Genomic DNA, 144,179 nt, shown 5'->3' with positions numbered 1-144,179 from the left:
TGGTTGATATTTACGGTTGAAGAACACGCGTGGCTAATGATAGGGGGGGGGTCGTATTGTTTGGGTTTCACATGTCACCTGACCTGACATAAGGCTATTGGGGCTACTGTGAAAAATTTCAGTCCATGCAGCACTGCTTGGAATCTGGAACAATTAAGGTTTGAGAATAAGGAGGGATTCCTCCTGTTCTGATTGGCCGCTTTAATCATGAAGGATCTCCTCTTTTCTTTGAAGTCTAATTGAATGTGCTTAAATAGCCATTGTCAGAGACATAAGCAGAGCTGATTGCAACAAACAAATAGGAATCAGAGTGGAGAACCTCGGCGTGGTTCTGCTTAGGCTAAGCAGAATGTGGTGCACACGTCATTTTAATGAGCCCTCCTCAGGGATCTAATCCACTTCCAAAATGGCTTCCTGTGACGTAGGTAGACACATTTGATTATGCTCGCTGAGGCGTCCATGGCGTTCTCGTGGCGGAGATGATCAAGGCAGATTAGAGGGGCCCAAACAATCAGAGCCAGCTGGCATAGTGAGAACTTGTGGGAGAGAGTGAAAAACCCCGAAAAGAGCCCCAACCACAACTCCGACCTTACAGAGCCCCTAGTGCTATTCTAATGTAAAGGTGGTAAACATTTTCTGCTTTGTCATGGAGAGCACGTGGTGTTAACCTCCTTAATTGCCAGGATCTCTCAGCAGATCTAGGCTTCCTTTCCTTACTCCTATAACTTAAGGTAGTTCATGTAGTTAGGATACATAGGATGTAATAAGCCTGCGATTTTAAGGGGTTAATCCTGTTTCACCTTGCATATTGTTGACATTACATTCAGAAGCTTCGACAAAATTCCTCTTTATCTCATTGAAATCTGCTACCAGAGTAGTTGGGCCAAGTTCATGTCCATGTTGGACAGCAAAATGGATAAGCATGTGGAACCAGAGCTTTCTATGTGTTACTGTGTTACTGTGTGTATACACATTCAGAATGCAATTCACATAACTATGAAAATGTTATTATTGATTTGTTTCATCAGTGTAGCAACTCTTACATATTATATATATATATATATATATATATATATATATATATATATATATATATATATACACACCCACACACATATACATCAGCATCTTATGCATGGTAATAATATTGCATAGTGCTGTGGTTCCATGATTGTTACTTTCCAGATGTTTACAAAGCTATTCTTTTTCTTGTAAGCAAAGCCATTAATTATACTCTATTTGTATCTGATTGCTATATCTGTGGTGGTGTCACATTTTGGCACTGACCTTCCTTCTAAATGAGCACACCCCTCACAAATATGACCTTAAATAAACTTAGATGCAGGCATGTGGCTCATCAGAGTGTAACTACATTTGGTGAGCACATGAACTCCTGCTACACTTCTGATCTGACATCTGCACGTTTATCTCGCTGTGAGGGGCGGGACATAGGCATGCTCATGCCCTGCTGGTCTGGCAAGCATTGTTCTTTTGCACACAAATGGTCTCTTTGAGAGCAAATGTTATCTAATGACATGATAGCATTTGTATGATATTCATTGGGACACGGGAGATAAAATTCCTGAAGCTCCATCTCTGCCATAACAGAAAGCGCTTGTCGGTTTAGCACAGTGAAAACATCAGGGCCTTTAAGGCGTTCAGAGAAGGCCTACTAATCGTTGTAGTTCATTTTTATTTAATAGAAATGTGCTTGTTCCGTTCAAACTCCTTAAGGATTGTGGAAATAGATGGAGCTTTTTCCATTTTTCCCAGTTGTAACTGCGAAGGTGCAGCCAAAACATATTTCAAAAACTATTGTGAAATTATTCAAACGAAATAACAAAATAATCCAATAATAAATAAATTGACTTTCTCGTGGGGGAAGAGCAGGCTAAGAAACGACAGCAGGACAGCTTTTGCTGGATAGGTACTCAAAAAAGACCTCCTGTTTTTCCTACAGACTAGTCATTAAGGCCACTAGTCTGGACACGTCCTTCCTGTCCAGCTCTAGAAGGCCTAATACATCAAAGTAACTACCAATACAATTAAGAATTGACAGTTAAATCAATCACTTTTTAGTTTACAACATGTGGGTCCTATTTTGTGAGAAAAAACACCAATCTATGTCAGAGATCTTTAAATCTGAACCTTGAAACCAATTTCTGGTCTGGGATTTTGTAAACAACTGGTAAGTGAGACACTAGACGGCCAGTTACATCAACAGTTCAGTTAACGGCTAGTGATTACAAAATGTAGCACCGGAGACTGCATCCAAGGTCTGAATTTGAAAACATCTTTTAAATACCTCCTATTTGGATACTAAGATTTGCTTGGATATCCATATATTCAAATGCTAACACCCATCTGTATGAAATCATGAAACAGATACCCTGGATTAGAATCAATGGATACTATGAACTGTCATGCCTTGACCTGTAAATTAGATATTGTTAAAGGAAAAAGCATCAGCATTTTTGTTATATATGCTTTCTTGGAAATATGTTTATATTACATCCATGGACAAATATTTATTTTACCAGTATATTTACCAATATGGTGGCTTCCCTTGGTTAGGTGTATGGGTCATTCTCACAAACTGATTTAAAGGCACAACCAAAACAATCGTAACACTACTAAAACTTATTTGATCATTTTATCAGTGATGTTATTTTTTAACATAACTCAAAAACACTAGCCAGTACTTGACTAGCAAACACAGCTTTGAACAGCTGTACACAAATCAAATTGTAATATTTTTCATTAAAACACAAAAAAAAAACACAGAAAGACTTAATCACAGAAAATATGCTTTATAGTGATAAAAATTTGACAATTTTTAATATTCCACACTTTTTAGACTTTGGAACACAATGCCTTGAGGTTAAATATGTAAGATATGAACATTTAAATGTTCTTTAAATAGGTTTATTTTACTCTGCTACTGCAGTTTGACCTAATTTGGTAGAATGGTCCATAAAGTGATGTCTTCAGATATCTGGGTCTCTAATATACAGCTGTATGCAAAAGTTTGTGCACCCCTGGTTTCGCAACTCAGCACATAAACAGAAATTATGCACACAATTGCAGAATTACAGACCAATGGCATGTTTAAATTTGGTCTCTGTAGAGAATATGCTAACCTGTTTTCACTTAGAAGATCACCAAACATCATTTGATTGGGGATGTTCAAACACTTGCATTTAACTGTATAATATGTATATCTATATAACAGCATTCAGTAGGTTAAACACAATTAACCACTTAGTAATCCTAACACAAAGATATAGGCATATAATTCTTGATATTGAAGCTTTGCATGTATTTCACCTCGGCATCCTCGGTTCCTGTGGTATCGTATACATTTGCCTCCACTTCAGGCTCTACAAGGTACAGTTTATGCATATATCAGTTCTCAGTGAAGCACCAGTGATCATTATACTGAAGGAAGACAGCAATCAGATTACACAGCTGGCTTGTCTACTATCTGACAAAACAGGTAATATCCAAATAAATCCTAAAATAATGTATTAATGTTCAAACTGATGTTAATAGCCATACTGATTACATCCAATACATCTAAATCATTTTCTATTCCTCATTCTTGCTATGTATTTGATCATTTAGGCGGAAGCATGTTTCATAATTTTATCATCATGTGCTTTTGCATTTGTTCATTGAAAGAACAGCATTTAGTAAAAGTGGACTGAAAGTTTAAGGGATTTTTTTGTTTGTGTCTTATGTTACTTCACAATATGTTTGATGGATCTTAGCACAAGTACTCTCTTCATGTGAATCCTGGCATTAAAAAAGTTCCACTGTTCAAGAGGACTGATCCATCCTCCTTGGGTCCAACAATCGTTTTATGACTGTTTGAATGACAGATGCATGTAGTAAACATACAATAACTTATGTTTGGAAGTAAAAACATTAGTTGGAATCAAACTCTATTGCTATTTCCAACAAAACATTTCTCGTTTGTATTTTCTTGGCTGCTCAGCATCAGTTTGTGTGAAATTAGATTCAGTTGTTGTAGAGTTCTGTGAATCTTCAGTGCTAATGTGGAACTACTGCACTCAACCACACAAAATACCACCTATGGTTTTCCTACCGTCCCTCAGGCCTTAAAAATGTGAAATTCAGATGGGTTAACTGCATTCCAGTGGCAACCAAAACTCAGTTAATAACAGTGAATGAAATTTTTACCTGTCAGCAACTGCGTACATGCGTCACTGTATGTTTTTATTTCAGTAGTTTTGTTTTACTCTGTCACATTATAGGAGCTTGCCACTGAATGTGTGCTCGCTGTCATTCTGCCATCACATGCTTCTGATTTAGCTGCAAAGTCTTCCAGTCACAAAGCCACAGAGCTGAAATACTGACAGATCCACACCATCCCCAGCTCCGATATGGCTGCACTTACCATATAAACAAATAAAAGCTTGTTTTGATGGGGGATGAGATTTGACAACCAAGCAACTAGTCCAACCTTCTGGGTTGTGGAAATTTACAGGATTGAAGATACAAGTGGCAAGGTCAAAATGAGACTCCCATTGAAAATCACTATATAAAGGGTCATCAGATAGCAAGAGTGTTCTCTTCCTCTTCTTCTACATACACTTTAAGGTTGAGGCTGAATGCATGTAACCCCTCTCACCTACTGCTTCTCTCTCTCTTGTCTTATCTGGATTCGATTAGTAGCTATAGTTGTAGCTGGAAAGGTTGGAACAGATACTTTATCATGGAAAACGTTTGCTGTTCGCCTCGGTGCTCAGCTTAATCTGTGAAAGAAATATGTTACTGTCAACAATGAATCTACAAACATTCATGAATAGATATTACATCATCCAGACACATTGAAGCAGAGCTACATATATCAGCGTAGCCTAGAAATAAAGTGCATGGAGGCATAAAAAACCTGTGACCATAAAACACAATCTGCGACCATTCACATACATGCAAAATACATATCATTTGCAAGTCAAATTCATGTAATTTGTGAAAAGATAAAAATGTATTTACTGGTTGATTATTTTTAACAGTACTTATGCTCTTTTCACACTTTTTCAATGCAGTAGAAGTAGCTACAGTAGGGAAAACATTACAGTAGTGGCAGTGTTATTTTTAACACTTTTAAACTTTCTCAGTAAGGAATTTACCAAATTTTTCCATAAAAAAATCATTCGTTGGATGGGGCAGTTTTCATTTTTAAAGAGAAGAAAGCTTGATAAGGGCTACAAGCATTTCTTCTAGAATGACCTCCATGTCTCATGACAAATTACTGATGTCAGCTAATGTTAGTTGTCTACTACTAATGTCTACTACAGTATAGTCAGTGTTGTGTAGGTTGGAAGTAAACTTAACATAGCTCTTCACATGTCCACCAACTTACAATACTGGGGGGCAAAAAAATTTACTTATATCCAAATTTTAAACATCTGTATTCCTTATGACATTTTATTAATAGTTGCCAGTGTTGACTTACAGAGGTCTGTTTCTATGATGTTACATGCACATATACCTTCCTTCAAAGCAGATAACCCAGTGATGTGCCACCAAACATGCCACACTCTTCTGCCCCTACACTGTTAGAAATAAAGGTACCAAGCAGGTACATGATTCGTTAATCAAGGTACAAACAATGTAAGTGTACCCTCAAAGGTGCAACAGCAGTTTTAAGGTCCAGTTGTGTACTTTAAATAAGTTTATCTTAGTGGAAAAGTAAACATTTGCATCTTTTTATAAACAAATGTATTAAAACAGAACAATAAAATAAAAGCCTGGAGAGGAGACAGGGTGTGTGGAGTCAGTACAAAGTAGAAAATATCATTTCAGCGGATTACGGTACAATTATGTTCTCTGACTAAAGGTACTGAGATGTGCCCCTGAGGGTCCCACCACAGTGATAAAAAGGGTATTGCCTGAGTGACAGTGTCGTACCTTTTTTCTGAGAGTGTACTTTTACTGCACATGTCAGTGTTTCCTTAGGTTGCCAGCTATTCAACACTCATCAGGATGAATATGCATTCATAAGGCAATTTGTTTTCATTTTCCATTGTCAGCACTCAAAAATAAATTATGCCAGTGCAGCAGGAAAGCTGAGAATCTGGCAACCTTGCATATGTTTTTCTGGTTAAAATGTATTCTATGCTAGCTGTTAAAAGCAGCTGTTTTATAATGTTCTGTAACAAAAACTAATCTGAAATTAACTGTAAACGAACAAATAAATGCTAATTAAAAAAGGCTAGTAAAAATGCAAGGAATGCTCCACACCCTCACTACAATACCACACAAAGTACAGATCACCTTCCCATTATGCAGTGCAACAGTTAATTACTGTCAAATCTAATATTCTAACTTCAACAAGAAACTTGACTTAGGTCTCCCACAATGCACCATGTTTTCAACATGCTGTTTTATTTAAGGATTATAAAGTGTATATCATATTAATAAAGTGTTTCTGCTGTAAAAAACTTACAGCAATTTCTTTGTGCTTGTCTGACCTGGCAATAGCTGCTAAGAAAGAGTCCACTTGAAGGCGGAGCACAGATAGGCTAATCCATGGTTTATTAGAAGTAATATGCGTGTAGACATATGGCCTTTTCTTGGTTTATTTGGTTGTGATCTGGCCAAGTTCACAGTTTTAAAGTACACCACTCCAGCCAGGTCTGACCTTGTCCTGAAATAGGGTCCAGTCCACTTTCTTAAAGGGAGAGTTACTGAATAACCTGACATTTTGGACTTGATTTTCCCCACAGCAAACTTCAGCCAGCATATGGCCCTAAACACAGAGTCAACAGCTTGTTTTCAGTCTTTTCCTCTGACACTGAGTTAAACCCATACCCACCAGGGCCTGTTTACGAAAACAAACAACTGGCATCCGAGTGGAACACCTTTTAATTGAAACATGTTGTGCAAATTATGAACTTTTTTTGTTTTTTTTGCGTCAAGTACCATGTTAATGTTTGTGTGTTTTAATGGGAACATGAGTACTGGCACAGTCACTGTTTATGAGTCAATGTTTGTGTTTTTTCCCTTTGCAAAACCCACTATGTCTCTATGTTTCTCCCTTTCTTTCGCACTCTGTCTTTTAAACACATATTCTCTACTCATGTCTTCAAAGGGCAGAATGAGTAAGTGTCTGCTATGGTATATGCAAGGCCTTGGCTGGGGCTCTTTCCAAGACTTCACTCAGCGGTTGAATTCATGCAGTGTTTGCGTCTATACTTTGGACGAGAAGATAATGAAGCACAGAGGAAGTACAACCAAGAAAGACTCATACGCTCTTCACGCACTGTCATTGCACGAGCATGACTGCCACCCATCAAAAGACACTTGTGCCTTTTTTGACATAATGTCCCCATAGACAAAAGGAGATGGAAAGGAAAATTGGGAAAACAGTTGGGGTTGCATTTTAATAATACTGCCTGAATGATATATATATGGCTAACCTAGTCTAATTGATCGTATTCTTCTGTTTGCATTAGAATTATTAACATTAGGAATGCACATACTATGTATGGTATATTAAAAGGTAAAGACACTCTAGGCTACCATTATACTGATAATATGTCAGAAAGATGTTATTTTTGGCCTGCAGTATGCTAGAAACCCATAGCTGTATGAAAATGTATGCAATTCTTTTCTAAGCTGGGCGGCAGCCATGCAATGCAGACGAAAACATAACGTGCACCCCCTGCTTGACCTTATATTCCCTCAGCACAGGCCACAAGTTATGTGCAGTCTTAACTGGAATGGCATTAGATATTTTATATTTTAACAAGTGAAGCATCCAGTAAATTCACAGAGAGATAAAGTCATCAGGCGAATTATCTCCATCCTGTCATGTCAGAAATCATGCGCTTAATCTATAGATCTCCAGACTTGGCGCCCTGTGTTGCAGCGGGTGTTTTTTTATGAACGCTGCAGCCAGTGGTGAAATTTGCCACATATTGTGCATTGTATAGAGCGTGGAGGTCCAGCTTGATTCAATTAACCATCAGAGGAGGCTGTTTCTGATTAAGTCTTGGCAAGGCCAAGGTGATTCCTTCCTTAATGAAAAGCACTAGGGAGGCCAAGCGCAAAACACTGGTTATCAAAGAATAATAGCCTCACTTGAAAAGGTCTCCTGCTCTCATCACGCTTCCCAAGGAGTTTCCTTCCATGCGGCCGAAATAGCCGCCGTGCCAAGTATGTGCACATCAAATGGATGAGGGGGTTCGTTCTGGGTTAGGCCAAGGCTGTCGTCTCTGTTTACCTCATGTAGGTTACATGGTTACCAAATACAGGGCCTCTTCTTCTAAACCTCAGCATCCCCCGTCTGTGGGTTACTGAGTTCTTCCCTGACTTACGGCTCGCTAATCGTCCTGCTGATCTTCTGCCACGTTCTGCTGTTTCCGCGTAACGTAAAACTTCAAGATGGCGCCCGCGCAGGGCAGCCGGCACGCTTGTTTTTCTCCTTTTGCCGTGTGATCGGAGCAGGATGTGCTGGTGGCTTGCGTGCAGCCAGAGGGACCTCACCCTGCAGATGAGCAGGGAAACAATGGGCTGCAGAGGAAGAGGATGGCGGCCCATGCCAGAGCTGGGCCTTCGCCTGACCAACCACTTCAGCTGACCCCTAGTCAGGAGTCAGGAGCAGGGTTCACCCTCACACACACATCAGAGGAAAACAGGCCAGAAAAGTCAGCTATTAAAAAAGCAAGGCTATTTTTAAAAGAGGCGAGCTGAAACAAAAGAGGCAAAGCAGCAAAATACTAATCATGGCAGTTTTATTGTTGCTTATGGCGACCTAAATGTTCTGGGAGCATTTTTTACAGTGTTTTTACAACAAGTGAACATGATATATTGTCAAGTTGTAATAACATATTAAAGGCTAACTAGATTTATTGTGGAGAAAACAACTTGTAACAGTCTTACCAGGGACTGGGAATAATGCCAGGGCCCATGCATTTTCTTCCATTGTTGTGATTATCAGCACCCAAACTTTTCAAGTACTTGGTCCACTTTTGGGCTAAGGAAGAGGTTCACAAGTCTGAGTCATGTCTGGCGTGCACAGCTGCAAGTCTTGAGTTTTTAGTAAAATGCTTTTCTGTAGTAATTTGCAGCAGGCAATACATTGTACAAAGGAAAACTTAATAAAAGACAGAGTCAGATTCAACACTGCTTTGAAAAATTAGCCCTTTATTCTAAAACATCACTCAGTCTGAAGGACAGAACTGATGCGCTGCAGTAAATGTAGTGTTTTCAGCTAAATTGGCTATTGCACTAGTTAGCATACTCGCTTTCCAAACCACATGCTAGTCAACCATTTCAAGTTGTTTGGCCTCTTTCCTTTAAACAGCACATTTACTGTGTGTAGTGCTTCATTTTACCCAACAGACTGTTTTTCTGTAATGAAATTCCTATTATTTGACGATGTAATGAACCTGGCACCAGATGGCAGGAGATCAGCATTGCGATAATGTCAAAACTGGCATGCAAAGCCATGCATGCAAGGATGGAAACCAAACGATTCATTCATTAATATCAGTAAGGTAAATGAAGAAAACCTAATTTAATACATTTCTGTTTTTTTTTTTAGGCTGAAAGCTCATTGAAGTTCAACTGTTTAAAATTCCACATTAGGTCAGGGATGTTTTGATTGTGGAAATATTATGATCAGATAAAATGCATACTGGTCATGTATAGTGTAGAGCTTGAGATAGTATTTCGAGCTATGATAGCAGGAGGACCGGTCATCTCAGTGCCCGTGGATGGGAAATCCTATAAAGCAATCCTACCAGCAAAACCAGCATATCACTGTTGTTGGAACAAAATCTTGTATCTCCATTTTTCAGTTTTTGAGATAATGTGAAAATGTCTGTTGTCCTTTACATTGTGTGTAAATTTTATATTGAATGGTTCAAAAGAAATGGTCCAAAATGACTTGGAAATACATCTTGTTCCACTGACTTACGTCAAAAATAAAGTAGGCTTTCTCCTTCTAGTGTAAATTTACCAGGTGGCATAGTGGCTTGGTGGGTAGCGCTGTCGCTTCACAGCAATTAGGGTCTGGGTTCGATTCCCTGGCCGGGTGACCAACATCCTTTCTGTGAGGAGTTTGCATGTTCTCCCCATGTCTGTGTGGGTTCTCAGGTTTCCTCCCACAGTCCAAAGACATGCAGTCAGGCCAATTAGACATGGTAAAGTGCCCCTAGGTGTGAGTGAATGTGTCTGCCCTGCGATGCACTGGTGACCTGTCCAGGGTGTATCCTGCCTTCTGACCGATGATTGCTGGTATAGGCTCCTGCGACCCAGAAGGAGAAGTGGCTTAGAAGATGTGTGTGTGTAAATTTACCATTTTGGAGATGCAAGGCTACAGCGCTATGTTGTGTTTTACATGCTGGTATGCTGATCAGCCAGCATGACCATACTGGGTGACCAGCTAAAGCAGCACTAGACTGACACTAGACCAAGATAAACTAGCGTAAACCAGCTCTGTGTGGAGGCTTCAAGTCACACAAAGAGAAACTCAGAAAAATGCCCTATTTGCACTATATATACATATACTTACATAAAGTATATGTAATTGCTTTGGGAAAACCGTGCTCAAAATCATCAGCTAATACCTATGAGATGAATCAGAGGGAACACCAATGCCCCCCAGGCCCTGTGCTTTGATGATTGAGATATTGCATTGAGATAAACCCTGGTTGGTTTTGATTGGAACAAAAAGTTAATTACAACTTGCTCTGTTTAAACAAATAGAAATTGGTACAAGATTTTAGTCACAATGCATATTTCTAGCAAAATTCTTTCGCATTTGCTCATATGTATGTCCTTTTTCTGATTAAAGCCTTCTTCCAGTCGGTGGACACAACAAATACACTGGCAAGCATTTGCATGCAAATAGCGGGAAAAGCCATTCACTATAATTAAATCGCCATTTGTTTTCCACATCCTCTGCTCTGCACATGCACATGCAACACTGAGGCAAACTTGAGGACATGAGAACTAAAATGGCCCTTTCGTCCACTAGCACTTCCTCATGAACCCTGTTCTGTCAGTGCTCTGTAGACTCCGAGCCAAAACTTCATGATGGGATGTAATTGCAGTGCTGAAAGCCTCAGATTGCAGTGCAAGAATGGCCGCCCACAAGCTCGCAAAGAGGCAAAGGTCTTGGGTTAGTGACCCTTCTAGAAGCCAGGTTTGGTGTACACGTAGTGCGGTGGACTGATAAGAATGCCTTGCAACAAGGATTTGGTGGCCAGTTTTTAGAAGGTCAGTGGCTTAGTGAGGGATGGCTAATGTCATTTTTGTGTGCTCATGCAAAAAAGGCTACAAAGAAACCCACGCTTAAGTTCATGGGAGGCTAACATGAGGACATCCAGGATAACTGCTTTTTAGGCCATTTTAGGCAGCCGTAGAAGATCTAGGCCTTTACCGGCACTGCTTGTGAATGTTAATTACGTCATGTAATAAAAGGACAATTGCAGTGCTCAACCTTGGCAATTTCATTTTCCCATCTTTTCTGGAATAAACTGTTCAGTGAAACATCCTTAGAGGCTCCAGACCTTAAATTTCCTTTAACTCCCTCTCCCTTTGAAAATCATCATACTTCTGCAAAGCAAACTTCCCTCATATCTATTTTGAAGTCTAACCACCGCAGGAAAATACCACCAGTTTAACGGCAACAGTGCTGAGGTTTTTGCTTCAAGTCTCGTTGGAGCTCAGAATACCCCTGAGGTTAGGATGAATTCGCTCCAGTCACACAAACACTGAGCGAAAGAGACTTCAACCTGACTATAAACCCGCTTCCACACACAGCGCATGCTCAACAGCTGGATTTCTTAATACAGTTATGGTAAACAGTGGGCTGGCATTCATGGGAAAAGCCGTGGGCCTGTTGTGTTGCGAGGTTTTATTTAGTCTGAGGAGAAGCCGATAGCCATGCAGCGGAGTGCAGCTGTCCTGTTGTTTTCTGTGCTGTATTGCCGTGGTTACTGTCCAACCACAATCGGACCCTCAAGGAAGTGCAGAAAAACTCTAAATTGAAAGCATTGAGCCTGGATGCAACAAGCCATGGCGCAAGTTACAAACTGAGGCCTCGTGGCCGTGTACTCGTCACCCTCAACCATTTGATGATAAATAATAGCTGTACCGCTTCTCAAAACACCATTGTTATTTTCTACACTTTGCTCGATTTGTAGCAGTAATGAGAGCTGGCATGCCTTACAAAGCGATAGCAGGATGTTTTGGCATCTGATGCATTCTCCAGAATTGAGTCATGACCCCAGATGTTGATCAGAATCCTTTCAAGAGTTATTAGCCACTGCACTCCACACGACTGCCTCAGGATTTATCATCGCAGGATCCTCTGGAGATTCCTGCACATGTGCAAATGCTTGTTCTTACTTTGTCCTGTAGGTGGTAATTGCTAACATCCACTCAGCTAATAATCACCATCCATCACATGGTTCCACTTCACAAAGAATCATCTGTATTAGCTTTAAGAGAATGACAGTGGTTTCTGGCAAAAAATGTTTCAGAGGCAACAGAGAATCGGGAAAAAGTGAATCAAAGATGAAAAGCTTTTAAATGAACCGTCAGAAGGTTGTTTGGTCTGCACATGCTGTACAAAGTGATGTCATGGACTGATGCTGCTTTTGATGGCTTTAATCTCACTGAATAACTTGAATGATTTAATAACTTCACTCTTAAAAATATGGGCCTAAATGTGTTCTTTGGAGTGATGCCCTAGAGTACTCAACAAAGGTCTGAGACCACCCTTCATTATTATTTAATTAAAGCTCAAGTTATATATTTTTCAGTGTTTAATGTGTCCATACTTTGCCCTTTTATAGATTCCATTCCTTTCATGAGATTTGCTTTCAGTTTTTCAAACAAGCTGCTACAAAGTTCAGTCTTAGTTGCATTTTGTACTTCTCTCACCCAAGTAATGCCAAACACATTCAATGTTGATGAACTCTGGACTCTGAGGTGGTCAGTCTGAGAACAAACCTCAGCAGCTTCTTGGTTTGATTTGCAATTTGTTTCTTCTTCTTTGTCAATCCCCTTTTCTCAGAAATCACTTTTTACCTTTTTATATCCTTTCAGACTCATAGAGCTGAGTTGTTTTCTCACAGTGGAAGGATGGACAGAAACATTTGTGGATTTTTTCAGATCTAAAACAAAAGTGGAGCTTAATTTTCTTCCCTTTCTCAAAGATCAAAGCTTTAAGTGCTGCTTATCTGATGGTGACAATTATGGTGGTCTGCTAGGTCTTGTACAGTTGTTAGGAGTCAAATTTTCTCTCGATTTGTTAATCATTTTTGGAAATCCAGGTTTGTAAACTCCTGTTTGTCTTTCTGTTATTTTACTTTGACTGTCTCCTTCTTTATGTAAGTTGATAATTCAGCCAGGACAATATTGTATACTGACAGCTAGTGACAGGACAGGCTCACTGAGTACTAACCAGAAAAACTGCATACTGCACTGCCATGTGTTTATACACCCATAATATTGCAAACTGCACTGCTACGTGTTTATACACCCATAATATTGCATATGGTACTGCCACGTGTTTATACACCCATAATATTGCAAACTGCACTGCCACATGTTTATACACCCATAATATTGCAAACTGCACTGCCAAGTGTTTATACACCCATAATATTGCAAACTGCACTGCCACGTGTTTATACACCCATAATATTGCAAACTGCACTGCCACGTGTTTATACACCCATAATATTGCATATGGCACTGCCACATGTTTATACACCCATAATATTGCATAGTGCACTGCCACGTGTTTATAAACCCATAGTATTGCACATTGCACTGCCACGTGTTTATACACCCATAATATTTCAAACTGCACTGCCACGTGTTTATACACCCATAATATTGCATAGTGCACTGCCACATGTTTATACACCCATAATATTGCATACTGCACTGCCACGTGTTTATAAACCCATAGTATTGCACATTGCACTGCCACGTGTTTATACACCCATAATATTGCATATGGCACTGCCACATGTTTATACACCCATAATATTGCATACTGCACTGCCATGTGTTTATACACCCATAATGTTGCATTCAGCAGTGCCACGTGTTTATACAACCATAATATTGGCTATAGCACTGCCACATATTTATACATCCATAATATTGCAAACTGCACTGCCACGTATTTATACACCTATAATACTGCATACTGCACTGTCACATATTTATACATCCATAATATTGCATACTGCACTGCCACGTGTTTATACACCCATAATATTGCATACTGCACTGCAACATGTTTATACACCCATAATACTGCATACTGCACTGCCACATATTTATACATCCATAATATTGCATACTGCACTGCCACATGTTTGTACACCCATAATACTGCATACTGCACTGCCACATATTTATACACCCATAATATTGCATATTGTACTGCCACGTGTTTATACACCCATAATATTGCATATTGTACTGCCACGTGTTTATACACCCATAATATTGCAAATTGTACTGCCACGTGTTTATACACCCATAATATTGCATACTGCACTGCCACATGTTTATACACCCATAATACTGCATACTGCACTGCCATGTGTTTATACACCCATAATACTGCATACTGCACTGCCACGTGTTTATACACCCATAATATTGCATACTGCACTGCCACGTGTTTATACAACCATAATATTGCATACAGCAGTGCCACGTGTTTATACAACCATAATATTGCATAGTGCACTGCCACGTGTTTATACACCCATAATATTGCATACAGCAGTGCCACGTGTTTATACACCCATAATATTGCATACTGCACTGCCACGTGTTTATACACCCATAATATTGAAAATTGTACTGCCACGTGTTTATACACCCATAATATTGCAAATTGTACTGCCACGTTTTTATACACCCATAATATTGCAAATTGTACTGCCATGTGTTTATACACCCATAATATTGCAAATTGTACTGCCACATGTTTATACACCCATAATACTGCATACTGCACTGCCACGTGTTTATACACCCATAATATTGCATATGGTACTGCCACGTGTTTATACACCCATAATATTGCAAATTGTACTGCCACGTGTTTATACACCCATAATATTGCAAAATGTACTGCCACATGTTTATACACCCATAATACTGCATACTGCACTGCCACGTGTTTATACACCCATAATATTGCATACTGCACTGCCACGTGTTTATACACCCATAATATTGCATACTGCACTGCTACGTGTTTATACACCCATAATATTGCATAGTGCACTGCCACATGTTTATACAACCATAATATTGCATACAGTAGTGCCACGTGTTTATACAACCATAATATTGCATAGTGCACTGCCACGTTTTTATACAACCATAATATTGCATACAGCAGTGCCACGTGTTTATACAACCATAATATTGCATAGTGCACTGCCACGTGTTCATACACCCATAATATTGCATACAGCAGTGCCACGTGTTTATACACCCATAATATTGCGTACTGCACTGCCACGTGTTTATACACCCATAATATTGCATAGTGCACTGCCACATGTTTATACAACCATAATATTGCATACAGTAGTGCCACGTGTTTATACAACCATAATATTGCATACTGCACTGCCACATGTTTATACAACCATAATATTGCATACAGCAGTGCCACGTGTTTATACAACCATAATATTGCGTACTGCACTGCCACGTGTTTATACACCCATAATATTGCATACAGCAGTGCCACGTGTTTATACAACCATAATATTGCATAGTGCACTGCCACGTGTTTATACAACCATAATATTGCATACAACAGTGCCACGTGTTTATACAACCATAATATTGCGTACTGCACTGCCACGTGTTTATACACCCATAATATTGCATACAGCAGTGCCACGTGTTTATACACCCATAATATTGCATACTGCACTGCCACGTGTATATACACCCATAATATTGCATACTGCTCTGCCACGTGTTTATACACCCATAATATTGCCTACTGCACTGCCACGTGTTTATACACCCATAATATTGCATACTGCTCTGCCACTTTGTTTATACACCCATAATATAGCATACTGCACTGCCACGTGTTCATACACCCATAATATTGCATACAGCAGTGCCACGTGTTTATACACCCATAATATTGCGTACTGCACTGCCACGTGTTTATACACCCATAATATTGCATAGTGCACTGCCACATGTTTATACAACCATAAGATTGCATACAGCAGTGCCACGTGTTTATACACCCATAATATTGCATACTGCACTGCCACATGTTTATACACCCATAATATTGCATACTGCACTGCCACGTGTTTATACACCCATAATATTGCATAGTGCACTGCCACATGTTTATACAACCATAATATTGCATACAGTAGTGCCACTGCCACGTGTTTATACAACCATAATATTGCATACAGCAGTGCCACGTGTTTATACAACCATAATATTGCGTACTGCACTGCCACGTGTTTATACACCCATAATATTGCATAGTGCACTGCCACGTGTTTATACACCCATAATACTGCATACAGCAGTGCCACGTGTTTATACACCCATAATATTGCATACTGCACAGCCACGTGTTTATACACCCATAATATTGCATACTGCTCTGCCACATGTTTATACACCCATAATATTGCATAGTGCACTGCCACGTGTTTATACACCCATAATATTGCATACTGCTCTGCCACATGTTTATACACCCATAATATTGCATAGTGCACTGCCACGTGTTTATACACCCATAATATAGCATACTGCTCTGCCACGTGTTTATACACCCATAATATTGCATAGTGCACTGCCACGTGTTTATACACCCATAATATTGCATACTGCTCTGCCACATGTTTATACACCCATAATATTGCATAGTGCACTGCCACGTGTTTATACACCCATAATATTGCATAGTGCACTGCCACGTGTATATACACCCATAATATTGCATACTGCTCTGCCACGTGTTTATACACCCATAATATTGCCTACTGCACTGCCACGTGTTTATACACCCATAATATTGCATACTGCTCTGCCACTTTGTTTATACACCCATAATATAGCATACTGCACTGCCACGTGTTCATACACCCATAATATTGCATACAGCAGTGCCACGTGTTTATACAACCATAATATTGCGTACTGCACTGCCACGTGTTTATACACCCATAATATTGCATAGTGCACTGCCACATGTTTATACAACCATAATATTGCATACAGCAGTGCCACGTGTTTATACACCCATAATATTGCATACTGCACTGCCACATGTTTATACACCCATAATATTGCATACTGCACTGCCACGTGTTTATACACCCATAATATTGCATAGTGCACTGCCACGAGTTTATACACCCATAATATTGCCTACTGCACTGCCACGTGTTTATACACCCATAATATTGCATACTGCTCTGCCACGTGTTTATACACCCATAATATTGCCTACTGCACTGCCACGTGTTTATACACCCATAATATTGCATACTGCTCTGCCACGTGTTTATACACCCATAATATAGCATACTGCACTGCCACGTGTTTATACACCCATAATATAGCATACTGCACTGCCACGTGTTTATACACCCATTATATTGCCTACTGCACTGCCACTTTGTTTATACACCCATAATATTGCATACTGCTCTGCCACGTGTTTATACACCCATAATATTGCCTACTGCACTGCCACTTTGTTTATACACCCATGCCTATACAACTATATGTTAACCTTTTCAGTGTATAGTCACTTGGACATGACCACTGCTTTGTGATTTGCATAACATTTATGTGATTTTACTTACTTATTGTAAGTAAGTTATTGCACATTATATTTTATGGTTGTTTTAGTATCTTGTATTATATTTCTTTACCTATTATATTAATTCATCTGTATAATACCATATGACAATACTTTTGCTGCTGTTTTTCTCTTTATTGTATTTGTGCTGCTGTGATAGATGATTGTCCCTCTGGGATTAATAATGTGATCTATCTATCTATCTATCTATCTATCTATCTATCTATCTATCTATCTATCTATCTATCTATCTATCTATCTATCTATCTGTCTGTCTGTCTGTCTGTCTGTCTGTCTGTCTGTCTGTCTGTCTGTCTGTCTAATCTCATACCTAATACAAAAATATCTCCTGAAAAATGAATAACTGGAAATGAAATGAAGACCCTGTACCTGCAAAACATTTCAATGGATGTTTTTTTTTTTTCAAAGAACCATGTTGTGAATGAGATGTGTGAGCAGGAAGAAACTTCTACACCAATGAAGATTTTTTTCCTAGGACTGCACTTCCAGGCCAGGAATTTTTAAGTTTACGCATAAAGTCAATCATCGCTCACTTTTAAAAAAACGAAAAAATAGTGTTGATAAATGAGCTGGGGTTAATCTGGACCCATAAACTTAACATCATTCCTAATCTTGACCCAAAAGCAATCATTCTTCCTTCCAAGAGGTCCATTAAACAAGTACAAATGTTCTGCCTCATGCTGTGTCTTTGTTCCTGCCACCTCATTAACTTCACTCCGTCATAGAACTACAAGGGTCTTGCTAGAAGGGTCTTGCTGTCTCCTCGAATGACCGTCTCATAGGGATGCATGTCTCTAGATTCTCTTACCTCATCAAAGGCCCCTCAAAACAAACCTGTGCCATATGCCACATTTCATCCTGCTGATATTTTCTTCGTGAACTGGGGCCAGGGCCACAAACAATCGGCTTAAGCCAAGAAAGAGGTTGGAGAGCAGTGCTGTTTTCCTCCCTGTTCAGATCACATTTCTGGGACGGATGCTTCCATTTCCAACGATCCGTTCTAGAGGTGAAGAGGTTTTACTTACCCTCTAGGCAACTTTCAGTCAAATCGATGTTGTTTTCCAACACTTTTGACAAGGGCAGTTATCATTAAGTTACGCATCTCCTGCAATCAATATGCATAACTGCGTATGTTTCATATGTGTCATCACATCTTGAATAAAGTTATCTGGCTAATCAGCACTCAATCAACCAGACTGGTTGTTTTGGCCCTGCAGCCTTAGGCCCATCAACTCCTATTATTTTTCGCCAAGAATACTAACACTAGCATTGAGGCTTAGCACCATAGGCAGTGGAGTGTGGTTTATCTCCCATCTATAGAGTGCTCATAAGGTAAAGGAAAGTGGCGGGCTGGTGAAAAATCAGCGGGACTTCCCTTTAGGGCAATGGTAACAGAATGGAAAGCAGTTCCCCCCGCCGCGGAGATGTGGAGGGAGGCAGAGGGGAACACTTTCAACACGATGATGTCATCCATCAAGCATCCAGACAACAAACCTCAAACTGCATCCCCTGCTATCGCTCGCTACCCCAGCATCTCCCTGACCTCATCCAATGATGTTTTTATGGAAAGAGAGAAAATAGCTCAACTGGGTCAGGCAGGCCAACTTGTTATTGCCAGTGAGCTTACAGTGAGGCCGGGGGGAACCGATCTGTTTACCCTCTCCCTTTCTCTTTTTCTTTCTCTCTCTGTCTCAGTCTCTGTGGTCAGTTAGCTGATCTGAATGGCAGAGAGGTTAGATTTGATTCATCATAGATCAAAAACCTGTAGGTATTGTTACAACACAAAGCAAATATTTGCTTTCCATGAAATGTAGGTCGTATTATGTAAGGCCATAATTTCCTGTTCATGCTGCGACACAAGAGAAAAAAGCATAGTGCGGTAACTGGTTTACCAGTCAGTCTATTCACTGTGTGAAAACAAAAACAAAAAATAAAAAAGCAAACAGAAAAGGGAGGCCATGCACCGCAGCATTTTTTTCTGTGGTTAACTTTGGTAAAATCAATTCAATCCATGTTTTTATAAAATGACAAAAATACAAAATGATAAAATACACAGATGGTTTTAATATGTTTTGATTAGTAACCATATTATTAATTATTATTTAATAATACACATAATAAGCAGTGCCTCCACCATGTCATTTGCTAAAAATGAGGGGTGGTTTCCAAGCAACAAAGATTATTCCATGAACAACACAATGTCTTTGTAATACAGATATTGCTTGATGTGTGTGGTCAACCTCAACGGCAAATCAGAACCCATTTTCCTTCCATTCCATGACGTATTTCTAAGTGAATGTGGTATCAGGGAGGCTCTCTGAGATAGGCGAGTGTTTTAGGTGGGGGTTTTGGGAAAGTGAGGTACTTGGAATTACTTGGAAGTGATTAGAATAATGCAGAAAAGGAAGCAAGCAACTTGGCTGCTTGATTTTGAAATCATTGATCTTAAAAAAACGTTTTTGAGACACAGTGTACAGTGGACACAAAAATGGACCAGGTTAACTGATTTTTAAAGTTGAAATATGCTGTCTTCTTTACAGTGCAGTGTTGGAGTAGTTACTCCAAAAAAGTAATCCATTACATGCTTGTCTCAAACTGTACTGGGAAAAATTTACTCCCATCCTGGAAAAATCTCATATTCATTCATTCGCTTCTATATTACCTGCTTGCACCAATTGTAATTGTACAGAGGAAAACTCAATAGCCCAGTGGTCATCAACTGATAGACAGCAGTCTGAATGCAGACCCCGCAAAGTGTTTTGACAGATGGAACCAAGACTGAAAAAAGAATTTTGTAACACAGCCGATTACCGTCTGTACAGAAATGACCACATTTCAGCAACATACATCAACATGAACCAGTTCAGCTTTCATAGAAGTCCAATTAATCCAGTTTTATGCTTAAATGACTCAAGCAAATCCAGCCCATTAGAGACTAGCTACAGGGCAGGTCATAAAGTGATTAATTTTGCATATTTTCCCAGATTTTATATGTAATTTACCATTTATAGCCTGTTAAAAAAACAGAATAAACATTTTTCCCTATTTCAAATTTAAAATAATGTGTCTCATCTGATCAGAGTCCGTGGGTGGAAAGTGGAAATGGTAAGCATCAATGCAAAACGTATTACTTCAAATTATCCCACCAGGAAAATTCAGCTTAGAGGACTAATAAAACAAATCCAAAGCGTGACATGAAAGACCCACCAGAGTTCCAATATTCTCTAACAAAAATGTGAAATGCTCATTGCTCATTAAGAATAGGCATCATTTTAAAATTATAAAATAACCATATATAACCTATAATTATATTATTATAACCTAAATAATTATAACCTGTAATTATATTATTATAAAATAACCATATATAAATATATGCATGCAATGGCCAATTGCCATAAAATTTGAAATGCTCACTAGATTCTAAAAGTGTGCTCAAAATAATAATAATTATAAAACAAACAAGAACTTTGTCTTTTAAATGATATTATTTCAGATTTGACCTTCAAAATTTTGAATATGCCTTAGCCAATCAGATTTTAGACCTGGAACTATCTCTTATATAACTGACATTTTGTTACATTTAACGGGTCAGTTTGTAAACCTTCCTTACTTGTTCTGTCTCCCAATTTATTCATTGCCAATTATTTGGGTACTAGGTCACTTGGTCACTTCCCTGCCACATATCAGCTCCAGCGATCTGAGAGAGAGGTGGCTGTACACATGTCCTCCAGCCTGTCTGAACCCTGTCGCTATGTCTTTTTGTGACTATTGGCTGTGAAACTCATGATTTTCCTGACTTTCCAGGGACTATAAGTACTTGGACAATTGTCTGTTCAGTTGTACATTAGCCATTAGTGACTCATTGCACCATTTGTTCATTATTAAGAAACCTAATAATGGTTCTAGAGTTGTTTCTTGATGTGGCCTTTGCATTTGTGGCAAAATCTGTAACTGCTTTTTTGAGTGATGAATTGCTTGGGGCCATGAGGGACAGAGGAACATTGTTTTCATCTTTGTTTTTTTATCAGGGACACCCAGGGCTCATTTACACTTGGTTGCATCTTGCATATCAGCAATTTCTCCCAGTGATAGGGGAAAGTGGAAAAAGGGGATATTATTGGTTAATGTTATTTTTCACCACCCACTGCCACACAGTGACATAATCAAAAATCATGTTGTTTGAGAGGAGGACTGGTGACCTGTCCAGGGTGTTTCCTGCCTACCACCCAGTGAGTGCTGTGATAGGCTTTAGCACCCTTGACAACCTAGAAGGATCAGCACCTTAGAAAATGTGTGTGCATGTGTGTGTGTGTTTTAGAGGAGTGCAAATTTTACTACACTTTGATCAAAGATTGTAAGGAAACAAGAACTGTGTCTCTTAAATGGTATAATACATTGACTTGTGCTTAATATCACCAGAGACATGAACTAAAAAAGGTTAGTTTTGATTTTAGGAAGACTTTAAAACAAAGTGTCAAGTCTTAAAATGTGTCATCAAAACCTTGGATCTCCAGAGTGGTAACTTTACAGGAGAAAGAAAACATTCTTAACTTTGAATGAAAGTTAATGGAACAATATTTTTTCCAGTTCATTTTGGGCCATTTATACTGATCCATTCATCATAAAATTTCAACACATTGCAAAGGGCACCTCTTATTTTCAAAATATGCAATCAAATAAAAAGCCACAAAAAAACTAGTTATAAGCTTTTGCTCCAACAGCAATGATATACATCTACATTTTAAAAGCAAAACATTTCCAACACATTACATCATAACATGGTCCATAGCCATGCTGGCTAAAACAACCAGCCGCCTTAAAAAAAAAACAACTAAAAATTGACTGCCAAAGCAATGGAGCTCAATGTACATATTTCACCAGCCATTCTGACCGGAAATGATCCTACGGTGAGACCCTCAAGTTGCTCTTATGAAGCAGTAGTTGCCGCCAGCTACACACACAAACACACATTTGCACTGAAAGTTCACAGAAACCACAGGACAACCTTTCATGAAGGCAAAAAGGATCACTGCATCAATACGCATAAAGCATTTCATAGATAGTGACATCACTGAAGTATTGTTTTCCCACGTGATTCTTATTTCAGCAGTGCCCGACAGGTCCCTGCACCAAATGATCAAACAGGCCTTTATCTTTTCAAGGGCAGTTTCAGAGCAAAGTTTCCTCGTCCCTCTCGTCTCTCACTCTCTGCATGCTACTCAGAAGCATGTTTCCATGAACACAGAATGACGATATGTATGAATGGAGAGAGCTTCTGATCAGTGACTAGTAAAAGATAGTCTGTGTAAACTGATATAGCACTTTTAAAACAGTGTGTACTGTTCGTGTACGTGCAGTAGGCCTACATGGCACACTGGAAGGCTTGCAATATGCCATAAGAGGACTTATGAGGGAAGGCAAAATGACAATTTGTGCATGATACTTTGTTTCCTTTTTTTGCCCTCTTCTACATGGCTTAGTATTGTTTGTCAGCTCTTTATGACTATTTGCCACTTTATTGTTATTGTTAGCGTTATTCATAATTTTTTTGCTACTGTATTTATATTATACAGTGTAGTCCATATGTAATTACCATGACAAACATTTCATTTTTTGGTGCTGAACATTAGAAACATTAGATTTGAAACCAAACAATGGCTATGAGGTTAAAATCTCTGACCATCTCTTTTTTTTCAGAGCAAAAAAAACTGAAATGTTGCTGACCGGTTGTTGTTGGCCATATCAATCACCCATTCAAAACCCCAGTGAGCATCAAAAATGAGAAGCTGAAGTTAGTTGAATTGCAGATTGGCTAAAATGCCTGACATCACAGCTCATACTTTAACAATTAAAGACCAGTTAAGTTAAGGTCCATATTTTACATTTTACTTGTATTTTTTCCCATAAGGTCCACTTATAAAGTCTGTGCAGCTTTATGTTCTTATAAAAAAATCTAAATTAAATTTTATCTAAAGATTTTCTAGCCTCTCTAAGAATCAAACAGGCTGCTTTTATTACTGTGCCTTTAAGACTAATATACTCAGATGAGCTCTATTCCGTATTCTGTCTTCCTTAAAAAGCACTTTAGACTGAAACTCTCCTTATAACTTCAGTGTCAATGGGATGGTATAAACGGCTATAGGCTGAATAGGCAGGCATATGTAAACACATTGTTTTTTACGACAACACAAAAATTTCGCCTTAATTAAATGGCTGTTTATGCAGTTTAATTTCCATTTTTGATGATATGGACAGTTTGTGTTATTGAGTTTATTAGCAAGGAAAACCCCGTTTTCCTTTATATGGGCCCTTTAAGCCATTTTTATTTTTAAAAAAATCCAATGTTATGGAATAACATTTCTACAATACACCACAATATAAAGCTGCATTTTTTGGTTATGTTATCATGACAGTAACAAAAGATTGTTTTCTTGTCTATGAACTGAATATGAAAACACTGTTATACTCCCCCTTTTTAGGGAAATGCTTCTTAAATGATACATTTTGTCATTAAACTTTGCTTTGCCAAATTTTAACTTAAATTTCTATGTCAAACATTTGTGTTAGATTAATTTGCAAATGAATTCTCATTTGAAATATTATGTTGTTTAATTGCTATAATTCATAGAAAATGAATGGTAATACTGCTGTTATACTGAGAAACTCTCTGCTCTCTGGCCTATGAATCACACCTGAATTCTGTGTACTGTAGTGTTCCCAGAAAGATATCCAGATTTTTCAGCCCATTAAAATTGCGAAATTTGTCTTTTTTTCCACCACTGCCTGTGTGTCTTATGTGGACTGGTGTCAAAGTTCCTATGAACGATCAATCAGTGCTCTTTCAGCTTACTGCAACAACGGTAGTGCTAGCATGTATGGTAGTCACTTACCTGGAAAAGCTCAGGCCAGTTCCTCTTACCATTCTCATTGCTTCATTCATGCAATTCCAGATACTGCTATGTTTTAGGACAAATATACCAACCATTCTTGCAATACATTATTGCAAGTTTTACATTCGCAATGAGCAGTAAAAAGAGAAAAAACAGGATAAGTGAAGTGCACACTACAGATACATTTACATTTATGGCATTTGACAGACACTCATATCCAGAGCAACTTACAATTTGATCGTTTTACGCAGGTAGGCGAAGGTAGTGTTAGGAGTCTTGCCCAAGGACTCTTATTGATATATTGTAGTGTGCTTAGCCAGGTGGGTATTGAACCCCAGATAGAAATGCCCTTTCTATATCATAATAGCACACCAGCCTATAGAGTAAGTCAGTGTAATTAAGGCTTGATTTGAGGTGGTATTAAATGAGTGCCATCCCATCTTTCAGGATTCTGTGATATTTATGCAACTAAACAAGAGATGGAGCATATTATCATGAATTTTGTATGTTGCATTCTGACTGGCTATCCGCACAGTCTTGTGTATGCCTTTCCACGCAGCAGATCCATGTTATCAGTCTGACAGGAAACAATTGATTGCAGTCAGTCGTCAGCTTTGCATGCCAGATTGAGCCTATTGGAGTGAAATAGTTGCTGGGTTGATAAAAAAGTTTGCGAAGTTCACAGCATTACAATATTAAAAGAGTTTTCTTTGAAACATTTAAGCAGCTTTTAATCAAGTTTTTTTTTAATCAATTAATTTGCTGATGCATTTGCTTTAAACAAGTTCGTTCAAGCGGTAGCTCCATTTTAATGGATCTCCTTCCCCTGGGTCTTTAATTAACATTCAATAAGGTCCAGTTAGAGAAAATATCCTCAAGCAAATGTCCGGAACATCATGATTCAGTGCCATATACTATTTACTGAGCTAGCCCAATAGGTATATCAGCATCTTATGTAGTCAACAAGTGAATGACAAATCAATTCAGTTATATTTCCACAATATTTATTATCAGTTTTCTCTGTTTTTCGAGCACACCATGTAAATACTTCCCTCTGACTGACTTTCTTCTCTGACTGCTGTTTCTCTCCTCATCCCTCCCGTGTGCACATCACTCACAGTGAGTCTCCGTGCTCATCGCAATGCACAGATCGGATTGGTTGAGTAGTGTCACATGTGATATATTACAACAAATGTGATTCGTCTGTGAGTATCCCGGCTGCTAAAGCTATTGCAAAGGCTAGAAAATTTACAGCAATTAAAATAAGATTGCCCCATTGAAATTAAATGATTATCCATAGTTTATCAGTTATAGGTTCAGGTTCGCACAGGACAGCGTCTGTGTCTGGACTCAGACCGTGGCCCGCCTATTAGTGCCCTCTGCCCTACACGTTCCCCAAACAACAACCTGTTCTTGCTTATCAGTCAAGCAGCTCTTACATTAAGTGGCAAAATGAACCTTCTGGATTCTTCTTGATATCAGCATGTTTGTACAAAAAAAAAATAGATAAAGTTAACCTTTTTTGGCCTCATAAGAGCCACTTTTATCAGAATTAACATTGAAATTAGTTGAAAATTAGAGTTGTTAAATAGTTATTATGTTCATTTTGTTTATTATGACTAACTTGGTAGTGACAGTTCTTAATATTGCACACTGATTATCAGACTCGGGGAGACAAAAGAATGAGATCTAACTGCTCACCATGTGGCCATGAGGGAGCGCCATCTCACTTTGTGCATGGGTAAAATAAAACTCATTTTGTTTCGGTAGTGGCATCTAAATCTTTCAACTTCACTTAAAATAAATCCAAAAATTGAAAACAAAAATCCAGTATTATTGTCAGAGGTTGAAATTTTGTGGTTACGGTTTGTGACTGACACTTCCAAATAGAAAGTACCCTGTAAATGTTGACTGTGTATATATTTAGTTTATTTATATCTCAATTAATGCCTTGGACATAAACAGATCATAACATAATCCTTGTGAATATCAGTGGTCTGAGTCTTTTTTTATTATTATTTATTACATTTGTTGTATTTTTTAGTTTGGGATTGCAGTTTAAACTAATTTGGTATACCCTAAACTAGAATAGCCCATACAGGTGTGGATTCTGTGACTTAAGTGCACAACATAGTGTTAAAATATCAAATAATTTCTTGTATGGTGCTAAAAGTCTTCATGCTGCCACGGTTTATTTGTACCATGGAACAAAAACAGTTGCTGAGACCGCAACACCACTGATTGTGTTTTGATTAGTTGGATTCTGAGTGGCTGAAAGTACAACCAATTTTCATGACTAAACTTTGGAGGTGTGGAAAAACATCCCTGCAGATTTCTTTAGAAACTTCAAATGAATCTCCTGAAAACAATGGAAGCTGCCATAGATTATATTATAGGTTACATAAGTTATTATAGGTTATATTAAGTTGTTGAGGATTCTGTTTAATGTTCTGTCTGATACATATGTTTTGTTTATTCCCGATACTGAAAAATGAATGAGTTCAACTCAACAGCCATGTTGACAGGAAATGAAAGTAATGAATGGTCTATGACTTTTCCACTGTACTGTATGGAATCAGATGGATGAAAAAGTAAAAAGTAGTTCAACAGATCAGAAACGTTAAATCAGATAGATATAATTGCAAATGCCAGGAAACTGACACCAACAGGCGTACCAGTAAAAGTAAGACAGTATGATAACTGCTGCAGACATGTAGACTGTTATTCCCAGATGGTGTGAGCATATGTTGGAGTCGGTGGATTTTGTGTGACACTTCTGTCTGATTCTGTTGCTCTCAGCTGGAATGAAGTACAGCCGAAGCAGATAAAGTATGAACTCTAACGTACTATCGATTGCTTTGCTTTGTAACTGTTGTAAATTTAGCTCTCAGAAATGAGTTCTCTCAGAGTGAGCTGCTGAAATGTTTTGGGTCTGTCTGGCCAAAATCTATATTCACTAGATCCACATGGGAACAACTTGCCAGTTATCTTTGAGGGAACTGACTGGAGACAAAATGACCTCATACAAGATCCAATCTCATAGAAACCCATGTGAGAAAAATATGAATTTCTTCAGATGATGTTGCTTGGCCAAAGAATCCTGGACAGAAACAAATAAAATAAAATAAAATAAAATAAAATAAAATAAATACAGCAGGTGAGAGCAAAGCACAACAGATTTTGTTTATTGCTTAGTACTTTTGAAAGCATTTGAGCAGTGGTAACTTAGTGGTAACTTCTTACTATCAGTTCTATCTAGCAAATCTATACCTGGACTTATACTTTATACTACCTGTCAGAACAAAACCTTGTGTCTACATTTTTGCCATTTTTCAATTTCTGACATAATTTGAAAATACCTGTTGCTCTTTAGATTGTATGTAAATTATATGATGAATGGACAAAAAGAAACAGCCCAAAATGACTTAGAATTACATTAAACATTAAAAGTAAACTGTTTTTTCCTTCTCCTGTTCCCATTTTGGAGATACATGTTCCAACAACAGTAATATATTTTATTTACATGATATCTGTAGAAAATTATGATGAATCTGTGAATGAATATGTCCAATAAATTGACTATTTAGAAATTATATGGAAGGATATGAACAATTATTTTAAGAAACATTTCCAAAAGCAAATAGTGTGATTTTTTTTAAAGAAAACACTGGACTGTTATCATGCAGCTCACTCAAAATTAGAAAGAACTGGTTTCTTGCACAATAAAATCAGGTTTCATGTCACCATTAGTGTCATCGGTCTCATACTGTTTAAACTGTGTGTCTTATCTTTGGCTCTAATCACTGGCTGTTTAGCCTGAGTTAAACTTTGACTAATGCAGGACGAGGGTTGAGGGACCAACCAAAGAACGGCTGGGTTATTGCTCAGGATGTCTGCCAAAAAGCCGAAGGGGAAATAGCCTGAGAATTGGGATGTTTAAAGTGTCTAGGTCAATATTTACATTTGTTTTGTTAGCTTAAAGTTCAAAACTTGAGAAGATCAAACCGTGAGGAGGACAACTCATATTTCAGCTCTGTTTTTATAGAGAAAGAATAACGACTTCCACTTAAGGTTTTAGACATTCTTCTGCAAATGACTGGGATTTCATTGACTTCACTTCTTTTGTCCTTTGTTCTGTGTAGTTCACATTACCTCATATTCTTAGATCACAAGTTCACTAATTGTAAATACAATAAGCTCTGCTCTGCTGCTATTTGGCCTACAGAAAATATATCTATATAAATATAAATATCTTCTTTTTTTCCAAAATTTCTGTTCAAAAAAACATTAAAAGCTATAGAGAAAATAGCTGACAAAAAATGCAAGAACTGGTAGACCACCAAAACTGCCTCATCAGATAAGCAAAACATAAAGCTTTCATCTTTGAGAGAGAGAGAAGAAAATCAATCTGCTTCAAATCTGAAAAAACCTACAAGTGTTTCTGTCCATCCTTCCACTGTGAGAAAACAACTCAACACTATGGGTCTGGAAGGATGTGTAGCTGTCAATAAGACCTCACTGAGAAAATAAAATCAAACAGAACAATGGACTGACCACTCCACCTGGCACCAACACCATTGAATGTGATTGAGATAACCTTAATTGAAAAAAGCAGAAAATGCAACCAACTTCTAAGACTGCACACTGAAGTTGCGGAAAAATATCTCTCTAGACTTTGTTTGAAGAACTGAAAGCAAGTCTCCTGGGAAAAAAAAGCTGTAATAAAGGCATAAAAGAGTGGACATATTTAAAACTCTTTTTTCACTGATGCTGACAAATTAATAAACTTCATTTGATGGCAATTTTGACTTGAAATTAAATAATGAAAGTTGATGTCTGACCTTTGCACAGTAGTGTTTTGAATTTTACAGCTGACATATTTATATTAAGTTAAAACATTATTTTGTGTGTTTTGCCTCAAAACGTTTTGCAGACACATGGCTCATGCTCATCCAATGAAATTAGGTGTATTAATAGTGACTTTTGCTGCAGTAGCAGCCTGTACTCATTTATACTCAATCGTGGAACATTGCTGGGAGGATTTGATTGCATGCAGCCACTCCTACACAGTTACAGTTTTGGAGTTATGAGCTTTTGTTAGGACAGGAATACGATGTTGGAATAAAACAGCCCTCTGGTTGAATATTGAAGAGTATTATATGTAAGGCTTGTGCTGTGTGGTGATATTTTGTTCTTTAAAATTGCTGTCTATATAGCTGAGATGTATTTTTCAGTAGCGGATCTTGGCGAGGCATTTTTCAGGACCATGGACAGCACACAAGTTGTTTGCTGAGGGATAAGAAGGGAAATGCCAAACGGGCAACAACACTCCTTAAACAAGGTGCCGGAGGAGGGAACATTCTCTTATTTTCATCCAACCCTATTGCTGGAAGTTTCAAACCGTCCAAGAACATTTTTCACCTACTAAATCATTAGTCACCCTGCGAGTTGCCTCCTTAATTGTTCCTCATTGTTCAAGCAAGTTCTGCTGGAAAAATGCTGTCCATTACCCATTTTGGAGAACACATATGTCTCTCTATTGGATCCTGAAAGTACTAGGCATAGGAGTTCATAGCGTAGGTGAATGAAGGGCAAAGCATTTTACCAATGCTCCCTGGTTTTGAATCACAAACTTAACCGTGATAGTTCAGTTTTCCTCAAAGTGGCTTTAAAGAACCTTCATCATGGAAAACCATATGGGAGTCCATATGGTCAATATGAAGACAACTCCATATGGTCCATATAAAGAAACTATGCCTTAAAAACAGCTCATTTTGAATGCATAGTTTCTGTGATGTCACAAGAACCAGCACAGCTGTTTATCTTTATATTGAAGTTCTAAAGAGTGTTTTAGCTCTGATTGATGGCTTTCTAAATGAAGCATAATATAGAACAGCCAATCAGGATACAGCTTGTTTAGCTTATATCAGTCATAAAGGCGCAGTGACCAAGACAACCCTTTCAATTCTGAGGGTTAAAGTAAAGTTGAAAAATGGTCACATAAAACTGAATTATGGATGTCATAAGTGAATATCATGTAAGTGAATATCATAAGTGGAACCTTAATTAAAAAAGAAAATGCAAGACAAATGTGGAATATGGGTCCTTTCAGGCATTTTCTCATTTAGAGTAAAAGGGCTGGATAGTAACCAAGAGACATATACGTTCTGTGGCTAATTGGCTTTGGTCCACTGTGGGATTTGTTCAGGTCTAGACATTAAGTAAAAGCATCTAAAAGATAATATTAGACTGAATGTCATAGGTGTCCTAAAGCTTGATCTCCATATAATGCTTATGCCAAAAGAAAGAAAGAACATTAGATAAATGCAAGCACAAGAAATGAAGGACATACAATATCATGTGTTACTGGCTTAGAGCCCAAGGAAATGTAATTGGGGGAATGGGCTGCATACCTTATAGCTAGTCTTACCTCTTTTTCTTCTTATCTTCCATTCTCTGCTTCTCTTTTCATGTGGCTTGATCTCCTGATAACCCTCCACTCAATTGGCCTGAATTAAAGATCATGTCTGATATGTAAAGCTCTATATATCTGAATCCTTTGAATGATTTGCACTGTCTACTCAACCTTGTAGGTTTACTTGTATAATATGAATGAGAACAATTGTTCTCATTGAAATGCACGATTAATTGCTTTAGTCTGGAATCACAACTGATTCACAAAATTATTCTATCATTTTATAATATTGTACAACCCCAATTCCAATGAAGTTGGGACGTTGTGTAAAACAAATAAAAACAGAATACAATGATTTGCAAATCCTTTTCAACCTATATTCAATTGAATACACTACAAAGACAAAATATTTAATGTTCAAACAGACAAACTTTGTTGTTTTTTTTTTTTAATTATTCACTCAATTTGAATTGAGATGGACTGACGTAAAGTGGAAAAGTGTCCTGTGGTCTGATGAGTCCACATTTCAAATTGTTTTTGGAAATCATGGACGTCGTGTCCTCCGGGCCAAAGAGGAAAAGGACTGTCTGGATTGTTATCAGCGCAAAGTTCAAAAGCCAGCATCTCTGATGGTGTGGGGGTGTGTTAGCACCCATGGCATGGGTAACTTGCACATCTGTGAAGGCACCATTAATGCTGAAAGGTACATACAGGTTTTGGAGCAACATGTGCTGCCATCCAAACAACGTCTTTTTCAGGGACTTCCTGCTTATTTCAGCAAGACAATGCCAAGCCACATTCTGCACGAGGTACAACAGCATGACTTCGTAGTAAAAGAGTGTGGGTACTAGACTGGCCTGCCTGCAGTCCAGACCTGTCTCCCATTGAAAATGTGTGGTGCATTATGAAGCACAAAATAAGACAACAGAGACCCCGGACTGTTGAGCAACTGAAGTTGTACATCAAGCAAGAATGGGAAAGAATTCCACCTACAAAGCTTCAACAATTAGTGTCCTCAGTTCCCAAACACTCATTGAGTGTTGTTAAAAGGAAAGATCATGTAACACAGTGGTAAACATGCCCCTGTCCCAACTTCTTTGGAACGTGTTGCAGGCATCAAATTCAAAAGGAGTGAATATTTGCAAAAAACAATAAAGTTTATCTGTTTGAACATTAAATATCTTGTCTTTGTAGTGTATTCAATTGAATATAGGTTGAAAAGGATTTGCAAATCATCGTATTCTGTCTTTATTTATGTTTTACACAACGTCCTAACTTCATTGGAATTGGGCTTGTATTATTACGCTAAAAGTCAACAGCTTACAATTCAGAGACAGTTGGAAGCTGGAAAAAATAAAGAGATTTTAGATTTTAGATGTGTCAGGAGGGTTGAATGGAGCTTGAGTGTTCTAAAATGACTGAGAAAGTGCTATAATATTGAAATTAAATTTATAATAAAATTAACAACCAGAATGCCAAAGTAAATAGTTTACCAAAATCATTGCATATTGTTAATTACACTGTATATCATTGTATATTATTATACATTTACCGAGCACTTTATTAGGAACAACTGTACACCTATGCATTCATGCAACTATCTAGTTAGTGCATAAAAACAGGCCAGCAGTTTTAGATAATGTTCACATCAATCATCAGACTGGGGAAAAACTGACCTCAGTTGACTATGTATCTCCTGGGATTTGGGATTGTCATGCAAAGTAGTCTCTAGAGTTTGCCCCAAAATGGGGCAATAAAGAAAAAACATCCAGTGCATGGAAGTTCTGCAGAAACATTTTGCTGGTAATATATCTCAACAGAGAATGGCCAGCTTGAAACAGTCTGTTTTTCTTTATTGCACCATTTTGGGGCAAACTCTAGAGACTACTGTGCATGACAATCACCTTTTCTGCTCACCACAGTTGTAGACCACGCTCTCAGAATGCATATGTTAAGGCAGATGGACTGCAACAGTAGAAGAACATGTTTGGTTCCACTGTTGTCAGCCAAGAGCAGAAAGCTGAGGCTGCAGTGGGCACAGGCTCACCACAACTGGATGGTTAAAGACTGGAAAATCATAGCCTGGTCTGATGAATCTTGATTTCTGTTGAGGCACACAGATGGTAAGGTCAGAAATATACACCAGCATCATGAAACCATGGACTTACCTTGTGTCAAAAATTCAGGCTGGTGGAGGTGGTGTAATGGTGTAAGGAATGTTTTACTAGCACACTTTGGGCCGGTTAATACCAATCATTGCTGGAATGCCACAACCTATTTGAGTATTGCTGCTGACCATGTCGATCCATTCTTGGCCACAATTTACCATCTTCTAATAGTTACTTCCAGTATGATAATGCAACATATCAGAACAGGGGATTCACAGCATGAAAGTTCAAATGAAAAATCTGAAGAAACTGTAATGCAATCACGTCAACATGGACCAAAATCTTAAAGAAACGTTTCTAGCATCTTGTGGAGTCCATGCCATGAAGAACTGAGGCTGTTCTGAGAGCAAAGTGAAGCCCTATTCAGTATTAACACAATGTTCTTAATAAAGTGCTTAATAAGTGTATACTGTACTGTGCAAAAGTCAGAGACCCCATTCATTTATGTAATTTCTGGTCAAAATGCCTCTTAAAAGTTATTTTTTAGTATCAGTGAAAAAAAAACATATTTGACAGAAAATCGCAAAGAAGCCAAAACATCTTTCTTTTTTAGCATTTAGTTTGTCCTCTCTGCATTTATTACACCTTTCATTCTTTTTAGGAAATCTATGCTTTCAGTATTTCAAAGAAACCTGCAGGGACTAAAGCTTAGTTTTAGAAATTGTTTGCATTTTCTACTTTTCATGGTCCAAGGAATCCAAAACGCATTTAATGATTTTGAGGTCTGGACACAATGGATCGGGAGGCCAATCCATTGTTTTGAGAACACAAGCAGCTTCTTTGTAAATTTTCTTATTTTTGCTTTATTTCCTTTTCTCAGTAATGGTTTTACACATCCGTTCAGACCCATAGTGGTGAGTTGTCTTATCACAGAGAAAAGATCAAGGCAGAAAGAATGGACGGACAGGGTTATCAGAGAGGCAAAGTGCAACTATGCACAGAAAATCCATGGATGCTTTCTAGACATTAGAGATGCATGGTGTATGTGGCAGAACATTCAGGCCATCACTAACTACAAAGTGATATTACATATCTGTGATGGTGATACCTCAATCCCAAACTCACTGAGCAGTTTCTATCAGTTTGAAGCGTAGAACAACCAGCCAGTGAGGATGACCACACCTCCTCCCATCAACCATGTACTTAGTCTATTCACAGTAGCCATCAGGGCTACTCTTTCCAGCATTAACCTTTTCAAAGGCCACTGGTCCTGACAGCATACCTAGCTGGGTGCTGGAGGATGTGCTCACCAGCTTGTGGATGTCCTAAAGGACATCATCAAAATTCCTCTGGGGCAGTTGTCCCAGACTGCTTCAAAATAACTACCATCATTCCTGTGCCAAAAAAACTATTGTGTCTTGCCTCAATGACTACATCCCTGTTCACTCCAGTCATCATGAAGCGGTTGGCAGAAGTGTGAGTAATTGATTACATTTACTCTCGTTACTGTAATTGGGTACAGTTTTCCCTGTAATGGTACTTTTGAGGTAGAATTAATTCATAGTACCTTTTATTCTTACTTGACGTCATTTTTAATGAAATACTTTTACTTCGCTAATTTTTCATAATGTCACAGAGTAAAAATAGATTATTTGTGTATCTGCTTAGAAATAATAAGAACACGATTAAATTCAAAAACGTTCACTGATCAAAAAACAGCAGCTCTGATAGGAAAAGCACTACAGAGATGTCCAGTTTAGAGTCTATGTACAAGCACACAGTGGAGTGAAATTATGTTCCCCCAGGAACAACACGGTGCAACAAGGAACAAAAGTACAAAGTGCAAACGTGCAGACATCGTGTGCAAACAAAAAAATTAAGCTAGAAACAATAAATACGATAAATTAAACAGACATTAGACACAGTAAACAGACAGGACAGTGCAGCACCAACACAGCACTCATTCTGGACATGAGGTAGTGGAATAGGGTGCAGAGATATTTAACATGCTGTGATCTGTGAGTCACACAGTCAGACATAAACACAGCAGTTACTGAGGTAGAAAAAACCTGAGTAAAACAGTGTAAACACAGTGTAGCAGCAATGTTCCAAATAGTGCAAGTAGAGCATCAAAAGAGTTGTGTGTGGGGAGTACATGTGTGAAGGGGGGGTTAGCTCAATTCTTGTGAGTTTAAGAACCTGATTGCTTGAGAAATAAGTCTGGCAGTGGTGGCACGGATGCTCCGGTACCTTCTGCCAGATGGCAGCAGTGAAAAAAGTCAGTGTGAGGGATGGATGGGGCCGTCCACAATGCTAGTTGCTTTCCGGATACAGCGTGTGGTGTAGATGTCCATGATTGAGGGGAGAGAGACGCCGATGATCTTCTCAGCTGTCCTCACTATACGCTGTAGGGTCTTGCGGTCTGAGGCGGTGCAATTCCCAAACCAGGTGATGATGCAGCTGCTCAGGATGCTCTCCACAGTCATCCTGTACAACATGGTGAGGATGGGAGGGGGGAGATGAGCCTTCTTCAGTCTCCGCAGGAAGTAGAGGTGCTGCTGGGCACTCTTGGCTATGGAGTTGGTGTTGAGGAACCAGGTGAGGTTCTCTGTGATGTGGACACCAAGGAACTTGGTGCTCCTGATCATTTCCACAGCAAAGCCAGTGATGTTCAGTGGGGTGTGGTCACCTCACACTCTTTGGAAGTCAACAACCATCTCCTTAGTTTTATCTACATTCAGAGACAGGTTGTTGGCTCCACACTAGCGGCTCCGTTAGCCGCTGCACCTCATCTGTATTCATGTTCACATGAACTAAAGAAAACAGCGTTATTATCATTGACCAAACACAAAACCTGCTGAGATCCGCTCTCGCACCTCGACTCCAGCCTGAGACAGCATTAGCTGAGCTAGCCGATATAAGCTAAACAGGTACCGTGTTTACAATCTGTTGTGTATATTTTATTACAAGTGCCTGTCAGCTGCTATAGTTAACAGGTGTTGCCCACAGCCTACAGTTTACCAGTTTATACAACCTAGTTTATTTGCTGTTTTGGAAATAAATGGTTATGAATGGCTGTGATACAGTCTTAATACAAGTTCTTCATAAATTCTGCCCAGTGATTCTTTTGCGTTGTCATTGAGTGGCCTGATCTGATCTCTCCCCACCTCCCGCTCTCTCTCTCTCTCTCTCTCTCTCTCTCTCTCTCTCTCTCTCTCTCTCTCTCTCTCTCTCTCTCTCTGTCTCTATGATGGGCAGCAGGACTCTCACTAAAATGACATTATTAATTAAGCTATCAACTAACCATGAAATGCATGTAGTTTAATGTAAACATTGTTCCTTACACAGTTTGCAGAAAGCTGTGTAAATGTGCTGTAGCAGAGCCGTATTGTGATCAGCCTCAGCTCTCAGAACTTTAGCTTTAGTGTTTTTCTGTACAGATTATTTCCAAAGATGTAGCCAGCTCAGAAATAAGTTCAGGTTGTGACTGTCTCACTGTTTGGTATGGGAACTGCATTATCACATACCATAGGGCCCTACTGAGAAGATCATCAGAGTGTCTTTACACATCATTAACACCTCCTATCACATGTGCTGCATTCACAAGGCTGCCAACATTGTCAATGACCCCTCCCACACCTCTCATAGATTCTTTACCTTCCTGTCATCCGGCAGCAGGTTCCACAACCTCCAGACTCCGCAACCGTTTCTTCCCCAAGGCAGTCAGATCACTGAATGCATTGATGCCACCCAACACATGCATGGACTAATCTAGATCCTTTCCAGCAACCATCATTAATAATTTGATCACACATTCCTTACCATCACTGCATGCCTGCACTTTATATTCCTCAACAATCCCATTTACTCATTCACATGCTGCTTTTATGCAAATCCATGCGTATATATGTATGTATGTACATACATATATTTGACACCCTTTTTTTGTTCTCCTGTCCAGTATTTACTGTGTTGTGTATTTATTTTCTGGTGTATTTATTGTATATTCTTCACTCTTTTTACACTGTCATGTATTTGCAATATATTTAGTCTTGTGTAATATACTGCTGTTGTATGTTGCACCATGGCACTTGAAGAACAACATTTCATTCTAATGTATCAAAGTGATATTGAGGAATGTCAATAAAGACCACTTGGCTTGACTTGAAACACCTGTGTATTTGTTCAGATCTGAAGGAAGATTGGAACTTGATTTTCTCTCAAAACATAAAACTTTCAGTACTGTTTATCTGATGGTGACAATTGTAGCGGTTTCCCATTTCTACGCTGTTGTTAAGAGTCACTTATTCTCAATAGTTTTTAATGATTTTTGATGTCCAGCTTTGGAGGCCCCTGCTTTTCAGTTTTTTCTTTGACTTACCCCTCACTTATGAAAGTGGAAGAATATCAGCTGAAGAAAATATCAACTAAAAATGTTTTTTGACTTTTCTAGTGTAACACCCTTCATATAACTTTTGTCATGTTCACAATCAGGGTAATCTTTATTATGTATGGTCAAGTTTTAAAGCAGAGGAAAGCCTGTATCTGACCAAGAGAGATTTGGCTTGAAGTGGCCCCAGCATGGAGGCCTGTCATGGGACTACTAACAATGAGTAGCCAGGGATCTGAGGTAATTGGATTGTATATGTGTGATGATGAATGCATGCATGTATATGCTTCGGTGTGTGCGTGAGACCACCTAGATATATTTGTCTGTGTGTGTGTGTGTGTGTGTGTGCGAGTTCTCCCAACCTGCCATTTGCAGTCTGCTCTCCTCACCTCTGACACACTTCTCTCAGTCAGAAGCTGCAGCTGCACTCGACCTGCTGGAGTAGCCTGGGATGTCACAACGAATGTCCTACTCCAGGAACGCATGTGCTAAAGCAAATTTGGCTGTTTGCGTAATAGGGTTATGCAAGTTGCTGACAGTACCAGCTAGACAAAGGGCTTCTTTGTCGAAGCTGGTAACTCGGTATCAAAGCATGTGCAGTCGGTATAGCGCTGGCATCTATGCTACTGGTGTACCCTTGCTGTCATTTAGAGGCCAGCTAGCCTGTTCAGCTAAAGTTCAATGCCATTTAAAACAGCAGTTCTGCCAAAAAATAAATGTACGCAGTTTTTTCACTTAGCTCAAATGTAGTCAATCAGCCAAGACTTGTGTGGTGACTGAAGTTTGCTGCTTTAGCTTTTTTTTATCTAAAGCTGTGTCTAACATAGCCAATAAGTAATAAAAACTTGTAACTGCTGAATTACCATAGCATGACTAAATCATTCACACCCTTGCCTCCAGACCTGTCAAGATGTTGAGTAATCTCAGGTGCACTTATGTGGTTTGTGCCACTGTATGATATACTATTATCTAAAAAAGACATTGATTTTAGGCTACTGTTTTCAGCTATGTGATTAAATACACTTCTGTCCATTTATTAGATAATGGTATGTTATACAATGTCAAAACCACATAAATAAATCTTTTTGAGATTGGTGAACAAGAGAGGCAAGTGATGGTTTAGGCATGCAGTTTGCAACATGCTTACCTGCAAGGCCACCGGAACCACGATGCCGACCTAAAGACCTCTGCTTTACTTTAACTGCATGAAGCACTGACTGGCGCAAACAGACAGTAAAACTGAATGGCAGAGCCAATCAGAATCTCCATTTCAGCTGAGAGGCACTTTTAGACCTGCCTTGGATGGTGCAGACTGTCTAACATTTCTTTAGTTTTGACATGCGACTCCACCTGAATTCAGATTTGCACCAACTAACTGAACTGCACTAATTCACCACAGATTTCAACAGTAGTGCATGTTTTTCCATTGCACATTTTTGCTATACTCTCAGTATAATCTGCTGCTATAACACTCACTCTTTACAGATCATGGAGCAAATTTTGCCCAACCTGACTGGTTAAATTTAAATTGGTATACACACAGACCATGAGCACACATACACTCACACACACACAAAAATCTGTGGTGCAGACTTTAGAAAATGAACTGGGTTTGAAAACAGCCTGATGTTCTTCAGCGATGTTAGCTAACAAATTCTGATATCTGATGCTGCAGCTAATGAAGCAGCATCAAAACAAACACTGACACTGTTCATGAACAGGTTCAAAGGTGAGTAGAGGAGCCTAAATCAATATTTAAGTAAAAGTATTGATACTTGCATACACAAGTAAAAATACCTTCCATAAACCAACTTGAGTAGAAATATAAAAGTAGCAGGTCAAAAATCTACATAAGTACTGTGTAATGCAGTGGAACTTCTTCTACATCTAGCATTCATCAGCATAGGAATGGAAGATTCTTTCAGTTTAAAATACAAAGTTTCAAAGCCAGAGATATAACACAACAGAAAGCAGTACAAATATTTGCAGCCATCAAAATATTGAAATTATGGTCAAAGAAGGAAAGAGTAACTAAATACGATGCCATACCATACCATTAGCATCACATGAAAGGCTAAATTAGTCAGTGGCCTAATTGCATTTCGACACTCAGCCAGCCACTTTGAAACAATATGTTTTGCCCCACCACTTTAGGAGGTGTGGTGTCACCCTTGCTTACCTGGTGCCTATAAGCTTCCATTACTTGTTGCCTCATAAATTAGCCTCATAGCTCATCTGCAAAACTAAGGCAGCAAACACCAACCTTGCCTTGGTTAATTGAACATTTGCTGTAGGAGGAAAACTGCATACATTTCATTTTTGCCTGAACCATTACTTTAATGGAAAAGTAAGAAAACAAGTATTGTATGATCTTATTGCATGGAGTTACACGGAATAACTGATGTTTGGGGGAGGTATGTGCATAAAACACCTCCTCTGTCCACTCTAGGGCCTTATATGTACTCACAGTCTTACTTTATGCTCCCTGTGATAAAGTTTCTTAATCCCCAGCAACCCCCTATCTTCTCCCTGTTCCTCAGTCCCATGACAGTCCTACCAGTTACAAGGGGGGGCTGGCCTCTCAGAAGCCACCCAGAACTCCAGCCCAAGTTCTCAGAGTTCTCCCCCTCTTTCAATCAGTCTTCACTCATAGTACCACCACATGTTGAAGGCATAGTCTGAACTCGCAAAAGAATGCTGGATCCAGAGGTCTAAGCTGAACAGACAGGAATAAAAGAAAATAAGCAGACAACCATCATATCATCAGTTTGGAAGAGAAACACCACTCCACACCATTCTGAACTAAACCACCCATTATGAAGCTTCGCATTTTGACAGCACCTTCCACTATGCCATACATCATTAGAAATCAACGCAATTGAGACAGTCCCAAAATTCATTTTTACTTCAGCAGGAAATGTATGCCTGCTGTCCAAACCTTGTCATTTCATGCATGCTTTGCAATTCCATGAAGTTTTCTGTTCATCCATCATACACAAGTTATTATTGGGCATTATGAAATGAAGAGAAATCTTAGAGAAATAGTACAGTGATGCTAGCAGACAACATCTTGTCACGACCCATCACCAGATGGTGAGGAGTGCTGGTCCAATCTTTCTGACTAATACTTCTCACTACAGTCTTGGACTAGCTATATTCATGCTCTTTCATCAATCTTTTGTGCATGTGCCTTAGAGTGGCATGATATCATTTGTTTATCATTTGCCTTTGCAATATGCATATCTGAAACATGCAAATGAGCCTTCGAAGAAATGATAGTGTTTTTTTGTTTGTGTGTTTATAATTATGTACTATGAATATTTTGACTCACAGATGTTCCAGACGTGTGACAAATTTGACATTTTTTATTTTTTTTTACATTGCTTCATAGGTTCTCAGAGCTTAACTGAGCACAAATCTGAAGAAATTCATCAGCTTGTTCAAACCATATGTTCAAACTCCACTGATTTTGCAAAATTACTTAATCATTTTGTTTAGATGTAAACAAAATCATTCAGAGTACTTTAGTGTAAAATGTGCCTTTCTAGAGAAATTTACTGAGTTAAAATTGTTCTCTGTTGTAGTACTAGAAACCAGACACCCAGTGTCTACACTGCAAATATCATTTTATCTGCTATCCAAAATGACCAGTGAACACACATGTGTCTTAGAAGTTTTTATAAGACACCACGATAATGGTAAAATAGTGCTAAATGAAAAAAATTAATGTTTTTTGGTATTATTTTTTCCTTACAACGCCCTGTGCGTACCTCTCCGCCCTCCGGCATCACATCGCATGGCGTCAGCAAAACTCATAATTTATGTGAGTAATGTTATTCAACAGAGGAGCTGTGATACAGCATAGTTGCACCTTGCTATCCTACCCATAAACTGGTGAGCAGAGTAGTGAGTAGTTTGATGTTGACACCATCAATTCTATTTGCCCTGAGTTCTCCTGCTTCGGCGCTGGTGTTGTAACTGTGTTGTATTGAACGACTGTAGTTACAGGTTAGTAACTACAAAAGCAATTTAGTTTGCGTGCATTGATCTCAGTTGAGAATGCAGTTTGACAAGGAAACCTGGAGTAAAAATTTTAAATTACAAAATTAAAAATGTATTTAAATTAAAAATACATTTTTGGCCAAAACGTCATGACAAAACTATCACAAAACAGTGTCTCCGGTACTAAGCAACACAGTTATAACCATTTTGTGTAATAACTTAATGTGATGTAACTTTTGGAGCCAGTAAATGCTACAGACATCTGAGTCCTAGTACTACAGTGGTGAATAATTCAGTAAATTTCTCTCGAAAGGTGCATTTCACACCGAACACTGCATTTTTGTTGACATCTAAACCATTAAATGATTAAGTAATTTTGCAAAATCGGTGGAGATCCCCTTGAAAAGCAAATTTTACCACTCATCATATTCAATTCAGTCTTTTGGACACTTAGGAATACTGACTACTGAAGAAGACAACAGATAATGCAAATATGATTATGAATAAAGTCAAGAAAATTACACATAATCAAGAAAATTCAAATGCTTAGTGTTAGATGTTCATCCAACTTATAACAAATCAAAATGTAATCATTTTAGATGAGGTAGAATAAATTCCTTTCCTTATAATGCTAAAGGACATGCAAACGTTAATGAAACATAAATAAGGTTCACTAATGCTGTAATTCCCCCCTCTAAGTGCACCCTGTGCACTGTACCAGTGATAATTAGCTCTAACTGGGAATATCTGGGTACATTTTTCTTTCAAACATCGCCAAAGTATCGCAACATGACTTTTTCCTCAATATCGCTCAGCCCTAATATGCATATTTCTTCAAGTCATTACTTGTTTTCTTATGAGCGTGTTTGCAGTCCTTGCCCACATATTGGGTGACAGATATCTCGCTCAGTGGGGCACCAGTAGTTGCGGCCGTCACTTCTCACAATAGAGTGACTAACAGGCACAGTGTGTCAGTGTGAATCTGTACTTCGGGGCTTGGATTGTTCTCCATTAACTCTTTCCTGGGCAAAAGTGCCATCATTTCGACTGCTGAAAGCCAAGTGACGGTGATCTGAGGTCAATGATCCAAGTTTTTGCCTCTAGTTAGGAACACCAAGGCTTTCTACAGCTGAACTGTTCCAAGAGAATGTGCTTTGGCACTTGCAAGCAGAAGTTATGAATGGTGCCATCAATCACTTTCATAATGTAAACAGGAACCTACATCGCTGCCACAGAACAACCTGCGGATCAGACGGAAGCAAAGCAAATGAAACACAACGCCAACAACCACCTGCAAATGAGAGATGCTGCTTACTAAGAAAGGTGCTCTTGTTTCTCTGTTCTTTTGATCCAGAGCCTACAGGTATCATTCTGGGGTTTTTTTTTCTTGTCTCACATTGCTGACAGTTCCTCAAACCTCAGAAAACAGCTCTGTCCTTAACTCACATCAAAACATCTTAAGGTCTTATATAAACACCCACAAGACAAAATGCAGGTAAATTAATATCTGGCATTCGGACCTTTCAAGTATTCATAAGGTATGAAGACAACCACTGAGTGCAGGTTTAGGCCCGTAGAACTGCCAAAGCTGTGAGGGAGGGGGGTTAAGCAAGGTAACGTAGAAACGAAGAGGCCACTTTACTTTCCTACATCTGGTGGAGGATACTCTTCTGAATGTCCATACTTTTCTGAATGTCCACACTGATATGCACTATAGTTTCATACTGTATCACTTGCTTGAACGAGTAGAAGTAACAAATATCCACAAGGCGCAGGTCGCTTGAATGCTGCATGCCTCTGAGCTGACCTGGTGACCTTTTGTAAAAATTTGTCTGTAAAAGATGAACAGCAACTGTTCTCCAGCCTTCACCTTCCCCTGGGGGAGGCCAGGTCCATGCCTGTTTAAAACCATTAGTCCTGCACCAAAAATGTACAAGACCTTAAAATTTAAGCTCCACAAAACATCACAATGAGTACGTAGGCATTATGTTAGGCAAAGCAATTCATGTTTCTGTGAACACAATGCAATAATCTGCAGCTAGAATAGCTGAAAAAAAGACCAAGAGACTTTTGAAGCTTCCATTGACTTTACTTAAAAAAGAGAAGACTTTTTGGTACAAAGCATCTACATACATAAGCAGTACAAACAAAACAATAGTGTAACACAAATCTGCCAGTTATGGATGTGTGCTATCATTGGGACCATTTTCATATGCTTATATCAAAATAAATAATGCCTTTATACAGTGCCATTATTTGTATCTGAACCAAGGAAAACGCTTGGCGGCTCATTTTTGCAAGAAAACTGCTCATACAGACTACTCATAAGGTCAATGACATGATGTCCCTGGAGACTAATTATACATATTCAAGTATTTCATTTCAAGCAAAAGCACTGGAATACTACTGTTGTACATTGAAGATATGCAAGAAGACATTATTGCTGTTCCCACTGAAATGATTGTTCCATTTTGTACTGTATATATGCAGTTAAGACAGGAAATAATTGATAAAATGGATAACAAGATTTAGACTGGAATGTTATGGTACAAGTATGTGGCATCTTAAAACTGCTCTTGTTCAAAGTCCAAAACTTGACTTGGTCACAAATGTCCTTAACAATGGTATTCCTCGATGTTTTCCTCATCCTATCTAGAAGCTATCTCACGCGACAGCTTTGGGCTTTGTCTTCATTCTCCGCAGCCCACACAATGGATCTCAGAGTACAGCTTGAGTTGCTGTAGCTCATCCCATATCAAGCTACTCTTCTTACACTGTCTTGTTTTTTTTTCCTAAAACGGAAAGTTTAACATGATGACAAGAGTAAATTGCTTTCAGTCTCTTCTTTGTCTCTTCTTTGAGTCCTTTCCCCAAAGGTAGCACCATAAAATTATCATATCGAGCAGTTCATAGAAAAAAAAATAGTGCCATTATCATTGTCTGTGGCTTTGTGCAACCTGCTGATGTTTTTCTTCATTATTGCACCACAGTTTGGGGTGGCTGAAAGGTGCGTATTAGGGAACCTAATTTCAATAAAATTGTTCCCTATAGTGGAACTTTTGAATCACAGGTGCAAACGAGACAGAGTCAGCCTTTGTCCCGGAGTTGGATTTTGTGGAATGGAGACTTTCATATTTGAAGACTTTCATGACTCATCAGTGTCAGTTCTGGACATCCACTCTGTTTATGAGTCAGAGACTGCATTCATCTCTCCAGTCGCCTGATCCATCGCTCTTACATTCAGCTCTAACATCTCTTGTGCTGGGTAAGGTGGGAGATAACACAGAATGTTCATATCTGTATTTGCAATGGCAGGGTTCATGAAGGCCAGGGGTTGTAATCCCTTTTTTCTGACAATTGGGTGCTTTTGGCTTCAGTTGTGGTTGGCGTGGTTGTGCGAGCGTGAGAGCATAGGTGGACGTCTGTTGGGCACGGTCATCAAAGGCCGGTGAAAATCAGATTCCTCCTGGGCCTGGATATTCTCAGCCTGCCTCCTGAACCTTTTAGCACGGAGGATGTTGGGGACCCCTCTCCTCAGCCTTTGAGCCTTCTGTTGCCACACCTCATATTTGGAGAATCTCACATTAAGGGGCTTTCTTGAGCCATCCTGCAAAACAGAAGGCATTTATGACTTTGAGTGACCAACTTTAAATGTTCAGTAAACATTATAGAACAGCGGTCTCAAATCCTACATTGTGAGCTGGGTTGGAGTAAAAATGTGGAGGCCCTTAAGGCTCAGAGAGCCAGAACATTCTAAGGCCACTTTCTAGAAAATTGCAAAAAATCATGTAATTTCATATAAATTTCATGTTCATTCTTATAATTGTATGCTTTGTTGATTTTCTAAGGGAAAAATAAGTTAATACCTCCTCAGGGAACAAACGTAACTATGGTATTATTCTGCATATATAATTGAATAGATTTGCTGAGTTTGACATATAGAACAAAAATAAAACATATAAATTGAGCCTTTTCCATAATATGCCAAAATAAGCAAAGAAACAGTAATTGTGTGTTAACATGTGCAGATGTTTGTTCTCTTTAGAGGATGTGTTGACTTACTTTCACTCAACAAAACATGCCATTTGACCACGGGCGCCTGCACTTTTGCTGTATACTTTGTTCTCAGTACTTAGTGGAGTGGTTCTAGCTCAAATGTGGCATGTAGCATTTAGTGATGCCATTGTTATAACCCATGTCTCAAACATAAGCTGTTTTTGTTCGGTCCCTACTATGTGTACCAGTACAGCCAAAACATTCCAGTTATTACCGACTATAATGGACCAACAGCAAGAATGGTTCTCCTGTGTGGGGCACACTGACCTGAAGGTGCACCGAGAGCGTGACTCCACACACCTACTCACAGTGTGAATGTACTGTTCTTAAGCGTAGCCCAATTGTTTTGCTGTTGAGTTATTTGTTTTTGTTGTTTTGAAATTCAAGCCATGGCCAGCTGGCCTACAGTCTTGCCAGCGCTTAACATATTTTCATGCCAAGACCACATGGCACAACCACTCACCAGAATGTGGCACGGCACTTGTTTTGGTGCTTTGAATAATGACATCATTCCAAATGCTGTCCAATAGACTAGCATTGTGTTACCAGAGCCATGTGTTTGTCGAGCTGTCTGTCAGGGCATCGTCTTTAAAATGGTCAACCTTTGGGATTATCTCTGTTGTTTTCTACACTGCTTAGCTGTTCAGCTGGAATATGTGCTTAGCACTGATCTTTCTCTTCTGCTATGTGGCTTTGTTGTTCAGTGGAATCATAATCAGGAGCAGCAGATCAGCAGGAGATAAGTTGCAGTACTCACTTTGTGAAGAGTCTGTAACACTGGAATGACCTGCAGTGAAGTGGCAGAGACATCTCGCTCAGACTTTGCAGGCTTTGCACAATACTGCTCCAGCAGGTTCAAATCACAGCTCCGAAAGCAGCATTCCTCCACTATCCCTCTGTGAGAACGGCGGCTGTTTGATCTGTAGGGCCTGCCTAGGGGGAGAGAAGGGGGAGAGCATCAACACTGGTGTTCCCCTGGACCACAAACAGTACACTCAGTGCGCTTGCCCAACTCACTGACAGTTACTGAGATTATCTTTTGCACAACATTATAAAAAAATAAATCCTCTGACAACATCTGCCTGTTTGTAATGACTTCTATTGTAATGATTATTGTTATGAGTAGTAGTAATGTTGCACTACTGCACTTATTAACTTCAAACAGTCAAACAAATAGTTTAGAAAGTCAAGGTGGACCATGAGCTCAGCAAAAAAAGAAAAAGAACATTTTTGGATGTGTGAATAGTTAAGCTCAACAGATCTTTTAACCTTGCCCTTTGCCTGCTCAACAGAGATAAAAGCAAAAGAACAACAGGAGAAGCACAAGAGGGGGAACTCCACCATCATTTCACAGAAATGAGAGAGAGAAAGAGAGAGAGACAGACAGTGAGAGAGAGAGGGGGGGGGGCAGAAAAGTGTGGAAGCTAATCTAATTTGATCTTTCATTCCAAACACCAACAACCCAACTAAACAAACATGTGATGAGGGACTCTTGTCTCACTTTATTGCATGTCTTGTAGGATCTGAGAGAAAATAAGAAGCAGAGAGAGAGAGAGAGAGAAAGAGAGAGAGCACATGCAGTACAGAGGAACCAGGCACTTTGAAATCCGAAGAAAATCAGCAGCATTCGTGTGAAAGTCATACATAGATCAAAGACTATATTTATCAAACATGTCAGAGTAGGGACGCTGATCTACAGATCCAGAAACAGGTCTCACCAGTTCACAGAATTCCATTCAGAGTAAACAGAACAGAATTAAAAGGCCTACACTGACCCTAGATCAGCATTCCTATTCTTCCTCTGTTACCATATTGCTAAATGACTCTGCACTACACAGTACTGCTTAAAACATAAGTGCTTCCACACAGTCTTGTTATAAAGTGTAGTAGAAATAGCCTGCCAGTTAACTTAATGCAGTGGAACACATGGCTTTGTGTGTGGAATGTGCAGTCTCCCGTTCAACATGCAGCACTGCCAGCACTTACTGAAATAAAAGCCTCTGTCTTCACACACGAACTGTAGAGTGTCCACCAGTTCTCCTCCACACAGTGTCTCCGCCGAGGCTTGACATGAGCACAGTGCCACTGCCACCGCGAAGAGCCAAACGTAACTCGACGAAGGCATCTGCAGAAAAGCCGAGACAAGTTCCTATGGATTAGCCTCAGGTCCACAGCTCCGGAGAGGTTCAGTGCACTGATCATCAGTCAAAGCAACAACAACAATGTGCAGCTGATACATGCATAAGCACTGACTTTTCAGACAGTATCACTCAAGGCTAATGTGAAGCCTTTAATGGTTTTGCATGGGTGCAAATTTTGCATTAGTAAAACCGACATGAAGAGATAAAATATAGGGCTGGGCAAATGATCATTATTGATTGTTATTGTGATAAATTATGCCACAATATGGTATTTTAACAGTATTTAAAGACATATCTCATGTGCATGTTTCATTACAAGGAGAGCACAATTTATCCTGTTTAACTGTATTTCATGCTTTAAAAAATGACATTTGTGATTGTCATTTTTTTAACTTGCCATTATTTTCTCTCTTCCAATTTGCAAAATGAATACAGTGACGTCTGGTGTCTCGTGAAAACTTCGTGAAGCATCGTGAGATTGCATTTTTGCCATATCGCCCATCTGTGCAAAGAAACGTGCAAGTGATGCACGGTCAGCGTTGTTCTTCGGCTAAGACAAAAGCCGTACAACTCAGTGGAATCACGTCCTTCCACAAGTAATGGTACCTGTAGGTCATGGGTGCTATCCGTGCAGTGCAAAGTGGTAAAAAACCAGCACGTGCAACTGGTGCATGCATTCAAGGTTGCACATTTGCTTAAACGCTACCTGGCTCAATGCACATGTAATGGCAAACGTATGAACTGAGATTAGAATAACGGATGTAGAAACGAACGTTGCCTGTTTTTATTAGTTAAACTGTTCACTGATTAAAAGCTAAGCAATGAAAACTTCATGAAATCCCAGCCCTTCCCCAAGCCATGCATGGCCAAACTGACGTTAAGGCGAAGCGGTAAAAACGCACGGAGCTGCCATCATTAATAAAAGTCTGCCGAACTTCATTAAAGCACGCGCCTCTAAAAGTAACGATACTGCGTGCGCGCGATCGTGACGTCACCAAACTTAAGACAGTGTCAAAAACGCTAAATGGAAAAGCTGCACGCGCGGCTCGTACCGTTGTCTTCTGCTTGCTGGTCCTCCTGCACGTCCTGCAGACTGAGTGCTGTGTTCCTGGCTGCTCCTCCATCGCTGTTTGGGCATGAACAGTGAGTGTAAGTCCGGACTGCTGCTCCTACGGGCTCGCTTTACTCTCCGCGCTGTTGCATTTGGGTGAGGGAGGGTGCTGTAGTACTGCTGCTGCTGATGATGATGATGATGATGTTGCTGGAGGCTGTCTCAGAGTTCAGAAGACAGTCGGGGGGGACTGGGAGTGGAGAGGCAGTTTTATACCTCCACCCGCCCCACGGGTCTTTGGCTTGTGTGCACCCCCCCCTTGCGCATGTGTGAGCAGTGTTGGAGAGAGGGAGCGAGAGAGAGAGAGAGAGAGAGAGAGAGAGTCCAACGGGGTTAGGCTAGATGGAGCTGGCTTTGAGAAGAACTTTTCACTCGAGAGCTACTGTCAGATTTTCCTAGTATGCTCACCGAAAAGAAAAGGGCTTCACTTGATTCCGCTTTACTCCAATTGTGCCTCATTTACCTGATTCAAATGTAAACACGCACAATAACACAACACTTTTCTGTTCACTTTTCTTTGGCAGTTGTGCTGATGTAGTGTAATTTATTTCGTGTATGTGAAACTGTTGTGCTCATTTGAATCAGATAAGTTGACAAGTTTTTTTTTTTCCCAGAGCATAATCTATAGCCAGGGGTCCCCAAACCTTTTGCACTTGGGGGACAAAGTGCAGTGGTTTGTGGTGGCCACAAATAAGGAAGGTTTTTTAAACATGTAGCTTATAACACGGGAATATATTTTGCTACTAAAATACTTTTAACATACATAAATGAAATACGATTTTTAATTAACCCCTTACCAAGCCATGGTCTGCCGGCAGGCCCAAAATCTATTATATACGTCTGTAATCTAAGAAAAGCTCCAATAGTTTGCACTGAAGTCTCTGTAGTTACTGAATGGTAACTGAAGTCTATGTAGTTACTGGTGGTTGGTTAGTGTAGTGGTTAACACCTTTGCCTTCTAAGCTGTAGACTGGGGTTCAATCCCCGACCAGGGCAAGCACCCTACACTATACCAATAAGGGTCCTTGGGCAAGAATCCTAACACCACCTTGGCCTACCTGTGTAAAATGATCAAATTGTAAGTCGCTCTGGATAAGAGCATCAGCCAAATGCTGTAAATGAATAATAACCCTTAGTATGTAATAAGCCTGGAATGTTAAGGATTTATGTATTGTGCAAAAAAGTGTTCAGTCTATATCCTCACTGGCCAAATTGGGCCCGTGGCCCACACTGATCCTGCAGCCCTGATCTCCAGCAATATGATAAGATTTCTATCAAACTTTTTGTAATCTACACAATTTTCCTTCTATATAATATTCTCGAATAACAACCTATAATACTTGTAGTATCCTGTAGTAATACTAATTGTCTGAGCATATAAGTTCTTGTAGTTTTACTAGTTCTTTTTAATTATTTTAATAAAATATACAGCATAAATGAAAAATGTGAGTATGGCATCTTCACAAGTTGCTATTTGGGGGTAAGAGCCCCAGCCAACGCCAGAGCATGTGCTGTAAAGTGCTGTAAGTGCAGCACTTGCTGCTGGTTTTAACTTGAATGCACAGTCTTAGTCTGCGCAGCATCACTATGCATGCACAGGCTCTGTATGCATGCACAGTCTCAACAGGCTCAACTGTTTTGGCAACAAGAAAACTGTACATCACATAACTGTTCTGCATTCTTAGTTAAATGGCTTCTGCTTTAAAGTACCTTTTGGCAAAAGGTCAACGAATGGAATTTTAATTGAGGGTAGACTGCATTCTTGCTTCTCACCATAACAAAAGGGGGTTGCAGACGCATTCCAGCGTATGCAAACACAGACTGAAATTTCACTGTCACAGGCAATGATGATGCATCTGTGTGTGTGGCCATGTTTTCAGCTCCCTGTGGGGACAAAACACCCCCAGGTTGAGAGTCAAACATGAACAATTTGGCAGCTTATATGTGAGAAAGGAAAAGGCAACCAAAATATTCACTTCTGGTTCTTGAGGGGTTCTGCTAAAGTTTAGACACAGCACCATTTAGCTACATTAATATAGAGGTCGAATGAAAATAACCCACTAAGATATGAATACATATTTTGTGTATGTGTGCGCGTTTCTATCTGTGGTCTGTTTGTGCGCCATATATGTGACACAAAACTCATGGTTCGCAGTCTATGGCTGGCTCCACTTCAACCTGCTAGTGGTCTGAACCAGTGACCTTTCCGAAATAAATTTTAAAGAACATTTCATGGTATTTTGAAAAGGTTTAGGTGAAAGAGTCATATGTTGAATTTTTACCATGTTAGGGATCTTTTTTGCTTTGTTGAAAAATGTCAGTTCTATAATTGACTTTATGAGCAAGCTATATGACTGTACAATACATTGTACCCTATTAACCTCTTAAAATCGAAGGCTTATTATTCAGCAACTACATGGATTACAGTGCAAACTAGCTGAGTTATTCTTAAGTAATAGAAGTATGTAATAGACATTTGGGATTGGTTATGTAAAGGGTTAAAACCCCATAACCTTCGTGGACCTGCCAGCAGGTCCCAAATCCTATTCCCTGCTCTTTTAACTTCACCTCAGTCTGCCCAGGGTTAATATTCTTTATTATTCTGTAAATAATGCAAATACAACTTTGTACTCTTATTCTTAAAGGGGACTTCCACTGATTTTTGTTTCCACACAGTTCAACCATTAAGATGTAAATAAGGTCATTCAAGGTAGTTCAGGGAAATGTGCTTTTCCTGGGAAACTATTCAGAATTGTTCACAGCAGGAGTGATAGGAACCACATAATGCCTCTGAAAGCTAACTCACATGGAGGTATTAATTGACAAGGTCCCCTAATGCACTGCCTGATATCTGAAACATTGTTTTCTGACAGTTGATCGAGAGAATATTTTGGCCTAAAATTTTTATGACCCCTGATTCCTATCATCACTGTGAAGAAATCCAATTCAGTACATCTGTCCTCAGTGTAACCATTTCACCTCAAACCACGCTGAATTGCTGGGTTTACATCTCATCACGATTAAATTATGCTGAAATTTTGAAAAATTGGTGGAATTCTCCTTCCAGTTAAAGCATTGAGGAATGGAAGCAGAGACTTGATGGCCATTTAAAGGGTCAAATGCCAAAAGGCCTGTCTGAGCTTTTACTGCGTTGAAGATCATACAACCTGCATACGTCTAGGTTGATTTTGATGTTGTAAACAATAGTTTTGGACAGCTTTTTCTTAGCCAAGCTGAGTTTGCTCTGGACTAGTACTTAATGTGTTAGTAATAACCATAAAAACTCATTTTACTCATTACGCTTTGGGAGGAAGTTCGAGGGTTGAACATGCGCGAACCTTTCAAAGCAATTTCTGTCAGTAATACAACGAATATGTGAGGATTCAATTTGAACACTGATATAATTAGATGAGCAGGGAACATGTCTTAACATGCCCCGTACTGAAGACCCAGCACGAGGCTGCAGGATGCGGCCAGAGCCAGACTATCCCAGTCCACTCCCCCGTCCACTAGCTCAGTCCATCCCACTCCCCTGTCCACTCCCCCAGCCCTGCTGGCAGCCAGACTCCACCGGCCTATTCTTTTTGGTAGGACTGTTTACACTGTCAGCAGCTTCTCCGTATCACATAGTGCTATGTAAATAACTGCATGGTGGCATGACCTGCATCAGAGAAAGGTCATAATACATTCTCTGATATTAGACATAGGAAATTATTATGATTTTTTTTAAAGAGAACAGCATTTAGAGCAATGAGATATAGATAACACAGTACTGCCAGGGTGATTATATACACAAAACAAAGCAAGGGAAATAAGCAGAGAAAAAAGAAAAAAAAACAATCATATAAAATTAATAACAAAAAAAAATAGAATAGTTGTTGTAAGACATCAGCTAAACAACAGTTTTAGCAGCTTTGGGATGATTTGAAGTCACAATAGTATTGTTATACAGTATTAGTTCATTTATGAATACAGGGAAACAGTGTTTTATATCTCTAAATTTGCATTTGTGTATATATTTTGCTAGAAAAAATATAAGATTTAATACATGGTATAAACTTTGACAGTGCATGTCTGAAAGTGAGTTCAGAAGATCAGACCAGAACTTCTTTGTGTGGCTGCAGACCCCAAATAAATGAAGGGCTGTTTCTGATGCACCTTCACAAAGAGTACCTTTGGTATCCAGGTGTTTTTATTATATTACACTCTTTGGTCCCTGTCCTGCACATCACAGAGCAGTCGAGAAAGACATGTTTCCTTTGTTTGAGCACTGTGACACATGCACTCTGGCACCCTCTAGTGGTACAAAAGTGATATGATGACTTACACTGCAATTCACTGTCATAGATCATTGTAAACATTTTCCCCTTATACCCTTATATATCTCGCGCATTATGGCCCTACCAGCTACAAATAAACCACACCCTTTATACAATGAATAAAACTTATATCTATAAGGTTAATCAATATTTAGAAGGTCATAAGACAGAGTGAAAGTACCAAAGATCAACCAGGTGATAAGGGGAATTTTGCTATTTCTGTGTAATGAAACATTTCTATGTAAAACTGCGCTATCAAGTGAGTCATGATCCCATATTACACAGAAACATTTTGCCCTAAACATCTCTTTCTCAACTACTTCCACTACTTTCCTATCTGCCTGTTTATAAAACAAGCCAAGATACTTGTCTGTACTTTTACTCCACCCATCAGTACATTTACACTGAAATCCAAATTCATTGAAGATACTAACCAGCAATATATATTAGGTCATGCCATTTAGGAGTTATTGTTTGGCTTGACTGAAATCATATGAAGGTATTATACTGTATAAATATGCATTTATTTACATAATGTTTATTTACACAGTGATAAACACAAGATTTACATTGTTTAAAAACAATTAGTAAATTAGGGTATTATAAAATGATATTGCTTGAATAGTAATTAAAAACATTTATGGTAATAACCAATATAATAAAATGTACATATCATATTTTTATGAAGCACTGATTCACCCCCCAGAGCTGCCACTTTGATTGGATTCCAGTGATCCAAGCTTTAATATTCAAATTAGATACAGTACTGTGTCAAAGTAAGAAATCACTTATTTAATTTCCCATCAAAACTGTCCACATCAGATAAACGGCATCTTAAAGCTTTTTTTTGAGAGAGAGGAGACAATCAAGCTGCTTCAGATCTGAAAAAATCCACACGGTTTCCGTCCATCCTTCCACTGTGAGAAGCCAGCGCAGCGCTATGGTTCTGGAAGGATGTGTAGCTGTCAAGGGCTCTTACTGAGAACAAACAAAGAAGCTGCTGGTGTTCTCCAAACAATCAACTGAGTTCAGACCTCAAGATCACTGTGTTTGGGATTATTCGGATCGTGAGAAGCAGAAAAGGCAACCAACTTCTAAGACTGAACTTCAGAAGTGTGGAAAAACTGAGCAACTTAGAGCCTCCTGAAAAGAATGGAAGCTTAGAAGAATAGATACTAGGTACTGGCATGTTTGATGTTATATTCAGTTATTGAGGCCTCTGTGTTGTTTTCTGTTAAACATGTTTTCTGCCACTTCCTGATGCTGAAAAGTGAATAACTTGTACTTAATGACCATTTTGATTGTAATATAGTAACATTCAGTATATATAGTAACATTTCTTATTAGACTATGTGTATAAAAGTCATACATCATAGTGTCCTGCATTATTATACTACCCACAGTTTCTGTATGTGTGGAAGAGAAAAAAAAAAAAAGTTGAAAGATGTAAAGAAACAGAAGCAGAAAGAGAGCGAGGGCTTCTTATTTTGAGCTCTGTTTCATGTTCCCACGGTCTACGGTTGTGCTGCCGGCCAGAAAGCAGTCAGGTTTTATTTATAGAGCCTGGAATGACAGCCAGTTTAACACTCTGTAAATGAAGACCTTCCTTTCCATATGGCCCTGTAACACAGAGCGTTTCACTTAAATCGTACACAAAGAATTATGGCGGTGATGATGAACAGGGTAACAGAGAAATACTCCGCTTACATAGCTCACTCATGAGAAAAGGAAGCTGTCAGTAAATGTGCTGACCTTTAATGATTAGGCCTACTGATTGCGATCAGGAAATAATGCTTGCTTTTGTTCTAACACATGGTTTTAATGCTGAGCAGATCTGGGGTGAATAATCTTCTGCAGGCTGCTTCTTATATCATAAGTGCAATATTTATATTGATATATCTTCTGAGACTGTATTTCTACACTGTAGCTGTACCCTGCACTATACACACTACCAATATAGAAACAAGACAAGCCTTAAGTACAGAGAACTGCATACAGAATTAATGTCTTCTGAAGACTCCTAGGCCATTAGATACATGATCTCTCCGGTTGATTAGAAGAGGTGCTGAGAGGGGGAATTCTTAGAAGATGATCTTGTGTCCGTCTTCCTGCCAAGGGCTGTAGGTCTCCAGCAGGTTGAGGCAGAGCAGCGAGGTGGGGAAAGTGATCTGGGTGGTCTCCTGTAGCCTCTTTCTTCTTGCACCATTCCTTGGTCAGGTGTTTGCTTTGGCCATGGCATCTGGTCTGGAGGTTTTCCTAATAAGCAGGGGCACCTGACTGGTTTTAGAAATTAGAGATAGATTATATACAACAGATACAATATTATATCATGTTGAGTCTTCTCATGTCCCACAGTGTCATTATACCAACATTTTTGCATTTTATTTTAGACCAGCGGTATCCCAAAAATGGATGAATAGCACCTTGCTAGATGTTTTAGAATAAAACAGAAGGTTTAAATTGAATATGATCCCTTTTATTAGACAATATTTGATTTGTAGCTCATTAGGTCCTTTTCTGAAGAAGCATGTGACAGCAGGACTACATCAAATGTTGTGTTCATTAAAATTTAGTGGACTTAGTTTTCTATGTAGCTTATAATTATGTCATCAGAGTTTGGTACGGTAGCCTAAATTAAAGCAACAGTATCCTAATATTAGTGAAAGAGAAATTGTGAACCAAAAACTTTATTTATAAACGATCACGTCAGGTGCAGTCTAACGTTTTAGTAAATCCAGCGAATTTTAGGTGATATTTATCTGTTGTTGGGATCCTTCTGGTGTAATAAAACTGAAAAAAGAGTGAGGTGTGAGACACAGCAAGTAAGTCTAGGTGCCAAGTCAACAGAACTAAAATGGAGCTTTGGTACAAGTATTACTTGAAAATACTCAGAAACATTGTAAATTAGAACAACCGCACATAATTTACTTACTTTTTGGTTTACTTGTTTGTTTGCAAATCTAGCAAAACTTTATTTCTTGTGTAATCCTCAGTTACTCACACATTTGAAAATGATGGCTCTTCAAGGGTTCTTTAGAAAAGAAAATGGTTCTATATAGAACCAGTTGAGTGTTCATGGTTCTATATAGAACCATTTTCTTTAGTAAAGAACCATAATTTTAAATGTGTAGGTAAATCTAGTTAAGATTAATTCATTTGGATAAGTTCTATGGACTGAAGAGTCATTTGCCCAAAAAGCTTCTTAGCACTTCCGTTGGTCTCTCTTAATTCTTATTTTCCAAAAGTTTCATGTCTTTTCACAGGATATTTACATTTACAGGATTTAGCAGATGCTTTTATCCAGAGCGACTTACGAGAAGTGCTTTGTCTATCTAGAGAAAGTATCTTTGCTAGTTACCAATAGGTTAGAGAAAAAGACAGTGCTGAGCTCAGATACTGCTAGAAACAAAAAGTCGCTGTAGATACCGAGAGAAAAGGAACAAAACTCTGTGCAATACAATACAATACAATATATAAGTGCAGCACAGTATATTGCAATCAATGCTTAATTCAATGCTCATTTAAGTGCTGTATTTTTATTCTTGTGTCATAGCATATTCATCACACTAAAATGGTACTTTTGGATGGATTTTACATGTTTTTGGAGTAATTTTGGAGACATTATTTGGAGTAATTAAATGAGAAGTTAACCCAACTAGGCTGATTAGACTTGATCTAACTAATTCAAGAGTAAGCAGAACGTGAAAGAGCACCACCAGCTGAACTGAGACTGAATGGAAAATGATTGGGCTGTTGCCTTACTTGATGCAGATGTGTGGATCACTGAACATGACAAAAGTGACTCATACAAAGTTATTCAACCTGTTAAACAGTTTTACTTTTTTAAATTAAATTAAATTAAGAGACCCTTATTAGTCCCACAATGGGGAAATTTCACCTCCGCATTTAACCCATCCATGAAGTGAAACACCACATACACTCTAGTGAGCACACACACACACTAGGGGGCAGTGAGCACACTTGCCCGGAGCGGTGGGCAGCCCAATCCGTAGCACCCGGGGAGCAATTGGGGGTTAGGTGTCTTGCTCAAGGACACCTCAGTCATGTGCTGTTGGCTCTGGGGATCGAGAGCCGACAGCACATGACTGAGGTGTCCTTGAGCAATGTGCTTTTAGTAGAGTCAACTAATTGAAGTTTACAACACAAAGAAGAAGAAGAAGAATAACTCTTCAAAGCTTCACTGAAGTGTAGCATCAGAGAACATGTAGATAGAGAGGAGAAGTACCACTTCTGTAACGTCTTCTGGGTTTCTCAAAGACTACAGGGCGCTCCTGAGCGAGTCCAAAATGAATGGGCTACGATGGAGCATTTGACCAAAATCACAGTTTATAAATACGTGAATGTTTTCAATGTAAAAGAATACAATAATTTCCTGAACACAGAACTGCACATGACATTTGACACCGCTGTTGTATTTTTAAATCCTTGTGAACTCCAGTTTAACAGTGCCTTGGGTACGTTCATGACGTCAGTGAACACAAACAACCAATGAGCTGCTCTCAGTAGCAGTAACAGGTATCCTGCTGCCCAAAACCCATTTACTGTAGAAAAAAGAAACATAGAAGTAAGAAACCAAGTTTTTTTACTTTTCTTTATGAAATACAACCTTCTGAAGCCTTTTTAACTTTCCGTTTTTAGCCATTTAGCTCCATTTCATTTCATCGCACTCTGGCATTTTGCAGTCATGCTTTTTTTTAATATATATATATATATATAACAGAGAAATGAAAAGACGCCAGGCTCCCCGTGTCTGGTAGCATCTCATTTAAGACTCAGCTGCTCCAATTAAGTATATTATGCAATAGTTGGTTAGAATGACACAGTTTGGTGGGTTGAGAAGCGTTCTCAACCCACGGTTCTTCTTCACGGTTACTGTATTATTCCGCTGGGCACCGGTTGCTAAGTAACCACTCACTTTATGCTGCAGCTAGCCGTTGCTATGTTACTAGCTAGCTAAAGAACGTTAGTAGCAGATGCATCTAGATTACATTACATCTTATCCTTCTTTAAGAGAACCTTCGACACGCCTACATGAGATTCCGAACATGTCGTTGCTCCTAAGTAACACTTTCCTTTGGTAGCTATGGCAGAAGAACTAGCTAGGTTAGCTAACTAACTAAACAAACTGGAATTAGCAAGACGAGCAGGATTCGGCACAGAAGACAGGCTGTGATGTGCTTTACATACCGGCCAGAACAAAACAACATTCAGGATAATTAGCTAGGCAAACACTGAAAAAGCCGAGCTGAATATGATGCTTTAACTTTAAGGTTATGTCTCTAACTTAGCTGCCCATAAAGTCAAAGGGTACTACTTTCTCTGGCGGACGGAGTTGTTCGGTGGCTTCTTTCCTTTACTCATTATTATTTTTCTTTTATTTCGCAAATCTGTTATCACGTATCACATCGGGGCTGTTGTGATACTCGTGATAACATGTTCTCTTTCGAACGCTAATGCTTAACTAATATATTCATCTTGGTGTGCATAACTGATCAAACATAAACATTAATATCACACCCTTAACCGAAGTTACACGAAGCTAAAGTTGTCTTTCTATTCGCCAGCATCTTGTTTGGGGCGCCTGTATTTAACTGCTGCCCCATTTAAGGTGGAACGGGAAAATTCGAATGAGAAGAGTTCACAGTTGCTTCCACGTCGATCGTGATTAGTTTGCAGCTTGAAGAAGCCACATGGGAATTTGGGCCAGTGCCAGCCTGTGCAGTGTTGCTGCCCGCCATTCTGTGGGCCATCAGCCTGAGTGTAAGGCAGCTGACCCACACATCTCTCATGGGAAGAGCCCGGTAATCTTTTCTGTCCATCAGTCTGCACCGATCTCAGCAGCATGTGGTGAGTCTCTTTTTACATCAAACGCTATTTCTGATCATGCGCAACAGCTCTCTGCTAATTGCATTTAAAAAGAGCGCGATCGCATGTTGTAGCTGGCAAACCCAGCAACTGCTGTACCGTTTTCTGCCTTGTCCATTTCAACCATGTGGTTAGGAAGCCGTGCCCTTACCCCGGAGTGTCTTGGGACTCGGAGCACAGAGCAGAACCTGACCCATGGAAAGGAACAGCGGCTTGCATCGCCATGGGACTCCTGTTCGTAATGACCATTGGATTAATCTACTGGCAAGTGGTGGATCAGTCCCACAAGCACTGGGTTCTCCAGGGCCGCTTCACGGGGATTTTCTGGGATTCCAAGAAGCATTCCCTTGTGTTTCAGACGCTTTCCGAGGACAAAACAGCCGTGGAAGTTTCTGTTGGACAGGTAGGGGACCCTGATCTGCACGTGCGTTTTGCGAGGAATCGTTGCTGGCTTAACTCGAGTGGTTTCTGCACCGAGTGGGACGGGCGGCTGGAGGTGAAGATGGTTTTGGAGCAGGACGAGCTGTTGCACATGGAGTGCTACAACATAACGTGGATGCCTCTGCACTGTCATGTTGACATGAGGGTAAGCTGACCACGATACTTAAAGAATGCCGTGATATTTATTTTTCCTGGCATCTGTTAAGTTCCATCAAAGTAAGCCCACATTTAAAAAAAATACTATAATAGACTATGAATTCAATTATTTGTATTCAACATTTTATACACTGCTGCACTAAATCTTATTAAACTGGACCAATTATGCTCTCTTGGAAGTCAAACATGCAGTTGGGAAGTGGCTGCATATCAACCATATAATCATTTGCACATTTTACAGTGTTCAGTGATGTAGCTATGCATAATTCTAGATTAAGTGTTCTACAGCATTTATTCACTGGGTTTTTACAAAGCCTTATAGGAAAGTATGTTTACTTAGCAGGCATCTTTGCAATGCTGCTGGACAGTTATTTCCAGCCATACAAGACCAGAATCTCTTACAGTGTGACAAAAACACTCAAAACTGGAGGTCAAATTACATTTAAAAAAGAAAACATTTTAAATCACTGGTAAAATCTGAGAAAAAAAAGTTTCTAACTTTTGGCTCAAAGAATGCACAACTGTCTCCCCAACGTCTTTGGTTTTTCTAGGACTTGTATTGTGAAGGTGGGGCTAGCCAGAGCTGAGTGTAGACAAAGTCCTTAAAGGAAAGTCTATTCACTCGGCAGCCAGCTTTGTAACGCCGCTGGGCAGTTATTTCCAGCCATACAAGACCAGACTCGTTTCCCTTGGAATGAGGAGAGACCAAAAAATGTGAGACTGAATGTCAAATTACCTTTTCAAAAACACATTTGAAATCACTAACATCTGACAAAAACCTCATAGTTTGTAGCATTTGGCTCGGTAACGCACAAAAACATGTTTTTTCAGGTTGTTCTGGGTACTGCGTTTGCACAGATCTCTAACGAATGGGAGCGTTACAAGTGTTACCATTCAAGTTTCAAACAGTGACTGTTCTTGTCCTTTGTATCATCTCTGATGCAGAGCTTAGGCTTAGAGTGAACTGTTAGCAAACTCTCTTTGTGTATGGTGTAACATGTGGCCAACTACAGCTCTTTAATAAATCTATGACTTGTGCAAAAGCTACGACTCCTTTAATAGCAGGGAACACAACATTATGACATATTGTGATGTAATTCATTACGATAATGATAAAAATGGTCACTGCAATTTTTTTTCAGCAGTAAAGCATTTGGCTGACTGTAAAGGAACTGTAGTAATGTATCCAATGCTGTGGATGTGCTCCTTTTTCAGCACTGTTTTTATATGGAGAATATCTTCTGGTATGGTGGAGCAGGCGTCCAGGCACAGAAATGGCCTATAAACACTGTGAATATTCCACTGCAGCCCTTCACTGTCAGTGATTTGAGACTCAATCCCTCAGGGTATGGCTCTGTGTTGGACCATCAGTTTTTTGGATCAACAGGTTAGAAACTCGCTCTCTTTCACACGCACACACGGAGGGACTCACGTGTACACATAACAGGCTTAAAAAAGCTTCAGAGCAAAGACATGAGACAAGCTATTTGAATAATGATTTATTTATGGAGCTGTATTGTTGAGGTCGTTGGCATGGAATAGTAATGCATGCCATAGGCTTATTCAGTTGGGATGGTATTTTAATGGGTTCATAAGCCCAAGTTAACTTGCGAAACATTTGTTTGAGTAACCTGGAATGTGAGCATGTGCGTTCATGTCCACATGTATGCTTACAATGACATTTGGCCTTTATGGATCATTAAATCTTGTGACATTCAAAGATGTTACTTACTTGTGTGGTGTTAATGTGGGTCTGGTGGACCCACCACATTGTTTTTTAAATCAATACTGCCATAACAATTTATGTAAAAATACCAGATGTTTAAAATACCACAAGTGGTCAGCGTAGGGTTCTCCTTTAGCAGCTGTAGCAAGTCAGCAGCTGGTCCATGTTGTCCACCTACACACACACACACACACACACACACACACACACACACACACGGCTATGTAGGAGGAGAGCAGAGTGAAGGGAACACCTCCACACTTTTATTCCCTGAGGGTTCACGTGAACACCACATGTAATATAAAGGGGTGGGGGCGTTGGGGGTGAACAGTGTGAAGTCTATTAAATTTGTTATTTTGTATGTTCTTCACAGAAAATGAGCGAAGGTCAAAAAATCTGAGGTTGAAATAATAATAAATGGCATCATTTTTTATTTTGCTAACCATTGAAAATAACCCAAACAACACAGCAGGGTAAACATATTTGTTTTCTCATTAATTCAACTCACTTTGTTGTGATTTTAAGTTGTCAATATTACAAGATAACAAATGTTGTTTTCCTGAGATAACAGGATTTTGTGAACATCTTGAGCTAATAAAATGTAGTTCAATAATGACAAATAATCTGGAAAGAGAGTTAAATGCTGTTTTTCTGAGATAACAAGATAGCAGACATACATTTCTTCAGAAAAACAAGTGTTCTAATTCATTTTTATAATCTTGGGAAAACAGCATTTTTTTTCATCTCAGTGACTCCACAACTCAAGAAAACAAATAGTTTAATTGTATTTTTAGTGGAATCCCTAACTAGCTTAACTGAAGTTCAGCTTACTTGGCTAAAAGGGGAATTCCACAGATTTTTGAATAATTCAATTCAATGGTTGAAACAAAGGCATTAAGAGGGGCTTGATGTGAAATTAATTGTAGAGAAAATTATTGACTGATTCTTTACAGTGGTTGAGGCAGGAACCAGCGTTCGCAATGTGCATAACTATTTTGTTTACTATACAAATAAACAGTGGAAACCTACACATCTGCTGTTTTTACATATAAAGTTAATAATGGTAAAGCAGTTCTTTTTGGGCTTGTATAGAAGTCCTTTATCTATTTTGCCTTATAACACCCTATATGTACTTCTCCACTTGCACATGTTTTAAAAATATATATGTGAGGCCAAAATCTGATCTCGGAACTAATGTAAAACAGTTTCAGATAGCATGTAGTACATTTCTAACAATTAAAAGTAATAACTTTGTGAGGGAGCTTTTAGAGGCATTAAACTCTTCAGATGTCTGGTTCCTATCACCACCATTGTGAGTAATTCTGAATTAGTAAAAATACTAATACTCTACTATGAACCATTTCAGATCAAACCAGTCTGAATGACTTGGCTTACATATTAATGATTGAATTATGCTCAAAATCAGTGGAATTTCTTTTAGCATGTGAAATATCTTTCTGTACAATTAGTCGGATTTAAAAATAGGGTATGCGCTATATCCATGAATATTGTGAACCTTGTACTTTACATGGTTTGTCCTTACAGGTGTTGCAGTGCTGTTTTCTCCAGATGTGCCCCTGAATGTTGGTATCGACAGTAGTCTGAAGCTGTGTGTCGAGCCACAGCACATACTGGTCACACAGCCTCTACAGTACAGAGTGTGCGTGGGTCGCAATCTCAGAGCTGTTCATCAGAAAATAGCACACGAATGCAGGCACCGCCCACCACAGCTGCCTAACCTGGGCATTTTACGGTAACAAACATGCTAATATAAGAATGTCTTTTTAGAAAGGTTTCTCTAGTGTGCAAGCTAGTCTTATTTTTCATTAAATTAATTCAGAGCTACCATTGGTATGTCTCTATGTCAAATTCAGATAAACTGGTTTATTTTGACACTAGTTATAGTTGCACTACACAGACATGAGCTATTTTACTCTTGATTTTGGATATCTAATATGCCAGAGCAGCTGTTCACAGTCTCTTCATGTGCTGCGTATCCGATACTTGTGTAGAGACTGGGCCAGTTTCTGAAACTAGAGACATGCGCTACCAATAAAGCTTTCATGCAGATATTTTCATTGATATTAACATTTGTTTACATTCAGAATCGTGCTATGATGTGGAAAACTTTTTGCTGTCTCTTAGTGCTGAGTCAAACCTGATTCAGATATAAGGTCTTTTGGCCTGGTTTGATTTGGATGATCATTTTAGGTCATCTCTATGGAAGCTGGTGGTGAACACAGACTCTGGAGCAAGGCTGGAGAAAAAGCTGAGGATGTTTGCCAAGCAGCTGAAGAGACACCAACTTAATGAGGTCATTATCAGCCTTGATGAACATTCCACCTCTTTGCTACTGAAAATGGTCAGTAAATTTCCTTTCTTTCTTCACTTATCTGGTTATCTCTGGAAAAGTGTTTAGGGCTATCATGATTACTTGATTAAAGTCAATAAAAATGTATGCTTTCGATAGATCAGCTTGCTGATTTGTTTTCAATTTGTATAACAAACAGTGTATGTTCGCCACTACAAATTTAATGCATATGAAGTAAAATCAGTATGTGTGTATATGAAGTAAAATCTTCTCCAGTAATATTCAGTCAGGCTTCACTGAAGCAAAATTGTAATACTAAAAGTAAAGAATATGCTACTTGAATGTCTGTTCATTCAATGCTTAAATGTCTCCAAGTAAAACTGAATCCTGTGTGGGATGTTAACGTACAAAACTGCAAGCTTTAAAACATTAAAGGTTTCTCTAAAATTTTCAAAAAATGGCATTTCAATTGTTAAATCAAATTTGCTGTTACCATGTAATTACCCTTTTTTTTTATTTTAAACATCTCATACTGTTCTATTATAGTAAGAAACAGAGCCTGATGGACAAAGTTCTATTCATTTTCTGCCAAATACTGTTTTTAGATTATTTAGTATTTACAAAGGCATTTTTACATGTTTTTAAGTATTTTGGATTTTTTGAAAAACTCTGCATAGTCTTATTATTCACTTAATAAGCCCGTTATCTTTTTTGCCTTCTAAAAAATAAAAACACTGGTTACACAAAACATTTAGAGGGCAGCTGGGAGTAATGGATATTTATTTAGCTCAAGCTGTGTCTGTTGTTATTTAACAGCTACTATGCATTGACTTCTAGGGTGCAAGATTCCTAATCTGCCATTTTGACCACTTCAGGCTTGTACTTTAGTTTCTTACAAGTAACAAAAACAACAGTTGAAAGATTGTGACAAGCCTTGTAACTACATACCTTAGATATTAGCTTCGCAGTAATTACTGCATAATCATCCTTAGGATTAATAACTGAATAATAAGCCAAGAGTTTGATATTAAGAGGTTAAGGTACATGAAAATTCTATTTGTAAGAATAAGGCAAAGCTATGCTTTTATTTAGACCGTATGAGCACTGAGAAGGGTGGGAAGTTGTGGTTCTGCTTTTAGAAATACCCAAGGCCCACGTCATTCTGGGCTTCACATTCCTTCACATTAACCCTATGAATCTTCCTCTGGTCAGCACGCCAGCCAGACACAGGCACTTATTATACAGCTTTCATTCACATGATCAGTTCTTGCTACCACTCATCTACATTTCAAAGAGACTTATTTCTAAAAGTCTAGTCTTGGACTGTCTGGGTCAACTCAGTTATTATTTGTGTCCAGAAAATCAGCCAATTGTTTTATTGCTCGCTTCTTGAGTATGAGATTCTTTTGGAAAGACTATGGTAATTGCACAATTAGGTTTAAATAAATGCATGTAAACACATCTGTAAATAACTTCCTAAACATCTGCTTAATCAGGGCCACAGTTATTCCCACGCAAGGAACCTTCCACTGATCAGACACCTCAACATTTCTGTCACTTTTACGCCATACGTCAGCGTCAATAACCAGCAGTTTCAGATGTCTCTTCAGGAAGGAAATGAGGCCTTCTGGCTCAGCCGGCTGACTACCACACAGGGACATTTGGTAAGAGGATAAAAATGAAGATGGTCATATTGCATAATTTATTATTATTTGTGGACAAACTGGATCTTGGATATTGTACATACAGCTGGAAATATACAACTAACAGTATGTACAGTGAAATGTACTGTAAACTGTCAATCATTTACTTCTTTTGGTTGCATCCATTTGAGCCAGGTCTGCTGTCTGCTGGCCTTTTGCCACAGGTTCCTTTAATGAGCCCATGGAAAGGAGATATCTGTGTGAAGCTGAACATCTCCAACCCAGCAGCAGTCAGGTGGTTCCTGGAACAAGTGGGCACCGAATCTGCCCAGCTGGATGCAGAGTACATCATTCTGGAGGGAGGGGAAGGGAGCCTCTCTGATGGCCTTCCAGAAGTTCAAGTCGGTCAAGAGTACATCACACTCTTGGCTGGCCTTGCTATGAGGGTTGGAAGGACGGCTATAGTGACCTCAGGGTCAAGGTACGAAGAAACTTGAGACCTCTTTAATAAACTCTGTGACCTTTGAAACGTAATAAGTAATAATGTATATTTCTGCCTTGTCAGGACCAGTGATGTACCATTGTTTATAATGATGTCACCACTGCAAGGCAGCTGGGGCTACACAGGAATTAAGGGCATCATTCCATCTATCTTGCACTACAGTATTCTAGGATATAACTTCTTCATTTCTGATGCCATTGGCAAGTCTCAGATTCCTAGATATTTACATTCTTACTAGTTATTCATTTTTATAATTTTTTTTAACATCTGATCTATTTTTTGTATACAGGTGGCTCACTGGTTGATCACATGATTAGTGATGAAGAGCTCTTTATCCGTTGGCTAGAAATTGTCTCATTTCTCCCAGTTATCTCCTTCCAGACACCTCCATGGAGTTTTAGCGAATACTGGGTATGTATATAACAAACCAAAGGCAGAATACCTAATTGAATTTTGGTATGCCACTAGCAAACATTTAAAAACATCCATTTTTCTGTCAAATATTATTTTTCTTAGCAGACAACCAGTCTTCTCACTCCTCTGCCTTAGGTTCTGAACCTCACCAAGTCCTATCTGTCACTGCACCATGACTTTGTGGTTCCTCTGCTACTGAAGTATGCTCATGAATGGAAGGAAACAACAAATCCAATCTACAGACCGCTGTGGTGGATCAGTCCAGAGGACCCCTTCACATTTACTATTGATGATGAATTCCTCATTGGATCTGAGGTATCCAACAGATAGTAGCAAGTTCAAGTAAAAAAAACAAACAAACCAAAAAAAGCTTAAATGATTCCAGAGTGGCATCATTCAAGTCCCTAAAGGGCTGTGCCCCATCATTAAGAGCTGGGTTTGAGTACTGATACCATGGCCATGGTAGCTTACAAAACCACAACCCTGCTTTCTGGATGGAAAGGATTGCTTAGTTATTTGTCATGTTGGCCTACATTGGTGCTGTCAAATCATGTGCATCTACAGGCTCCTGTACATAGAACCTGGGCAGTTAGTGCTGTAATCCATTCGTGTTCATCTTCCCTATAATGTGTGAGCAGCAGTTTGGAAAGGTTCAGTAGTAGGCTTCATGCATCTCAAAGGAAACATGAGCATAGTACCACACAGTAGGGTAGATTTAGACAAGGGTCTAGAGTCTAGGGGACTTCTGCTTCAAGCTAAAAGTTTGGACCTCACTTTGAGGAACAGGGGTAGGACTGAGAGGTAAACAGTACGAAAGAAGGGTGAAACGTGAGTGCGTTTTGCTCACCCAAGATACAACAACAGTCCTTAAGATCTTAAGAAGTTGTGTATCTTAAGTGCATTTATGTTCACTTTCCCAGAGGACATGTGCATAAATGTATCTTTTCATAATCAATCATGAACAAACTTTTAAAGCAGAAAATAAACAAGAAAGCTTGGAGCAAAACATATGTGTATAGAGTTAATATTGTATATATTTATATAATAGTGCTCTCTAACTAAAAGTACCCTTGAAGGTACCACACTAGTAGAGGTTTGAACCCTGAAAGGTAGTTTTGCACCCTTTCACCAGTCCAGAACTGGAAAAACAAGGAGGATGTGGGCTGGTAGGGCGTGATAACTTTCACAGGAAACAAGAGGTAGACTGAAGTTAATTATGAAGTTTTTATGAAGCTTTTTTTGGTTTTCCTGTCAAAAGCAAGTTCGTCCTAACACCATCTTTCTTAAAATGCATCTAGGTCCTGGTAGCACCTGTAACTGATCAAGGAAAAGTTGAAAGGAACATTTACTTACCAGGAGATGGAATTCAATGGAGAGATCGGTGGAATGGCCAAGTTTTTGATGGAGGGACTCTACTACGTAGTTATTCTGTCAGACTGGAAAAGGTAGCCGTCTTCCTACGGATACAGTCTTGAAGCCCAAGCGGCTCCATACACAAGTACTTCCTCCATGCACAAGATGCACTTTCTTAAAGACTGGTCTTGTCAATAACACAGTGTGATTCTTGTTTTTTTATACTAATTTGTTGTGAGATACACTACATACATGGTATGTGTTTTTATTCTGAAAAGGCTGTGAATATTTCACATGGTTTTGTTATACAGAGAGACAATCATGTCACATTCAGTTTAATTTTGGTATATGAACATTATGTTCATTCACAATTGTATATAATCTTCAAATAGACATAAAGCACACATACAATAAACTGCATGAAAGGAAATAATAACAGAAAATAAATAAACTGACGGAATTCAATGTTTTCAAATTTCTTTTTTTTTTCTTTTTACAAAAGAAAAATTAAGTGCATTAAAATAAAAATAAATGTACACTGACATTTTGTATGGTGAACAGGTCAGGGACCAGCCAAATTCCCAAAATATTCCCTATTATTAATTTTCACTGTGGTTTGTAAGCAATACTGTAGTCATTTCTTACGGCAAGGCTTAACAAAAAAAATATCAAACCTATGCTACCCTAATTATTTGGTCAAAAATATTGTAATTCTTTATCCTTCACAGCACTGTGCACTAAACCATTCACCACTGGCTGTACAGTGAAATGAGTGCAGCACTGCAGCAGTAATGCTGTGAGCTGGAAAGCCAGTAAGGCTGGTCAGCGCTTGTTAACACTTCAAAACAGCTTTACCACAGTGATGGCATCAACCACATTAAGACTGTGCAGCTATGCAGAGCTTAGGTAATGTAAATGAACTACTTTCTCACTCCCCTATGGTCAAGAGGTTCTTTCCCACTGAACTATAAGTTATCTGTAGACTGTAAGGTGTGGTTTTGAGTATGCAGTATCTCTCAAAGCTAAGTATATACAACTAAATACCGAGAGTAACACGTCTAAATGCTTCAGGTGATTTGCTTCATTTTAACTGCCTAATGCTTGGTCCATACCTTTCCCCCTCTTTCTGCTTTCAGTTAAGACTCTCTTAAAGGCACCAGCATTTTTGAACCAGATCTCAGAACTCTTATAAACACACACACACACACACACACACACACACACACACACACACACACACACACACACACACACACACACACACTCTCCCTCATTCTTTCATATGCATTCATCATCATTACTTGTATCATGTTCAAAAAAGAAACAGGGACCAAAATTAAATGAATGTAAAACATTTGCCTTTTCACTTCAGAGCCTGTGGTTCCAACTGAAACAAACCCAACATATCATGCATTGCCTGTCTGATGTGGTTGCCAAAGCGATAAGAGTCCTGAAGAGAGAAAAAGAGACATGAAAGACATTTTCAAACAGTCAGCCAAAGATTCGGAGATTCACTTCTGACACCATCATTACACACAGTATGAAAGCATTATATGTAAAACAAAACCCCTGGTTTTGTACTTACCGTTTCTGGACTGGAATGCTTGCAGGAGATGTGAAAGTTAATGAGGTTCTCACCGAGAATAATGTAAGCCACACCATAACCGTCATCAGCCACCTGTCAAAGCAGGACAAAACCATCCAGAATTCCTTACACATATCAAATATAAAGTCTTGTAGAGAACTTAAGAAATTCGTTTTAATTCCGTTAATGGATGGTATGCCAACTGTGAACATGATTTCCATGGTTTGCAGAAGAATTGGCACTGCCCTATGTTTGATTTATTTGTTCCAAACAGATTTCATTGTGGAGTTTTTTTTTTCCAAACTAAACACAGATAACACTAAGACACCGACACAATGACAGACAAGCAAGCAATTAATTTACGTATATTTTATTGATAAGGGACCTAAAATTGCTATATGCAAGGTAGTTAAAAATTGACACAGTTTGATAGAAGTTTGTTATTCACATGGAACTTACTGGACCAAAGCCTCCACCACTGGTAGCATACTCAGGATGCTTCACCAGATCAAAAAGCTCCACCTGCTGCATGGGAGTCTGACTGGTGGACAGCCTCCATGGTTCTGACAGCACCTGCACATATGTGGGCATAAACATGTCACTGGAAAAAAATACTGCTCTTTTATTAAGTCTATTACTATCTTATATCACTTTTAGCAACTTTCTATTATACTGAAATAATACTGGTCTGTAACAAAAGGATTTTTGTGATAATATAGGCTTTGCTAATATTACCAAAACTTAATAATCACAATAATCATTATAATGCAACATGTTCTCTATGTAGCAACAGATTAACACTACTCAGCCTAAGCATATTTAGATAAGACAAAGCACAACAACACCTGATTAACCTTTCAGGTAGGGACACATAACGATATTGGAAACATATTAGTATCGCCAAATAAGTGCTTTTAATAAAATAATTGCAATGGGACAGATGTTTAAACCCAATATTTCAAACTGATTTTTGATGACGTATTTTACTGCATTTATAACCTTATAAAATGAAAAGTTCTATTTCACTAATGTTAATCCAAGTAGATTTATTCACAGTTTCTACATGGTGCCTATGGGAAATGACCTACAATCCCGATAACACTGCATTCCTCCTTCCTGGAATCATAACTGGTTACCTTTGGTTTCATCCTACCTCTTGAAGGAAGGGGGAGTCCTGTCCCAAGTACTTTGACACCACATAGAGGCAGAAGAGATGACGATCGATGCCTTTCCCAGTCATAGCTAGACGATATAACTGCTGGTGTTTCTCAGCCGCCTGTTTCAGCAAGCTTAGTTTCTTCTCTCTCTGTGCAATAGAGAAGGGTCAGTGAGTTGTGGAAAAATCACCACAGTAATGCCACACTGACATCCAAACTTTAGAAAATACCTGTCACTGAGAAAGCTCCTCCAAGATGGATAGCAAGTATTATATGAGAGTCATAAAGCAACTTTGTCTTTCATTTGCTTCCAAAGCAGCTTTTTGAATGTGCTAGCCTGGCTCTTTTCATAAATGCCATGGGAGCACTGGTCAGAAGAATTACCAACTTGCGTGAAATACTGAGTAGACATTAAAGCAGGGGTGGACGATATGGCACAACACTTAGACATTTGCACAATATGCATGATGAGATGCAGTTTCTGAGGTCTGATAGACTGGGAAAAAAGACCACAAATATGATGATTTTTATTCAAAGTTAAACATACTGCACCACAGTAAAGCCATTTAACCAGGCCTAATGACATGGAGTGTCAGTTTTCCATCCATCTATCCATCATCTTCCGCTTCTCTGGGGTTTGGGTCGCGGGGGCAGCATCCTAAGCAATGAGGCCCAGACCTCCCTTTCCTCAGCTACTTCCACTAGCTCCCTGGAGGGGATTCCGAGGCGCTCCCAGGCCAGCTGGGCGATATAGTCACGCCAGCGTGTCCTGGGTCTTCCCCGGGGTCTCCTCCCGGGTGGACTTGCCTGTGACACCTCCCGAGGGAGGCGTCCAGGAGGCATCCTAACCAGATGCCCAAACCACCTCAGCTGGCTCCTCTCAACGTGGAGAAGCAGTGGCTCTACTCCGAGTCCCTCCCGGATGACCGAACTTCTCACCCTATCTCTTAAGGGAGAGTCCAGACACCCTGCGGAGGAAACTCATTTCGGCCTCTTGTATTCGCGATCTTGTTCTTTCGGTCATTACCCAAAGCTCATGACCATAGGTGAGGGTGGGAACGTAGATCGACCGGTAAATCGAGAGCCTTGCCTTATGGCTCAGTTCTTTCTTTACCACAACAGACCGGTAAAGAGCCCGCATCACTGCTGACCCAGCACCAATCCGTCTGTCAATCTCCCGCTGCCTTTTACAATCACTCGTGAAAGACCCTGAGATACTTAAACTCCTCCACTTGAGGCAAGAGCTTATCTCCGACCCAGAGAGGGCTCTCCACCCTTTTCCGCCTGAGAACCATGGCCTCGGATTTGGAGGTACTGATTCTCATCCTGGCCGTTTCACACTCGGCTGCAAACCGATCCAGCGAAAGCTGAAGTTCGCGGCCTGATGTCTCCAATAGGACCACATCATCTGCAAACAGCAGCAATGTGACCTTGAGGTCACCAAACCGGACACCCTCCATCCCCTGACTGCGCCTAAAAATCGGTGACAAAGGGCAGCCCTGACGGAGTCCAACTCTCACTGGGAACGAGTCTGACTTACTGCCGGCCATGCGAACCAAACTCCTGCTTTGTTTGTACAGAGCCTGAATGGCTCGTAGCAAAGAGCCATGTACCCTGTACACCCGAAGCACCTCCCACAGAATACCCCAGGGAACACAGTCGAATGCCTTCTCCAAATCCACAAAGCACATGTGGACTGGTTGGGCAAACTCCCATGAAACTCCTGAAACTGGCTTTTTGTTTTTGAAGTTTTCACAATATATTTGCACAAAAAAAGCGAACTGTGATGCAACATGACAATTTATCATCATAGCGATAAATATCAGAGATATAACAGAGGTTGGCAGCTGTTACAATATAATACACATTATCTTGTACAAAAACTCACTCCCTACACTGGAAGATATGTACTGATTAAAGTCTTTGTAGCCAACTTTGTGCCAAAATAGTCTGCATGTGTTTGTAAATTTGCTCTCAGAGTGCCAAAGCACACTCTGTTCATCTGTAAATTCAGAGCACCGTCAGAAAACAGGTTCAGACATTCAGAGTGCTGAGCTTGAGGCACTCCGCGTGCACGCTTGATGTATGCTCTGGCTGGAAATGTTGAAGCCAGAGCATTCCAAAATGTTAGCCTTTTCAAACGGTAAGCATGGTAACCAGCCCAACACAAGACAGCAAATTCCACTCGCGTTGGCTGAGTTTTGCAAGTCTCTTAGGTGTAAAGCGGGAGAATGGAGGAAAAAAAAAGCATTGAAGTATGAATGTGAGCATATTTCTTACATTTCAAGCTAATGACATTGGGCCTATAAAGTACTTTATGACTGGACATGTTTCTGCTTTCTGCTTCTGATTGTTTCTGATTTCAAAGGCACTGTTGGCCTGGTTTCCAAAGTTCATGAGCTTCTGTGACAGGAAAAAACTAAACTTGTCATTCATGTTGCATAATACTCCTTAATGAAAAAAGTTTGGGAATCACTGTATTGCAAAATGCATAATGTCCATGTGGGTGTCATGGGTTTCAGAGAAAGTGAAGTACTATAACACTGTTGGCTAAGCAGTATGATTAGGACATGAGGTTGTTTTGAAGAAACCATGTAGCTTAAAAGACTTCCAAAATGCAGGAGCTGTTCATGTGGTGTGGAAGGTTGAAAGGTGTCACATGTGTCAGAATGTCAGAGTAGATTGTATGCTTGCCAAAAAGTGCACAATGAAGTGTAAATGTCAGTATGTGCTCCTCAAAGGCAACCTATTTTTCTCTTGCGCTGCCAAATTCTCACAACAGTAAGGAGAAAATTAGAGACTTATCGTCATTGTCTGAAGAAGATCTTGTATGCCAATGTTTTTTTCCCAGGATTTAAAAATGCCAGCTACCTTTCAAAATGTTTTATAATTTCATAATGAAAGAAACAATACAAATGTTCCAAAACTGCTTGGAAAACAATGGGTCTCATTTACCAATATCATCCCAAGTTTCTTCTTAAATTTGTTCTTGAGAAAAGTCCTAATAAAATTTCTCCGTAATGAGGAAAGAATGAGGCCCAATCTTGTTAGATTAACTAACATTCAAAGTTAAGAACATTCCTTCACCAAAAAGTTACCAAGTGTGAGTTACAAGGCTTTGTTAGTAATACTGACCCAAACCAAGAACATGTTATACAGCCCTTTCAAACTCAAAACCCAGGACATTGGTCTTTTTTTCTTACAGTATTTTACTGTGATGCACATGTTCTTATATTCCTAAAAAAATCCCTGTAAACAGAAGATAAAATTCTCAGCAAAAAGGCCACTAGCTCCTTCAATTCTTCATCATGCTGAAGGAATGTAGTGCTATGTAATGTGTTTAATGCTGTGTGATATGTTACTATATTCAGTATATACTGTGGGTGCATGTGCTGTGACTGTGCCTAGAACGTTCTGTTCTGCCTATTTTTGTTTATCCCTACATGGTCACAGGTGTGTCACACCTGTCACTTGTCACGTATTGGCTGGGCCTAATCTTGGCATCAGTCCAGCCTATAAAACTGTGTCAGTGCACAGTTTCAGAGGTTGGCTAAATTCTCCAGACATACAGCTGCTCCCTAGTTTTAAGCGTGGTTTGGATTCATCAATGTACAAAAATACACTTTTCCAACTTTTTTCTGGCAAAAACCTGAAAGCTCTAACATTCTGTAAAAACAAACGTTCTGCTTTGCCGGCCTTGCTGCATTGCGTTTTCACAGTAGCAACCATGCACATGCACATGGTAGACTGTACAAACACATGCACATGTACAAACACAATCCTATGGTATTTTCATTTGCATAACTAAACCGTACAAAAAAGAGAAAACAGTAAGCTTAAAAACATTATTTTAGACATCTTTGTATTTCCCAGTAATGTGTCAGCTTCTGTTTACACATAACATGTCCCTGTAACTTCCTGGGAATTGTGGAGAGTCTCATGCAGGTAAACCACCAGTTCCAGGATTTTGACTCCAGCTTGCATTTACACTTAACCTGATCACTTGTTTAAGTACCATTAAATTCCTGGGTAAATGGGCTTTAGCTAGCTAGTGTTTGTTTTGATAAAACAAAGAAAACACAAAGAATGAAATCAACTGGGAAAATTTCAAATTGCTTAAAATGACATGCAGAGTACAGTACCGGCTCGTTGTTGACCATGGCCTTGACAAAGGCACAGGTCTCCTTGGTGCAGGAGCGTACAGTCTCTGTCCGTCCCTCTCTGAACAGACGAGTCATGGATGCCTCATATGTCAAGCAGAACTTCCCTTTGTCCTACAAGAGGCATATAATTGTTAGGTGAGGGAACTATGATGTATGTATAGTACACTACAGTACACTAGCTTTGTTCATTATACTGATAAACAGCAACAGTGTTTTAATAATCCTGACAGCTCACCTTGAAGTGGGCGAGCTGCAGGGCAATCTGTATAAAGGCATCCGGGCTGGTCTTGCACTTCTTGATCAAGCCTTTCCCGAAATCGTCAAAGAGGATGAGGTGGATGTCCACGTCATCAGCCAAAGCCTTGGCCACAGCCAGGGAGTTGGCAATCATACTTTGGCACTAAGAAAAATATGCAAAGGAACAAGAGAGCATGTCAGTCCCAGCCAAAAGGCGAGTCAGGTTTTGGTCTGCCATGTTTACAATAAAGAGCAATTAGGGGGAACATGTGGGGCTGCAGTTTTGGTAGCTCCACTCCATGGACTGACCTCAGATGGGATATTCCACTGCAGCCTCTGTGGTCCAGGGAGGCTGCGGTGAGGCTCTCCATTGCAGTGGCCGTCAAGTGCATAATTGAGTTTAAGGTCCATCGACAACACATGCTTTCGGATAAGAATTTTCCACAGTTCATGTTAGTATCCAAGACTAATGATCAGGATGAGCAAATAAAGATGTGCGGCACCAATTACATGGGTTTCCAACTAGGGCCTAAACAATATGACAACTAAAATTGGTGATGAAGATACAGACTTTAAGGAGCTAAAAATTCAGGTAACTGACAATATATTTATATGATGTTTTATATGGCTATAGACTTAGTTAAACAGGGCTTTACTAACTGATATGCTATGCATCCACTAACTGATGCACTAACTGATATGCTATGTTATACATCCATAACATAGAATAAAAATGTCAAAACTCAACAGACATGTTTATTTCCAATAAATGCTTATTGCCAATAAAGATACAATAAAGAATGTTATTATTAGTCAACTGGTTTTAATAATCAGTCGGGACTCAATGCCAATAAAACAAGTAATGCATAAAGGAACTAGGGTTGTTGATTGTGCATGAATTTACCTCCCAGAGGTGGCCTATAATTGGAGCATCAGCCCAGCTGTGCTCTGCATTCAGGCCCATTGTTCCATTCTTGTATATGATCAGGCTTAAAGACTTATCAAACCACCTGAAAAGGCAAAATGTTAAATTAAGCCTGGCCAAGCAAGCTGCAAAACAGGTAGCACATCCAAACACACAGCTCAAAACAGGTTCTTGTCATTTTTGCACTTTCCTTACCTGTCATAGCACTTTCCATGCAGCAGGGACTTGGCGAAGCTGCTAAGAGAGTCATTTAGGTTGTCCGAGTCATAGCGCTGCTCGGTGTCATCCAGTGTTACGAAAAAAGCTGCTTTCTCCACAGCATCCAGAGACTGCCTGTTCTTGCCCTGTCTGAGATAGGCGTCACGGACACACGCCCAAGGCACCCTGACATGCAGAAGTACAAAGTAATGAGATATCAGGCTCTAGGTCCTAGATAAATGCACAAAATGTTCAGTGCTTCACAAGTTTCAAATAACTTGTATGGATTTGGGAAGCAGTAAACGTATGAAATTAAGGTCTGCTGGCAGAGCATACTGGGTGCCATCACTGCCCTAAATGTGACAGAACAAGGCGAGAACACCACACTACTGTAACAATTACATTACATTACATTAGATTACCGGCATTTGGCTGACGCTCTTATCCAGAGCGACTTACAATTTGATAATTTTTTACACAAATGGCCTGACTGCATGTCTTTTTGGACTGTGGGAGGAAACCGGAGAACCCGGAGGAAACCCACGCAGACACGGGGAGAACATGCAAACTCCACACAGAGAGGACCACGGTCGCCCGGCCGGGGAATCAAACCCAGGCCCTCCTTGCTGTGAGGCGACAGTGCTACCCACCACGCCACCGTGCCGCCCATTAATTAGAGTTGAACCAAATTTCTGGGTTTGATGGAATAACTGATAATTAACACCTTATTGTGACTGATAACTGGTATCTCAAACCGACAATTAAAAGGGTTTTAAATCAACTGAAAAACAGAAAAACTCCCCTCAGCTACATAATTGTATTTTGTAAGACTAAAGATAAGTTAGTGAAAAACATTTTAAAATATTAAAAATGATTACATACAATACATATTAGAGACTGGAATACCTTAGCAACCCTATCCACTTGTTTTACTTCCCTCCATGTCATTGCTGCTGTGTATGTATCCATGTCTCCATATCTAGGCTATTTTAGCTGCTGTTACATCTGAACATCTTAGCTTTAAGGAGCATTGATCGGATGTATAAATGTGTACTATTGTTGTAAATAATAATAAAAAAGAACTAAATAAATGACCTAAAATATAGTTTAAATATAGTCTATGATAAAAGGGTATTTTGTTTTGTGTCAGAATTTATGTAAATAAATGATGTATGCCCATGTCTGTAACCGGGCAGCCAGCAGAGGGCATCTACAAATTTCCAGCATTAGTGACTACACGTGCTGCTACACATGCTTCAGGGCATGCACAAGCTAAAATTTATTTTATTTTATATTTATTATTAAACATGTTACTGGTTATAATGATCAGTCATCCTTCTAATATGAGACAGATAATAATAAAGTTTTCCATCAAATCAATAATATCAATTTATTATGAATTCCTAGTAACAATGCTTCATGATACAGTGATGCAAAATCGTGAAGAACAGGGATTCTATTTATTATGCCCTCATGAAACGGCCTTGTTTGACCATCAAATTTGGCAAACAACCTGCACCAATCAACAACTAATTCCAGCATGCTTATGTTGTATGTTGTCATCCTGCCTCTTTGCTCTAATCTCATTAGTGTCTCATTAATATAAAAGTAAGTGAGAACGATAAATGGAGCTGTAGATGACTGTAAAATGATTAAAGATTAACTGCAATATGAACTAAGGAAAAGGCTACCTGAAAATGCTTTGTTTCTTATAGCCTTCTCTAGCTGTGTGGACATAAATTAATTTATTTTTATTGCACTGGGCAGCTTCGTAGAGGAGCCCATGGCAGCTGATTGTTGGGACAAGGTTTGATTATTTTTATGAAGCTTTGAAATTTTCACCTGGCCTTTTTCTAATGATGACTGAACAAGCCATAGTGTCAACCAGCTAATAAAGGTATGAGATCTTGGTAAAAGTATAACTCTGATAACTCAAATCTCTTGGGGTGCCCAAACATTTGCATGGTGCTCCTTTCCTCTTTTGACTCTAAAATTGTACAAAACAAAGAATACACTAAAAGAAAACAGGTTTAAAATGTTGAACAGAATGTTTCATATTTAACTTTATGCCTGCTGGAAATCAGTTAATCTTTTATTCACTTAATATATCCAGAATACCTCATGTTTGAAATGCAATCAGAAAGATTGATAAATATAAAATGATAATCTTCTTGTTCCCAAAATACCAAAAATAGCAACAAAAAAAAACATTTTGGTGTCTAGTTTATAACATTTAAATCTACACTATGTGAAGTTTCATAATTTATTACTTTCTATACCATGGCAAGTTTTCAAGACTTATGAATGGCACTGTTTAAAGATGCTCTGTATTGGCCTACTGAAGGTGTGTGAAAAGCACCTGTTTCCTGCAGTGAGGGCAGCAAGCTTCTCCTCTCCCGGCTGGGGTTCTGAGGTGTCTGCTAAGATCCTCTCCATCTGCTGCTCTATCTCCCGTGGGAAGAGCAGCCGGCCATCATAAAACATCCCCACCTTAAAATAGCGCCCCTTATGGTACACCACAATATGTCTGCTGTTTGAGATGTGTTGCAGGGTGTCTACACTCACAAAGAGAAGAGAGTGATGGAGAAGCTGAAGCATAAAAAAAGCAATTTCCAGTATTTCCAGTAAGGAAAATACATTTCTAAAAAAAGTATGTCATAAAAGAAAGCAGTAAAATGCCAAGAATGCTGAATGCAGCATCAATAACACTTCAAGCAGTGCAATACCACACCATGCAACATAGAGGGGGGATATATGGGAGTGATATTAGGTCAACACCTTTGTTTCATGTACAATGCATACAGCTGAAGTCAGGTTTCTCTTTTTTCCCCCGTCACAGTGCACATTCAAAACAATCTGACATGAAACAAATGTTTGACCTTTTGCAAAAGCCATGAATGGAGATACTGAATTACAGACTTACAACTGGACCAAAAAATGTCATATGGCTTGAGCTCCTCCGGGTAAAAGCATACTCAAATTACACGACGTTGGCCTTATTGTATGTTTTTGTAGGCTTTTCATATTACAAATCTTTCTAATGTCACAATCGACCGAAATTATGAAACATTAGGGGAAATATGTTAATACACCTGTTTAACAGACCACCTTAATAATCATTAAACCAAAAAAAGAACAGAAGTAAAATATTAGGTCTACAGCGGGCAGCTGGGGGTGTGCTATAGTGCTGGGTTTAGCTTGCAGGCTGTGAAGTGAGGTGTCTGGGTTCAGTACCTGTGTCTATGCCTGGGATGCGACTGGTGTTGAAAAAGCGCTCATATTGCGCCGAGCACATGGGTATAGTGTTTTGAAGCAAAAGCTGAAAAGCAGAAAGGAAGAGGTCAAACAAAAGATGAAGAGAGGAGGGGCTTTCAAAGGGCCGAGTGGCTAATCAGGTCCTATGACAAATCTGTAGGGGTGAGAATGAGGTCACTAGTCACTGCTGGGGCACGGAGGAGAAAGAAGAGTTTGAGCTGAACTTAATTAGCCAAAATAAGGAGATGGGGCAATGTAAGAAAAAAAAAAAAACTACACACACAAACACAAAAAGAAAACTGAAATACTAGAGGAATGTAATAGGGATGGGGAGAACAGGAGTTGGGGGATAGTCCTGTATCACCAGTATACAACAATGTCTATGTTTTAAGGCAATGAATAGATCAATGGGGTTGATTATTTAATGTAAAAAAAAATAATAAATTTGAATTAATCATTGTCTGGTAGCACAGGACTAGTGCAGGGGGTCTCTGAAGGCTAATTCAGGCAGAGGCCTTTGACTGGCTCAGCTTACCCCTCTCCTGGCCTGGGATACGGCTGGTATTGAACAGCCGCTCCCATTGGGCAGAACAGAATGGAACTGTTTTAGGTAGGGCAAAAAACTGCGCCACCGCAAACACGACATCAGGAAGCATGTAACAAAAATCAGCAGGGAAATTTAGAGAAAGATGGGGAAAAAAACAGACCAATCCAAGAAACCTGAACAATACAACTAAATAACTACAACATGCTATTATTACAGCACATATAATGGAATATACATGCTATTATTACAGTACATGTAAGAATAAAGAGTTCTTGTGAAGAAGGCCAGGGGATTATTCAGCTACCAAATTCAGAAAACGTTTTTTAAATGATTTTTCTGAGTGAAAGGCTGAAGCCCATTATTTGGTTAGTGTGGTTAGCCAACATAACTCAAAACATTAGTTTACAGTTTCTATATATCTCAGTACTATGGATAGAAAATGTGGCTGGGCAATAATGCCATGATACTTCAAGACATTGTCATGATATCCAATATGTTTTACAATTGTTGTATTCCATGGTTTAATCAGCTAACATACAGGCAAAGCCCTAGCAGTACAAAAAATAACATCAATATGATATATATCATGAACACTATATACTATGATATATACTGGGATTTTTAGGTTTCACATACTGCACCAGACTAATTCCAATTAACCAGGCCTAATTATGCTCTCTTTGTAATGCTACATGTAGTTGGTCAGAGAATTTCCAAAACTTCTGCATAATTCAACTGTTGAGATGTAAATAAAATCATTGACAGTGGTCTGATGCAAAATGCAACAGAAACATAGTGAGTCAGTGACGCAACAGTTATGATAGGAACCAGATGTCAGAAGCATTTCATACCTTTAGGAACTACTTCATATTTATTCACAGTATTTTGATAACATCATGCAGTTGCATTGCATTTTGGTAGGCAACTCAAGTTCATTCACAGTTCAGTGGCAGTTTGTTATGAAATAACAAAGCCATAACTGATCCAGCAAGAGTTTTTAAAGCATGTTAACCAATATATTTGAGGGTACTGCCTTGATTTTGTTTCATTTGTTGCTGTAGTGAGAACAAATGAAAGCTAAAATCTGAATAGCTGAGATTAAGCATTGGATTACTTCTGCTGTCCCAAACTGCATACGAGCACAATAAATGTATGCAAAAAAACAGTGCAGTGCCTTTAGAAGTGCACTCATTAGTGTAGTAAGTAAAGTAAAGAAATGTGTGCTTTGGGATGCAGCGGTTTTCATCCATCTGCATGGTTGTAGCTGCAGTAGCAGCGGCAAGATAAGCTATCCCAGAGCATAGACAGAGTTATAGCTTGCCTAGCAAAATGGCGAATAAAGTATAAAATAGTAAATAAAGAGGCTATATTTGCATTGTTGACATCCCTGGATCCTATCATGACCACTGTATAGAGAAACTTACAGATTTTCTTTAATTAATCATTTCATATCAAACCACTGTGAACTGACTTCAGCCAAACAGTTTACTCAATGACTAAATAGTGCAGAAATTTTGACAAAGCGGTGGACTTCCACTTCAAGTACTGATGATTTCCACGATATGTGCAGAAAAGCCTATTGTGAAATAATTAATTTATCATGTTAACTATAAATAATGCCACGTTGCCCACCACTAGTTAAGAAGTTTACTATTAATAATAGTACAGCTATTATTAATCTAGTACTACTACTATTGCAAGTATTTGGTCCTGGGGTTTTAATTTGCTTTCTTTAAATCAAAATAACATGCTGCGATCATTAATATGTTCTAACCGGTTTTATCTGTGCTCGGTCCAGCTTCCTCCTATACAGCATGATGGAATGGATGGTATTACCAGCCCTTGCTGCCTGACACTGTAATGGGAACGTGTGGCGGAAGTCCTGGAGGGAGGGAAGGGCAAGGAGTTGAGGTACAAATTAAAAGAAGACAGGCATCATATATTTTGGAAGAAATAGTATTATGCGGTGTGTGACGAGATTCTTACCATTACATAATAGTTGCTATTGACCATGATTGGACTTCGGCTTCTAAGGTATACATACTCCTCCCACCAATCACTGACCTGAAAGAACCAAAAAGTCTTCTTAAATGACAAAGACATTAGTACTTTACACTTTTTGAGGCTTATAATTAACTTTGTTAATATGCATGTTCTGCTTTTTTCCTGATACAAAAAATAAACAACTTGCACTTGATTACAATTTCCTAAAAAGAAATTAAATGAATGGTTCCTGAATTATTCACAGAACTATACATTTAGTAACATAACCAAAAAAAAAGTCGCTTTACATAATTGGTGGCCCACAGGGATTTCAGCTTCAGGTACCACTGGAGTTTGGGGCCAAGATTCTTCTGAAAGTCTAAAGCAAGTTCTTCCATTCTTCTGTACTCTTCATCATCCAGAAGAGGGCGCACAGACTCCAGATACTGTGGATACAAGGGTTTTCATTCAGTGCCCAAGTGCAGTTGAGAACAACTCCAGTATCCAGAGGATCAAACACATTAAATAGTGCAGTGTCAAGGACCTCCAGGACACCGTTTGGGCAAAACAGCACAAAGCATCTGTACATGAAACTGGTTTCCAGTCTGCATGCAAGCTTATGTAAGTTTTCCTTCAAACTTCAGTTTATGAATACAGTTTCCATCAGCGTGCATTTTAGTGAGTTATCACACATCACACACGCTGTACCTCAATGCTTGCGACAAATACCAAGTTAACTCTGAAAACACAAAATTACAGTAATGTTGGCCTTTTACAGATTTATCAAGCTTTAAAAACAACAGTAAAAATCATGTGCTGACTAATTTTTATGACAATTTTATGAAAATATGAAAACTGTTTTTTTTTTTTGTTTTTAAAGCTTCAAAATATCCTGTCTTACTCTTTTCATTGTGTCCTTCACAGATGGCACAGGTAAGTTTGGAAGTGATGTCTGGAAGCTATACAGATTTGGCGTTTGTATCCCAGAGAAAATCTTCACAAGCACCTAAAAACACAGCAATATCTGTTCAAAAACGGATATACAGCAACCAAAGAGCTGCACTGAACTGTACAGTGTACAGTATGTTTTTGCATGAACAGTGTAAAGTCCACAGTGAGGAAGCTGAAAGTCAGAGACTCACCAACCAAACGCGTGTTTTCCATGACATTTTGGCTTGGCGCTCAGTCATCCACCCATGCCAGGACAGCAGACCCCTCAGGGCGGTCCTCATGGTAAATATGATTGCCACCCAGAGCCCTGTGCCAAGCAGGATGCCACCCACTCTCCTCTGGTTATCCAGAGACATGTACTTACTGCAGAAACAAGAGCAGGCATATAGTGTTCTTATCCAAAATAAGGCGAACTACAAAATTACAGTACTTTAATATAAATGCTTGTTCAAAAATTAATCTTATGTACATTAACATTAATGCCTGGATGAAGAGAACTGAGATGAGTGACAGCTTTACCTCACTGGTACGTATTTGCCAACTTTAAGGAAAAGGCCTAAGGAAGGGTCCAACTGAGCATATTTTGCCCTCCCCAGGTACCCTGCCAGCACCAATATAAACCCAGGGGCGCTGCCTGGGTATACTCCAGTCATAATCCCATTCTGTGGACATTAAGATTTAAGATTTTCCATGTCTACTGACTTGAAATGCATGAATGAATCAAGTATGCGCACAAACAATGCGATATCCAAGTGGGTGGGGACGGGGGTGGTGGTACCTTAAAACGGATGAACTTCTTCTTCCACGAGTGGAGACCAGACAGATAGACCTGGCGCAGGGCCTCATGACTAAGCTGCAGGTCAATACCATCTGGAGAGACGGTGAACTGGAAGGCCACGGCCTGATGAGCTTCTGCCATGCTGACTGGGGCCCAGGGTCACCAGAGGACAGCCCTGAGCAAGAGAAATGTCAACAGGGTTTAGAGAAGAATGAAATAGGCTAAAGTTCATGCATGCAGAGCCAATGTAAAGCCAGCAATGGAGAGCCTACATTTCTGGACAAAACCAGGAATAAGCACAATGAACTTCATTTACACAAGTGAAGGCAACCTATGGAGTAAGCTAAAAAACATTTCTATATCTGGCTATAAAGGAGCCCTTGTGCTCTTTGTCATGGTCCTAGCTGAGAGAGCTGCCTGGATTTTACTGAATCGAGCTGCTAGAACAAATTGCAATATCATAATGTGAGCAAGGCTGGATTATAGAAAGCAGTCGTGGAAATCACGTTACTTAAAGGGCTTTACTATACAACCGGCAGTACTGTCAGTCAGTACAATCAGCAATAGGAGTAAAACGGACCCTTGCGCTACTTGCAACATCAGAAAACAGGCAAGCAAAAACCTCTAGCTCAGATTAAATAATACAATGAGATATTTAATGAGTTCTGTCTGCAGTAGTCACTGGTTGGACGCGAACTAACGTGAACGAACACGACCGACTGAACTAACACGATTAACTAATACATGGAGCCGTTGACGTTGTTTACTTAATGCAGTGACCTGTCACTCACCTTCACTTCGCGTGTCGACGCTTTATTTAAAGCACAAATGCAACGCTAAGTTAACGTTTAACTACAACACACTTAATCAGTTTTATTTATTTTAAATTTGCCAGTTTTCAATACGAACTGTTTCTGTTTAGCTGCCAACTTCACCGAAGCTCCGAGGCTAATAGCGGCTCCGCCACATATTGCAGCTACTAGGCGGGACAGGTGAAGAGACCAGCAGCGACATCCGTCGGTGTGGAGTAGAAGTGCACATGGGGTGGGGGTGTGGTATCTTGGGGATGAGGCTGAAGTTAGCCATTCTATTTGCAGCTTCCGATTCATACCATCAAATATAAAAGAGATTAAATTAACATTTAGATTAGCTAAAATTTAGATACTCTGCCTGAATTGATTCTTCGGTCTCGTACTTTAAACTACTTGCTGTAAACATAATAGCTCTGCTAAATGAAATATTTCACTAAGTGAACTGTCCCTGTGGCTAACCGTGGTTCGCTGAATGAGAAGCCACGAATGAGATGGTGCGAAAAAGGAGCCAAATGAGTCGGAAGCTGCAAGTAAGTTGCTCACTTCGCTTCGTATCACATCACACGGGGAAATCAAACGCGTACTGAATACACTGAGACCCCAAAACTAATCTGTGCGTATTAATTCGCCTGCCAGCTTGATTATTGCCGCCATCGAGCCAGAAATAGCAGAACATAAGGCTGGGAGTCGATCCCTAGCGAGTCGATTCTCTGATTCCTAGGAATCGAGATTCCACTCTAAAGCTTTGGACTCGCTTATACACAGACTTTTGGGGAAATCTGAAAAATGCCCTCTACAACACATCGGAGAAACAGGTACAAATTCCAGCTAAAATCTAACGTTAGCTCTCCAGAGCCATGCTAAGATAAGTCATATAGGTTAAGTAAACTGGCATATTGTGTTCCTAAGGACGCCTCGTTTCAGTTTAAGGTGGATGAGGAAAATTCCAATAAGAAGCTGACTTCACCTTCATAAGAGCCGTTTTCATCCGTACGCTCAGTCATAATAGAGTGTAATTAACTGTATACTGTTCATTTCGGCCACTGTCTTCCTTTATGCTTTACTTTTGGAAGTGAGAATGGAGAAAATTCTGGTGTGGAATCGATTCTTGGAATCGGATTCGAGCCGACTCCGAGAATCGAGCAGCCCCACTGGATCAAATTAATCCTCAGTAAAAACGGGCCTCAGTAAAAAAGGAGCCCAGCGCTCTGACGTCAGGAATCCTGGAAAATTAAACACTCAGGACGTCTCGGTGGAAAGAAACGGTCAGTAGCAGTGGACCAGTATGAGGCTCAGAAGTGTCTATCGTTCCTCTGGGTTTATTCTCGCCAGTTTAATCCTTTGCTGTATTTGCAGTGTGAATGGTAAGTCATTTCTCATTCTGTAACAGTGCTTGGTTGTGATTTGTGTCAGGCAGCTTGTGTCCTGTTTTACTGCTCAGTTCAGTTGAAGACCTTGAACTGGTCCATAAAGGCATCAGTTGGCCCAGCTTGTCTGATTTAACTTGATAATTTGATAATTGCTTTTCAGTCTTAATATACTATTAAGTATATATTAAGTCTTCCCTGTATCTTTTTCTTTGAGCACATTTCTTAAGAGAATCAAAGCAATATAATTTCCCTTTAGTCTTCGGTCAGTATCACAACTGTCTTGCTGGAGCTTAACGGTCTGTGCTGTAACCTGAATTAGCTCATAAGATATACATATCCTCCACAAATCCTTTCTGAACGGCCCTGCACATGCGCTGTGTAGCTTGTTTGTGTTTGTACACTCTGTACATAAAGGCTCCATAATGGTTCTCAGCTTGAATGTAGGGTTCTAGGCAAAACTATTACTTGGCATAGACTCTTTACATTATATGGAGGCTTTAAAAGTTTAAAAGGGTTCCCCTTTATGTAAAAAGGTTGTTGGACCCTTTACATTATGTGGAGGTTCTTAAACATTAAAAGGGTTCCCCTTTATGTAAAAAGGTTGTTCAACAGGAACCATAATTCACACCCTGTAAATTTAGAAATTTACCAAATGTATCCCCCTTTTCTTTCAACATTCTGTAGTTTTTTACCTAACCAGCCTTCAACGTACAGTTTTAAATGCCACCGTCTTCTTTATCTTGTAAATTGTTATAGAATGTGTTTAATGCTTGTGGTCAGTATCAGCATTGTGCAAGTGCAGTAGCCCCATTGGCCATGCGGCTCACAGCTCGGACCCTTTTGTACCGTCCTGTGTGCCGCTTCAATTGAGCAGTGTGAAAAGCATTCCCCTCCTGTTTGTCTGTCTTTATCTCACAAAACTTAACATGCAGGACCAGTCAATCTCAAACCCAAAATGAATCCAGTGACTGGCCTGCTCTTGTGTCAAGCCTGAAATCAGTGGAATTCCTGTTTATATGCTCTGATGTTTCTGCGTCCTCGTAGGAGACTACTGCGAGGTGAACTTGTGCGATAATGGAGGCACGTGCGTGACTGGCATAGGACAGGAACCCTTCATCTGCATCTGTGCTGAGGGATTTGCAGGAGACATCTGCAACACCACGGAGAGCGGTAACAGTCATGTCATGTTTATGCAATTAACCGCAGCAAGTCTTTAGGTCAATATCATAATATTCTTTAAGTATGTCTCAGTATCAAATGATACTTGAGTTCTGTTATGACCCCATGCGTCCTGAGTGTAGGTTTTTAGTGGTACTCTATGCTAAAGGAATGCCTTAAAAACCTGACTAAGCTTGTTTTGCTTGAAAAAGCTTGAAATCTTGTTTTGTTTCTTCTGCGTCTGTGTAAACCAGACATAAATCAAATTTTCCTTAAAGGAAATTTACTATTTATTTATGCATTTCAAATCTGTAGTGTCCTGGAATGATATACATTTGCAGTTAGCTATCAGTACCATTAAAAATCAGTACTGTTGGGTGACACCAATATGGATACAGTATAGATAATATGTCACCGTGCACTGCCTAAAGCTCCATATGAAAACTTTAAAAAGAGGCTGGTTTTAGGTGTTTGTCTCTATGATTGCGCTCTGGCAGGTCCATGTAGCCCCAGCCCATGTAAAAATGATGGCGAATGTGAGGTGATTGAGAAGTCTAGACGAGGGGATGTTTTTAATGGCTACGTCTGCAAGTGCCCGTCCGGCTTTGAGGGCGTCAACTGCCAGATCAGTGAGTATAGCACCTTCTAAACACTACAGTAAAGAAACTGACCATAACTGCTTTCCAAAGACCCACTTCATTTTCTCATTTTCCAATATATTCAGTTTTTGCCATATTAGGTTCCTTTCCCGCTGAGATCCACTCATAACATTTGTGCAGGTTAATGTACCTAACATAATCACGATTGATAGGATTAACTTTTCTTTATCCTTTCTAAATAAACAGGCTGCTGTGCCCTTTAGCCTGATATATGTAAAAGGTCTCTGTTATGATTGACTGCCCAGTGCCTCATCACGCAAGCAGTTTAGGCTGAAATATTCCTTCAGCGTCAATGGGCAGAGCTAAACTGCTATAGGCTCAATCAGTGGATATATCCAAATGTGCTGATTTTCGTGACATAAACAAGCTGTTTTCGCAGCTTACTTGACTGGACTGGGGAGTGACCGGAATGTTCTAAAACTTCAACAGTGTTTACATACATCAAACCCTTTCAGCTCAAAAAAGTGAGAGATTAGGTTTGTCATGATATGAGCCCTTTAAAGCTGCTTTGTAAGCATCAGATAAAATATTAAATGTTAAAATGGAACGAAATAAAATTGAATATTAGGCAGACCCAGTTTCCTTCTCAAAAATGTCTTACAGTACATTGTTTATTCATATCATGAATCACCAGGGACTCAACAGGCGATAGCTTGAAAGAACCCCCTTTTGGTCACAGTTCTAAAATCAGCATTTTTCCTATGACACACTCTTTTCCAAGGTTATAGCAGGAGCATTTCTACTACATGACTGTTTCTGTGGCAGTCTATTGTGGCAATAAAGCCAGTTGCTGACACAGAGAAACTATGCTGTATGTGTGGGAAGTATTTATTTCAGTTTGAGATGTTCAGCTGCTCAGTTGGAGCCATAACTATAGTCATACAGCCGCACCCAGGATGCAGAGCGTATGCATGTGGTTAGGGAGGCCTATAACTAAAGGGGAGTTTAAATAGGCTTTGTTATTATTTTCCAGTCCTGGCAAGCTGTGTGCTGTTTATGACAATATGCTCTTTGCATGTGATTTTAAAGACAGTCTGAGGTATTATATAGCCAGTGCAGCAAACCTAAAGGGGAATTCTACATGGTATAACTCAGTTGTTGAGATGTAAACAAAGTCATTCAGAGTGGCTTGATGTGAAGTAGTATAGTGAAATAGACTAGCACTGTAGAGACATTTAGCAGATCAGATTTCTTTGCAATGGCGATGATAGGAACCAGGGGTCATAATGTCAACAGCGCAAACGTATGCGGTTTTGGTTGTTGATGGTTATTCAGAAAAATGTGTTTTTCTGTGGGTATAATTTAGCCTTACAATGCCCTGCATGTAAAATATTTCAGGAGAAAACTTTATGTCAAAACTATCATAAAACAGTCTCAGGCATTTGGAAGTGTATTCATTCCCATTTCATGCAATGGCTTTCTGTGAGGGAGCTTTACAGGCATTAAACTCTTGAGATGTTTTGATTTTATCACCGCCATGTAAACAATGACTTGGTGACTTTCTCTAGAATGGAGCATTTCACATCAAAACAGTCTGAATAACTTGATTTACATCTTAACAGTTCAATTACCCACAGCATTTGATAAATCAGTGGAATTCCCCTATTAAACAACAGAACTGTAGCTTGAAGTCTAGCAGTCTGTATGTGTTGACATTTTGACCCAGTTTCTGTTAGCAGAGGCTCACAGCTTTAGTAGGTACATAAAAGGTTAAGTTAAGGCTTTATATTGACAGATTACTGCATTCAGACCCACAGAGTTCCCAGTTTATCTGATCTTCTGCGATCTTTTGAATTTTCTTAGTTTTACCTATGTGATGGAAAATTCCTTGGATTAAGAATGGCAAGTAGATTTTAGAAAGCATCCTAATGTGTCTTGTGTAGTCCCAGCTGCTGGCAGTCATAGAGATCCAGTCTCAGCCAGGAACAGCCACCATAGAATCACCTTCAGTACAATTAGCCAAGCTCTAATCAACCTCTAAGAGGTTTTATACTAAAGTAGCCTTGTACATCCCAGTCTGGGCGTTCGACTGCCCAGAAGGTTCCAGAATATGTTTATTCATCAAACTTAATGAGGAGCTGAGGTGAGGTCCAGGAACACCTTAAGAACAGCAGAGTAAAATGCTTTATTCTGAACACTTTTTTTCTGAACTGTATTTTTAAACAACTACCGATGCCACATGCAATCTAAAACCACAAACATGAGGCCTCGGTGTGCTGGGATGAGCTAAGTAACCTTTCTTCTAAACACCAGAGTGGAAAGAACTGTCAGATTATTTTGTTTCATAATGGGATTGATTTAATTCCATGCTCCAACACTCTGTAAGTCACAGAGTAATAAGTTTACTACTTTACTTTTAAAAGCAGTGTTTCTAAGAGAAGTGCTATTTACTGACAGTCTACTGACCCTTTGCTCTGGTGAGGGTGGCCAGTTTAGAAGGTTTTCTTCTAAGAATTTCCATGCAAATTATCACAAGCGCAACTTCACAATTAAAGCTGGGCTATGAAAGATTTTTTGTTAAAATTGAAATAAGCATCATTACAGAGAAATATGATGACCATGCACTGAGGCAAGTCACTCTGTAAAGCCTGAAATAGTAACATAAAACTTTTTGGTTGTTTTTGGCCTACACATATGTATTTACATATTAACATCACACGCACAGGCTTAAAATGAAGGGCCGGCTTGATGTTTAGATCTGAAATGCAAATTAAATTTGCATTACTGATGAAGATGTGCTGAGAGTAGTAGATAATTCACTTACACCCTCAGAAGACATGTTCTTCGCCAAGTTTTGACTAAGTTCTGAATAGGGCTGGAGGTTAGGGATCCAGCCTCGTGACCGGAAGGTCACTGGTTCTATCCCCAGAGCCGACAGCACATGGCTGAGGTGTCCTTGAGCAAGACACCTAACCCCCAACTGCTCCCCGGGCGCTGCGGATTTGGGCTGCCCACCGCTCCGGGCAAGTGTGCTCTCTGCCCCCTAGTGTGTATGTGGTGTTTCACTACCCAGATGGGTTAAATGCGGAGGTGAAATTTCCCCGTTGCGGGACTAAGAAGGGTCACTTAATCACTTAATCTTAATCTAATCTTAAGACTATTTTAACATGCTTACAATCATTCCTCCATTGCAATTACACGGTTTCATCAGAGAGGTCTCCAAATCCCCAAGACATACACAGTGTAGGTTCAACAAATATGACCTGTGTTGTATCCACAACTGTATCCTCAAACTGTGACTGATTACATAAATGTGCATGCAATGAGGCAGAAGCACAGGAGAACAGTGACGACCCCTCTCATCTTATTATAGGACACATTATGGGTCATGTGATGGTGCAAAACATTAGTAAATTTGCTACTTAGTGCCCCTTACATCAAAGGAGTAGTCTTACTCTGCAGTAAAGCTTTAGCTGCACCTCTGACCCAGATTGAATGAGACTGTGTCTGAGCGTGGGAGACTGCTGAGATGAGGGTGAGTTGTTTTTGAGTTTCCTTCAATCCTCTTAGCAGTTTAGAGAACAGTGCTCAATAACTGCCCTCTGTGCTGACGCGAATGTGCTGTCTGGCTTTTAGATTATGGTCTTTCAGTGTTGTGTTTGGACTTCTGACTGCTGTGTCTGTGATAAACACACACTGAGTACTTCAAGGTAGAACGGGTGGTGTTCATGTTCCAGCAAAAACTGGCATCGAATAAACATTAATAAAACATTTATTAATCCACAAAGGGGAAAGTACACTAACCTTTTTTTCAGAATTAAGAATATAGTCATTAAGTGTAATTGAAGTCTTTCGCAGCAGTGTGGTGGGAAATGCTTCACTCTAGAGAAACTTACAGAGTCAGATTTTTCATAGTGGTGGACCAGACATCTGAAGACTTAAATGACTTTAAAAGCCCTGCATCTACCTCTCTGTCATGCTTGGATTTGAAAAGGTGTTTTAGGCCAAAATTTTTTCTCAAAATGATCTCAAAGCAGTGTCTTTAACAGTGCCTTCTATAGTGAATTAGAAAAGCATTGTAGAGAAATTTAACAGATTGGGTTTCTTTGCAATGGTGATGACAGGAACCACGGATCATGATGTCTACAATGCAAATACAATATTGACTGTAGTAAAATAGTAGTAAGTCAGAAAAATATGATTTCTTTGGGTATTATTTGACATTGACATTGCCCTGCTTATAAAAAAACATAGTTTAGGTCAAAGCTTTCTCAAACTTGTCATAAAACAATGCCCCAAGCGACGAGCCATGAATTAATAACCATTTCATGGACAAGCTTAGAGGTGTTAAATGCTTTGGACATCTGGATCCTAATCACCACCACTGTAAACAATTCTGACTCTAGAACAGAACTTTTCACATCAAACAGACTTTGTTTACATTTGACTATTCAAATAATCATTACAAGCCACTATTTATTGTAGTAAATACATTTATTGGGTCTGTAAAATAAGGCTTAGGTTCAGAAATCATGAAACCTTTATACCACTGTGAGCTAATTAGCAAGTATGGTTAAATGACAATCTGAAAATGTAAGATTATAGTAACCAGCGATGTAGGCCAAATCCTACTATTATCTTAAATGACAGTACTTGCATGAAAGGTCTGATTATGAGATAAATATAGTAGTGACCCTGGCAAAAATCTGCCCCCCTGTGGTGACTATGGGGAACTGCAAACAGTTAAAGTGAAGTTCCACTGATTTCCACATAGTTCAGAAGTTGAGATATAAACACTGAGCTATAGTCATTCAGAGTGGTTTGAGATGATCTGAAGTGGCATGCTGTAGAGAAACTAGAAGACTGGAAATAGGAACTAGGAGTCATGATATCAAAATGACCAGTGAGAATAGACATCTTTGAGTTTCTTTTTGTAATTCTGATAAAGGTAAAATAGTGGAGAAAAGTTAACTAACCTTACAACACTCTGCATTTACCTGCATTTTAGGACAAAATTCCATTAAAAAAGGAAAACAATGTTCAGGCATCAGGCAGTGTATTTGTAACTGTATAATGTCATGACTTTCTGTGAGGTGACTTTTACAGGCATTGAACTCTTCAGACCTCAGACCTCTACTTTTCAGTGCTGTGAACAATTCTGACCTGCTCATTTTCTCTAGAATGGCATATTTTATATCAAACCACTCTGACTTTGTTTACATCCTATTGAACTATTCAGAAATTTTGAAGAAATGTTGTCTACTTTAAAACAAGCCAATGTCAACATGGACATCATAGAAGAAAGGGCTTTCTAAAGATCACTGTTGATTTCTCACAGTGCTCACCTTAAGGAGGACTCTAGAAAGGTGCATTCATGTATTGACTTAAGACAAATAAGTATCTTTCACATCATAATTTACAGTCAGCATCCTACATGTTGACCTGTAAATGACACACTAGAGCTAAATGTTAGCTCCTCTAGAGATCTTTTAATACCCCTGCTCATCCTACCCTCTGCAGGTGTTGGATTGCTCCTGAGTCTATCCAGGGTTTTATCTGAGGTCATGACCTCTGTCTGTGCTGTGCATTCCCAGGCTTTTCTTTGTGCGTCACCACATTCCTACAGTGCCGCCTGTTTGAAAACAGTAATTAGGTTCAACAACATCTGCTGTGTGTAAAGAGAAAAGGGTTGAAAACACCACTTCCAAGTCCTTTATCAGAGCATTGGTATACGTTTACTTTCCCCAAACATGCCGCTTTTACAGTCTATTGTGACTTTTCTAGAGGGTCGACTATCCCACCCAGCTGGACACAGAGCATCCACTGTAGTAGCAAGCCTGAGGCTCCTTTAAAGGAGGGAGAGCACACCTGCATCTTTCTGCAAAACTAGACAGCCTTTGCATTGTGCTGCTTTCTACTTCATTCATTTCACACATATTCATATGCTTTCCAGACCTGCTCAATTAAATGCTCCTAGCAGCAAATTCAATAACCTTTCACTATTGATAACAGCGGACCAGTGATCACTTTCACTCACTGATTTCCAGTGTGATTTGAAGTTTAAAGTGCTTTGATTTTATTGTGACCTTATAAGTGACCTTTTGGATACATAAATCACAGAATATTAGCTTAGAAAAGACATTAAAAGAGACGTTTTAGGACTCTGGCCCTACTTTTATTATTACTGTGTTTAAGTTAAGTCCCCCCCCAACCCCCACCCCCAGCTGAGCCATTGGTAATGTCTGCTGACCACTCCTCTTATCACACGTGTCCCTGGCCTGGGGGAAGGAACTGAGTGAGCAGTTTCAGCATATATGGAAGTAACCACATAAGTCGTTTTATTTGTTTTTTTTTTAAGTAAGCTCAACTTAAACTGCATTTTACAGGCCTTAACTTAGACACATTAATAAAAACATGCAGTTTACATTGAGCTTGCCTAAAAAAATAAAAACAAAACAACAGAAAAACAGTGAATGTGGTCACTTCCATATATGCTGAAATTGCTTTCTCAGTTCCTCCTCCCTACTGAGTCATTGTTAATGTCTGCTTACAGTCTCTCACGCCTCTTATCACATAGTGTCCCTGATATGGGGGGTTGGGAGGGATTTGAGCTCTTGCTTAATGCAAAGCATTAAAGCAGTTGGACAGTTGTGCCACTCTGATGTTATGAAATTACAGAAAGAAACAATGCAAAGATTTCAAAATGTTTAGCAAGACAATTCAAAATATATTTTTTATCAGTTTGCTGTCGTTATTTATTTGAACAAGTAACTGCTGATCATGGGTTCTATTCCCCAGTGACAACACAGCCCTTTGCAGTCAGACATCTGACAGAAGGAAGCCCCGGGGTCACTGTTTGATGGAGTTGTATGTAGTCTGTAGGGAATTAGCAATGACTACACTGAGGGGAAGATTGGGTTTAAAAAATTGAGGAAGGTCAAAGTTAGGTCAACTGTTAACAGAGAACTTTTCACTTAACTGTGTGAAAATAACAGAAAAGCGGTTATGTAGGACTTATAAGACTCGCGGTTTCAGGTTGAAATTGAAAGAGAAGCTTTTAAAGCACTGTATAAAAGAAATGGATTCAAATTTGAACTTTTTAGTGTGATTTTAGAATCTTTTGCAATTTCCATAGATGTGAATGACTGTACTAACCAGACTTGTCAGAATGGGGGCAAATGTCGAGACCTGGATGGAGACTACACCTGCCAGTGCCCTTCGCCCTATGTAGGCAAGAATTGCCAACTAAGTAAGTATAAATCCTGAATAATAAAAATACATTTCGCTGTTGTCAGAAGAAAACCTTGTATCTCCAAAATGCTAGCTTTATAGGAAAAGGAAAAAACCTACTTTACTTTTAATGTAAGTCAGTGGAACCAGATTTTTTTCTGAGTTATTTTAGGTAATTTCTTTTAGTCCATTCATTACAAAGTTTACAAACAGTGTAAAGGACAACATGCATCTTTATATTATGTCAAAAACTGAAAAACCTAAAAACTGGAGATACTGGGTTTCCTTCCGGCAACAGCGATTTCCTTTACCATCCACACACTGAACTTTGCGAATTAGAAACAACTTCCAATGTGTCACGCTGGATTCATTCTAAAAGAGCCGGACACATTAATACAGTGTCTGATTTTTAAGTAATAAATACATTACACAAAGTGCTTTACATTGCTCAGTAATGATATGTGTCTGTGCTTGTGGCAGGCTGTATCTCTTTGTTAGGAATGGAAACGGGGGGTATTGTGGAGTCCCAGATTTCAGCCTCTTCAGTAGACTTTGGCATTCTGGGGCTCCAGCGCTGGGGTCCTGAACTCGCACGCCTCAACAATCAGGGCATGGTCAACGCCTGGAGCTCAGCTCCTCATGACAAAAATCCCTGGATTGAGGTTAGTTACAGATATCTCTGAAAGAGTGTTCCATTTTTGGCTTGCATGTTTTGTACCCATATTATAAGTAGTGTGAATACTTTTAGAAGACTGAAGGTTGTTTCATATGAAAAGACCTATGCCAGTTATAGAGTCTGTGAGTCTGTAAACAACAGTAACTAATAAACAGTAATGACATGAACTGCAAATTAAGTGAAGCAGAGTGGATGTCAGACCATTAGGATAATGTTTTGTTTACTTTTTTCTAAATCAAATATATAGGGCTGTCATTAATATCAATTATTCAATTAAAATAATTAATCAATAAAAATGTATATTTTCAATGAATAATAAAAAGTAATTAATTTGCACTGTGAAGGATAAATAGCAGCAACACTAAGCCCTGTGTGGAAAGTTAAAGAACACCATTGGTAGTTTGAAACTAACATAATATTTTGTTAACCCTTAGAAACAATAACAAAAACAATAACAGAAATGATTCTAGGAGTGGTACAGGTTACTGTGGTAAACATATATGCTATATCATAATATGTGAATGCATGGCAAGTGATGACTGGTTCAGTGGAGCATGCAAGATGTCATTAACATGACAAACTTTCTTAACTGTTTTGAAATAAAATAGTTTGATGGAGTGTAAACATTGCTAAAGTTTCCAAGTGCTCCATTCACTCCCCAGTCTATATATGGAAGTTAAGCTGCAAAAGCAGCCTGCGTCTGTGATGTAACGAAAACCAACATATTTACATTTGTCTACTTATCCAACCTAAGGCGATTTAGCTCCACCCATTAAGTTTGAAGTTAACAGGAGTGTTTCAGCCCAGGCTACTTTTTAAAAAAGGCACAGTAGCAAAGACAGCCTTTTTAACACTGGGAAAATGGTCATGTATAAATGAATTATTACTTTTTGTGGTACGTAAAATTACACTAACATTATAAGTGGACCTCACAGGGAAAAATAAAATGCAGGGACCCTTTAAATTTGCTCATACCAACAGATACCCTAATGCAGGGGTGCCCAGTCCTTGTCCTGGAGGTCTACCATCCTGGAAAGTTAAGATCCAACACACCTGGCTATAATATTCAGATGCTTCTGAAAGCCTTATTATCTGGATCAAGTGTGAGGGAGGTAGATCTCCAGGACCAGGATTGGTCACTCACACCTAATGCACTTCTCTCAGAGTGTGAAACAGTCTGGTAAATATTACTGGACATTTACATGCAGTTTTTGACGTTTTTTTTAGTGTTTTTACATTTTAATGACTTCCTTTTTGTCTTTTTCAGTTTTTTGGAAACTTTGAAAATTTCTGCATAGTTTTGTTACTGTTCAGTTAAGCAAATTGTTAATGCAAAAAAAAGAGATTATTTACGTAATTATCAGAATAATTGCTAGATTTCTTAATTACTCATATTATTGATAGTGACAGCCCTAAGAAGGAATAAATGATATTTGCCAAGAACAGTCTTAGGGACCATGCAATGCACATTCTTGTGCTTTCTCTCAGCTTGCACACCTGATTTAACCCAATAACTAGTTAACAAGCCCACACCATATGCGGGGTCAGGTTTGTTAGACTGGAGAAAAAAATGCAGACTGTAGCGTCCCCGGGACTGACTTTGGAAACCGCTGTTATATGCTAATGTTAATTTCTGCTCCAACATTTTAACTGTATTTTAGATTGACTTGCAGAAGAAGATGCGTCTCACTGGCATCATCACTCAAGGGGCCAGTCGCATAGGGACAGCTGAATTCATCAAGGCTTTCAAGGTGGCCTCAAGCTTTGATGACAAAGTCTACACAATCTATCGAAATGATGGCCAGAAGAAAGACAGGGTGAGTAGTAAAGTGAAACCTTTCAGTTTACATTTTTTAAAAACACTAATATGTCCATTACTGTTTACTCCTCTGCTGCTGTTCCTGCAGGTCTTTGTTGGGAACGTAGACAATGAAAGTACCAAGACGAACCTCTTTGACCCCCCAATTGTGGCCCAGTTCATCCGCATTATCCCCGTGGTGTGCCGCAAAGCATGCACCCTGCGCATGGAGCTGATTGGTTGCGAGCTCAATGGTAATCTGCTTTAATAATGAAAAAGTAACATTCTATTTTAATCTTCCAAGAGCCAACGAATTGGAACAAATTGGAATGCATTCTATACTTACTTCTATGTATTTATTATTCATTTGCAACTGAAATAAATGTTTATGTCTCATCTGCTCATTCCCATCTGTCTCGTTAGTCATAGTTATATTATTGCCTCTGTCAGTGTATCTATCATTTCCTGTCTCTTCCAACTGTTTGTTTACAGTGCTTTCCAGTGCGGTTGGTTGTGTTGAGCCTCTGGGTATGAAGTCTCGTCTTATCTCAGATGGCCAGATATCAGCTTCTAGTGTTTTCCGCACCTGGGGTATAGACGCATTCACCTGGCTCCCCCATTTTGCTCGCCTGGACAAGCAGGGCAAGACTAATGCCTGGTCTGCAGACTTCAACGACCGCTCAGATTGGCTTCAGGTGACCCAGGCTTCTTTTGAAACGGCTCTATAAAAATTTACATTATTGTTCTCTTTTACACAACTTTTTTATTGCTTAGCTTTTATTTGTGTATTATTGTAGTCAACCATTAGATTAAACATTATACAATACTATACTGTGCTTAAACATACTATACTTAATTATTTAAGTACTATACCTATTTATAGATTGTACAAACAAAACATAACAAACTAATTAACTGCACACATACATACTTTGAATGCACTTTGGAAAGATTATAACATAGATTTCCGCCTGGCAGAGAATGCTGGGAAACGTGCAAATGAAACAAAGAAACTCTTATGTTCTGATAATCTCTACAGTAAAAAGGATGAGCTTGTTCAGAAGAAGGACACCAGTACAACAGTTTGGTTTACAGCAAAACAAACACAGAAAACCACAGATTATAGTTATGATTATACATTTTAAGCTATATTGTAGGATAGCACTATTGTTAATTATGTGGTAATTATATTACCATCCGGGAAAATGCAAGCTATAGGGTAAGGCTCTGTAACACTCACATGTGGTACATTATAACTGAATTTGGACATTATCTTTTATTGAGGAAGCTTTTTCTATAGGCAGTTATCGTTTGCCTAAATTTAAATGATTGTCCAAGCTTACTTGCTAGCACTACAAAAAGCACTGTATTTACTCGATTCAAATGTTTACATCATTTCCACATTAATACATTCTGTCTTTCATTTTACTTACCTTTGGCAGTATTTCTGCTGGTGTAATTTATTTTATTCATATGAAAATTATTTACTCATTTAAATTAAGTCAATTTCATGCATTACTGCTTCCTATTGGCCTCTGAAAGTAGCCTTTTCTATTTACATAGGGAAACATATGGCAGTGTTGTAAGGAATAACCTGTTCCCTACAACACTTCCCTATTTGCTTTGACCCAGGTCACACTACAGATCATGATTCATATCATGTTGTCTCTAGGTGGACCTGGAGAAGCCGAAACGAATCACAGGCATCATCACTCAAGGAGCCAAAGACTTTGGCGTTGTGCAGTTTGTGTCTGGCTTTAAGATTGCTTACAGTGACAATGGTCAGTCATGGACAGTTATAAAGGAACAACAAAGCAACAAAACAGACAAGGTCAGTGAACGTTCTTTCCATTTGTAGTACTACTCTAAATTCTTTATTCTGTTCTTAATGATCTTTACCGTAACCCTGTCACACCTGGCAATACATTGAGAGGTTTTGTCTTTGATTCCTTTAACTCATTGTAATGTGCCCTCAGAGTAGCCAGGCAGAAAAAAGGATCAGTATTTGGAATTGGAGCATGTCTACTGTATTTTCTATCACTGTATAAAAGAAGCTCCATGCTGCCTTTATTGTTGAATGCACTGCAATAGTCCCTGACCGAGCATGCATACAACACACATTCAGAGAGGAAATCACATCGCTAGGAGCTTAATTTGTTTAACCTGAGTATCAATAAAAGGACCCTGAAGTGTGCTGTATATTCCTATGCATTTGTTTCTTGCTCAAAATTCTAGTTTGACATGAAATAAAATATCAATCTTGTTATTTGCACATCTAAGTACATGTGACAGCATTTGACAAATCATATTATTGTACGTATATTATAATAATATTGTATATATTATTATATTATATATTAAATATATAATAATTTTGTTAGTCAACACATACATGTTTGCCTTAGCGTTAAATGGTTAGTGTGCTTAAAGGGGCATTCCAGCCAAAAACAAGCATTTGATATGTTAAGTAGTAGTTATTACATATTCGACTGATCGCCTGACCACAATTATTTTCCATAGTCGTTAGATTTTACAATCATATTGTATAAACATAGTGTAACGGACAATTTTATCAGTTGGCTTGAGCCAAATAAATGTAACTAAAAGAAGTAAGCTCTTTCTTCTGACTTTTCAATTTGATAGGAAATATAGTTAATGCTAAATTTATCATGTATGCTTGCAGAACAAATGTTTTTCATTCAAATTTTGACAGGCTTGAGAGAAAAATGTAAGATTTTGTTGCCTGTGTTACTGTAGACCTGCTATAGTGCAGTGTATCATTTCTTGTTATCTGCAAAGTAATATACAAGACAGCTGATCAGCCAGTTTAGCTGCTTTAGACTTGTAGTTTATTAACTGCATAAAATGAAAAAAAAGCCAATTAACTTATTAATCAGTTGATTATATGACAAATAATCATTACCTAAAATTCCATGATTGTGACAGGCCCATTATGTAGTGTTTCATAGCTCAGCTTTGCATCCCTCAGCCTCATCAGTTCAATTAATTTGTGTCCTTTTTGTGCTTTGTCCTTCATGTTTTCTCTGTACCTAGCATGTGTTACATGAATACGATATATAGCCATTGGAACCCCCAAACCCCAACAGTGATAAAGAAATCCACTGATGAGCCACTAATGAAGAGGCTAATAAATACAGACATTAAGTTAATTAGCAATCTGGCTTCAGCGTTGAATTCGCCAGCTGGTGGAAAACAAAAAAGTTTTATAACAACCTGTCCTCAAACGTTTACCCCAAAATGTTAAAAGTTTTCAAAAGCTCCTCTTACTTTCAGGTCACTTCATCAGAAGGGGTTTTTCTAATCTTTAAACTTGAAAATCTCAAATTTAAGTAGACATGTTTACAACGGATGTGGTGCTGGTCATTTTGACCAAAATATCCCTGTTTATTTGGAGTTCAGCACTAGTTTAGGTTGTGTTCTTGATTTGCTGCTTATGAAAGCCTATGGGACCTATAGCAGTGGCCTCACCCATGCCAGTGCAGCTTTTTATGGTATATCAATCCTCAGTTTCTTATTTAGCTCTGGCTGAGATTCTCCATTTCTGTTGTGAGATGTTTTTTGGGTTCTGTGGGAGCTCATGGTCAGTTTCTCCTGCTGAAGGTTTTCATCATGGCTTAGTTTGAGGCTTCCCTGAGGAAAGGCTTATGTTGAAACTTCCATTCTGTGGATGGTTATTGTGGGTAAATGGATTGGTATTGTGGGTCCCAGCTGTCTTTTTTGTTGGTCTTTCATGCTTCCAGCAAGCAGCATTGCTTAACTTAAAAGTTATGTGTGATGCGATGACTCCACCCAATGTACGCTCACCACATGACAAAAGATTTTTCTGTCCATTTATCTGCTTCAGGTTTTTCCAGGCAACATCGACAACAACACGCACAAAAAGAACTTATTTGAGCCGCCTTTCGTCGCCCGGTTTGTGCGCTTCCTGCCCTGGGAGTGGCATGAACGCATCACTCTGCGGATGGAGCTCCTTGGCTGTGAAGTTTAGTGACCATGTGGAGGAACAAAGGCCGTCGACCCCTCCGTTTGACCCCTGATCCACTTCTCATGCTCCTGCTTACCTGTGTACTACACAGGGGGTAGCACGGTCTCTGTTTGTTAGTGCGTTTAGAGTAAACTGTACTGACTTTGTATTGTCTTGATGGCTTTAAGTCTATAACAGATTCAGAATTACATAACAGTTTTCCTTTTTCTATCCTCCTAATGCTGTTAATATGCTTCTAATGTTAATACTTGCACTTTCTACCAATTTTGTACTGTATGTTGTTGACGTTGCTGAAGTTACCACCTGAAGAAAGTAGTATGAACTTTTATCTAATGAAAGAAACATATTACAGTTATGTTATGATACTCAGCAACCATGTACTCATAAAAATTAAGGTTCCCATAAGGGTTCTTTGGAGCAGTACCATAGAAAAAGTATTTTTTGTTCCCTAAAGAACCTTTCAGTCCTTGTACAATGCTGTAAAACCGCTGCTTTCGATTCCCTAAAGCATCATGTAAATATTAGATGTGTGAAGAACCTTTTAAAGATTTAAAGAACACATAATGTAAATGTTCTTAACCAGTTTGAGGGTTCTTGCTAGAAACTTTATATTATGTGTAGGTTCTTTAAATTTAAAAAGTTCTTCACACTTAAATCTCTCATTTACAAAAGCAGTTCTTTAAAGAAAGCAGTGCTTCTCAAACCAGTCTTCAGGGTCACCCAGAGGTCCAGAATTTTGCTTCAACATAACATGCAACACAAAAAAAATGTGGACCCTCATGGGGGTCCCTGAGGACCACTTTGAGAAGCACTGCTTTAGAGAATGAAACTTAGTTCTTCTATTGCATCGCACAAAGAAGCTTTCTGAAACCTTTAAGATTAATTTTCAGTCTTTATGCTAAAAGTTTGAGATATGGATGCTTCGACCTAAAGGTGCCTCAAGCATCCAAAATTGACCCCCTGCAATCAACGTGGTGTCCAGTGACTCCTTGCTTGTGGTTATTTTTACCTTTAGATATTAAAGAGTTTTAAAACTCTTTTATGATGTTTGTAATCAGACTATAAAGTCAGGGATTGTGCAATAAATGGATAGAAAACAACAAATAAATATTGTAAAAGAGTTTGATCAAGAAAGGGAGAAGCAAACAATTGGTATTATTATTTTAACTAGTTGATAGGTCTCAAAAATGTCTCAACATATTACACTGAAGCAGCAACGTTTGCATTATTAGCGCCTGTATTTCTATATTTCTGTTCTTTTTAGTATGTTTTCTAATTTAGACTTCATTTTATTCCTTTTTATTTATTGACAGTTTCAACAACCAAATTCAGTCTGAACTGTAGATTGTTTGTTTTTTTTCTACCTTTTTGTAAAATACGTCATTAATAAATGATTTAAGGACTCTCCTCGTATTCACTCTCTTGTGTTTTTTAAAGATATGGTTGATTAACCTTAACTTGATATGCTTTTACTGATGAACTGATAAATATTGTCAAAGGGGCTTTGAATGATGTAAGATTTGAGCCTAGTTGCCAGATACAGTCAGCTCTATAAACTACTATACTAAACTATAAACTATACCCATAACACCCATTGATGAAGTGTGACTATTTGTTACGATTGGCTCCTCCCACTCCATGTGCCTTTGTTTTGGTTTTGTTACTCCGCCCTTGATTGTGTTCACCTGTCCCGTGTATTTAAGCCCTGTGTTTGCCCCTTGTGTTTGCCAGTCTTTGTATGAATGTATTGGTCTATGTTTGTTTGCTTGAGTCTGTTTATAGTTTGTCATGTCTGAATCCCGATCTGTCCGTATTGGCTCTTTGACTCTGGACCGTCTTGACCACGACCCTGGATTTGCCCATAATAAATCTCGCTTATCTCAGCGTGTGCATCCGCCTCCTCGCTCTCCCTTACATTATTAGAGCTTGTACTAATTTCTCTATGTGATTTTAGAACTTTGTTAGCGCTGAATGTTGCACAATCTATTTTTAGCATTACTAGATTAAACACAGACATTGGAAGCTTCTTATAAACGTTACATGTTTTATTTGAGGTTTGTGGCACACATATTAGCAGCATGTTTTAACTTGCAGCTGTTTCACAGTGACTCAGTAGAGAGGTCTACTTTAGACCTGCTCCATATCTGGCAACCACTGATAAGGATGCTGACTTATCTAGTAGGACCAAAAGCACTAAAGTGATGTTTTGTCTTGCGAAATTTGATCCCACCTACTGGAAATTAAAACCTGATTAGTTCATTCCTCTATAACTTAGTAATCATACGGAATGTTGATGTCCTAACCAATAGGAGATATTGCTTCGACATATCTATTTAAATACTATGGAAAAAAAAACATTTCTGATTGGCCAGTTTTCCAGCGTTGGTTTCAAAAATTGAACTCTTTTGATTTCATCCAGAACTTAACAGTGAAACAAGAGGAACAATGTAATTAGAGTTTAAATACAGTTATATATTTAATAAACATTAACTGACTGTATAGATTTCTGAGGCTCTACTTAATAGACCCCTACAGATAAAGGTGCCAGGAGGGGTTCTTTGGAGCAATGCCATTGCAGATCCACTTTTAGTACCTTAAAGAATCTTACAATGGATAATTTTTTTAAAGAACCATTTTCATGAATGAGAAGTGTGAGTATGAAGACCTTTTAAAGCTTAAAGAACCTCTATATAATGCAAACATTCTGTATTAAGGGTTATTCTTAGAACCTTATGTCTAAACCAAGAACCATACAACCTTTATTTTTAAGAGTGCAGAGCAATGTTGCAATGATCATGTTCCCTTCTTCGATTATATATAGTTGCACGCAAACGTTTGGGTGCCCCTGGTCAAATGACATGTATTGTTTGTTATGTAAGTGAAAATAAGTCAACACGTCCTCTGCAGAAAACACACTTCTGCACATTTTAATGCTCAATTACTGTTTATATGTCACATTTAACATATTGGGAAGAAATAAAAAGAAATAAAATGTGGCCTGTGCAAAAGTTAAGGCACATTTTGTTTTATAATTTTTTTTCCAATGAGTTAAATGTGTAACCATGGTGAAGTAATATACACTGCTCAAAAAAGGGAACACTCAAACAACACATCCTAGATCTGAATGAATGAAATATTCTCATTGAATACTTTGTTCTGTACAAATTTGAATGTGCTGACAACAAAATCACACAAAAATCATCAATGGAAATCAAATTTATTAACCAATGGAGGCCTGGATTTGGAGTCACACACAAAATTAAAGTGGAAAAATACACGACAGGCTGATCCAACTTTGATGTAATGTCCTTAAAACAAGTCAAAATGAGGCTCAGTATTGTGTGTGGCCTCCACGTGCCTCTTATGACCTCCCTACAATGCCTGGGCATGCTCCTGATGAGGTGGCAGATGGTCTCCTGAGGGATCTCCTCCCAGACCTGGACTAAAGCATTCGCCAAGTCCTGGACAGTCTGTGGTGCAACGTGGCGTTGGTGGATAGAACGAGACATGATGTCCCAGATGTGCTCAATCGGATTCAGGTCTGGGGAACGGGCGGGCCAGTCCATAGCTTCAATGCCTTCATCTTGCAGGAACTGCTGACACACTCCAGCCACATGAGGTCTAGCATTGTCCTGCATTAGGAGGAACTCAGGGCCAACCGCACCAGCATATGGTCTCACAAGGGGTCAGAGGATCTCATCTCGGTACCTAATGGCAGTCAGGCTACCTCTGGCGAGCACATGAAGGGCTGTGCGGCCCTCCAAAGAAATGAAACCCCATACCATTACTGACCCACTGCCAAACCAGTCATGCTGAAGGATGTTGCAGGCAGCAGATCGCTCTCCACGGCGTCTCCAGACTCTGTCACATCTGTCACATGTGCTCAGTGTGAACCTGCTTTCATCTGTGAAGAGCACAGGGCGCCAGTGGCGAATTTGCCAATCCTGGTGTTCTCTGGCAAATGCCAAGCGTCCTGCACGGTGTTGGGCTGTGAGCACAACCCCCATCTGTGGACGTCGGGCCCTCATACCATCCTCATGGAGTCGGTTTCTAACTGTTTGTGTAGACACATGCACAGTGTGTGGCCTGCTGGAGGTCATTTTGCAGGGCTCTGGCAGTGCTCCTCCTGTTCCACCATGCACAAAGATTAAGATTAAGTGATACTTTTTTGATCCCACAACCGGGGAAATTCCACCTCCGCATTTAACCCATCCGTGAAGTGAAACACCACATACACACCAGTGAACACACACACTAGGGAGCAGTGAGCACACTTGCCCGGAGCGGTGGGCAGCCCTATCCACGGCGCCCGGGGAGCAGTTGGGGGTTAGGTGTCTTGCTCAAGGACACCTCAGTCATGGACTGTCGGCCCTGGGGATCGAACCGGCAACCTTCCGGTCACAGGGCCAGCTCCCTAACCTCCAGCCCACGACTGCCCCAAGGCGGAGGTAGTGGTCCTGCTGCTGGGTTGTTGCCCTCCTATGGCCTCCTCCACGTCTCCTGGTGTACTGGCCTGTCTCCTGGTAGCACCTCCAGCCTCTGGACACTACGCTGACAGACACAGCAAACCTTGCCACAGCTCGCATTGATGTGCCATCCTGGATGAGCTGCACTACCTGAGCCACTTGTGTGGGTTGTAGAGTCCGTCTCCTGCTACCACGAGTGTGAAAGCACCACCAACATTCAAAAGTGACCAAAACATCAGCCAGAAAGCAGAAAGGTACTGAGAAGTGGTCTGTGGTCCCCACCTGCAGAACTACTCCTTTATTGAGTGTGTCTTGCTAATTGCCAATAATCTCCACCTGTTGTCTGTTCGATTTGCACAACAGCTGTGAAATTGATTGTCAATCAGTGTTGCTTCCTAAGTGGACAGTTTGATTTCACAGAAGTTCGATTTACTTGGAGTTATATTGTGTTGTTTAAGTGTTCCCTTTATTTTTTTGAGCAGTGTATTTAATGGATACTGAAATGTACATATGAAAACATTAAACATTCACATTCACGGCACAGTTCCAGCTTGTTCCAGTTTGTTACCCAAATTACAGCTTCATCCAGCAGCCCCCGACTATTCACACCAGCTCAGCATTCCTAGCCTGGAGCTAGGCCTTTCATCTGCCCTGCCGGTGCACACACACTGCCCTCCAAATGCACGTAATGGCCCAGAGTGTCTGAGGACAGAGGGGGAATCAAGAGGTGCTCCAAAACAGGCGACTGATGAAACAGCTAAGCCCATTTTTTTCTGTAGTTTCAGACTGGTATCTGCCCAGGTGCTTCAGTGTGCGTGGAGGCTGGTCTTCTTTTGTCTCTCCAAAACCTGGATTGCAGTTTTTAAGGATTACAATGAAAAAAGGAGCTACAGGTAAGCTTTAAAAACTCTAGGGCACCCGAAAGAATGACATTGTGAAAAACCTTCTTTACACTCGGACAACAGATGTGTTTAAAAAATCTTGACCTGTGCTTGGATCAGTGCAGCATTGACAGGATTGTGCTGAGGCGATCTTTTTTTCTTCAAGCTGTTTCCTGCTGAGCTCATTTGTTATGGTTTAGATGGCAGGGATAAATGGACCATACAATGACCTCATATACAAAAGGACAGTGTTTCTAGAGAATGAAGGTCTTGAAAGCTAGAAAATAATCCCCACACAAAACCCCTTTCCCCTTTTTTGTTGGTCTAATGTGAAGATATTGTAATGCATCTTGTATTACTATAGATGTATTACTTAATTGTTCCTGCTATTCCTGAGCCATTTATGCCATAGTGCTAATATTTATTACTATTTCTTTTTAATGATCATATCATTTGTTAATATGTGTTCAATATGTTCCCACAATTGCATGCATTTCTATTTGTACATTTATAATCAAATTACTGTCGTTTTTAAAGAGCACGTGATGTACCTGGATCTTACTGCTGTTATTGTAGTGTTTTAATCGGACATAGTTGTAGATAACGCTACACGTGCACCCATTTAAAGATGTAGGTTTATGAGTTTCTAAAGTGATAGAGGTGACGTTTCACCCCTCCCTCAAGAAGACAATGGAGTTCCTGTGGTTGTGGAGGTTTCCTCGTTTTCCCACCATGTTAAAATAGCCTCCTCTGGTCAGTTTTGGTCAGCTTAAGTGGAGCTCCTGTCCTCATCTCTCCTCAGAGTTGGAGCTGCTGTGCTCCTATGTTTAACTGCAGGATCAGACGCTGAAGACACTGCGAGGAAGCCTCCCAGCTACGTTTGGGTCATTTGGGGCTGCAGGTGCCGTTTGAAGTGAATGCAGCAGCGAAAAGGTCAGTAGGACGCTGTGTTTATTGTCGTGTTGCTCCTTTAAGAAATTGGTGTGATTAATGGAGACAAGCTATCATAGCTCTGAAAGGCTACGGATTATTGGTCATATCGGAATGAAACGATATTTTAACAGATATCATTTGCTTTTGTGCCAAATAACTGATATTTTGACGCTTTAATTAAGCGCATATGCCGTATGCTGCCCGTGTATTGTGTTTTGAGAAAATAAAGATGAAATTTCGCCTAAGAAAGTATGAAGTGTGAGCTGGCCAGTCATTCGTAAGGTAATTTGCTTTTCTTGTCCATCCTATTCTATTTTTCCCCTTTTCTTTTCTCTTTTTCTTTTCTTTTCAGTTTTCAGTTAATATTAGCACGTTTTCATAGTGAACTGTAGGAAATGGACAAAGTGCGCCCTCTGCTGGTATTTTCCCTGCAACTGCTCTGTTCCTGCCAGGCAGCCTCCACTTTGTCCAATGGCTTCTTCTACCAAGACATCATCAACGGCAACGGCAACGGAGAGAGTATGTTCTGAGCTATAGCACTTCTGACGATGGTGATTATTTTTTTAATACGACGTGGCCACAAATGAATATGCTGAGCCACGAGTTACTATACTGAGGCAGCAAATTACTATGCTGAGGCCTCAGATTGTTATGTTAAGACCCCAAATTAATATACTAAAACCAGAAATGAATATACAAAGTCTGCAAATTGCAATATTGTGGCCACAAGTTGAGAGAAACTGAACTTGTGGCCACAATATATTCATTCCTGGCCATGCCTTCTAAAAAATAATCACCATGTCACTTTAGAGGCTCTGTAGCATTCACATGCACTTTGTTAAACTATTAAAGAAACCTTTTTATGATCATTAAAAAGGAATATCTAATGTTTACTTTCCATGAGAGTAACCTGTAGTAACCAGTAGTGTATATCTGGTCTGACAAGTAGGGGCGACCAACATTGAGACTATATGACCTTCATAAAACGCTATAGCACCACATAAAAGTTGCAGATTTCATGCATAAAACTAGTTAAAGAAAATACGTTGAGCCACATCATATCTGATGCTTTATATGCCACCATTAAAACACAAAAACATATGATATTATTAACAGTGAATGCATATGAGGAAGCCTTGTAGTGTAGGTAGAAAAATCATGTAATGTTGATACAAATTAGTGGTAGTGAATTTAGCTGTCAGGCTAGCCAATACACTAAGGGCTGCTGCACGCTGACAGATGCTTTTTTTGACTCAGCTCTGTATGCACTCTGTTTTAGCTTGTGATGACAACACAGTATGACTTGTGTGGGAGATTTAATGGAAAATATGATCAATAATATGTATCTTTTTTGATAACAATTGTGCAGAATCGTTGAGATGATATATCCCCCCCATCCCTGACTAAATTCTGAACTAAAAGGAATGGTTCACTCAAAATATAATTTACACTTTTCCCTTACCTTGCAGTTCACACATATTTGGTGCCTGGGGCTTTTTGAGTTTTGCACTGGCGCTATGATGCTATTATAGGAGATTTGTGGTGAAACTTTGGACTTTTCACTTTTGATTTTTCACCAAGCCAATAAATATTTAAAAACTCAGTACCATATAAAATATTACAGATTTTCAAAAGTGTTAGTCTAAATTGACCACCTTGACCACATTGGCCACATTCACCTCCATACAACACAAATGCAATTCCAATTGCAGGATGCCAAGGTCTGCCATAAAGCCTGTGTACTTTATAGATATGATGAAGGATGTCTATCCTAATGTTTAAAGCCTGTTTTTTTTTGGGTGCAGTCTTCTTCAATGGAGTGAAACTGCAGATCGAGGCCCAGCTGCCCTCTGTGTTCACTGTAAGTGGTAATAACATCACCCTGCCTTGCAACTTCTGGTACGAACCTCCACTGAGCAGCCCTCGGAAAGTGCGGGTGAAGTGGGCCTGGTTACCCGTCTTTGGGGACAGTGAGTCTGATGTCCTGGTTGCTATTGATCACCGGCATCGCAGCTTTGGGGACTTTAAAGATCGAGTGTACCTTCAGCAGGACTTCCCAGGAGACATTTCACTGGTCATCACTAATGTGAGCCTGAATGACAGTGGGCAGTATCGCTGTGAGGTCATCGATGGGCTGGAAGATGAGAGTGCAACAGTGCATCTGGAGCTCAGAGGTGCCTAGCTTAATCCTCACAAACATTTGCATCAACACTTTATTTTTCTTAATCAGTAGGAGTGTAGAATGATCACTTTGATTATTGCTAGACTGAATGCAGTTATGTAATTATTACATAATGAAGGGCAAAAACAAGTTAACATTGTTATTTTTTTTCTGCAAGACAGCTACAAGTGAGAAACAATTAAAATAATTATGAGAAATTAATATAGGGTTAAATTTGTGGTCATTGGCTCCGCAGACTAAAACTGTAGTGACCTGGTCCATGTCTTTCAGGTGTGGTGTTCCCCTACCAGCCACGGCACGGCCGCTACCACATGACCTTCCGGGCAGCACGGCAGGCATGTGAGGAGCAGGATGCTGCAGTGGCCACATTTGACCAGCTCTACACAGCCTGGGAGGAGGGGCTGGACTGGTGTAACGCTGGTTGGCTGGCAGACGGGACGGTGCAGTACCCCATCACTCAGCCGCGGACACCCTGTGGAGGCCTCGACCTGGCCCCCGGGCTGCGTAGCTATGGAATGAGACACAAGCACATGCACCGCTACGACGTCTTCTGTTTCTCCAGCTCTATCAGGGGTTAGAAAGAATTTTACAATCCTGAATGTGTTTTTCCCCTTGGATTGCACTGAAGTTGGTTTCCCACAACTTGATAGAAGTTTGTTTCTCTCTGATCTGGCTCTCAAAGATCTTTAGTGTTTAGTATGACCAGAGATGTGAACTACCAAGCTAAAAAAGGTCAAATTTGATTTTAGAGTGACTTTAAAGACCCTAAATCGTACATTGCTCTTATGTATAATTTTTCCCGTCAAGGTCAAATTATAATATTTGTGTGGTTTTATGCACCACAAATGTTCATAATTCAGTTTAATATGATCATTTCTATCCTCTCTTTATCACTTAAAATTGAACAGGCTGTTCTTGTTACTTCACCTTTAAGACTGGCTTGTTCTGACTGGCTGTCCTTTAATGATTTTTGAATCATTAAAAAAACACTCAGATCTGAAACGCTCCTTAAAACAGGGGTGCCCAATCCTGGAGATGTACCACCCTGCATAGCTTTGTCCCTCTAATAAAGCACACCTGATCCAATTAATGAGGATCCTCTGAATATTAGAGCCAGGCTGGCTGGAGCTGAATTCTCCAAGGTGGTACATCTCCAGGACCAGGATTGAGCACCCATGCGTACAATTTCATAGTGAATGGGCGGGGCTAAACGGCAATAGGCTAAATAGGTGGACATATGTAAATCAGCTGGTTCTCATGACATTACAGACACAGTGAATGAAAAACAGTTTTTTTGCAGCTTAGTGTCTATATATTTTTATTGTGTTTACATATTACTTCAATCTCCTATATTTAAAAAGGCAAGGGAAATTTGATTTTCCATGATATGGGCCCCATAAATCATAATAAAATATTGTTGCTTCTGCATAAAACAGGGATGTTTTAATTATTTCAGTTAGTTTCAAGTAACAAGTATTTCATTGAAGTGTAAGATGACATCCTAAGGCATGTAGACCAATATTAATTTGTGTTAAGTGATGCATTGAATGCATTTAACACACATGGTATGGATTCCTGTGGATGTATTAAACATAGTGTTGGGCTAAATTGCAATACCTGCATGGTATAGCACCATTAAAAATCATATTCAGTCTAAACCTACACTTAAAAAAGATGGTTCTTCTTTCTGTGGTTGTTTAGTAAAGAAAATAGTTCTATACAGAAGCATGAACACTCAAAGAACCCTTTGCATGATTAAAGGGTTCTGTGCATCATTAAAGTGCTCTTCAGAATGTGCTGTAGATGATTTTATATAGAACCTTTTTGAAAAGGATTCTATATAGCACCCAAAAAGGGTTCTTCCATTGTTACAGTGTCAAGCGTCAGCTTCAACCTTTTGGGTGCTATATATAACCCTTTTCATCTACAGCACATTCTCTATCAATCTGAAGAACACTTTCATGGTGCAAAGACCCCTTTAGTACTGTTCATGGTTCTTTTTAGAAACATTTTATTCATTAAAGAACAATTTGAAAAACCATCTTTTTAAAGAGTGTAGTGCTCTGGAAACCAGTCAATGATCTTAAAATCACCTGTACTTATACTATCTGATCTGTTGTTAACTTTGTATCCTCTTCCAGGCAGAGTCTACTACCTCCAGCATCCTCAGAGGCTGAACTTCACTGAGGCCGTCCAGGCTTGTGTTGAGGATGGTGCACAAATAGCCAAGGTGGGTCACCTGTTTGCAGCCTGGAAGTTCCTGGGGCTGGATCGCTGTGATGCTGGCTGGCTGGCTGATGGGAGCCTGCGCTACCCCATAACTAACCCTCGCCCAAACTGTGGCCCAAATGAGCCAGGGGTCCGCAGCTTCGGCTTCCCCTCCCCGTACCACAAGCACGGGGTGTACTGCTATAGCTCTAGGTAAAAGCTAATTGAATGTGTATTGAGAATCTGCCTTTGCCTGCTGAATGTGAATGACATTGTCTTCAATCCAAAGTATATGTCTGAACTCACCTCATACAGCTGAGAGCTGTAGATATGGATAGAAAACTTCTAGTAAGGATTAAACATTTACAGATTGTTCACTTCTTTTTGGAGATTCATGCTCAGATTTCCATAACTATCTAAAAGACTGCAGGGGTGATACTATGTAGGTGAATGTATATAGGTGGCAAATTATTAGGAAAACAAAATATGGTCACTATGCTTTTGTAGATTGTTCAGACACATTAAATACTAAATATTTGCCGATCAGATTTTGTGTCACATTGAGAAGGGCAAGAACTGAAACATTTGTAGTTTTGTTCCCATAAACTGACCAAAATATGTACAATTAAAAAATGGTATATTTCCAGTTAAATTTAAAGTACATAATAATTATTACATCTTCTTTCTGGTAAGCTCTGGTTTATAGGGTTGCTGGTTTGCTCATCATCATTCTTGGTAGAGCTTCCAAACCACAAAGCACTTTCTCAACTGTATTTAGCTGAAGAGACTGCTTATAAGATAATCAGGATACATATGTTAATTTTAAGTACTTTGTTATATTTTTATGAATTAGCTTTCTAGGTGCACAGTCCTGAGAGACAGGAACATGTGCTTACACAGTATACAGTAATACCTCCATAAGTATGAACATAAATGTATGTTTTTTACTGTATTTTCTTTACCTCATTGCGTATGAATATGTTAAGGTGGCGGCTTTATTTCAATGCATGTAACAATCATACTTGTGTAATAGCTATGTATATAGGTACAGTTGTGTGCAAAAGTTTGGGTGCCCCTGCCCAAATTAAAAATTTTGTGCAAAAGTTATGGCACAATTAAAATATTTTTTTCAATATGTTAAATTCAGCAAAAAACAAATTGTTTTAACTTCCAAACTTTACACTTTACACAAAACATAATTTTAGCAGGGGAGTTTAAACTTTTGGATAATCTTTTATTTTAAAATGATCACATAATTCATGTTTTTGTCTATCTGTATGTGTTTAATGTACTATAAATCATTTGTTTACTATAAGGTTGTCTGGATTGATTCATTAAATTGATTACTTGGGTATCAAAATGTATCTTGTTTAATTCTCATGAGTAAACAAGATAACTAACATTGCATATTTTAACCCTCTACTGCACAATGTTGCCTCACGGCAACAAATGAATTTTCCTCACTTTACAATAATGATATACATATTTAAAGACAGCGATAGGGTTAACAATTTGTCAATAAAAGCATGTATTTAGTCATATTATCTCTTAGTGGGCACATTTAACCCTATTTTTTTAACATTCAGTATAAGTTTTGGTTGTTTTTGTTTGCAGAGTTTGCAGAAATGTTTGTTGCCTAGAAGCAACACTGTATGATAGTGGAATGGATTTAGCCAGTCACAAACCAGGTCTTAACACTTCAGGGTCTGTATTGTTTCTTCCCATTGTCACACAATGTTGCCTCAAAGCAGGATACTCCAAAAGGACCCCTGCACACATTTTTAATTTTTTTAATTTAATAGTCAAGCCTGAAAAAAAAATTAAGGACCATTTTATGCAAGACAAGTGAATTGATTTTTTTTTTTAATTGCTCTCATAATGCATGCAGTTGAAGGTTGAATCCTCATATGCTTTCTCTTACAGAAAACAACTAGCCTGATGGACATGCCCATTTATCTGCATATTTAGTCACATAGTATTTTTCAAAGTGTCATGCTTATTCCAGATACAGCATTTTGGAATTATTGAAAGGTTACAGATTGCTTTTTATTGTTCAGTTAAGTAAATTTCAAGTCCATTATTTGACCCTTTTTTACCTTTTGACTGCTCAGTTAAGCATCAAAATAATGGCTGGTCGATAATGACAGTCCTAATTTTCTGTAATCTAAATCACTTACATTCTGTCCTCGGGATACATATTTGGCCCATTATTTGCAAAATGAGCAAATCTAGGCTCAATTATTTGTCTCTTCCAACATAAGGAATACAGTTATAATAGCAACTGTGTAGGATAAATATGGGCAAATGCATATTAGATTTGCACTTCAGAAGTTCTGGACCAGATGCCATGCTATGGTTCTTCCAGTAGGGGTCTCAGCTGATGAGTTTCCTCAGTGGACATGGAGGAGCTCAGGGCCAGAGAGGAGAAAATGCTCTGTGCATCAGAAGAGCCCTAAAAGGCTCCATTCAGTCAAAGGCCAGCTGAGTACCTGCACTCCACCCCACTGAACAAACTGTAACTCCTGTAATTTTACAGTCTTGTCACTGAAAGAAAACTTGTTTGCTTTTTGCTGACCCCACATGCATTTCCAGACTGGGCTGAACGAGATGAGAACACTTAACTTTCCATTACCTGTGAATTGTGAATAACGTCTCTGATCGAAAGTACTAAAAGCAGACTTTTGCTCTCAACCGCTGGTCTGTACTTTATCAAGAACACACAATGAATCGCTGCATTGGATTGAAAGTGATGTATGGAATGTTTTATTTGGCAATTTGTCATGTTTTTCCTTTTCGGTAATACATTTATTCCACCAAAAACAAGCTGTGTGATGTCATATGTGACTACATTGACATTATCTCAAAAGACAACTGTTCTCATAGCAACCTCTGTCGCACTTCATTGCATCTGCTGCTTGAATGGCTTTGTTTCCTTCACTGAGATATGTATAAAGTCATAACTGGTGTGAAGGTGAACTCTTTAACCCCCTTTTCCAACAGAACGATCAGTTTCTGTGCTTGCATGAGAGATCCTAATAGTTCCTAATCATCTTCAAGGTATCTTCGTCTACTGTTTTATCAGTTCACTGATGACAACATAAATGATGAAAACAAGATTATACTTTACAAAAGTTCCCCTAATGCTGCAGAAGAGAGGCACAGCCTCTCACTGACACTACAGTGGACCTAAAGGCCGTGTGCTTCACAAGAAAAACATTCATAAGGCACTTGTCATAACCGATAGTAACTGAAAAACATCATGGGAAAAAAAGAAACAAGACATCTCTGAGGTCTTCTGAGAATGGAGAATGACAGTAATAGCAGTAAGCTAGTCCAGTCTCGCAGTACTGTGCCCTGCACAGCTCACGGTTAGGCAAAACATGAAAATAAACTGCACAGATAATTTGACGGTTGTATTTGAGCTGAAAGTTTGAAATGACCTGGCATCAACACTCTTAAAGCTAATGATCCACTGTTGAAGAACCACTTGGGTCCTTCAGTGGATGGTTCTTTAACTGACCATTCTTTTAATAGAGTTAAAGTTTAAAGAACCTCCACACAATTAAAGATTTTCCTAGAGCTGTTTGTCAAAAGCAAGAACCATTTAGGAAGCTTTATTTTTAAGAGTGTAGCCCAGCTTTTGCCAGAAGAAACTAAACTACACTGAACAAACAAATGCACAGAATTTACTTGATTCATTTATGTACATAACTTCCATGTGAATAAAATATATTACATCAACACAAACTTGTGTTTGAGTTTACTCAACTTTTGGCAGTGTGTTGATTAGAGATGACACAGACAGAAATCAGCAGAAAACGTTGGGTCAGGTTGAATCTGATCCAAAAAAATGTAAATCTGATCCAATCCTGTAAATCTGTTCTGAAATAGCAGTCGCTCACGCTGTGTAGTGTGATGTTAAGTGTATAATTCTTCCTGTGTGGCAGCAGTTTTGGCAGGCCCAAAGAAACAGCATGGATGTGAATGGAATTAAACTTAATTTACCGCATACAGCATATATTTTGTTTCCTGCTGATATTCTAATTAGTATTTCAATCAAAGGCAAATATAGTGTTAAGAGTCTTGATTAAAGCCCAACATAATACTCTTTAATGGTGATATGAGCGCGTTCTTGCTGGAGCAGGGCATCGAATCAGAATCTCACAGTTTCAGGAAATATATTCGATATTTGGTATAAGCACTCTTGGTCTCTGTCAGGGCTTCAAAGAGCATTTTTCCCACAATTATCATGGAAAACTGAATTTTCCTCACGTTTTTTAAATCAAAGAGTCTAATGTGAATTCTAAACACTATTAAAATGTCAAAACATTCCATAAAGTCTATACAGTCGATATATATAGAAACTTATATATTGTTTCTATAAATATTTAAAACGTCCTGTTTTAAATCCATTATTTTTGTGATGTCACGCATGTATGTCCATTTTTCTCAGCTTTTTTACATAATTTGGAATTCCCAGCTGGAATTCCCCTTTATATTTCAAAATTTCATGATGAATGGACCAAAAGAAATGGCCCAAAATTTCTTGCAATTACTTATTTCTCCTTTAACTTCCACTAAAGGTCTCAATTCAGATTGCTTTTTGAACATTTATGAATATACAGGGCAGCCAATCAGAACTTTTACATTTATTTTATATATTTACATTATTTTACATTTACAGATATCAATTAAAGCACAGTAAAAAAGCCTGTTTAATATGAGGAGCATAGAAAGGTTTGAAAATGGTCATGTAAAAATGAATGATGGCTGTTTTTGGTATATAAAAGCTCTCAAATGGTAAAAGTGGACCTCAGGGAAAAATCAAGCAGATTAATGTGTAAGGAATATGGGCCCTTTAACATGCATGTATCTCTGACAGGTTGGCGCTGGCTGAGACAAAATCCATAGGCAGTCAGCACCGCACTAGAGGGGGCGCACAAGAGCGCTGAATCAAGCCAACCTGGGGTAAAGCTATATATGATATAATCACTATGTATGCTGACCAGGAAGGTGTTATAAGGGCAAAAGTGCATGGGCTTAAGCACATGCATGAGTGTCAGAATGGTGTAATAATATAATAACATTGAGAATTTAAGAATATCAGATCAGTATCGGCAGATACTGACGATTTCAATACTGGAAAAGAAAAATTGGTATCGTGCCATCTCTAGTGTTTATGTAATATATCTTATTCCATGTGTTAATATTGTTCCAATTTCAATCAATTAAATTCAGTGCATTACTTTGTAATCTTTATATATAAAGTGCAATATATTTTGTAAGATTTTCATGTCTGAATATGCTGGCCCTAAACAGATGGAAAAACTGCAAAATAATTTTGAGAAATCAATAAATATATCTAATTTCACATTAAAATGTCTTGAGAACTAACAGAAAAAGCAATATGTTTATGATCTTACATTATTTGTATGGGTAAGTAAAAATAAATTAGCTGAGTGTAAACCTCTTCTCCATTATGGCTATGAATATATCTAAATTTGCTATTTATCCTAATAGACAACAGATGAAAGTAATACTTCAAAATGCTGTTTTGTCATTCATATACTAGCCTGTATACTGTAAGTGCTGTAAAATCTTTGCAATTTGCAACCATACTATGGTGTTCAAGGAAGAAAACAAGAAACTCGCTCCAGTGTCCCTCTCAGACAGAGGACTGCACTCGTTTGGGCCGCATCTTAGCTGTTCTGTTTCACCACAAAATTCCAGACAGTCTGGATGAAAGATCAGCCTCTGGAAGGTTTTGTAAAACTAACAGATATTTCGAGACACGCTGAAGAATGCCTGAAGAGGTCTGGAATGAACGTACATGGCCAAGTTTCTGAAATCTTGTGACTTGTTCAGATGCAAGCATGGTGATCCAATTACACTAACTATGGAAAAGTACTACTTTCATAAATAAAGTGAATTGTTAGGTGAGGTGAAAAAAATAATAATAACAAAACAAATGTCTATACTGTCAATGAGTTATGCTCAAACCAGTATATTATAATGTGGGTAGTGACACTATGTACAGGATGGGGAGAATTTCTAATACAAAACTTATACTTAATTCAGGGCCTCAGAAAATAGCTTCTTTAAAAAATCTGTTAACTATCTTGTCTTAACTCATGAGAGGTGCTTTTCCAATGATGTTTTCCTGGCAGACTGACGCTGGATGGATCTCTTTAGTAGTCCATGTTTGATTTCTGTGATTAAAAAAATAAGATAAATATATTAATATATTCTAGAAAAATATGGGTACATTCAATGGTTATTAAAATAAAAATATAATTGTTTAGGTGGGTAAAGTGGTTAAAGCTGGATCATTCTGTATGACCAGCTGTATCATATGCATACAGTTCATATGATATTTAGTCAAGTGATGGCATATTTTGTTGATTTTCTGTGAAAATAATGTAATGCATCCTCTACACAGAACAAACTTAAGTATGGCAATTTTCCACTAATTTTAACAGTAATGGAAATTTGCAAGTGTGTGTGTGTGTGTGTGTGTGTGTATATATATATATATATATATATATATATATATATATATATATATATATATATATATATATAAACTCACTGGCCACTTTATTAGGTACATATTATTAGGTATTAGGTTACTTGCTAGTAAAAGGTTGAAGTTTTTCCCTTCAGACCTGCTTTAATTCTTCGTGTTATACTTTCAACAAGGTGTTGGAAACATTCCTCAGAGACTTTGGTTGGTTATTTGAGTTACTGTTGCCTTTCTATCATCTGGAACCAGTCTGCCCATTCTCCTCTGACCTCTCACATCAACAAGGCATTTTCGTCCACACAACTGCTGCTCACTGGATATTTTCGCTTTTTCTGACCATTCTCTGTAAACCCTAGAGATGGTTGTGCGTGAAAATCTCAGTAGATCAGCAGTTTCTGAAATTATCAGACCAGCCCGTCTGGCACCAACAACCACGCCACGTTCAAAGTCACTTAAATCACCTTTCTTCCCCATTCTGATGCTCGGTCTGCACTTCAAGTTGTCTTGACCACCCCTACATGCCTAAATGCATTGAGCGGATACGTGATTGGCTGATTAGCTATTTGTGTTAACAAGCAATTGAGTACCTAATCAATTGTACCTAATAAAGTGGCTGGTGAGTTTATATATATATATATATATATATATATATATATATATATATATATATATATATATATATATATATATGCTGTCAAAAGAAAACCGTGAATCTCATTTTTATCATTTTTCAGTTTTTCACACAATTTGAACAATTATGTGTGTATTGTGTGTAAATTTGCTGATGAACGGACCAAAATAAAGGCCCAAAATGACTTTCCTCCGAAGACAGCGATATATTTATATATATATGCATGTATGTATATGTGTGTGTGTATATGTGTTTGGAGCAAACATGCAAACATAGCATGTTCTCCATAGAGGTTGTGTTAACTTATTTTCATTCAGAAAATTTAAAAAAACTTGAAATTTGACCTGGGGCACCCAAACTTTTGCATACAACTGTATATGTATAGGTGAAATGCAAATCACTTACGGGCTATACATTCCACTTGTGGTTTCTGCCAGTGTCCATCTGCCAAGCAGCGGACCACAGGCAGGTGGCGCTGACGGAAACCTTCATTGCACTGATATCTGATCACAGAGTTGACCTGATAGCGCTCCTTCTTATTCCCGAACATCTTGGCATTCTTTACTTCAGGAGGCTGGCCACATGTGACTAAAGAGAAACTGGATTTGTAACTCAGCAACAACAGATTAAACTAGATACAACTAAGGAAACAATAATCTCTAGAGTAAGATTTTACCGTTTAAAGACAATGAAAATCCCTTTCTGACAGTGGTGGGCGAAGTACACAAATCATGTACTTGAGTTAAAGTAGAGATACACAAGGTAAAATATCACTCCAGTAAAAGTAGAAGTCCTTACTCTAGACCTCAACTTGAGTCCAAAGTCCAAAAGTATTTACCTTCAAATGTATTTAAGTTAAAATGTATAATAGTTTCCATCAGGGAGAACCGAGTGGCTCTGAAATCACTTTTTACAAATTAGCAAAGTTTCGGTTTATTACTTTGAAATTACTTTGTAATTTAGTTACAAGTTGAATAAAAACTTGCTTTAAACTCAGGATCACAAATAAGTTTTCCTTTACTGTGTTGATCTGTAGGTCTCTGTTCATGAACATAAACTAACCAAAACTAATTTACTATAAAATGAAAGTGTTTGTATGAATTCAGAAAAAAAGAAACATGTCAGTCACGACTGTAAATGTGGACATATTTCTATATTGTGGTCTATTTACACAAATTTAGGTTATTTCATCATTTAGTTAGATGTATGTATTTTTACCCTGCTTGCACTGACGTTGAGCCGTGTGCTTGCACTGGGTCGGTATGACTAACAGGTCAAAACAAGCTCAGAACAAAGTAACCGCTGTGCCCTGATTGGTGCTCTGGCTTTGCACTTCTTTTGTTTTGACATGTTACGTTTTTATACGCACAAAAACCAAAAGGAATGATGGATTTCTCAAAATGTAGTGGAGTAAAAAGTAAGATATTAGACTTTTAAATGTAGTGGAGTGAAAGTAAAAAGTCACCCAAAAAGGAAATACTTAAGTAAAGTACAGTTACACAAAAAACTTAAGTACAGTTTTAGTAAAGTAAACTTAAGTACTTAAGTACAGTGACAAATTACATTTACTTAGTTACTGTCCACCACTGCTTTCTTATCATTTATATTGAAGTTGGGGGGAACTTGTAAAACTACAGCTGCTTTGGGGTGGAACATTTTTTCAAACGTAAACCAAAAGGAAACCAAATAGCTAATGTTTCTGTAAACTGTTGGTGTCTATTCAAAAATCTCCATGTGTTTTTTTTTTCTTTTTTTACTGAATTATTATGTACAAATCATGATGAATGGGCCAAAAATAATACACAATTACTTGAGACAAAAATATTTTTGCATTATTATTAAAATTTAAAAACATTTTTCCTACTTTTGTAGAACTGTTTACAACAACATTTTGATCCATCAACCACATATCCCCTAAGTCAGTGGCTTCTTCATTCATATGGGAGATTAATAATGAAGGTAATGAAGACTGTTGAGCACTATTCTTCTCTAACTGGATCCTTCTGGTCTAACATCAAAAATGCAGAAGCTCTAGACTGAGATGCAGGAGCAAGAGTAAATCAGAAAGCAATGAGCAGAACTGAATGAAATCGCAAAAAGTAAACTTGAAACTGCAAATCAACATTTGATTTAAGTATATATAACTAAATGAATATGTTACTACCCTCCTCTACTCATAATATCTCACAATTTCATATCTACTCCTTACCTGGGCCAGTTTTACATGTAAATGGAAGATGGTAGTTGCAAGGGACATCATTCCATTGGCCGTTTTCATGCCAGATCATGACCACGCAGTCTTCACCAGAGTTGAAATAATTATCTGGCTGATTAGGCCTCCAGTTCTCATATTGCTGAGAAGGAAAGTTTGAACAGTCAAGCATTATATTTCAGCCAAGCTAGGCTGTTTATAGCATCAAAGTCTCTCAGTGGGGTGTACTGAGGGGGCAGCTGAACACACTTACCAGCGGGGTTCCATCTGACCACTGGAAGTCATTCTCAAATGTCTTATCATTTAGTCCAATCCACTGGTAGTCCTGAGCATGGGCTATGATGGAGAGACAAAAGACAGCGACAAGAAACACATACATCCACATAGGGGTAGGGGTGGGTGATATGGTACAAATATATTACAATATTTAAAAAGCAATATACATGTATTACTGTTTTCCATTTTTCTGAGGTTTGATAAACACACTAAAAAGCCCTAGTATCACTGATGATACTGACAATATACATGATATGCATAGAAAAGAATATTATGACATTTTATAACATAAATGGAATAAATATCATCATATTCTGTAAGTCTTTGCAATGCTGATACATATTGTTTCTGTTTTGGTAAAAATGTATAGAAAATAATATTGTAGGCCAACTATTCATCATGTGACAATGTACCATTGTTAATTCACCATTGCATTTCTAATCCACAAAGCATGCAAGTGCAATCTATGTCAAATGTCCATATTGTGCAGCCCTGCACACGAAAATCATACACTCACAGACATGCACTGACCACACAGACACGGCAATGGACGTCACTCACAGTTGACAAAAAACTGTTCCTCTCGATTTGTGATGCTGACTAGGTGAGCTCCGAGGCTTCTGCAGTGTTGCTCCGCATCCTCCCAGGTCTCCCTCTCAGAGAAATGCAAGTAACAGTTGCCCTGAAATTTAGTCCAGCCCTCCTCACATTTTTCTACATCTGCAGTGACACATGATAGGGTGGGAGTCACACTTTGTTCCAGACTCTTACCACAGAACCTGTTATGGCAAAACTGAAGTCCAGTATTTAGGACAAACCAATCCTATTTCACACAGGTCAGTGGAAAAAGACAAGGATAACTGCATAACAGTTTTGTAAAGTCAAGGTGTCAAAACAAGAGCGTCCACCTCCATTGATAGAGAGCCTTAAAGGGAATTCCAATGTTATTTTTCTTCAATCTATGTATAATTTAATTATTGAGATGTCAGCAAAGTCATTCAGAGTGGTGCAATGTTGAGAAGCTTAATGATGCAGATTTCTTTACTGGTGGTGACAGGAACCAGGGGTTATCATGTCTGCAACACAAATGTCATAAATTTATTTACTAACCAAAATGACCAGTAAACCTACACTTTCTATATGTAAAGTTATATGTAATGGCGAGATAGTGGCAAATCCACAGGGAAAAAACTTTTTGAGGAACTATTTTGCTATACAGTCCCTGGAAGGACCTCTCTGGCCTGTATATATTTAAAATATGTTTTATGTCTGAACATGCCATAAAACAATTTCTCAGACAGCAGGAAATGTATTCACATCCATTTAGTTCAATAACTTTGGGAGGTAGCTCTTAGAAACATTGAACATTTGGCATCTGGATCCTATCACCATCACTACTGTGTGTACATTTCTGACTCTACATTTCTGTAGAAAGACACATTTCACAGCAGATTTCTAAATGACTGTGTCCTGTAGCATGAGTGAATTATGCAGAAATTTTGAAAAACTGGTGGAATTCCGTTTTAATTAAGCAAGCACTGATGATTTTCCTGTTCAAACATACTTGATTCAACTCAGCAGCTAGTTCCCAGATTTAGTAGGTATATTTCAGCAGGGACAAGACCAAATTGTGTTGGACTTCGGCCCTCCAAGAGCAGAATTAGACCCCTCTGTTTGCAGTCATGTACACAGTAGATGAGGAATCTATGGATACATGTTCGGTAAACAAGTTTTTTCCCCACAGCTCACAACCTCAGCACAAAGTTAGCTCACAATTCTCCTCTGCATGACGTCAAGAACAAACACCTCAAGGAACATGAGGAGGACCGAAAAGGTCTGTTGCTATTTGTAGATTCTGCTTACATGGAAAATTATGAACAGAACAGCCACAGTACTGAGACTATGTCCCTACCTGTCTGAGGGGCAGGGCTGTGTTCAGTGCCTTCTCATTCTGACTTGTAATAGTATCACTTGTTCCTTTACTGTACCTTCTCCTCTACCACACCTTTCCTCCAGCCACTCATCGTTTCTAAAACATGACTGGCTAGTTAAACAGACTTTCATAAGCATCATGTTCCAAAACACCAATGCCACCAAAAGATCAGCCATTGCCATGGATACGCAACGCTGCATTTCATGGCATTGGGTTGGTTGTTTTTGAGAGATTGTTAGTAGAATTAGCTGAAGCGGACCTCGTACCGATCTCACAGCGATCCCCTCCATAGCTGGGCAGGCATAAGCATTTGAAAGCGTCCTCTACCTCCACACACGTGGCTCCATTGGCGCAAGGGTTTGAATGGCACACATCAACCTCTGCAAATAAAGGTTCTGGGGATTAAGACTGACGGCTGCAAAGAAGCTCTTGAGGTGGGTCATGCTTAGCAGTCATAAATCATAAGAAACTACAATTTATGGAAATTATGAACCAATGCAACTCTCTTTAACTCCCAGTTTGAAGGGAAACAATTATTTCCATCAGGCTTTGGATGATAAGAATATTCCAAATATTTCCATGGCAGTTCAAAATGAAAGACCTGAATATTTGGACCACAAAGAGTTGCATCAGTTCAAGAGTCAGATTCATATCAAGAAAAGGCAGAAGTAAGAGCATGTAACAGATGTTAGTAGCCATGCAACAGGCTGGAAAATAAGTTCTAATTAAAGGAATGGCAATTAATACAGCTTATCCTAGATGTAGTTGATCAGTCAAGGCATGTTTGGTGTCTAGGTTTTGCTTCTTTAGTTTAGCTCTGAAGCTATGAGGTTAACTTTAGTAACACCAGTCAATAGTCACCTAAATCTTTTCCATAAATATATCCCCAATACTTCACTCAACCTGCTCCATTAAGGTGGCAAAACTTGTCAATGCTGTTTAGGGTGCAGCATGACTTAATGTGTATCTTTAATTTGAACATTCAAGATTAACATTTATTTATAAGTAGAAATAACAGAAATCACAAATCTGTGTGACCACATGGGAGCTGAAACATCACTGCTGTACAAAACATCTGACTGCAGCCTTCAGATGTATGGTGATGTTAATAATTCACAGTAAGTCACTCTGTGTCCTAAACCACACTGACAAGACCTGGGTGTAGTTTGAGTAGGTTAAGAGAAGTTTTTGGGATAAGGATTTGGGTGGCTGTTGACCTTTAGTGTTTGCTGGCAATATTAGCCCTGTAGCTCACTCAACTATAAAGCTAAATTTTGAATTCAGACAATGTGGGGTAGTAGACTAACTCTGGGGTAAGTGGAAAAGTGCATAAATTTGACCATTCCTAGGTCTTACTACAGCAAAAGCAGGGCTAAACAAAAACAACACATGGGGGCAATGAAATGGACTAATTGTTGGTGTCCTGTAAATGTCAGAATCAGATAACCGTACACACACACACATGCCAAACAACCTGCAAAGTGGACGTGTCTGTGAGGAAGAAAATCAGGCATGAGCAAACAGAACAGACCAAATGACAAAACATACAATGGCAAAGAACAATGACAGACAGAGAGAAGTGTGTTCAATTCATTACAGGAAACACAAACAAAAGTCAGTATCATTTCAAAATATGTGGAAAAAGTATGTTTGCAGTTCTACTGGTTAGAGAAGACACAATGACCAGAGACACAATTGTGCCAAGCATGGAATAAAACATCTCACCATCTTTTCACATTAGCAAACCACTTGAAAGGGTTAAGAAATTTGGTTATTATACAAATTCAGTATAATTTACTCACCAAACTGACACTCGTTGCCCAACAGTCCAGGTGGGCAGTGACACAGGCCGACCCCATCCTGTACAGAACATGAGCCAGGACCACAGGGGTTTGGGTTACATGGGTCCACAGCAACTAGGAAGCAGATACAGACAGGAGGAACTAAAACTTGTGAAACAGATGAATCAGTATAAATGGACAGTAAGTCTGGGAACTTGCACCTACATTTATTGTCTAAGCATTAATCAGTCACATGAGCATTGCTAACTTGAACTCACTATCAGTAGTGTAGCTATGGAGGTACCTGGGGGGGGCTACACTCTCTTAATTAAAAGATCCTCACCCTAAATCAAATTCTGAGTGTTCTAAAGAAAGAAAGGTCTTTCGATGCTAATGCAAAATGTTATTTCTTTTGCACTCTTATAATTTAGGATGAATGTAAAGGTGCAGGGTTTTGCATCTCTGCCTTTATTTGCACCTTAAACAAATAAAACTGACAGCCAAAGTTTTATTTTCTTCACCGATTTTCGGTGACATCTATGTGATGTATGTGTTTTTAAACAAACTGCAATAATGCATGGGGCAATGAATGAAAACAACATAATAAAAAATTAACCATTCTACATGCCTTGTGTTGTGAAAGGTTTCTGGTTAATTAGCCTTTAATCACTGTGGAATGCTGTCAGATGTTATAGTAACTAGGCAGATAAATGCAACCAGGTGTTGCATTTAAAATGTATTTTTTCTGGTTATAGAAGCTGGAATGAAGTAAGCTAGCTGACTAGTTCTTGGTTGTCAATCTTACTATAGCAAAGTATAGCACCTTACCAAGCTGTAAAAAGAGCCTCCTAAAATTAAATTCTCGGTATGCCGCTACTCACCATTCTCCATGGCGGGCATCTCAATGACAGCCGGGGTTTGTAGAGGGAACGACGGTTCAGTAGTTGTAGCAGCTACAGGTGCAGGCGTTGTGGAATGAGACTTCCAGATAATTTCACCAGGTTCTGATCTCAGAGGTTCTGCAGTGTCACTAAGCAGTCCTGATGGAGCTAGCTGTAGGCCTGTTGGAATATCATTTGAAAGAACCTCTGATGGTTCTCCACTGATTGAGGCATGGTGGATTCTAGTATCACTTGCAGTGTGGTTGTCTCCACTGCCTGAAGATAGTCCACTCCCACTCCCATTCCCACTGACCTCTATGGGGCCTTTGCCAGCCTCTTGGCTTTGGGTAAGTTTGACAGAAGCATCTACGGAGCTAGCATTAGCAAATAATAAAGGTACATCCTGACTGGCTGATGCTCCCGATGTGTCTCCAGAGGTCCCAGAGAGAAATCCGCTCCCCTCTCCTGATCCATACACCAAAATCCCAGAAGCCTCTGGTTCTCCACTGGTTGAGGCATAGTGGATTCTAGTATCAATTGCAGTATGGTGATCTCCACTGCCTGAAGATAGTCCACTCCCACTTCCACTGACCTCTATGGGGCCTTTGCCAGCCTCTTGGCTTTGGGTAAGTTTGACAGAAGCATCTACCAAGTTCGCATTAGTAAATAATAATGGTATATCTCCACTGGCTGATGCTCCCGATGTGTCTCCAGAGGTCCCAGAAAGAAATCTGCTCCCCTCTCCTGATCCATACACCAAAATTCCAGAAGCCTCTTGTTCTCCACTGGGTTGGCCTGTGAGGTCTGTGAAACCTGATCCCAACAAGGTGACTCCAGGAAATCCAGAGCCACTCCCAGAGCCACTGAGGTCACCACTGAGGTCACCACTGATTCCAGTGAAAGTGCCACTTACTCCAGACCCCGATACATCGCCATACCCTGAATGATCTCCAGACCCACTGAAATCCACCTGAGCTCCACCCAACTCCTGAGCTGTAAGGGTCAGGGGAGAGGACCCCTCCACCCACTCACCATTCATCATGATAATTCCACCACTGCTGCTGGTGAGCCCAGAGAAACCACTGTAGTACCCAGAAGTTAGCAAGCCTGATGGAAAGCCACTAAATCCAGAGAACTCCTCACTGGAGCCCAGTCCTGAAGAGAGGCCTGAAAGACTTCCACTCTCGTCACTCTCTCCTGAACTGCTGAACTGGTCTGATGTAGAACCACTCTCCTCTGAGCTGAGACCCGACCCGCTTCCTGATCCTGACCATTCCCCACTGAAGAAGCCCGATCCCAGGCCTGGAATGAAAGTGAGGATGTCTGTACTGCCTTCTTCAGCTTCCTGAGGTGTCCCTGAAGCTGATCCATCCCTAGACAGGATGGAATCACTTCCTGAGAAGATCACAAATATACCTGAGCCATCACTGCTATGGCCTGAGCCAGAAACGTCACCACTGAGCCCAGAACCTGAACGGTCTTCTCCTATGCCTGACGCCCCACTAGGGGGCTCCCCACTTCCACTAGGCTGCTCCCCGCTTCCACTAGGCTGCTCTCCACTGCCACTAGGCTGCTCTCCAATGCCACTAGGCTGCTCTCCAATGCCACTAGGCTGCTCCCCGGTTCCACTAGGCTGCTCTCCACTTCCACTAGGCTGCTCCCCATTTCCACTAGGTTGCTCTCCACTTCCACTAAGCTGCTCCCCGGTTCCACTAGGTTGCTCTCCACTTCCACTAAGCTGCTCCCCGGTTCCACTAGGCTGCTCTCCACTTCCACTAGGTTGTTCCCCACTACCACTGGCTGATGCATCACCAGAGAATCCACTGGCTAGGTCTGCAGAGCCAGAACCAGAGGGCTCCACTGGGATAGGGGGAGCAATAGAGGGAATCACTGTGGAAACAAAAAGAGGCAGATTTAATAACATTAACTGTGGCAAAGACATTACAAAATGGATAGTTCCACTGATTGAGCCATATTCAAAGACAAACTGTCAAAATGTTTATTGCCAAAAACAACAGAATAGATTAAACTATTTTTGTTGAACTCAGGTTTACAGATGACAAGAGAACACAATTAGAGTTTAAGATACTGTATGTTATGAAATACATTACCTTGACTATGAAGGCCAGGTATCATGGTGAGGTTTACTATCTCCTCTTCTATCATTGTCACATTCATCACAGTCTCATTGAGATACAAATGGAGATCAACTGCAAAATATTTCAGATATTCAAAAGCCATTTACTTGGATGTAAGCTTGGTTCAGATTTCTATGTTCCACTGTTAAAGTGATGTGAATAGTGCCAGTGATGTTTGTGCCAGTATTTATACCTTTAACGCAATAAGCATCAAATTTGGAGTGCACATCAGGATAGCCTGTCTGGTTGGAGAAGGCATAGACTGTGTGGACGCCAGATTTTCCTCCTCCGCACTGGGGCCGGGGTTTATTAACGGGGTAGCGAACGCTGCGGTCGATGAGCCAGCCAGCACGGCACTTATCAAAGCCCTGCTTCCAGGCTGCATGCAGATCAGCTGTGGAGGCCAAAGAAGCGTCCTGACCTTGGCAGTAAGCCACCGCTTCATCATATGTGAATCCCTCGAATGAACTTGCATGGAAAACTTCCCCTGGAAAAAAGTGATAACCATGGGTGTTTATTTAGCTTAGTCTTTTATGTTTCAAGTAAAAAGCAGCACTTCATGCAAAATGATAACAAGATACTTTTAAGTTTGTTTTCATATAGCTGTGCATCAAGACGAATGTAAGTTCAACAAATGGTAAATAACTCTTTAAAGGAAGTGATTTCCTACAGCCAAAGCTGAATGCACCTTAAATGCATTCAAGAATTGCAGCCAGTGTACCTCTTGGTTTGTCCATGTAGCAGTACACATCATAGCGCTCACTGGCAGGCCGCAGTCCATAAGACCTCACGCCGGGCAAGTGCTCTAAATCACCAGAGCACTTCTCACGTGGGGACACGATAGGGTACCTTCATTGTTAAATTTTGAGAAAAAAAATTCTCCATTTTTCTCCAAATATTTTGTGTATAAATTCGATTTATTTACTAGGTGTGTTTTCACTTTTTTGAATAAAACATAATTTAATCAAGGGCAGCAAACAACTGTATATAAATTACACGTAATGAAGCTGTTCTCTGTTTTGCCTGCTTCTTTATCATTCTGACTGTGTTGCTCTTTTGTTATACACATAATTGAAATAAGATGCTCATGAAAGCATCAAATTAAGCAAACTACAGAAATGTCACCTGACAGTCTGGTCAAGCAGCCAGCCAGCATCACACTGGTGGTAGCCAGCTACATAGGCAGCGTGTAGCTGCAGGGGACTGGCAATCACTGCGCCGATATTCTGGCAGGCCAACTGAGCCTCAACAAAGGTGAGAGAATAGCGCCTGGAGCCTATTCTGTAGTGGAACACAACACCTGGGTGGATCAGAAAAGGAAGAACTTTGAGTCTTGTAGGACAGTGTCTTGAAATTGTTACATGAATGCATAGGAACTAAAGCAACACTAGGCCTACATGAAAATGTCAGTAATGTAAGGCTGCACAATTAATTATATTTTAATTGGGATCAAATTTTTGTCTTTTACTTAAACTGAACTTAAGTTCACTAATTGGCTAAGATACTTTATGTTGACTCTGAAGCATTAAGTCATAACATAATGCTGATTAAATTAATTGCCAATTTCTTATGCAGAAATATTTTTTGCATACTGTTTTGGCATATTGATTCCATGAGTGAGGTGCCATTTGTGTATTTGGAAAAAATATGTATACATACATATATGCATGTCTGTGCATGTATATATTTAGATTTAAATCCTTCATTTTATCTTTATTTTTTATGATATAGTGATGTTTTATACTTTGAGTTCAACCTTGTTACCCAAATTATAAACAGAAAGTAAATAAAGAAAAAAATACATTTTATGTAAATAAATCATTCAATTAACAAAACCTTAATGCCAATATCACGGGTGCTAGTTAATCATATTAGTATATTTGCTAATTGTATGCTAAAAACACATACTTTTAAATGCTGAGATGGATGTTTTCTCAGATTTACTTGTGAAACATGATACAAAATCGAAGGTTATTTGAAGGGTTAAATGGCATGCCAGATGTGGAATCACCCATTCAGTTATTTATTTTGGGCCTAATTTGCTTATATTTACCATTTAAAAGATCACACTCAATTAATGTGATTTAACTCTTGTTTAATTCTTGTAACGTGCTTTATCATCTGTACATGCAAACTAATATAGATGTCTAATGTAAACAAAAGTGTTATTTTCTGTTGCTTTCAAATGTTAAAACACACTATCTATTTTATTCCTGAACAATCTAAATAACTAAGACCAACAGACTTGGGAAGTCTTGGAAATTTCGCTCTATAAATAAAAACTCAAGTTAGGAAACTTGGTGTAACTTGGTGTAACTGATTTAACTTCCAAACCACATATTAATAATATTATCAGAAGTGCTCTTTACCATTTATTAAAAAAAAGTTAAAAACATATTCCTTTACTTTTACGTTTAACTAGTTTTTTATTGCCCGCGACCCTGACGGAGAAGCGGCTTAGAAAATGGATGGATGGATGGATGGATAGTTTTTTATTGGTTCCCTTGTTTTTACTGGAATATTACTTTCACTTTCTTGTTGTCTTTTTATTTTATTTTTATTTATACTTTTTTCTTGTGCATTTCCATTATTTGTTTATGTTTTTATCTTCTTCCTCTGTTGTTTTTACTTTATACTGTGAAACATTTTGAGCTGCATTTTTAATGTATGAAAGGTGCTATATAAATAATGATTATTATTATTATTCATGAGAAATCATTTTAGTTATTATTGTGCAGCTCTATACTAATGTAAACATTCCCTTTGTAATGTATGTATCTACACAACATTACAGGACACACAACTCACTTACCAGTATGAGACATCACAGCATCAGTTATATTTTCATGGAGGTCAGGTTGAGCGGTCACTCCCTCTATGAGGTCAGTAAGGTTATCTGTGGCGCTGGGTGGTGGCAACAGGGGCAGCTGGGTGACGTTCTGCTCGACATATGTGAGATCAACAGTGGTGATGAGAGGTTTATGGGTGACAACCTTGCCTAGCAGCTCACTCTCAGTGGAGGTGCGCTTGACAAATTCCTGGGGGCGGTCTGTCACTGTGCCCACGCTTAGTGTGCCACTTCCTGCCTCTGTGGTCGTCTGTACATCTGGGTATATGTCAGGTAGACCGGAACCTTCTTCATCTTCTTCTAAATGAAACAGATCATGTAAGCAAATCAGCTTCAGAGAACTGGACTGTCAGCATTTACCTTCCAGAGGTCTAAAGCTACTACCATAATTTCGTTGTACTATATAAATGTAATTCCATGATTGCAAAGTTCTTTCAAGACTTTATGCACATCTTTCCATCACATTCAGATTATAATAAAGCAAATCTTCTCCTCAACTTACTGTATATAAATATAGTAACTATCTATACCTTTGACAGAAAATATCTATGTAAGCAATAAGTGACAAATGATGAAACAAAATATAAAAAGGTATGTTATGTAATGGTACATACATTAATCACAAAATGATTTTGACACTTCACCTCTGGGCCACACAAAGTGTGACATGCACATGTTTTATTCAGTCTGCCAGAAAGTTGCCCTAACGACCCCCACCCCCAACCCCCACCCCTGCCAGAACATTTTTATACTGTATATGTCATCATATGGAAAAGTTTGGGTACAAAAGGTCAAAATACATGTTTGATTGAAATGAAAATAAGTATACTTTCTTCTACAGAAAACACACTTCTGTACAGTTATGCACAGTTTATTTGCTGAATTTAACATATTAGAAACAAATAAACATTACTTATAAAAATGTTAAATTTTATATTTATACATTTTGTGCTCCGGCTTGTGTTTTCTAATGTGTTAATTTGTGCACTAAATGTACAGAAAAATGACATATTTAGATTATTTGTTAGGTTTGCATAGGTTTCTTTTTTTCACTTAGAAAAACCAACAATATATGCACCTTGACTTCGGCATGTGACAGTAAATAATTGAATTCATTTTTTCATTTAAAATGATATTTTAATATAATATATATTGCCATGTTCTAAAATATATTTTTAAAAACTTTTTAAAACCAAACTTTTGAACATTCAGTCAACATTAATGTCCTGCGTGTGGGCCCAGACAATTCCTCACAATTCCTCACTCTCATAATTACATAACTGACGTATTAGTTTCATTACTTTCAGTACTAGTTTCATAATAGCTACTGAATTATATGTTTTAAGATTAATAACAGAACAACAAGTTTAAGTTAATTTGTTATAAAAAAATTATACTAAAAATGTTGTGGTCGAGTTGCAATGGATAAGAAGGGTTAAAGTAGGATCTATGGATGTACAAACCTGTGTAACAGATAGCATCATAGCGTGAGTCTGGAAGAGGATAGCCTGTCTGATTGGGGAAGCGGTACACAGTTCGTACTCCCAGCAGACCTCCCCCACACTGGGGCCGGGCAATGTTGATGGGATAGCGGACGCTCTGGTCTGCCAGCCAGCCTGCGTTACATACATCCATACCAGCCTTCCAGGCTAGGTACAGCTGGCCAGTGGTGGCTAACTTAGCACCTAATTTAGCACACTGGGCCTTAGCTTCATTAAACGTGAACTTTTCAGGTGACACTGAATAGAACACCCTTCCTGTAACAGAGCATGGGATGATGTTAGTGTCTGAACTGTCTGTATACATTTCAAAATTTTCCAGAAGTTACTAAAGTTGTGTACCTGTCATATTTTCAGCAAAGCAGTACACATCATAAGTCTCATTTGTGTCTCTCACTCCATATGTTCTGACCCCTGGAAATTCATACTTGTCACCATAGCAAGCCTCTCGGGGATCATGGATGGGATATCTTGGATCAACAGCAAAATAAAAAAAAAGATATTTTTATTATTCCACTTTTAGCAAAATAATGCAAAGCAGAAATATAAATTCAGTATACAACCCCAATTCCAATTAAGTTGGGACGTTGTGTAAAACATAAATAAAAACAGAATACAATGATTTGCAAATCCTTTTCAACCTATATTCAATTGAATGTTGAAACAGATAAACTTTATTGTTTTTTGCAAATATTCACTCATTTTGAATTTGATGCCTGCAACACGTTCCAAAGAAGTTGGGACAGGGGCATGTTTACCACTTTCTTGCTTGATGTACAGCTTCAGTTGCTCAACAGTCCGGCGTCACCATTGTCGTATTTTGCCCTTCATAATGCGCCACACATTTTCAATGGGAGACAGGTCTGGACTGCAGGTAGGCCAGTCTAGTACTTGCACTCTTTTACTACGAAGCCATGCTGTTGTAACACGTGCAGAATGCAGCTTGGCATTGTCTTGCTCCAAAACCTGTATGTACCTTTCAGCATTAATGGGGCCTTCACAGATGTGAAAGTTACCCATGCCATGGGCACTAAGACACCCCCAGACCATCAGAAATGCTGGCTTTTGAACTTTGCGCTGATAACAATCCGGGCAGTCCTTTTCCTCTTTGGCCCGGAGGTCATGATGTCCATGATTTCCAAAAACAATTTGAATTATGGACTCGTCAGACCACAGGACACTTTTCCACTTTGCATCAGTCCATCTCAGATGAGCTCGGGCCCAGAGAAGCCGGCGGCGTTTCTGGGTGTTGTTGATATATGGCTTTCGCTTTGCATGGCAAGTTTTAACTTGCACTTGTAGATGGAGCGACGAACTGCGTTCACTGACAGTGGTTTTCTGAAGTGTTCCTGAGCCCATGTGATAATATCCGTTACAGAATGATGTCGGTTTTTAATGCAGTGCCGCCTGAGGGATCGAAGGTCACAGGCATTCAATGTTGGTTTTCTGCCTTGCTGCTTACTTGCAGAGATTTCAGCAGATTCTCTGAATCTTTTGATGATATTATGGACTGTAGATGATGAAATGTACATTGAGAAACATTGTTCTTAAACTGTTGGACTATTTGCTCATGCAGTTGTTCACAAAGTGGTGAACCTCGCCCCATCCTTGCTTGTGAATGACTCAGCCTTTCAGGGATGCTCTCTTTATACCCAATCATGACACTCACCTGTTTCCAATTAATCTTTTCACCTGTGGAATGTTCCCAACAGGTGTTTTTTGAGCATTCCTCAACTTTCCCGGTCTTTTGTTGCCCCTGTCCCAACTTCTTTGGAATGTGTTGCAGGCATCAAATTCAAAATGAGTGAATATTTGCAAAAAACAATAAAGTTTATCCGTTTGAACATTAAATATCTTGTCTTTGTAGTGTAGTCAATTGAATATAGGTTGCAAAGGATTTGCAAATCATCGTATTCTGTTTTTATTTATGTTTTACACAACGTCCCAACTTCATTGGAATTGAGGTTGTAAATTCTCATTTTTGATTGTTTGTTACCTGTTGCCACAACCCAGTTATTGTTCAGTATTGGCAGAACCTTGTACACTGTGTGCACAATTATAAGGCAAGTCTTCTTTTTGAGGATTATTTTTATTAATGACCAACTACAGCGCTCTCAGTTAATCCAAAATGTTAATAAACCTCAAACATGAATGTTTAAGAAAAATAAAGTGAAGTTTTTGCTTTCTTAGGAGAATATCTATATGTGCACATTTATTGGGCAACTATAATGGTGCAGAATTATTACGCAGCTAAATGAAAAACCCACATTTTCCCATCTCACTTTTTATTTTCATCTGTTCAAGTGAGAATTATAAACAAACAACTCAAAGCTTTCCAATGAACATTTCTGAGAAATAAAAAAAATAGTGACCAATATAGAACTCTTCATTTCAGTAAGAGTGATAAGCCTTCCATTCATGGAGTCTGTCAGTTTCTTGATCTGTTGATGATCAATTTTTTGTGCAGCAGAAACCACAGCCTCCCAGACCCTGTTCAGAGAGGTGTACTGTTTTCCTTCACTGTAAATCTCCCGTTTAAGAATTGCCCACATGTTCTCAATTGGGTTGAGGTCAGGTGAGGAAGGGGGCCATGTGATAAGTTTTTCATCTTTAACGCCTTTACTGGCGAGCCATGCAGAGGAGTACTTGGATGCATGTGATGGAGCATGTCCTGCATAAAAATCATTGTCTTTTTGAAAGTTGCAGATTCTTCCTGTACCACTGCTTAAAGAAAGTGACTTCTAAAAACTGGCAGTAGGCTTGGGAGTTGATTTTTGAGCCCATCTTCAACCCAAAAAGGTCCAACCAGCTCATCTTTAATAATACCAGCCGATACCAGTACCCCACCTCCACCTTACTAGCGTCTGACTCGAAGTGGAGCTCTGTCCCGTTACTGATCCAGCCACGGGCCCATCCATCTGGTCCGTCAAGAGTCACTCTTTTTTAATCAGTCCATAAAACCTTTGAAAAATCTGTCTTCAGATTCTTCTTGGACCAGTCTAGACACTTCAGCTTATGTGTCTTGTTCAGTGGTGGTCGGGTTTCAGCCTTCCTTACCTTGGCCATGTCTCTGAGCGCTGAACATCTTGTACTTCTTGATACTCCAGCTAGGTTGCAGTTCTGGAATATGACAGAACTGGAAGATAATGGGTTCCTGGTAGCTTCACGCTTGATTCAAATCCTTGGCAGTTATTTTGCGTCTTTTTTTCTCAGCACGTTTCTTGCGACCCTGTTGACTATTTGCAACAAAACGTTTGATGGTTCTGTGATCACGCCCCAATATCTTAGCGATTTCAAGAGTGCTGCATCCCTCTGAGAGACTTTTGGTCATTTTTAACTTTTCAGAGTCAGTTCAATCTCATTGAACTCTTTGGCCCATTTTGCCTAAAGAAAAAAGCTGCCTAATAATTATGCACACCTTAATATAGGGTGTTGACCTCCTTAGGCCACACGCTCCCTCATTACACAGATACACCTCACCTGCTATGCTTAAATCCATTAAGCATTCAAGTTTATCCAGCTTGGAGTTAGAAAATATGCCTAAAAATGATAATAAGGTCAAAATACTCACTTGCCTAATAATTGTGCACACAGTGTATTGCTCAGTATTATCAATATAACTCAATAAAGCACCAGAGTTGAAATATCAGAAGTAGTGGTGCACTTGCAAGTGGTAACCAGCACTGTTTTTTTTTATCATTTCTATTACCATATGCATCCAAGGAACTGTAAGTGAAATTACATGGCATGCATCTTATTGCCTAAGGTGACAAAGCATATTACCCTTTATTTATTTTATACATATTGAATGGTTTGTCAGAAAATAAGATTATGATTTTTGTTGTCTACAGATTATGGCATGGATGCATTCATGGATGCATTGCATGGCTTGTTCTGACACAAATTTAACCCCATAAGCTACTGTTCCATGATGTTTTCCTATGAATACAAATAACGATATGCTTAAATTGACTTGACTTACAGTGTTTTTGATGTGGTTATGGGGCTCCAGTTTTTAATCAAAAAACTCTCTTACTTCTTAAACCATTCCTCAGGAAGAAAAATGCATCCACTTTTGAATTATGGTTTACACGTTTACATGATTCAAATGTCACAGTTTCTCATGAGTAAACTCTATAAGTATAAGTTCTATACATTCAACAGTTTAAATCTTTAAACAAGAATTTTGTTGATTTCAGTGGAATTGTAATTAATACCACAGTGGATTACCCTACAAATTTAGGAGGAAGAGCACTAAAATGACAATTCAGAGTGGTCCGTAAACTGACCTGACAGTCTGGTCAGCGAGCCAGCCTGCATCACATTGGTGGTAGCCCTCATCATAAGCTGCCTGCAGCTGCTCCGGAGTGGCGATCACAGCACTGTTCTGAATACAAGCTGCTTTTGCCTTCTCAAAGGTTAGAGTGTAACGGCTGGTGATGGCGCGGTAATGGAACACAGTACCTGGGCAAAAAGATCAAATTGTTAGAATCACCATTCCGAAACACGTTTTTGACTGTGATGATTAACAGCTGTAGTGGGTAACAGCAAAAAGGCTAACTACTAACACTATTCACAGAGAATAAAGGAGGTGTAAGCCAGTGTGATCCACTATAGCTGCCTCTTGAATCAAGATGCAAAGACAAATTCTTTACTTATAGAATTAATATGAGCTAGTAACACAAATAAGCTATGCAAGGTGCCTTTATAGAGAGTAATACAGTAAAATACTTTGAGCTCCACATTAGCTCCTTATAGAACAGAGGTGTCTGAAACTGGACCTTGAATATATATATATATAATGGCACTGTGCGGTCAATCAGTCAACATAAAACAGTTCAGTTAACTACCAATACAAAATCCAGGACCAAGTTGGATTTAAGCTCTGAATTTAAAGACATCTACCACAGAACCTGCTAACATTTGCTGGGTTTTGTGAAAGCACCTTAGTAGAAATGATTCTTAAATGGTAGAGCAAGCACTTTCATGAACACTCCCTCTAACAGTTAAAATAATCTTAACACTAAAATGTGTTTGGGAAACTGGGTCATTGTAATTACCTTGCACCTGGACATCAATGAGATCATGGTTGTCTTCGATTCCGTGCATGACCTCGCAGCGGTACACTCCTGAGTCGTTAGAGAGGAGTTCTGTGATCTTAATCGTGGCATCAGTAGGGGTCATGGGGTATCCTACCATGGTCACTCTGTCCAAATATTTATCGTTGACAGCCACCACACCATCAGAGGCCACCAGAATGTCTGTGGTCTTCTCTTTTGTAATGAGGCTCCATTTGATGCGATGAGAGAGAGGGGCTATGGTGGGAGCTCCAGGGTCATGGACTGTGTTATCCTGGAAGTAGCAGGGTAGGACCAGCGTGTCCCCCATTAAGGAGCGGAGAGGTCCCTCAGTAGGAATGCTGATGCTCAGAGTACTTTCAGCTTCTGGGATATAGATCAAACCAGCAATTATTAGCAAAGTAATTAATTTTACAAATGGGGCGCTATGACAATGTTATCATTATTGTGAAAAATTATGGCACAAAACTCGTCCTGTATTTTTGAGACAGTTCCTAACTTTGAGGCAGACATAAGGGCACGAATTGAAGCTTATTCTATGTAATATAAAAGAACATAATGAAAGCAAAGTTCAGTAAAAGTTGTGTTTTAGTGTGCTGTCATTTTTCATTTGGCCATGGAAATGTAATTAAGAGGAACAGGAGTAACTGTAACAAAGAACGGAATTGCTAATGTCAGTCAAACCACCAGAAGCTGTTCTGTTGGTGGCGGTGACGCCTGTCACTGAATAGCCTGAAGTTGTTCTGTCTGAATTTGTTTTGCTACGACATGTTTCGCATGATGTCCAATTGTTTTCCAGAGACACAAAATCTATCTGTAAACTGATGCTGTGGTCTGATGATGTTCTAAAATGTACATCAAATATAGGCAGCTGTACAGGCATGATATCTTGCTGCTCCAACAGCACACAGTGCCCCACCACCCCCCTCAAGCATGTTCATCCAGTGCAGTTCAACAGCTGCATTTCTCGAGTGATCTCATCTAAGGCAGACACAATAAATGCGGTATTAATGTAGGATATCACATCATCAACTCACTCTGGTTTGCATGAATTAAATTGATAAATATATGACTTTTTTAAGCCTGAGTAAATATGTCACTAGGGGCTGTTACCATAGTAACTTGATTAATTGTTACAAGGCACAGGCCTAGCTTCCATGATATTATATTTTTGCCCACCCTTAATTTAATACAATACTGCAAAACATTATTACAGTATTTTCATCCAGGCTGAACGATTTGGGGAAAATACTTAATGCACTTTGAGTGTGACTATTTCCTATAAATAAAGCTCCAGATCTTTTTAGCAAATATCTGTTTTTTTCAGGTTTAATATTTGAATACAACATGTAGTGTGCCAGTTCATTAGCTTTTCCATTTATAGCTGTGAATTTGGTGTAGTGTAGTGGGGTAACACCTCTTCCTTCTATGCTGTAGACTGGGGTTCAATCCCCACCCTGGGAAACACCCTATACTATACCAATAAGAGTCCTTGGGCATGATTCCTAACACTACCTTCGCCTTCCAGTGTAAAATTATCAAATTGTAAGTCACTCTGGATAAGAGCGTCTGTTAAATGTAAATGAATTTGAATTTTTCAACAAAAAACGGTGAATAATTAAGGATATAAAATCTCAGCTCTTGCAATTTGAAAACTGCACTCTGTCAAATTTTGAATTCGATATGAAAACAGTTATTCGTCCAGCCCTAATTTTCACATAGTATGTCTCAAAAACCTGTCACCAGGTACACAACACAAAAGTAGCAGTCATAAACAAACTGATCCATTTATGCAGCACAATATTTTTACACTATATTTTAAAAAGTGTATCTGTTAAAATAACATTAATGACTGATAAGAATCAAAGCAAAATACAAAAACTTGCTCACCAGAATATACATAATCCTCATAAGTCCATGTAGCTGAGATCACCCGGAGACACAAACACAGTAACAGCAATGATGTCATGGCTCACCTAGAAGTTAAAGAAATTATTTGAAGCACTTCATTATAAAGGTTTATATACTTAGCAAATATACAGCACTAAGTGAAACATTAGCATGCTGCAGTTAACTGAAAATTGAGTGACTGCAGTTAAAAGCACAATCAATAAGTCTTTAAACCTCATAGGCTGGCAGCATATACAATATCAAGCCAGCCTGCCTCAAGTGCCGTGGAAAAGCATGCCCAGAACAAGCAACCTTTGTGAGTGCAATTCATACCTCTGTGAGATCCAGACCACATTGTAATTTCCATAGAAAAAGCACAGGAAACGCACTTCTCTCTACACCATCGCCTTCACATCAGGCAGTTTGGGAATTATTGTGTCATTAATTCTCAGATGCCAGCCATGAATGAATAAAGAAAGGCCTACTGTTCTTGCATCTCAAATGGTTGTTTGGAAAAATTGCCTCAAATATTTAACGTACAAGAAAACCTCAGTTTCAGGCTCAGTTTAAGTCACTGTATGCCAGTGTTGGCCAGCATTAAGAATGAGAGTGTATTTGTTTGACTTTCTTCAGAGTGTTGAGTAACTCTTTCTTCATAGACTAATCTTCCCCATAATTTAAAAAGCCAAGACTGTCTTATTCATAGCTGAGTAAACCTACAAATTCATTGCCTTTTGGTCATGATGTTCTCTCTCCACTTCACTCCTGCCTACCTCCCTACTACTTGCTCCTCTTCTCATTTAATGATGTGAACATTTTGACCTAACTACAAGAAATTATAAAAACATTTTTATACAGAAGCCATTAAACAAGAAAAGTTACGCTAAAAAGTTAAATTGAATGTAATTTCAGGCTATATACAGCATATAAAAACAATCTGTCATTCTGTAAAATTACCAAATGTTTTTTGTGGCAGGGTAAAGCATTTCAGACTATAATTAGAATCAAATCTGTTGGGAAATGACTGATAAAACAGTATCAGTGGCATAGCTCTGTAATACCTGGCAGCATGCCTTCTACCTTTTATGTCCTTTTGTAATAATAGTTCTAGCCCTGATTGCATTTAAAATAACTTTCATTATCCTCGTAATTTGCTTTTTTCCCTGAGGTCCACTTATTTTGTGTGGGTTTGCATGATCATTTTCCAACCTCTCATTACTAAAATTATACTGTCTGTTGTTATAGTGCCTTTGTTTGATGGTGTATCTATACATAAATGATCTCTGTTCTGATTAGTTGCCCTGCATTGAACCCCATTAAAAAGTAGTCCAGGCTGAAACACTTATAACTTCATTACAAATGGGTGGAGCTAAACTGCTGTATGGTGGATTTGAATGTATGTATATATGTGTGTATATATGTGCTGTTTTTCATGATGTCACAGAAACATTACATTCAAAATAGACTGTTTTTGAATGAACTGGGGAAGGAATGGTCTTGAAAGTTTAACCACGCGTATAACACCAAGCTCTTTTATTTAGAAAAAAGAAAAGTTAATTTTTTTATGATTTAGGGCCTTTAAATGTGACTAAATATTGTGATAGTGGAAGCTACACTCTTTGAAGAGATTCCGTGGAACATCAACTTTTAGTTTGCTAAATTGCCTTTCCAATGATGCTTCTTTAAGGAACAACTTTTCTAAATATTGAAGAACCTCCGTACAATGTTAAGTGTACAGTAGGTCTAGCATAGTGGTGGCATTATTATGTCTTTAAAGCAGAATCAAGTAATCTCATATTTTTGCACTTTAACTTACACTCCTGTCATGCCTTTTTCTATTTGGGTTGTCATGACAGGGAATCAGAAAATTTCTCCTGCAATAAAAGGGGATTTTCCAGTTCATACACACAGACTGTCACGACCTTTCACTTCTCATCGGCATGTAAAATTCCTTACCGGCTAGCATTGCGTAGTATTTTTTTTTTTCTAAGAGTCTAAGATGAATTAAATTAAAAATTCAACAAAGATCTGAAAAGGTTTCCTTCAAACTGATAGAGAACTATTGACATATTGATTAATATCTGATCCCTCTTGCATACAGCATTGTGACTGTGAGTGCATGCGGCCGTGTGTGTGTGTGTGTGTGTGTGTGTGTGTGTGTGCGCAGCTGTGGCTGCAGTGGGAGGGTCTGGATCATCTTGGCTTCAGCAGCCAGGTTTCAAAACCCTACTGACAGAAGACCAGCCCGAGACATGGAAAATGAAATACTGTAGTATTCAAAATGTGAATTCACCCTGAATGGCCATAAATGAATCTCATGCAGGGTAGAGTGGATAAGGAAATTGGGAAAAAAGCATAGACCATTAATTATATTAATAACGGTGACAAACTTGTGGTTCTGTAAGTATAGAAAGGCCAAATAAATTGCTTTAAATATAAAACTTACAGAGCTTGTAAATAATTAACTAATAATTTAAAATAGAACTAATTTTAAAAGACAGTGACTGCACATGTTTTACAACTCACTGGGACATTGGAAAGGAATGCTTAGTACTGTCAGCAATTGGTGTAGTTTCAGCACGAATGGTCATTTCTATGATTCTTCAATAATGCCATTTAAATCAATTGTAAGTCACAGCAACCACGTAGCATGTATTCATTAATCTTCCAAAAGCATTAGGGGGTCAGAGTTATGCTCCACAATGTAACTTTTCAATCAGTCTATACTGTCAAAAATCTGAGCACACTTTGATGACCAACATCTGTCATACAATCATAGATACATATCTTATCACTGCCTCTTCTTTATGTCAGTATGCAGATTAATGAGCAGCCACTGTTCGACTTTGATTTGATATTCAATTGTTAGATGGATGCAGATGCCTATGCTTGTTTTCTCCAGTAACTGTGATACTATGCTGATAAAAACTTCACAGAGCTGCTTTTACAGCAGCATGAAGATGCTCTATCAAAATGAATCCCTCACACAAAATCACTTTAAAGCTTGAGCACTTCATTTTACACCAAATTTGTGCCAAGAAGAAGAATAAAATCACCTAACAAACTTCAGACCCTAAACTGATACATGGTGGACATGCTAAGAAATTTTTACTGCAATTCTACTGGAAGTTCAGCACCTGAGCAGTTTCTGGACCTAATACTTTTTATACAAGCTGTTTTAGGCAAATACGTTGACTTCTTATTATTTCACTGATAGATCTACACAGTAACACAGACTGTAATTCATGCATTAGCAGCATCACTACATTAAACCGTCCTCAGGATTAATAACGAAGCATATAGAAAAAAGACCCAACTCAATCCACCACCGAGCAAACCCAGCCAGTTTGTGCAGCTGATTTGTGAGGAAAAGTGTCAGATTAGTCTTACCTGTTTGATGGAAGAGTCTCTCCTATAGCCGAATTCCTGGAGCTATAATCCAGTCACTTTAGGCTGGTTTTAAATCTCCTTTACTAAACAAAACTCTCTTCTGTCTCGTCAGCTCACCGGCTCAGGTCTCAGGTAGGAGAGCAAGGAGCAGAAAGAAAGCCACTTAACCCGGGGAACACGTTTAGCTGTCAGAGCTGTAATGAAGAGAGTGAGAGAGAGAGAGAGAGAGAGGGGGGGGGGGGCGGGGGCGGGGGGGGGTAATGAGGAGGAGTAAAAGAGAGCATAACTTTATCTTGGCATGTTGAATTAAATGATGTAATGGTGCTCTACAGCACATGCGCACTGTGGGTATAAACAATATGAATAACAAAATATGAAAACACATATTTCTTAACATATAAATGAATTGTATTCGCGGTTTACCTTAAGTAAGTTTAAGTTCCCTGCTAAATAACATAGACACCATTAAGTGTTTCTGTTGGCTCCTGATATTTTTGTCATGTATTTTGTTTTAATAGGTTGACATCCCAATGTAAAGTATCCTAATGGTTAAACTGGTGAGCAATGGCTGATTCTAAATGCTTTTGACGGCTTGCTAATGTGAACTAAAAGTGTTCTACAGGAAACTAGTGGTGTCCAATTGGAAGCCGATTCCCATTAGAAAGCGAAACCCCTTTTAATCCTAATGGTTTCTAATGCAGGGTAGTGATACTCATGTTAAAAATGAGAACCACAATCAACTGTGTTTTTGATTCATAACCTTAAAGGGCCCATACTGTGGAAAAACTACATTTCCTGACGTTTTGAAGTAAAAGAGTCTAAAGTACAATGTAAATGCTTTTAAAGGATAAAACATACTGCTCACTTCGCTGCCCATATACAGCAACAAGTACATTTTAATTTCAGTGTTTTTGTGAGGTCACAAAAATCAATGCATTTACATACCATACGCAAATGTTTGGGCACCCAGTCACAGTTCAAAGTTTCTAAGTGAATATAAATGAACACATCATCTACAGAGAACACAGTTCTGCACATTTCAATGCACAATTACTGTTTATTTGCTGGATTTATGACATATTAAGGGAAAAAATAAAACATAAAATGTGGCCTGTGCCAAAGGTATAACATTTCTATTTCATTTCATTTTCTATTTTATGTTTTTCCAATATGTTAAACTCAGCAAATAAATAAAATTGTGGATTAAAATGAACCACATTTAAGTTTGT

At 39.0% G+C, this 144,179-nt stretch overlaps 6 protein-coding genes across 8 annotated transcripts; 3 read left to right on the top strand and 3 right to left on the bottom strand.

The window, feature by feature from the left end:
• Positions 1 to 43,781: 43,781 nt before the first annotated feature.
• Positions 43,782 to 49,232, bottom strand: igf2a (insulin-like growth factor 2a). Its single transcript, XM_017716429.2, has 4 exons — positions 48,963 to 49,232; positions 47,756 to 47,894; positions 46,527 to 46,702; positions 43,782 to 45,320 (listed from the first exon to the last, which is right to left on the bottom strand). The coding sequence occupies exons 1-4, from the start codon at positions 49,032 to 49,034 to the stop codon at positions 45,087 to 45,089; spliced, it is 621 nt and encodes a 206-aa protein (XP_017571918.1). The 5' UTR covers positions 49,035 to 49,232; the 3' UTR covers positions 43,782 to 45,086.
• Positions 49,233 to 59,046: 9,814 nt separating this feature from the next.
• Positions 59,047 to 67,923, top strand: LOC108438547 (SITS-binding protein-like). The gene is made up of 11 exons (XM_017716430.2): positions 59,047 to 59,208; positions 59,362 to 59,812; positions 61,039 to 61,210; positions 63,095 to 63,302; positions 63,761 to 63,911; positions 65,357 to 65,524; positions 65,728 to 65,984; positions 66,069 to 66,205; positions 66,295 to 66,416; positions 66,555 to 66,734; positions 67,718 to 67,923. The coding sequence occupies exons 1-11, from the start codon at positions 59,204 to 59,206 to the stop codon at positions 67,892 to 67,894; spliced, it is 2,028 nt and encodes a 675-aa protein (XP_017571919.1). The 5' UTR covers positions 59,047 to 59,203; the 3' UTR covers positions 67,895 to 67,923.
• Positions 67,924 to 68,021: 98 nt separating this feature from the next.
• cpt1aa (carnitine palmitoyltransferase 1Aa (liver)) lies at positions 68,022 to 84,568 on the bottom strand. Of its 2 annotated transcripts, none has more exons than XM_017716424.2 (19): positions 84,343 to 84,568; positions 83,552 to 83,726; positions 83,293 to 83,435; positions 82,965 to 83,136; positions 82,724 to 82,828; positions 82,131 to 82,268; positions 81,826 to 81,903; positions 81,614 to 81,721; positions 79,828 to 79,915; positions 78,397 to 78,592; positions 76,035 to 76,223; positions 75,819 to 75,924; positions 75,224 to 75,337; positions 74,913 to 75,077; positions 74,657 to 74,788; positions 70,511 to 70,663; positions 69,817 to 69,930; positions 69,358 to 69,450; positions 68,022 to 69,222 (listed from the first exon to the last, which is right to left on the bottom strand). In XM_017716424.2, exons 2-19 carry the CDS (start codon positions 83,690 to 83,692, stop codon positions 69,136 to 69,138), a joined length of 2,322 nt encoding a protein of 773 aa, XP_017571913.1. In that variant the 5' UTR covers positions 83,693 to 83,726; positions 84,343 to 84,568; the 3' UTR covers positions 68,022 to 69,135. The 2 variants fall into 2 exon arrangements, with proteins under 2 accessions (XP_017571913.1, XP_017571914.1); XM_017716425.2 differs by lacking the exon at positions 79,828 to 79,915 and adding an exon at positions 79,272 to 79,356 and having other exon boundaries at positions 84,343 to 84,567.
• Positions 84,569 to 85,531: 963 nt separating this feature from the next.
• On the top strand, positions 85,532 to 102,613 carry mfge8a (milk fat globule EGF and factor V/VIII domain containing a). Its single transcript, XM_017716426.2, has 10 exons — positions 85,532 to 85,727; positions 86,778 to 86,903; positions 87,389 to 87,520; positions 94,626 to 94,739; positions 95,201 to 95,382; positions 97,058 to 97,213; positions 97,304 to 97,448; positions 97,687 to 97,889; positions 98,867 to 99,025; positions 101,060 to 102,613. The coding sequence occupies exons 1-10, from the start codon at positions 85,649 to 85,651 to the stop codon at positions 101,201 to 101,203; spliced, it is 1,440 nt and encodes a 479-aa protein (XP_017571915.1). The 5' UTR covers positions 85,532 to 85,648; the 3' UTR covers positions 101,204 to 102,613.
• A 4,692-nt stretch (positions 102,614 to 107,305) lies between these two features.
• Positions 107,306 to 113,011, top strand: LOC108438545 (hyaluronan and proteoglycan link protein 3-like). The gene is made up of 5 exons (XM_017716428.2): positions 107,306 to 107,480; positions 107,833 to 107,999; positions 109,286 to 109,654; positions 109,933 to 110,235; positions 111,804 to 113,011. The coding sequence occupies exons 2-5, from the start codon at positions 107,876 to 107,878 to the stop codon at positions 112,085 to 112,087; spliced, it is 1,080 nt and encodes a 359-aa protein (XP_017571917.1). The 5' UTR covers positions 107,306 to 107,480; positions 107,833 to 107,875; the 3' UTR covers positions 112,088 to 113,011.
• Positions 113,012 to 116,623: 3,612 nt separating this feature from the next.
• Positions 116,624 to 143,046, bottom strand: acana (aggrecan a). 2 transcript variants are annotated; one of them, XM_017716439.2, is made up of 19 exons: positions 142,951 to 143,046; positions 139,561 to 139,646; positions 137,653 to 138,036; positions 136,882 to 137,056; positions 132,935 to 133,062; positions 132,557 to 132,850; positions 131,058 to 131,393; positions 129,371 to 129,545; positions 128,967 to 129,094; positions 128,439 to 128,732; positions 128,219 to 128,317; positions 126,108 to 127,997; positions 125,248 to 125,361; positions 123,712 to 123,825; positions 122,074 to 122,232; positions 121,490 to 121,572; positions 121,234 to 121,378; positions 119,430 to 119,612; positions 116,624 to 118,079 (listed from the first exon to the last, which is right to left on the bottom strand). In XM_017716439.2, the coding sequence occupies exons 2-19, from the start codon at positions 139,637 to 139,639 to the stop codon at positions 118,000 to 118,002; spliced, it is 4,860 nt and encodes a 1,619-aa protein (XP_017571928.1). In that variant the 5' UTR covers positions 139,640 to 139,646; positions 142,951 to 143,046; the 3' UTR covers positions 116,624 to 117,999. The 2 variants fall into 2 exon arrangements, with proteins under 2 accessions (XP_017571928.1, XP_017571929.1); XM_017716440.2 differs by having other exon boundaries at positions 131,058 to 131,390.
• Between the last annotated feature and the right edge of the window lie 1,133 nt (positions 143,047 to 144,179).

Source organism: Pygocentrus nattereri, chromosome 25 (genome assembly GCF_015220715.1).
Source record: "Pygocentrus nattereri isolate fPygNat1 chromosome 25, fPygNat1.pri, whole genome shotgun sequence".
Classification (NCBI taxonomy): Eukaryota; Metazoa; Chordata; class Actinopteri; order Characiformes; family Serrasalmidae; genus Pygocentrus; species Pygocentrus nattereri.
The sequence above is the reverse complement of the archived record's forward strand: the minus strand, read 5'-3'. Positions and strand labels throughout refer to the sequence as shown.

Bases quoted from the DNA above. Each gene is read 5' to 3' on its own strand.
- igf2a (XM_017716429.2), bottom strand. From the start codon at position 49,034: ATGGAGGAGCAGCCAGGAACACAGCACTCAGTCTGCAGGACGTGCAGG. The intron at 46,703-47,755 runs GTAAGTGCTGGC...CTCTCCCCCTAG, and splicing joins AGACAGAGGCTTTTATTTCA to GCAGGCCCTACAGATCAAAC. The intron at 45,321-46,526 runs GTGAGTACTGCA...TCTGTTTTGCAG, and splicing joins TGTTACAGACTCTTCACAAA to GATGGCTCAAGAAAGCCCCT.
- LOC108438547 (XM_017716430.2), top strand. The intron at 59,813-61,038 runs GTAAGCTGACCA...CTCCTTTTTCAG, and splicing joins ACTGTCATGTTGACATGAGG to CACTGTTTTTATATGGAGAA. The intron at 66,417-66,554 runs GTATGTATATAA...CCTCTGCCTTAG, and splicing joins GGAGTTTTAGCGAATACTGG to GTTCTGAACCTCACCAAGTC.
- cpt1aa (XM_017716424.2), bottom strand. From the start codon at position 83,692: ATGGCAGAAGCTCATCAGGCCGTGGCCTTCCAGTTCACCGTCTCTCCA. The intron at 75,925-76,034 runs GTAAGGAAAGTG...TTGCCTTTTCAG, and splicing joins CATGGAAAGTGCTATGACAG to GTGGTTTGATAAGTCTTTAA. The intron at 75,078-75,223 runs GTCAGTCCATGG...TATTTTTCTTAG, and splicing joins AGTGGAATATCCCATCTGAG to TGCCAAAGTATGATTGCCAA.
- mfge8a (XM_017716426.2), top strand. From the start codon at position 85,649: ATGAGGCTCAGAAGTGTCTATCGTTCCTCTGGGTTTATTCTCGCCAGT. The intron at 94,740-95,200 runs GTAAGTATAAAT...TGCTTGTGGCAG, and splicing joins AGGCAAGAATTGCCAACTAA to GCTGTATCTCTTTGTTAGGA. The intron at 97,449-97,686 runs GTAATCTGCTTT...GTTTGTTTACAG, and splicing joins GATTGGTTGCGAGCTCAATG to TGCTTTCCAGTGCGGTTGGT.
- LOC108438545 (XM_017716428.2), top strand. From the start codon at position 107,876: ATGGACAAAGTGCGCCCTCTGCTGGTATTTTCCCTGCAACTGCTCTGT. The intron at 109,655-109,932 runs GTGCCTAGCTTA...CATGTCTTTCAG, and splicing joins AGTGCATCTGGAGCTCAGAG to GTGTGGTGTTCCCCTACCAG. The intron at 110,236-111,803 runs GTTAGAAAGAAT...ATCCTCTTCCAG, and splicing joins TTTCTCCAGCTCTATCAGGG to GCAGAGTCTACTACCTCCAG.
- acana (XM_017716439.2), bottom strand. From the start codon at position 139,639: ATGACATCATTGCTGTTACTGTGTTTGTGTCTCCGGGTGATCTCAGCT. The intron at 133,063-136,881 runs GTCAGTTTACGG...TGTTGATCCAAG, and splicing joins CTCGCTGACCAGACTGTCAG to ATATCCCATCCATGATCCCC. The intron at 118,080-119,429 runs GTAAGTGATTTG...TTTTAATCACAG, and splicing joins ACAAGTGGAATGTATAGCCC to AAATCAAACATGGACTACTA.